Source organism: Lytechinus variegatus, chromosome 1 (genome assembly GCF_018143015.1).
Source record: "Lytechinus variegatus isolate NC3 chromosome 1, Lvar_3.0, whole genome shotgun sequence".
Classification (NCBI taxonomy): Eukaryota; Metazoa; Echinodermata; class Echinoidea; order Temnopleuroida; family Toxopneustidae; genus Lytechinus; species Lytechinus variegatus.
Window position 1 is genome coordinate 43,229,882 of NC_054740.1, and position 144,179 is coordinate 43,374,060.

Genomic DNA, 144,179 nt, shown 5'->3' on the forward strand with positions numbered 1-144,179 from the left:
AATGAAATACTCTGAAAATCTGCTTTGCCCAATTGATCGTGGGCCCGGCAGCCACTGTGCAGCGCAAGATCAACGAGGCTCTCTTTATCCCTTTAATAGTTGAACGCCAAACAGGGTAGCAGCAAATCCCATCTTTTAACGTCTTTTGCTCTAACGAGGCCGGGTTTGAACTCCCGACATTCTGGTTTGAGACGGACGCTCTACCAACTGAGCCAACACACCGGTTGTGAAGGATGTGAAGTAAAAATGTGTTTAATGGATAAACTTAGCGGTTTACACACAAAAATGATTTGATCAGGTGCCAGATCAAAATAGAATTTCTGCCTATTTTTGCCTTGTTTATTTAAAACCATTTCTCAAAAAAGGAATGGGCAGAGAATTTCTAGATGCAATCTCTATCTGTAATATTTTTGATGATTCAAAATGATCTGCTTGCAGATAAGTGTGGGAAGATCCGATAAACTAGTATGTGGTTAGTTGTTAAATATGCATGTGTCTCAGTCAGAGGTATTTACAGCAGCACTATATAGCATCATTCCTTTTTAATTGCAGTCTCACATTATAAATGCATGTCAGTCAGTATGAACACAACTCAAGGTATGAAGATATCATAATAAAGATTGGCAGAATGAATTGTAGTTATATCTTGGCCAGAGGATTGAATCAATTACATTTATGATCATTCAAAGGTCACACAGCATGGGGAGGGGAATAAAGCTCTTACCTCCCCCCCCCCCATTCCACAAATTGCATTGCTGAAAACTGGCACTCCACTATTTAAGTTACGGGGGGGGGGGGGAGCAATGCAGCTCTTTAACCACCCCCCCCCCATTCCACAAGCACAAGGGAAAAAACCTATAACAATTAAAAAAATACTATTTTCCCTCAAATAAAGAGGTAACTGAGAAGCCAATAGGAGGGAGGGGGGTATATTTTTCAGAACAGAGAGGGATGCAATCTCCCATGGCTTCCGTTCATACAATGATAATCATTTCTAAGTGCTGATGTGATTTATTACCCTGTTTCCAGTTTAGAGGCAATGAGAAATCAATCAAATAGCTGATCATAATTTTGGAAGAACAAATCCCAGACCAAGCATGAAGAGTGTTAAACCCGGTGCACACTGCATGATCCAATATGATACATTTTTTTTCTAACCAATAGCATTTGGGCTTTAAATGAGAAAATTTCAAGAATTGGAATTGTGTGTGAGGAATACTCAGATCAGAATGTTGCTTTGCTGCGAGGAAGCCTTGTGATCAACATGAAATCCAAATCAGCTCACTATGATTTGAAATTGAATTTGTTTCATTTCTAGAGGGAAGGTCAAAATAAACTAGAATTTTGATATCATTCATACCATTATTCAGAACTTTAATAGTTATGTATAGGTTGGAATGCTCACATCAAATGTTATTACAATTTCTTTTGAAAATCAGATTGCTATGGATTGGATCATATAGTGTGCCCCGGATTTGAAGAACACAATGAAAAAGAAATGACAAGGGATTGGACCTCCATTCTTCACTCTATTTCTCTGATGACATTAATCTTATTTATTAATGTTTTATTTTTTCTTCTAAATTCATTGGTAACACTGTCTTGACATCATTTTGCAAAACGTTTATATGTATACTGTGAATGAATAATTCTATCAATTTTTCCTACTGGTATCATCTCACTCAATTCATATTGCATTTTAGAATCTCTTTCTAGCTGCTGGCTACAGCGCTTCCATGTCTAAGTGAAAATTTACGTTGCATTTTATTACGCCTATATATTTGTTGGGGTGGTTCTGCACAAATCTGTAGTTCTTAAGAGCCATTTTTAGCTGAAGCATGTGTTTCTGTGATAAAATAAAATAGAATGAAATAAAATTTGGTTGCCATGGTTTCAAACAATCACTCCACTCAAATCCTGTACAAGATTGATAGAAAACAGGTGAAAATGGTAAATCCTCCATCCCTCCTGAAAAGGAAACCATCAGTCTTCAATTTATGTTACATGTAACCTATGAGTCAGGCATCATTAATTCATGGATAAGCACCTGATAATATAAGATATATATTCACTTTCGGTGGGCTAGGGCTGCTTTATAACAGTTTTGGCGTCTCTCCTTTTGAATTTCTGAAAAATAAGTTGAACTACAGAGGTAGGTTGATATTACATCTGGCAGTGCATTCTGTGACATAATTTTTTTTTCAAAGGACAATTTATTTGATTTGTTTTTTTTTCAATTTTCAAGAACAAGTACAAGGAGAGACGTCAAAACTGTTATAATGCAGCCCTAGCCCACCTAAAGTAAATTGTACTTTTCCATATATTTTCTCTTGAGTTGTGACCAACATTTTTGTTTAACCTTTTCTTAATATTGATTCCTACCAGTTTTTTTTTTTTTTATCTTAATTGCCATGTTTCCATTCACCATTTCCCCCCTCCCCACTCTCTATATTCACACCCGTAATCCCTCCTCTTTCTCTGTCTCACATCCCTTCCCCTCCCCCAATCCCTGTCTCTCCCAACACCCAATCCATCGTCTTTTTCTCTTTTTCCCCCTCCCCCAATCCCTTTCTCCCCCACACCCAATCCATCCTCTTTGTCTTTCTCCCATCCCTTTCTCTCCCCACCCCACATCCATCCTCTCCCTCTCTCTCCCATCCCTTTCTCTCCCTCCCTCCCATTCTACTCCATTCTATGACTCTCTCTCTTATATTTATGCCCTTCCCCATTTCTCTAATTCCCTTTTGCCATTCACACTCTTCTTCTAATACATTTTCTTTCTCCTCTCAATAAAACATCAATTCAGTCTTAATATTACTTTTAATAAGCCTACAACCACCCCTCCCTCTGTTTCTGTTTGTAACAAGTGCAATATTTCCTTTCCTTTTTTTCCTGTTTGTCATTCAATTAACCAATAATAAGCAATCAATAATGAATGCAAAGCAGTTCATCAAAACAACATAAAAGACTATGAATTGGATCAGTGGGCCAATAAGGATGAAGCAACACTGTGTTTTGTGAAGTATTAACAAAATGAATGGCTTTATTATATAGCCTGAAGGTTTGTCTTACTCACTGTTCATCATCACTTAAGTTCATCGGACATGAGGGAAACACTTTTTCTTCCTAAATTTCATCTTTTATTCTCTAGTTTTGTATGTGTGTGTGTGTATGCGCCAAAAAACAGACTTTCACTATCTAACATCTTAGAGGGTGTTGTGAAGCATTAATAGAAAATATTTCATTGACAAATTTGCTTTTTAATGGCCAATCAGATGCAAGGATTTGGTAGCTTGTAACAATTATCAGTTCTCCTCTCATTCTCTGGTATTTGTTGTGTGCAAACTACAGACACCTCACTATCTAACATCTTGGATGGTGTCATGAATAATGGTTTTTCATTGACAAATTTTCTTTTAGCCAATCAGATGCAACAATTTTGATAGCTCGTAACAGTTTTCTGTGAAAGTCATTGATAATAAAGTCATGAAATGCTCCCCTCATGAGTACTTGAAGATGCAAGCATTTCAGAAGCAAGGATAAGTCTGGATAAAACTGAATAATCTGCTATGCAAAGCTATTGGGGATGCACTTTGAATAGTACAAAGTTGCCCTTAAGTGACAAACAGCTTTATGAAACACCCATCGGAAGATGGAGATGAGAATGCCAGCAAGGCATTCTTCTAAACTGTTTTCCTAAACTGGTTTTTGGAAAACCAGTTCAAGAAAGTAGAAGAGAACGGGCTTTATTAAGTCCTTTCATGATTTATTCAAAAGGAAAAATCATAGTCCTTTTAAAATTTTTCTTTAAAGTATAAATCACAGTATCATACAGGAGATAAATCATAAATATCCATGAACTATTCTCATCTAGATGAGAAAAAACAACAACGCTACTTGGGGCGATGAATCAGATACAGAGATAAAACTGACAGTGAAGATAGTATTTTATTTAAAAAAACAAAGAAGTAGAAAATACTGAAGAAGTGAAAAATATCATAACGGACTCGATCATGAATATTTATGAGAACCTGAGCAGTGGTGATATCCTTTCAAATCTCTATCTTTCCGAAAGCTGTCTACTTAAGACATATCTGATTCGTCATCTAGGTTAATGATAGTGCTCGCATTTTAGGGCGCATTCATTCAATTTTCTTAGGCAAGAATAATAAAAGTGAATAGTATCAAAATGAAAACACAAAACTTTAGTTACTTCTGGAGAGTGTTCAATCACGCTTTTCATCCTCCTTTCAAGCCCACCCACTGTGGATCATAGATCAGTGAGTTTGACCCAGGAGGTACAGGTCAACTTGGAATTATGCAAGACACATTTGAAACAGATGGAAGGCCCATAGTGGAATCATGCACTGCAAAAATGCTGTTTAAAAATTTTAAGCATGATGTGTCAGCCTCTCCTGTCACTCTAACAAATGATGTTTAAAGTTTTATACAAGCTGATTAAACTCTAGAGCAAGTTGTTTAAAAAGCAATTTATTATTTTTTTTAAATGTCAAGAGCTTATACATGTACAACTTGTTGTTAGAGAGAATGCATTAAACATTGTGCTTGGAATTTTAAAACAGCGTCTTCACAGTATGATCAAGATCTTTAATGCATTTTATCACAGCAAAAGCGGTGGTGTAAACCAATGTACATAAGCACCACACCAGTCATTTTATTTGAGTGTTAAATTTACAGTGTTAGTTTAACATCCATGGGTGTTATTACAATGTACAACACCTTTGGACATTGCTTTTAACACTTGTGTTATGTTCAGATTCAAGTCCAGGGTTTAGTTCTTACACCTCATGCAGGGTTTAATTCTCTAGGAATACCAAGTGGTGTCAATTTTAACACCCCATTTTTTTACAGTGTTTAATCAGTTTAACATCCATAGTTATGCAGAATCTTGTATCATGATACCACCTGTTATAGGTTTGCAGGTTGAAAGAGGTGTAAAAATTGCTTGAATACAGCCATGGTTTGGCATATTCATCTTTAAAAACCATGTATCCTGATATAAAAATGTTGATAGAACACATCCTTATTCAGAAAATTCACTTTGGTAAAAAAAAAACATACAAGATTGAGACAGGCCATACAATCTTCCTATTCTTTCTTTTCCATTTGTATTACAGTTTTCTTTTCTGTTAAGTCCTGTATAATGAAAAGCAATGATTCACATGATGGAAAAGAGAGGCAAAATTCTGGGGATTTTCGTTAAAATTCCAATCTATATGTAAATATTTCATCCTGAAATATGTCTCAAAATGAGAGCCCTAATCCCTGTTCTTCCTTGGTCTTCATTAACCCGTATATCCATTTCACTAGAGGAGTATTTCATGAAGAGTTTTGTCAGGGTTTTCACTGACTGATGTTATAAGCTATAAAAATCCTTGAATCTGATTGGCTAAGAGAAAATATAGTCAGAGGAAATCACTGACAAAACTCTTCATGAATGCTCCACTGATGAAAGAGTGACTCACAGAAAATGCATATTAGTCAAATTACTGATATGATAATGATGATAGTAATAATAATAATAGTAATGGATGTTACTTTCAAAGAGTCTATATGAGCTTTGAAGATGTAGGCCCGTATTCTAAAACCCACTTTGAAATAGGCCATCGTCTGATTCTGTACTAAAATTATTGGAAGCCAAAAATGTATAAAAGAATTAAAATCATATTTTGCTTTATATGTTTACTGACTTCTTTCATCATGCTTTAATCTGGGAATTGTTAGTGAGACAATTCCCTGCTTTAATTGTGAAGAAATTATTCCATACAATTATGCATGACCTGAGTAAAACATGAGGCAATAAATCGAACCTGAATTGTAAAGATTTATGTAAATTTTGGCTATCTACAGTTTAATGCAAATTTTGAACCTGAGTTTAAATTAAACCCAAGTTCAGAATAGGGGCATAGAGATAATTAGAAAATAGAATAGTCCTGGTACAAGGAAATAAATATAAAGACAATTTATGTCATAATCACTAATAATTAATTCAATAGACAAAAACATTTTTTCAGTATATCTTTGGATTTTTAAAGTCAAGTCATATCGTATAAAGATAATTTCTACATGTACATGTACATTCTAATGGTAATTGATTTACAATCATCTTGAGCATATACTATCAAGTATACCCTAAGTATCGTGATGTGATAAAGCTGACCATGGGACTGCATTAACTGCGCAAAGCATCCTGGGATTGCCGTCCATCAGACTGACCATCACTGCATGTCCAGTCTGTCACCTCTTGTCTATTACAAGACCATGATGAGTAATTTGGACTAGCGGCAAATGACCGGTAGGGATTCTGCTGATTAATAGTGGTGAAGAAGATCTTACTGACCACAATAAAAGTAAAGATATTGGACAGAGCAAGGCCGGTCAGTTAGCCAGTCAGTAAGTGATATAGATTTTGTCTGAATTATAGATAGAGAGCAGGGAGAAAGAGAGGGGGAGAGAGAGAGAGAGGAAAGAGGGTGGAAGGCCGATTTAGACAAGAAAGAAGAACAAGGAGAGCTACAGAAAAAAAAGAGTCGCTGACAGTGTTAAGCATAAACACTATTAGTACAGTCTCAAATAATTTTCCAAGGATTAAAAATACTATATACCTAAAAAATATACCTTTAATAAAGGAGGGGAGGAAGATGGAGAGTAAGCACAAGACAATGAGAAAACAAGAGTAAGAAAGAGAAAGTGAGCAAGACAACAGGCAAACACACAAAGAGGAAGAGACAGGAAGACAAAAAGACAAACAGAGAGTGGGGTGGCAAAGAGACATGTAAATAGGGAGGATTTAAAACATGTTTGCAAACTGAAATAAAATGATTAAAAAGAGAGAGTGAGAGGATGAATAAGATCACTAACAAGACAGGATGTATGAGGCAAGGTGATCATCGCTTCTGATGAAAGAGCTTGATGGCCAATTTGAAATGTGAGGACTGGGAAGACAGTCATGAATTATCCAATATGACACATGATAGAAAGGGATATCGATGTTGAGACAGGGAGAAGGAGAAAGAAGAGAGGAGAGAGAAACAAAGAGTGGGAGGGAGGGAGAGAGACAAAGAGAGGGGGAAGAACTGCAAAAGATTAAAACCTACAGGAAAAAAACAGAAAACAAAAAGAGAGAAAAAAAGAAAGCAGTTAAAAGATTCTAAAAAATGAAGCCTGAATAGTTTTAACTACATTTTCATCTTGTCCAAAGTCTGAACCTATACACAGTCTGTTCTGAAATAGAAGGGCATTAGCATTACAGTTAATACCTTTCTGCTTCCAAGCTTGAGACTATCATCTCTCGACTCTTTCCATTTTCCATCGATCTGTTCCTTCAATTTCCGGTCCCTTATCATCCGAACCCATCACAGGTCATCCCCATTACACTGTTTGCTACATCAGCTGTAGTCAAGAACAAATTTAAACAAAATGGCCGAGATAAGCTGTGATAATTGAGAGATCGTAGGCTAATTGAGACGAAGGTTTTTCTTATGTTGACTTTCCATTAAAGCTAGGTACTGTACCTTACGCCTTACGGGCTGGCCCAAAATAGGAATCCGGCAATGTAGTATCGATGAAATTAAGATGGTCAGATAGATACGACCTGGTGACATGCTGTACTTTTGTACTCCAAAGCAGTTCATGATCGGGAGATTTAATCATGACTAGTATATCTCCCAGGGGCGCAAACACTTTCTTACATATACAAGTTTACCTCATTTGGATACATGTATGTACTAAAGAAAGTGATGAATTCATGCATATTAATTGTGATTTGTTAGATTACCCTTCATAGCCATTTCCTGGTTAAAATCGTTTTCTGTTTACACTGGGCTTTGTTAGACTTAACATATGTGGTGTAAAATCTAGGATAACTCTTATTGTAATTGAAGGTAATTATAGCATTAATGAGGAACTGATTATCTAGTTGCCTATTTAATGGCACATCATAATACCCTGGCTTTAGCTCCAGCAGCTCAGGGCGCTTGATGAATTCAAGGAATGATAATCATCATCATAACAATAAAACTAACAGCAACAACAACAAAAACAACAACAATAACAATAATTATAATAATAATCATAATAACAATAACATGCCATATTTATATCGCTTTTATAATAAAATGTTTCCAAGCACTGCATAATTTAGCAGGCTACCCTGAATTACACATACTTCCTAGCAGGAACCCATTTACTACACCTGAGTGGAGAGTGGGAAATGCAGATAAACACCTTGCCAAGGATGTTAGTGCTGCGATGGGATTCAAACCTTGGGGCTTTAAATCCAGAGGCTCATCCATTGAGCCGTAACATCCCTACATTCTACCCGCTGGGTACCTATAGAGTATAGAGCACACCTGGATTGAGTGCAACAAAATGTGGATCAATTTCTTGCTGAATGAAATTGTGCATGCATGGTCAGTATTTGAACAAACGAGTCCACGTCAGACGAAAGTTGGAACCAACAGACCACAGGGCTCCACAAATACAAATATTTATAATGCATTGGGAATGTGACTTTCAGTGTGACCTTTGATAGTCATTTTAAAAATTTGCTGCTGTGAAAAAGTGGGTGTGACATGAACTGACGCAGCTTGAAATATTAAAATCCTAAGTATGTTATCTGTAGAAGATATGAACTTAGTAGACAATCAGTAATTCATAAATAGATTTTCAAAATGGCAATATTTGATTGAAATCGAGACTTAGTTATTCTAATATGCCTCTAAAAATGAAACTTTTAGAAAGTATGGTTGAAAACGTACATTGTATAACAGTCGGTGGAAGCGTTGTGGCCCAGTAGATTAGTCTCCAGATTATGAAACAGAGGGTCGTGGGTTTGAATCCCAGCTATGGCATAATTTCCTTCGACAAGAAATTTATCCACATTGTGCTGCACTCGACCCAGGTGAGGTGAATGGGTACCCGGTAGGATTTATTCCTTGAACGCTTTAGCGCAATTGAGTATATGCACATAGTACCTGCGCTATGTAAATGGACATATTATAAATAAGTTTTATGGAAAAAAATGAATTTTAGTCTCTCATTGTGTGGATAATCTCATCATGTTATAGCAATTTTTCTCTTAATGAGGTATTTTACTTGTCAATGCTTACATGTAGATTGTAATGAAATAAGTATATTCATGGTAAAAAAAACAGAAGAATGTGCTCTTCTGTGTAGAACTAGCATGACTAAAATCTGATCATTGTTTGGTACACACCATCTTTGTTTCCTCATCTCAAAATGTAGAGATTAAATTGAGGAGGCCTTGATTGTTTCCTGTCTTCCTTGGTATCTTTCATCCCTCCCTGAAGCACAATTTAATCCCAACCGAGTGAGTCACTGTGCACGGCCACATATAAACAAAGGGACGCAAAGCATGCATCAAAACCATTAGATGGGACCGTTAGTGCTCCCAGCATCTTCCTTCGAAAACCGATTAGCCAGGTTTACCTCATATTTTCTCTTCTGGATTTAATCTTCGGCCTCCTCATGATAAAAGAGAGGCCTGGTTTTGATCCTGAGTTGATGTGACCATCGATGTAAACACACTTTACTAAGTGACGATGGATCAGTCTTACACATGGTAAGAGAGCTGATACTCTCATTGCCTTTTGACAAGGCTCCACGGATATGTAATTGGGTTTTTTGCCATTGCAATATATATAGCAAAAACAGAAAGGGCTGTCAAGACTACATCTATGTAGTTATATCAGCGTCACTAGGCAATTTCAGAATTTCTTTTGCTTTATACATACAATACAAAATGCAAAGTATGAAAATCATTATAGGTGTATAATTGAATGGTACATGCCTTAAAATTTTCAAAACAACAAAAAGAAAAATACCAATGACAAGCCCTTCCATGAAACCCTCAGAAAACAATTAGTTTTGTGGTCATGTGATTCATGGTTCAAGTAAATGTACAGAGCAATTGTCTATATCACTCTAAAAACAAATCAGTCAAAAATGACTGGTTAATAGGGTCAGCTGGGAGCAACTGTTATTCTAGTCATATTTGACTATTTTCTATTCATATTTTACTAGAAAAGAGTTATTTCTGACTAGAATATATGTCAGGAATGTGAATATCAGTGATTGCCATATCAGTTGCTCCCAGCTGACTACCGGTCTAGTCAATTTGACTGATTTGTTTTAAGAGTGTACACACTAAGAAAAAAGCTGAAGTTTGCACCCTATTTAATGCAATGCTATTATCACTTTATCTGGTGCAATCTTCTACCCTAATTACTTGTAATATGGTGCAAAATATGCAGCTCTATGTTCTTCCTTGGACCTTGAAATGTGGAAAGCTGTATAGAGCCTTAGGGAGCTCATATTCTTGCATTCAAATTTGCTCCTTCCCAAAAGGGCACAACTCTGCTTAATATAGCTAATTTCATCTTTAAAGGGGAAGCTCACCCTGAAGACAAAAATAGCAGAAAAATAAACTTGCAATTGATTGTAAGTTTCTTGCAAAGCCCCATTAGAGAGCTTACCAGTGGGACTGCATCTTTAGAAGGATGAGATGCTTCCATCTGGGGCCCGTTGCATAAAACTTTTTACCTGAGAAAACTCAGGTTATTTTTACCAGAGTTTTTGCCCTGTGTTAAAGTCAACGGCAGAAATCAGACTAACCTTAGTTTTCAGTTTTTACCAGAGTTTTCTCAGGTAAAAAGTTTTATGCAATGGGGCCCTGGTAATCTCATTTCACAGATCATTCTCCTCTTAAGAATGCCTTCAGATGACAGCATAAACCTCAATAGCAATGACAAAGTGAGGTGTCATCGTTATACAGTTATTTGAATCACAAATTTAATCGTTATCTGGTATATGCATGATATGCCCTATACAAGAGTTGTGCAGAAGATTGTTGCTGCTGTTGTTGTTGTTATGGGGCCAAGGATAACAAATGATAAGCAAAAGGAGGTATAATGGAAAAAAAGTTGGAATTTAATATGAAAAAAGACCATGTTCAATGAACTGCAAACCACAATTTACATGTACAGGTCAAACTGAAAAGATTTGATATATAGAAACCAATGAGATGAATCAAAGGCAATGTTCACCAGGAGAGCCCATACCAAATACTTCTAACGCAATTTAAATAAGCCCGTTTCAAATTTTGAGTGAACACTGTCTGGCAAAATAATGTTTGTCATTAGCCAGCTCTTATCAGTAAATCAGGCATTCATTGGTACATGAGCAGGCCATGTATATGTAAATGTTCTCAATTATGAGTTTTTGATGCCTCTTAAAAAATAAATTTTGGCCTTTGTAACATTTGAAAATCCTGGGTGCCATATTATTATTTAAAGCACGTTGGTAGATAATGATCTATAATGACGACGACTTGATGATAATGGTGATGATGGTGATGATGATGATGATGGTGATGATGAGGAGGAAGAGGAGGATAAAGATGGTGATGATTGATAGAAAATGATGATGACAACAATGATGATGATGATGTTAATAATAATAGATGGATTTATAATATAAAGCGCTTGCCTGAGGATACCAAGCTCTGCTATGATGATGATGATGATTATTGAAATGAAAATGATAACAACCATGATAATCACAATTTATAGTGCCAAACTCCTATCGGAATTTATAGTGCCATCACTACAAATATTTCATCCTAACCAACACAAAATTGCTAGTCTGAAATGCCTACACCATTTCAGATTCTCTGATCACTGTTCCATCTTGTTACATCAGTACATCACAAATACCATTTCATGCCTGGCTAACCTTAACCCATCAGCTTCACTCCACTGCCCATCTTAACACCATCTCCACTTAACACCACAACTATCAACTAAATGCAGAAATGTTTGAATTATATCTACTTGTCAATCTGTTGTTATTCATAGTAAGTAGTAGGGGTGGGTGAGGGTATCAGGGTGGTGGGAGGGGTAGTTTTTTTCAACTAAAATAAGAAGTTAAAAAATATTGTAAACTGTCATCACTTTAATACAGAGAGCATCTTGCTTTGCAAAATATTTTGACAAGACAAAGGGCAATATTTTCTTAATTTTGAATTTCATTTTTATTTATTTATTCATGTATTTTTATTTTAAATTATTCATACATTCATGATTTATTATCATCAATTTTATTGCGGGTGTCAAGACCCACATTTGTCTTTCCTCTCTGTCTGTCTCTGTATCTCTCTCTCTCTCTATCTACATGTGTCTCTCCTCACCATCTGTCAACTTGTAACCCCTCTCAATCACTTTTCAAAGTACTTTGAAGAAAAGGCCCATTTTTTAAAACTTACTTTTATTTTTTTTTGTATTTTATCTTTATATATTAATTTATTTGTGTATTTATTCATCTAATTATTTATTCATTTTTTTATTTTCATTATTTTTTTCTTTTCAGGGGGGGGGCTGCCAAGACCCACTTTTGTCTCTCTCCCCTCTGTCTGTCTCCTTCTCTCTCTCTCTTTATCTATTTATCACTCCTCACCTAAAGACTTGCCTGCTGACACTCCATTTCATTCTAAGTCAATTATCATTATTCACATTCACTGCATTACAAGTAGTACATTTGGAAAAGATGTACTTTTTTCAATCTCACTCAAACAAAAACATCTTTACTCTGTTCTGCATGCTTGTATTCTCTTGAACTAACTTCTATAATACCAGTACTTTCTATAAATCCATACTATTAAAGGTAAACGAATGTAGATCTGCCACTGATCAAGGTTTCAAAAGTGTGAATCAAATTGATCTATTACTCTAATATTTCAATTTTACATTAAATGTATTACGTATATTTTCATTGACAGATTTTTTGCTAAATTAGAAATATTTCTGTTGATCCAATTTCATGCCCTTTGTCAAATATGTTTTCATTTTTTCATAATGAAGGCCAATTTCAATTTTCTTGTATTACAAAAGTGAATGCATATTAAGAAGATTGCATCCTTAAAGGTCAAGTCCACCTCAGAAAAATGTTGATTTGAATCAATAGAGAAAAATCAGACAAGCACAATGCTGAAAATTTCATCAAAATCGGATGTAAAATAAGAAAGTTATGACATTTCAAAGTTTCGCTTATTTTCAACAAAATAGTTATATGAACGAGCCAGTTACATCCAAATGAGAGAATCGATGATGTCACTCACTCACTATTTCTTTTGTTTTTTATTGTTTGAATTATACAATATTTCATTTTTTACGAATTTGACGATTAGGACCTCCTTGCCTGAAGCACAAAATGTTAAAATAATGGAATTCCACGTGTTCAGGGAGGAATGAAACTTCATTTAACATGACAATGATGAGAAAATAAAAATATTTCATATTTCATATAATAAAATAAAATAGAAAAAGTGAGTGAGTGATGTCATCAACTCTCTCATTTGGATTTAACTGGGTCGTTCATATAACTATTTTGTTGAAAATAAGCAAAACTTTAAAATGCCATAACTTTCTAATTTTACATCCCATTTTGATGAAATTTTCAGTGCTATGCTTGTTGAATTATTCTCTTTTTATTCAAATCAAGTTTTTGTTGGGGTGGACTTGTCCTTTAATGTTATATTCAATTTGGTGTTTTAGACACACTTTTGATAGAGAAAATGAAATGCTATTTAAACTTTTTTTGTTGGGGAACAAGGGACTGTTTCATGAAAGTTGTCAGCACTGAAAAGTTGTCTTTCTCTGACAGTTACCATAGTAACAGTCAAGAGACTAATGCCTCTCAGCCAATCAAAAGCAAGGATTTCACTTAAATAGTTAGCACTGCCAATTTAGTCAGTGCTGACAACTTTCATGAAACACCCACCAGGTTGTAAACTTTACCAATATTTCACAAAAAATTAATAACTGTCACTGAATTTACATGATATTCATAAATCAACAAAACTATATAAAGTCTTGCCAAAATGACAAATTCATAATGGACACATCATTCATTTTCTAGTATTCAACCATAATGACTATAACATCAAAGACAGTCTTTGATTTGTCAACTGTTGATTTAAGTGGAGCCAGTCCTTCTTATTTTTCCTTGTAAAACTGTCCTTCAACCACTCATCCCCGAATCAGCCAGGATATTACACCCTCCCATCTGTATGACACACAATCCAACATAGACCCGTCGAAATTATCTGTTTTCACTGCAATCTGATCAGTATAATGTAGCAAGAACTGAATAAATGGACACAACTTGTCTCCAAGATTATTGCCAGTAAAATTGTTTTCTCTGCAATTTTATTTCCGTTTTTGCCCAAAGCAATTCAATTTCCAATTTGGAGTGTTATTCATGCAAACTTGTATGTGCTGGAAAGAGAGAATATTCATCCAAAAGAGTAATATTACTGTAGAAGATATCTATATATAGCAGGAAGTATCTGCTTTCTTGTATGTGAAAACATATTTGAGAAAACAAGATTAAGTACACAGTCAGTGTACATGTATTTGTTTCTCTCTCTTTTTAATTGAGTGATTTATATTTTTTTTAAAACATGTACATAATTGGTATCAAAAGGGAGCTATAGAATGGGTAAGCGAGAACAGCATATCAGTCAACTGATCATGCGTGTCAATGTAGTCGTCTGTCTATGTTCACTACAGATCTGAATATCTTAGATTTCACTAGACTTATACGTGTATGGATGTCCTCATGAAACAGCATGATAGCGAGGGGGTCATGACACTCTTCCCAACCAAGATCTGGCATACTACTACATAATTGCTTGTTGCCCCTATAAAAAAAGAAGCCCTTGAAATGAAAATAACCCTCAAAATTCTGCAATCACCCTAACATGGAAAAAAAAACATAGTCCCAAAAAAATAAAAATCATTTTTAACCAAATATATTTAAAAAAAATAATATTGTCAGACTAGAATGTGGAGTTCCAAATCATGATAGGTTTTGGGAAGATACAAATACATGTAGCTGCTCATTAAACTACAAAGCTATAAAAAGCAATCTATAATAAAAGCCAATTTATAATACTGTTCATATTTTTCCAGCTGCTGCAAGAAATAAGTTCTGACATTCCCATGATTGGTCAAGGCTGTGTATTGTTGCAATGTTTTCATCTGCTCATCCCAGTGATTTATAACCCTACCGCAGCACTTAAATCTGAATAAAAAGCAGTATCAGGAACAATATATTTTGAATTGTCTTCATCGATGGACCATGAATATATGTCTTTTACCATTGTTGAAATACATATCACTTGTCAATTTTTGTTTTTAGTAGTATTCTTGTATGAATTTTCAGTGTTATTTTGTGAGTATGCAGGCAACAGATTGGCTGAAGATTAAATTAAATTTGATTCAATTTGGTTTAATTCCATTCAATTTAAAATTTGTCAAATCAACAGGTATAAACATGAGAATCAAAATACAGTATTACAATATTATACAATGATAAATTGGCAGCTGTATAAAATGTACAACTCAATGCTTATGGTGCATTGTTGTTTGTTTTTTCTTACTTCTATTACGACAAAAGACACAATTTAACTTCATGTGGAAATAGCCTTCTACAATACAATGTTAAACTTTACAGGGTTGCAGGGAAAAACAGTCCCACTTCCAGATACTGACAGTCAAAAAACTAAGAGCACAGCAGTGATTTTCTTCTCATCTACACCCACACATCCTGTAAGTGATACTGAGATTGTTTTTTCATCAGACAAGCCTCGAAAGATAACATAAATCAGTTGAAGTGGCGAAGACCAAGACAGATCTGATGATATTTTCAATTTTTGACATTGTTGTGATTAGCTGATCTTATCTTGCATTCTCTCATAAAGAAAGAGAAGAAAATGGTGTTCATACAACACCCTCAGTGTACAAAACTCCTCTTGCCGCCCTTTCACACGGTACCAAAATCGTAAATTGAATGATGATTCCAGTGAAAAATTATTCTGACAACTTTTTAGCATGTGTGAAACTAAACTAGAAGCACGAACGCTAATCACAATCACGAATTCAAATTCTACTCCAGAGGTGAATTCCAGTTAAGTTTCACTCAAATTACAGTACAAATTTAATGTCTGAAAGAGTTGACATCTTTTGAAGGGTGGAGCTTACGTGACTTTTCAATCACTTTCATAGATAATACAATTGTCATGCACTGCGGTACAGTAATTTGGTTGGGTTTGAATGACAAGTCACCAAGGACACAATACCGCCTTCGCTCAGGAATTTTTTGAGTGAACTTGTGAATGGTACAATGATTCTAAAGACGAAATGCGATGATCATTAAATGATGATTCAAGATTCTTGTGTGAAAAGGCCCTTGGATAACTTGGAATGCTCCTCAAGGAGTGGAGGAAGTGCATGCATCATGTGCGGCCATGCCAGCATCCCGCTAATAATAGGTATAGCTGTAAAGCACTTTAGATGTTATTCCGATGCATTATACACTGAAATAATATTTAATTTAGTGTTTTATCATTACAGAATAACATATTTGAAAAGCTTTCAAGAGCTTCTACATGAAAAGGATGCTTATTCCAAGGTAGTGTTTCTAATGGCAGATTAAGAGGATTTCCCAGCAGACTTATTTCAGATCGGAAGATTACAGAAGTGTAAGCATCACTAGGGACAGTGATTTTCCCTTTCAAAAAATGGCCTTTTCCGTTTCAGAAAATCTCAAATTCCGTTTCAGCAGGTCAGAAAACGGAAATTCCGTTTCCCCATAGACGTTGTACACACGGAAAAGTGACAATTCCGTTTACACATTGAATAGCAAAATCAAAGCGCATACACTCGCACTGGCCAAAATTTGTATCTGCTACTGTACCAACAACACAATAGAATCCGTTCTAATCGGATCTATGCTGGTGTATTTAATGATTTTTCAAACTGATTTAGCATGCACATAATTAGCATTATTTTACGGTGAAATTAAATTTCATCGATAATTTTGGGGTTTTTTGGACATCGTTATCATCAGTCAACGACTTTCGCCAATCCGCCATCTTGGATTTTAAGACCACGATATCGTGCTGTTACATCTTCAAACGTAGAGGGCAGCAACACACGACCGTGCAGTTGAGTGATCTGAAGCGATGTGAAGCTCAACCCGGCCGGCCGCACCGCGCCGGGTACGATCGCAGGGTACTATCGAGTGTGCTGATGTCGAGAGCAATCACAATGTGTGTATTGTCATGATTTTATAGCGAAGTGAGATTGTGTTTTCTGGGGTTTTGTGGCCATATAATATTCTCATTTTGTTGTTATTTTGGAGTAATTTCCGTTGCTATTCTGTGTATTTTGAGGGAAAATACGTTTTCCGTGATTTTCCGTTTGAAATGCCACCTTCCGTTTCAAAAGGCCTTTTCCGTGAATTCCGTCCGTTTTCCGCGATCGCGGAAAATCACTGTCCCTACATCACATAATTACTTCCTGGCTGAAAATAGAGACAAAGTTTGAGAAATCATGTTTAGAGCATGACTGAAATTTTTTTTGGGGAAAGGTCCTGATTCAAACGTGTATGAAATTATACAAATATAAATACTTAAACTACATCAACGAAAGAATTTCACAATTCACAATGTACAATCAGAGGTGTTGTGGCTCAGTGGATAAGCCTCCAGACTTTGAACCATAATGTCCCGGGTTCAAATCCCACTACAGCATATGCATCCCCTTTGGGAAGGCATTTTACATTTGCCTCTCCACCCAGGTATAGTTAATGGGTACCAGGTAGCAAGGAATTCCTTGAATGCTTGAGCGTCCGATCAGGATAGCGGTGCTAAAGCCGGGAAAAAGGTAATAGTATGCAGTGCTTAGAGACATTTGTATTAAGCGCTATATAAATGTCACATATTATTATTTTATTATAGAAATTTACAGGTTCTACATTTACGTTTGTGTTCCTTGATATAGCTAGTTACCCGGTTGATATACATAGGTCTACAAACATCTACTGTGCAAGTTGTGTTTTGCTGATATATCACGCCTAATACTAATTTGTTATTATTATTAGCTCACAAGCTTCAGATGAAAATTTTACAATTTTTAGAACTTTTTAAACTAAAAAACAATTGAATAGGTTTACAGGTTTTTTATCAGTCATGATTTTAATGCATGTATTTCACATTGTAACAACTAAAGGGAAACAATGTTTTTTTATGCCAATATTTTACTCATTTCTATTAAGATTTCTCATGTGGTGAAAGATGTGTTATTTTACAAACTGCGTCATTCTTCAAATTTTAAGTAAGCGTCCTCAGGATTGAGCAGGACGGTTTCTTGGGACGGGCGACCACTTGCCCCCCCCCCCTTGGTCCTCCTTTTTTTTTTTTTTATCTGTATGCTTAATGAGTGCAAGGTGTGAGGGGTGACTGCTGGGTTGGTGGGTGCAGTTGTTTGATTTAATGTGCTTATGGTTGTTGGATGAATGAGGAGTGTGCTATGAATGTGAATTTTTTTTTTTAAGAGATTGTTTGTCGGCCCTATTAATGTATAGCTCCAGTGAGGTTAGCTGACCCTAAGTTCCGCCTGAGCGATGGATTTGAATAACCAATTCCATTGCCCAGGTTGAATGGTGTTGTTTAGGGATTGGCATTCCCTGGCTGGAGCTGTGCATTGAACTTGACTGCTCGCTCGTCCCCAGACACCCTCCTGTCTTTAGTTCTTTTGTTACTTGCTTAAATCTACGTTTTTATTGTTTGAATTTGAGTGGCGACGTTTGTCAATAAGCATTCTTCCACCACCACCACTTTTCAGTCTTCTATTTGTTCTTTTGTTAAGTTGCATTATATTTTCTTAATCATTTCAAGTTTTGATGTTTTTAAATCAGCTATTTATACATGTATATACCTGTAAATTGTACACAATTCAGCCTTTTGGCTGCAATGTGCAATGATTTTGAATAAAACCTTTTCAATTCAATTCAATTCAATTTACAGGTAATTTGGACTTATTCCATCACTCTAAAAGGAAGTCTCTGCTACATGTTGCAGGCATGATATCATTCCTTAGATTTCTTTTTATACCAACATATCTTTTTATTTTCTTTTTCTTTTTTTTAACAAATAATTTTGAGTGGAAGTGATGAAAAAGAAATATGACATTAAAAAGAAATATTGATGGCATGGAGTTTATTGATGGCACTGAGTTTCTAATGCTCTTTTTAATTAATTCATTTTGGAATTAAAATTTATTAAATCAATTCTGGTATTCATGTATGTTTTACAGTTTTCATTTGTATAAGTTCATTCTATGTATATATCTCATAATATTTGGTAACCTTTATTCTATTATTAATATATGATTGATTTTTTTAATCACTTAATTGTTCATTTTTTCAATATACAGTGCATATCAATAAAAGGTTTACACTTTGAAAAAGTCCTGGGAATCGAACAATATACAACATGGAGATATTTTTTTCTCATATATTCTTGGGTTTGAGTCTCATCTATCTAATGAAATTAAAAGTTTTGACAGAATGTTACACTTCAGTATAAAGTACTATCCATTTCTGTAAAGCTTGTGGAAATCGGTTTGTGCAGAAATGCAAAAACAAATGGTTGTGTGGTTCATTTCTCATGCATTTCTTACAAATTGAGATAAAACAGATACATTTAAATATTTTGTAACAGCTTTGCCATCCAAATTAAATTTCAACCCTTGAAAAGCACAACCTCTACCTTTTTTGATAAAAGTTTATTTCAGACATCTCCAGCATTCTTTCACTAATAAAGTTTTTATTATTTAAAGTGGGACCAAAACTTCATATTTCATTAAATACTTGTTTCTCCACACTTTTATCAAGCTTGCCAATGACAATCAATGAACCTAAAACAAAGCCTAAGCCATTTCATGTGAATCACAGCTCCATGTAAAACAGACATCGTCATGATGGCCTCGGTGTGTGGGGAGGCAGGGGGGAGCAATGCTGCTCTATGAAGTGTTTTGGAGGGGAAACAAGCTTAAAAGGTAAAAGATGCCTTCAAATCAATCTTCCTACATGTAGATACAGTCCATGTGTTCATTATGATCAACGTCTACTTTTATTCACAAAACTAGTTCCAAGTTCTGCGCAACTCAGTTTTCACAAACTTTTCAAAAATAAGTGGTGCTCACTCAAGTGGAAAGATTTTTTGACAGTTATATCGTTTGCTTTATAAACAGATCTGTACCAATGTGAAATGTGAAAAAATTTAGGATATTTACATAATTTTACAGCATCATTTCTATAAAGTGTAAACTTTTTTGATACGCACGATAGTAATTATAATTTTTTATCTATTTTCAATTATTTCATTGTTTGTTGTTGTTGTTTCTTTTGAGGTGGTGAACTGCTGACCGTTTTTTGTGTAAAACGGCACGCTGACATTTTTAAGGTAAAAATAGCTACCCTGAGCATCAAAATCTAAAATAAATGAGAAATCAGCTCAAACACCAACGAATGGTGTTCAATTCTCCCATGTGAAACAGCAGGATCCACGGATGCATCTGCAGTAAGTTGCTGTGTTAGACAGGCCTCAGGAAAGATTTGAAGTGACAGATACATGTAGTATCAATTCAAGTAGGATTACATGTACACAATTGATCTGCAGCTACGTATGCACATGGGATCAAATACCAACACTATGCAAATCAGTGGTAGATATGAAAATATTCTTGGTTCCCTTCTTCCTTAATGTGTTACGAGATGTGGCGAGGACATCTGCTGTTGCTACGGAACAAATCCATGTTTACCACTTCAAGGGAATAATTTATGAACACAGACTATTTTATCAGAAGCACATTTATTACAATAACACATCAACTTGTCGGCACTAAAACAGCAGAGAGCCCTTTAGGTCGCATGGGTTATGTTTGCAATGCACTTTGTCTTGCTGATATATTATGCCAAAGCTCCTTGGTAGATCTACCTTTGCTGTTTACATTTATGTATCCTTCTCTTCATCTGTGACACTGTTTTAGAGTGAGATGGATGAGCTGAATGGGGGAGGGGAGGATAGAGAGGGTGAAGGGGTGGGGATAGGAGGGAAATGAAGTCATTTGGGATGGGTGAGGGGGTGGGGATGGGAATAGGAAAAGGAGAGGGGAATAGAGAGAGGAGTGCAGGGGGGAATTCATGGAAAGAGGGAAATGGGGTGGGGGAAATGGGAGAGGTAATGAGAGGGAATAGGGGAGAGAAATAGGAAGGGAGAGAGAAATAGGGGAGGGGAGGAGAGGGGATGGGGAGAGGAGAGTGGGGCATCATTTCTACGATGAAAGTGAGATTCATGCATAACCTTCTCTTATATTGCAGGCAGGCGACAGCCCATACTATGTTTTATTCTTCAACATTTTCAATTAATTGCTAAAATAATGGAGTGTATGGATATAAAAGAAAGGCACATGACAGGATAGGGCAGGTTAGGGGGATGAGAGATAGACAGATCTATATATATGTTCAGACAGACAGACAGACAGACAGACAGACAGATAGATAGATAGATAGATAGATAGATATAGATAGATAGATACATGTAGATAAAAAGATCAATCGATGATGGGTGGACATACAGACAGAAAATGAAAGTACAGAGCAAGAGAGAGAGAAAAAAAGAAGGAATCCTAGGATATACAGAAAATAGAGATGAAATCTCTTCTTATTCTCAGATATGAGGTTAAAAGGCATGTGAACTTAATATGTTAGATAACCTTGAGCTATCACACTAAAAGCCCCAACTAACTACTCAATAGTTCACTGTGTGAATGTCACTCAATTTGCAACATTATGTTTCCATTCAGGCCAGAGAATGTGGAGCTACAGTGTATGTTGACATGAGAGGGATACCTCTGAAAAGGTCATAGGTAGTGATTACAAGAGCTTAATGAGGAAGATATCCACAGACCAGATGTCACTTTTGCTCACTATAATTGTCATCAAATTTCAATCCCTGGTGAATAACACTCTCATCTCTCAGGTACATATGAGAACAAGGTCACAGCTAATGAAACGGAAGGATCAATTTCTGGAACTTTCATACATGAACATGTATAATGATACTAAAATAACATCTCTCACTCTTGCTCTCTTCCCCCGCACTCTCCATCTGTCTCTCTTCCTCTTTGTCTCTTTCTCTCTCCTTCTGTCTGTTCTTCTGTCTCTCTTCTGCTGTCTCTCTCTCTTACCATTTCAAAATGTTTCCTAAATATATTTAAGACTGAGTGAAGCATCAAATTCCAAGTAAACTGGCGATGCAGAAGCTCAAGATACTGGCACACACATTCTATTAAAAAGGGCTGACTTGAACTGCCACCCTTCCTTGTTCATCTCTCCATCTCTTTTACTTGCCCTTCTGCCTCCCTCTCTCTTCTCACTCACTTACTCTTTCTTTCACTTTTTTCTCAGTTTACACAGGTCTGCAATCGTATGTCTTCCTCCATCTCTCCCTGACCTCCTTCACACCATCTACTTTAATTTAAAACATCCTAAATTGATAAGAGGCGGGTGAACTACTGCTCATCTATGAGGCCGTTCTCATTACGCTTTCTAAAACTAGTTTTACTGGAAACTGATTCAGGAAATCGCTTTGGAAGATCGCTTTGCTAGCGTTCCCACTTGATCACACGAAAGTGGTTTTCAAAATCACTTCACGTAAAGCGCTCTTGTTGCTATGGAAACGCTCTCAGCGGGGTGACACGTTTTGCGCAAAATTCGAAACCGCAGCATAGGCATTCTACACCTATTCACATGGAGTAGCGCTCTCAAAATGCGCGAAGATCGTTTCCCGAAGAACGGTTGTGTCCTCACGCTAAAACCAGTTTAACGAGGCAAAGCAATCTTGAAAACTACATCACGAGGTGGTTTTCCAAACTGGTTTAGAAGATTGCTTCCAAGACCGCTTTGACCGTTCTCACTACGCGTTAAACTAGTTTCCACTAAACTAGTTTTAGGAACGTAGTGAGTACAGCCTCTATTACAAAGGGTCTGGACCCTTTGTAAGTCTAATCTATCACACAGTATAGTCTACAGTCAGCGAGATTTATTTCATCATGTTTATATTCTTTTATTTGTGGTGGGATCTATTCTTAAGCAGTTCTTCACCTGATCCGGACTTCCCTCCAATGTCTTTACCAATCACGTAAAATAAAACATGAATGAATAATAAAATTTTATTTACTTTTTTCAAATAAATAATAAATAATAGAGTCTTGAGACAATTCTAGCACAAATAAAACTTGTGTGGGTGAGACGGACCTTCAACACTCAAGTCCTAGTCAGAGCTTTCAGGCTAATTACTCAAACCACTTTCCAAAGTGAATGAATTTACACAGCAAACTAAAACAAAGTAGGAGAACATGGACATAGGCATGTTATTGTACTATTTGGGAAAAGCCCTTCCTCACTGATCTCCAATGGGTTCTTGACACTGTTTCAAGTTACAATATGCTTAAACTGTTGCCTAGTAACTTTAATCATCAAGAAGCAATTTCAAATTCCAATAAACATATATTTTTCCGTATTGGACATATCGGTTTGATAGTTAGGCTTGGTCCAGGTATTATCAAGTAAAATGGGGAAAACCTCTCAAGTTGAGGGGTCGGGGCAAAATTTTTTGACCATTCTCCACAAAAGCGCCAAGGTCACCACAATTTCTGAAGGACTTTCCCTGTCAAAATATATGACAAATCAATAAATGTCAAAGGTCACCGCCATTCTCGGAGGATTTTCCTGACAAACATTTCTGACAAGCAACAATAAATGGGAAAAGAGAGAATAAAGGTTGTTTAAGTTCTATCTGGGAGGCACTTTGCTTGATGCTTTGATGGTGAAATAATTATTCAATACAGTTAAGTACTTAACAGTTTGAGTTCAAAACAGGATGATAATGTACTAAATTGACATATTTTATTCTCTTGCTGCATGATTTGGTTTACCCTAGAAACCAAATATCTGGACAAGCTTTTCCTTAAACCAAAGCATTTACAGACCAATTTGGAGGTCCTTGGAATGATCAAAATAAACTTGCTACATGTATACCCGTAATTGCTTTTTGATCTCATTTTTAATAACTTAGGAGATACAAAATGACATACATACATTTTATGTCATAATGGATATCCCAATGATCATTATACATGTATATACCAGATTTAAGCATGACTATTAAGAAGTTACACTTTAAATCCAAGTTGCATGCAGTTTATGTGCACGTATACGACGCATCACCACAGTGGTCAAATCATTCACAATGCTTGCTCTCAATGAAAATGTTTGTTAGATATCGTGTGCACGTTGGCATGTAAGCTTGACTTAGTCACTTAAAAGCTCTTTGTGAAACCACCACCCTGATCTTGCATTGTAAACAAGGTAAAAAGGTATTTTGGCAGTTACATATATTTCAGCCACCCTGAAACCAACAATCAGGTCACCAGGGCTAAAACAGTCATTTATTCTTCAAAAAGTACAAATAATTTGTTCTTCAAAAAGTAAAAATCAAGAAATAAGCTTAATTGAAAGATTAATTCATCTCTTCAAGAGGTCTTTGTTTCTTTGGCACTATTTTTTTTACTCATAGGAACTTTCGCTGAGATTTTCCAGTGTGCACATTTCATGCTGAAGTGAACCTTACAACTTCAAACCTTCTTCATAGCAGGAGCTCTCAGTGGATTCCTTCTACATGTACATGCAATCAAGTACTTGTGTGGGATATTGAGTACCGAACTGTGACGTCACAATGTCATGACAACGAACCAGCTGGTTCTAAACTGAGTCGCAGCTGCACGATCGTCTAAACACAATTTGCATTTACAAAAGTGGTGATGTGTTTGTCCCTGGTTGTTAAAATCATTCTGAGATCATAACAGGGCGCTGTTTCATGAAGCTGTTCGTACATGTAAATTAAGAGCAACTTTAAGAACGACTGGTGATCTTTTCCTGTGGTACATGTAAATGGTAAAATATATTGGCGATAGTGAAGTGCGTAAGAAAGGATCACCAGTCGTTCCTAGCTTATGAACAGCTTTATGAAACAGCCCCCGCGATGGTTCACGTGTTTAGAACCAGGCTGCCATGAAACCATGGCAACTGATGTCATCGCTTCGGTACTTTATTGTTGATCAAATTTGACAAGTCATGCATCATTTTAAAGTAGAAATATATTGAAAATCGTAAAACTGGAGAATCATATATCACAATAAAGGAGAAAATAAGGAGAACACGATGGTGTACATCATTTATCATGGAGACGGATGAAACTCAGTTAATTGATAGTTTAAAGTTCTCTCTTTGAATGCTTCAAACACTCAGAATTACGTCTGCGAAATTGGGGATTTTTTTATGACGTCACTGTCTGTACGAGAGGCGTGATTGGCTCTCCCACGTGAAGCTCCACTTGCATGCAAAACCTGTTGCAAGGGTACATTTTCTCCACATTGTCACTGAATACTTCGATCCCGAAATGATCGAAAGAAAACCCAGAATTTTATCTAGATTTGGATTTTCAAATTGATGATTTTGAGATGAAGAGAATGATGATGAAGTGAAACAACACAGTGACGTAGTTGGAGGTAAATTGGGGGAATTACGCCGATGATGATGATGAAAATTCAACTTGCAACACAATCACAAGTAAAGTCATGTACATACCGATTCGCTACCAATTCATGCTGCTGGAAGTGCTAGCTACACCGCGCGGGCCAAATTGAATTCATGCTGTACATGAATAACCACATCCAGACAGTCTATCATAAGAAGGAAAATGATATAACTGTACTTACAAACAAGTGAATAATCCGAACCTGAAGGCAAATCAACTCAACGAATAGTACCAGACGATATGGCATATGCACTGACGATAAATTTCATGCGGCTGGATAAATTGTCACTCGTTCTGTTAGATGTAACTTTTATCTCATTAATTTGACAAAATTACGAAACTCGGGGAATTATTATTCTATATAAAAATATAGTAACATCTCTTATCATTTTTTGAATTATGATAAAACCTGTTTTGAAGGAAAACGTTGAGGTAAATTAAAATTAGATGTAAAAGATCATCCCATCATGCGTAGCATTATGTGATCGTAAACAAACCATCACAACAACACATGCCGTATTGTTTGCTCGCCTTGGCTGAGACTGAGAGAATAGATCTATGCACGTGTTGCACAGCTCTCAATCAGCAAGGAAGGAATACGTGCATGTTTGCGATGGTTTGTTTGCAATGACATACAAGCTACGCATGTTGGGGGGGGGGGATTTAAAAGTAATTTTAGTTTATCTCAACGTTTTCCTTCAAAAGAGGTTTTATCGTAATACAATTAAAAAATAATAAGAGATGTTACTATATTTTTATATATATAAATAATTCCCCGAGTTTCGTAATTTTGTCAAATTAATGAGTTACAAATTACATCTAACAGAACGATCGAGTGACAATCTATCCCAGCCACATGAAGTTTATCGTCGGTGCATATCGTCTGCTGCTATTCGTTGAGTTGATTTGCTTTCAGGTTAATTCGGATTATTCACTTGTTTGTAAGTACAGTTATATCATTATTTTTCTTCTTATGATAGACTCTCTCTTGATGTGGTTATTCATTTTCATGGATTTAATTTGGCCCGCGCGGTGTACGTATAGCTACCACTTGTAGCAGCAGCTGCATGAGTTGGTAGCGAATCGGCATGTACATGACTTATACTTGTGATCGTCAGGCAAGTTGAATTTTCATCATAATCATCGGCATTGTTCCCCCATTATTTACCTCCAACTACCTCACTGTGTTGTTCACTTCATCATCATTCTCTTCATCTTTAAAATCATCAATTTGAAAATCCAAATCTAGATAAAATTCTGGGTTTTCTTTCATTTCGTGATAGAAGTATTCAGTGACAGTGTGGAGAAAACGTACCCACGCAACAGGTTTTGCATGCAAGTGGAGCTTCACGTGGGAGAGCCAATCACGCCTCTCGTACAGACAGTGACGTCATCAAATTCCAGTCAATTCAGAGACCGATGCGAGGCATATTTCGGAGGGGCATTTTAGCGTTTTTTAATCGGCGATTTTCACCTTTTTGTATTATTTTCGGTATTTTTGAATGACCCACTGATGATCCCCACATCATTACCTTTCCATTGATATATAATAAGACCACATTCATAATCAATATATTTCTCCATCATTTTAAAGCTTAGGATATAAAGTACCTTTTCAAGCCCAGTAAAAATATTCTCAAAAATAATTTTAGACGAGATATTGTTGGTTTTTGGGGTGGCAGGTCACATCAAACTGCTGCCTACACATAATAATGTAAGTGGGAAACAGAGAGTAAAAATGCATAAAAATTGGTATTATCACCAAGCCTACTAAAACTTACTTGCAGCATCAGCAATGAAACTACCTACAATAGCTCCGGCTGCTCGGCTTTCAAAGGAAGTCATGATTAGTTGATTACAGCAGATGAAGATACAATGTAGGAGAGAATACTTTCGATCAGTCGTCCGTACAATGCGAAGAGAATTTCTGTGTCAATAAAACATTATGAAGATGTGTTAAAAAATGCAAAATGAATTTTGATCTAAAGCTACATGTAGTAGCAATGATTCCGCATTTTATTGACTTTCTATATCTGGTGAACAAAATAAAAATTATCATCATAATCATAAAGAAAGATTGAGGCAAGAAATTCAATACATGCATGTCCCCTCCACTAAGATTGAAAACAAATAAGGAAAACATTTATAACCCATACCTGACATATACAGAACCTAAGAGATTTAGGCAGGAAAAGTTAGATACATATATACAACATATGGCTTTATTCCGTCAAATTATCAAGTGTATGTAATTCCTAAAGGCATTGGTTTATTCTGTTGGAAAATAAATCCACTAAAGTCTAGGAAACTAGATTAGTCACAACATTAGCTATAAACATTACCGGTGTATTGGCTCACAACCGGGAGGTTGGGGGTTCAAACCCCGTCCGCGTCAGACCTGTTGCATAAAGGGTCGTGAAACAATGTCGCCTTAGCTTATAACCGGCAATATGGACGATTAAAAGCCCTGCACTTAACTCTGTGCATGAGTAAACATTACGCACGGCACGCCCGCAATACCCCCAAATATATACCCCTGATGACCAAGAGTCAGCTAGTGTCAAGGTTAGTCAGTTGTGAGTATTGTGTCCAGAGAGTTAAGGTCAGTTCAAGTACATCTTCAGCAGCAACAGGCAGGACCTCTTGGCCATTACTGGACACCATTGTACTACCGAGGGATGTTAGACACCTTGGAGGGGCATTAATTCAGTAAATGCCTCTCTCACCGCATTTACTCAATAATGGCGCTGCGAGCAGCTCCAGCATTTTGGTGATCAAATGATCAACATTGCTCACCATTTTTAACCTGTTCAAAGAACACCTTTTCTGCGTGGAATAGATTTAAAAATTGTGTTAGGACCTTGAGTTAGTAGGCCTATAAAATAATTAGTTTGTATATATTGATTAGTTATTGTTGTCACTGGCTAGGTATAGGGCGTAAATTGCTTTAAACTAGCTATTTTTCTAAATGCGAAATATTCCACCCTAACATAGCTGCCGCCATTACGTGTGGCTGCTTTTGTCTTTTTTGAATAGCCCATTGAATTCGGGCGTGACACACATGATTTGAATTTTGCGCCAGCGGTAAAAAACAATTGGAGGCAAAGTTTAAATCTGTTAAATAAATTCTGCCCTTCCTCATATTGGCATCCTATTAAAGGAAATTTAATATTGGTCGGGTTATTTCAAATAAGGTTCCCTTAAAGTAAATATAAAAGGAGAACCCATAGTTTAAATTTCTTATGCTTATTTAGGTAGGCCTACTCTACTATCACAGGCAGTCTCATTTAGCATTTCATGAAATTAGGTGATCTGTCAATCGACAGATCAACTATTAATTTCGTACGAATTTTCTTTTTTATTTATTATTTATTTATTTATTTATTCATTTATTTCTTAATTTTTATTTTTCCACCCTTTTCAATTTTCTTCAAAGTATCATCAGTTATGAGGACTTACCATGTCATCTGGATGAAACAAGTTCAAAGTCAAAAGGTCATCATGACGTCATCTAGACGCCATTTTGTAAAATCACATAATCAATAATATCTTCATTATCAATTAACAAAAATTAACCATATTTACATCATATTAACTTTAGGTCAAGGGTCAACTGTCCATGTCATCAAAGGTCATGTAAATGTCACGACATGATGGTACGCGCGCATCAAAATTTCAAAATGCTCAAAATAAGCCTTTTGACCAAAGTAGAGACTGTAGAGTACGATTCAGGTCATTTTAAGCATTTCAAAAATTTGCGCGCCGCACAGTTGCACGTGCATTCTCGCGCATAATGGCACTATGCAACATAGGATCACGATTTTTTTCATATCAATGCACCGATAATATAATGCTGAACAATTTGATACCTTGATCAACCTTCTACGACAAGTAATAACAGAATTAGCCTCCATCAAAATTTACAGCGCACGCGCACTAACCATAGACAATATATGTGCAAAAACATGCCTATACAAAATTCATTATACATGTAGCTCTTCAGGAAGTCCGTTGACCCCCAATTTTTTTTTTCGTATTCAAATAGAGCATGGATGGGAGATATGATTTCATATCACATTTGACCCAATTTTTTATCATGACGTCATCAAAATGGCGTCGGAACTCAAAATTCAACTTCTGAAGGTTACCATGGCGAAGAAAAATAGTGTAGTAGGTTTCACGGTACACCATGTATCTTTCTTGGGCAAGTGTTGGTCCTGAAAAGGACCACCCAATCTCGACGTTTCGACAAGTGTGTTCTTTTCAGGACCAACACTTGCCCAAGTAAGATACATGGTGTACCGTGAAACCTACTACAATTCCCATTTTGCTACTTACGACGTCATCATAATTATGCAAATTTGACTCATAACTCCGTAAAAATTAGTCAATTAGAATTCTAGTTTTAATAGTTCTCTTTTCGCAATTAAATTTTATGACCTGATTATTGTTTCCATTTACCATTTAATGATATTTGCTCTTGTTTTTTGGAATCAAATATTGTTTCCTGATTCTAAATTGGAAACATTAGCAGTGGTAAATATCAATTTATCACACTGCACTAGAAAGGTTACTAGTTGATGAATGATACATAGTAAAAATTTGCAATTAATGATTGTTATTTTGTCATTCTCTACTTTAGGAAATAATTGCAGATAATTGTCATTTTGAGAATCCTCTCTTTTTGCCAATTAATTGATAATATAATTGGATGTAATTTTCTATTTGTATTTGCAATAGTTGAATGAACGTTTACAGCTTCAATTAGCAAATAATTGATTCACTGTTTAAATTGCAATTCATTTAAATTTCAAATGATTATTGCTGCTTGTATTTCTCCACTATTGTTTCGCAAATTTTCATCAATAGTCTTTGAATTAATTTCATTTGTGGATTTTAATTCTAATTTTCTTTGCAATGGATAAGATCCGTATTAATTCTTGTGATAGGGATGACTTGTTACGAGTACCAGGCATTGGCTTCGCCACTGCCGAGCGCATTCTTGCGTTACGCGAAGCTACCGGAAACATTACTCCCGAATTAGTAGATTCGGTCCCGCATATTCGTAACTTGAACGAATAAATATTTTTTATTTTACACCTGCTGGTACAGGTGCACTCGCAGATATTTCACCGGTGCCTCAGGCACTGTGTCATATGATCAGCAGGGACAATCCCTGCCATTTGACGTTGGTAGACCTCAAGCTACTAGGCCCATTGCGAGGCCGTGGGCCACAGTAGCTAAACTATTACAGGGTGCTCAGCAAGGAGCCTCCACACCCCAGAGGAAGAGGGTTGAACAGTCCTTAATGGGAGAGGGGGGAAGGCAAGCCCAGAGCGTGCTGAGAGATTGTCTTAAACCAATTCCTGATAGCGTGGTATAGCCGCAACCTATCAGCAGTGATCCCGACGATTGCCAAGTGCGCCATCGCGTTGGCTCCATGGACGAGCTACAGCATATGTATAGCGAGCCAAGTGGTCCCATGGACGAGCCACAGCATTTATATGGCGAGCTAAGTGGTCCAATGGACTAGCCACAGTATATATATATACATGTATATATGGCAAGCCAATTGATTGTTGTGAACAAGATTGCATTCTCAGGACACATCGTACAGGGCCCTCACAAACGCAAATGAGGCCCAATGTGTGTGGTTCTTCAAGTGACCAGCCAGTTGACAGGCAGCAAACAAGGGCCTCATATGGTCCTCAAAACAAGGAAAAAAATAACTATGAACCTCGTAGCAGAGCAACTTAGGGGCATCAGAATGATCCGTCTGCCTTCCAGACTGCAAAACAGTCTCGCCCTCCAAGGGAGCACTCCATCCAAAAAGCCTCTCATCTTTTCAGAGAGTTGCTTTCTCTGTTCCAGATGGAATTGTCCCCAAGGCAGCTGAAAGAGGATTGATTTAGTGAATCGTTTACCCGTAGATTAAGATATGATCTCTAATTATGATCATTACAATTGTAATGGTGCCCTAACCCGTGACCCCCGTCATCTCTTTGTTCATTGTCGGAAGTCCCATGATCATGATCGGTATACTCATAATTGTGATCGATATCTCCCTGACAATCATGATCATTATCATACTCGTCAGACTTCTGATCGGACCCCACCTCATGCTTTAAGGGATGATGATTTTTATCCCAATCAGGTTGGAAACCAGAGGGGATATGCAGCATCAGTAAAGGTGTCGCCACCACCTGTTTGCGGGATCTCACCACTGCCTCATCCCGAACTGAATCAGCCTAAGCCGGCTCCAAGGTCCAATCAATCTAAGCTGGGTTCTGGACCTACCCGACAGAAGAATGTCTCTTCCGTTACAGTTCCAAGGTTCAACCAGCCAGAGCCTGGGCCTTCAACCTAATTGCAGGGCCATAGTTCCAACAGGCCCAAGATAGTTCCCCCCACCATTTCCTCAGGAAATTCAAGAATGCCTCCCAAGCCCGCTCCCAGGACATATTTACCTAGAACAATTGTCTTTTATAATGGTTCAGGGAGCTGGCATGCATTCTTTGCCAAGTTTACATCATTCGCCAATGACAGTAATTGGGATGAATAACAGAGGCAAAACCAATTGTGTTGGGCATTAGATAAGAAAACCAGCGAGTACCACTGATTAGACGTGATCCGGATCTAATCTGATCTTCCATCCGCAGCAGAATCAGGCTAAATAGAATAGTATGTTTCTCAGCTCAAACAGACTCTTATCCAAGCCCATGAAACTGCGAAGACTAAGCTCCAGGCAACCCAGGGGCGCTTGAAAAGAGAATAAGTCAGAGTTTATTGTCATGAATTCCATAAAGGGGAACTGAGTTTACTTACTTGACACGGCCACTCAAAAAGGGGAAGACAAAGAAATTGTCTCCTCCATGGAAAGGCCTAGTGACCATGCTTAAAAAACTCCCTCCCTACCTCTATTGCAACTCATATAGGAATCATGACAGGCTAAAGAAATGTCACAAGCATGGGTGTCGATCGGTATTCTTGGTTGGGGGGGATGATCGACACAAAAGTTCTTGTGGATGGGGATCTTTCAACATTACCCCCATTAAAATCACAGGTTAGGACATTTGCGAGTGATTGATATGCATGGTGTTGTACTGTACTTATATAGTTTTTTTTTTAATTCAATTTGTGTTACAAGTAAGCCAATTCTAAACTCATACGAAAGAAAAAAATGACAAAAATTGTCTGGACCATGTACAAGTGATCTGTTTATTGAGCATATGATGTATACACAGGGGCGTCGATCCATTTTTCAGATTGGGGGCAAAATCATGAATCAACGTTCCAAAGGCGCTCGATCACACAAAACGAACAAACTCACCCACACACCCCTATACCCCCCATACACATAGGACTATATTATATATATATATATATATATATGACTCATGAAAAAGAGACACATATCTCACTCTCACCAACAATGCGAGCGCGAAGCGAGCTGAAATTTTTTGTATGACATGAAAACAGGAAAAATGTACGTGTTTAGTTTTGTTTGTAGTAACTCATGAGGAGGATAGATACATGTACATGTATCTCACTAGAGAGCGAGCTGAAATTTGTTTATATTCTGACGTAAAAGCTTGATATTCTAAGCATTTTTGGTACCAAGATGGGTATCTAGAAGACAATAGATGCGAGCGCAAAGCGCGAGCTGAAAATTTTGATATTTCGATCTGGAAAAAAAGACAGTTTAATGGACGCTTTTAATAAAGAACAAGATATGTATCCAACAAAAGATTATTGAAAATCTAAGCGGGAGTTCTTTTGAGGTATAGAACTGAAAACGGGACATTCTATTCACCTATTTAATAATAAAAAGTATGGGGTTTTGGTCGAGAAATGATGCGAGAGCGAAGCGCGAGCTGAAAATTTTTATATTCCAATCTGAAAAGCAGACATTTAGAGCACGATTTTAAATAAAAATCGAGTTGGTATCTCAATCTCGCTTGCTGGTTTCAGTGTAGCATTACAATCTTACTTTATTTTTTAGTTGCACATGCTTAATTATTGGGAGGGGGGCCAAACGATATGTTCCCCCCAAATATTCTCATTGGTGGGGCGATCGCCCCCCTGCCCCCCCCCCCTCTCCCCCCCCCCGGATCAACGCCTCTGTGTATACAACTTCTCTCTTAAATCTAACCCGACTGGTTATATTTTTTTCTTAATGCATGATGATAACATGCAGATTCGGACCAATTAAGACTAGCACAAATTATAAACTGTGTGGCTTCTTGTGCGCCATCGGGCTTACCGTCATTCCATAGAGCTATCACAGTAATAGCTATATGGTCATTCCTTAGACTATTTATCTTGCCACCCTTTCACTCCCGTTTATTTTTCCACCCTTTTGAATTAATTGATTTATTAAATTTAATTTATTCACCACTGGAGGGATGGAACACCCTATCAACAAAAGTTGTTTTTCATTGGGGTCCTTTTATGGCATGTTTTAAAAATATATACATAAACATTTCATTCTTTTTCATCTTGAACCTCCACCCATCTGTTTAATAGTCCTGAAAAAGAATGTTTTTATGTAATAACAATATACACAAATTGCGAGGAAAACAAACTGATTGATGGCATACTATAATCATCACTATAATCATGATCAAACTTCATTTTTTCATCATCATTATTATAATTTTTCTATCCTAAATTATTGGGGGGGGATGATAATACAGGCCATCCCCCCCACTTGAAATATTGGGGGGATATATCCCCCCATCCCCCCCGTGATCGACACCCATGGTCACAAGTAAAAAGGAAACGGACAATTGAATATTGATATTGATCTATAGGGCTGGGGGGTGTGTTGCATAAAGGGTCATTAATAGCCCTGCACTCACCTCCGTGCACGAGTAAACATTACGCACGACATGCCCGCAATACCCCCGATGACCAAGAGTCAGCTAGTGTCAAGGTTAGTCAGTTGCGATTTTTGTGTCCGGAGAGTTAAGGTCCAGTCAAGTACATCTTCAGCAGCAACAGGTAGGACTTATTGACCGTCGCTGGACACCATTGTACTACCGAGGGATATTAGACACCTTGGAGCCTGGGCATTAATTCCGTAAGTGCCTCTTTCACCTCATTTACTCAATAGACCAAAAGACGTTAAAAGATGGGAGTTGCTGCTACCCCGTTTGTCGTTCGATGGATTAAAGGGGTAGAGCCTCGTCGATCTGGCGCTGCACAGTGGCTGCCGGGGCCACGATCAATTGGGCAAAGCAAATTTTTGGAGTATTTCATTTCATGTCTATTTAGAACAATAAATTATGGATGGATTTCGTTTAAACAGCAAGACACCCTCTGGCTTTCAGCAATTTCTGCTAGGTCAGTGAGTTGTGCAACTGAATAGAACTTGAAATTACATCGAAACCAATCAAGAGGTTTATTTATTTTGTACACAATTTTTCAGATTTTCCCCTTTATTTTATATATTTTACATCATTTCCTCCTGACCTTGACATATGTGGTGTGAATTATATTTTTCCCATGACATATTTATTATGCTCAGAATGAGGCAATATGCAATTTGTAAGATAATGGGCAAAATCTGAAAAATTGTGAACAAAACAAATGGAGAGTTGTCAACCAAATCAGCCATTTTGAAGCATGTTTGCCAATTTGATAATCCCCACAGAAAGTACAAGACCTTTTAAACATCCCTAACTTGCTTATTTCACAACTGATTTTGATGAAACTTGTTTAAAATTGTTCCTCTCATTTTACTCTTTCCATTAATTGCTTCTCTTCTTGGGTTTTGGTTTCCTTTAATCAACATCAAGTATGTAAAAAAAAAATACAGAACATAAGGAAATTTTGTAGAGGATTTCTTTTAGTTAGTGGGGTGGGGGATATAAGTTTTTCCAAGAATAATTGAAAAAAAAAAAATAGAAAAACATTCTTTATTGCAATAATTATTTTGCTGAAGTATGTGTAGTATGTTCAATGTAGCGACTCATCAGCCAACACAGACAAACTCAGGATGGTATTTTGAACATTCTTTCAAACTTTCATGTACCAGTTATGGTATCTCAGCAAGATATCAGCTTGCTATCTATTATCTCAAATCAGTATTCTGAAAATTCTCTTATCTCCCTAAGGGAGTCCCATAATTCATCTATGAAACGCCCATATTTCTAAAGCCATCCATCATTGTTATATGATCACAACCAATAGAAATGCTTATATCTGTAAAACATTTTGCTCATAACATGGGGCGTAATTTCCCTCGCACCCCTGACGCTAAGTTATGCCAATGTGTTACTGTGCTAATATACATGCGGCTGTCCTCCCAGGCATACTTTCTTTGAAAAGATTCATCATCTCAAAAAAGATCTTCGAATTATTGAAAAGCCTGCCACTCTGTCTCTCTGTAATGTCTCCTCTTGAGTCTTGTATTGAACATGATATTCTTCTGGGATCCAGTAAGAAAAATCCTTTTTTTTCTTGAGGAAAATATTGAAGGTCAAGTCCACCCCAGAAAAATGTTAAATTTGAATCAATTCCAAAATATCAAACAAGCACAACACTGAAAAATTGATATAAAATGAAAATATCACATTTTAGGGTTTTGTTTATTTTTCACAAAACAGATAGGCCTATAAGCACAACTCAGTGACAAGCAAATATGTGTTGATGATGTCACTCACTCACTTTTTCTTTTATTTTTATTGTTTAATTTAAATACAATACTTCAATTTTTACAGATCTGACAATAAGGACCAACTGTACTTAAACTTGAATGTTATTAAACGCAGAGGCAATTCCATATACTTCAGGGAGGAATGAAACTTTGTGAAGACATGACAATGAGGAGAAAAGTTAAATATTTCATATTTCACATAATGAAATACAAAAGAAATGGTGAGTGAATGATAACATCAGTTTCATCATTCGCATACAGTACATCAGGATCGGATGTGCATATAACTGTTTCGGGAGATTAAGCGAAACTTAAAGATTTTTTTTTTTTATTTAGGCCTACTCTTGACCTCTACATTCTACAATCTCATTTTTATGAAATTTTCACTGTTGTGCTTGTTGGATTTTTTTTATTCAAATCAATCTTTTGTTGTGGTGGACTTGTCCTTAATTAACAATACTAAATAGCCCCTGGTGCACTCTACCTTTTGTTTATTTTTTATTGTATTAAAAAAGTACAGAATTTTCAGAGTACAATGTAGATCTATCTTGATATTTTCTTGTGCACAGAAAAACTGTGGCACGCTATCTTTACCGTTTAAACTTGCTTATCATATACCGAGTCCAGATATGTACTGGAAAAATACAGAGATCTGCAGATGAATTTCCAGGTCTAGTTTTTATCCAACTTCCTCCTATTTAGCTGGCTTAAGGTCAGTGAAACTTACAAGTAAAATTAACAAACAACATGAACAAATGGAACGCCTCTGGCACAGGCAGTCTCGCCTGCATTACACGATTCGATATAGCAGCAGTGCTGACTTTGAAAACGGATATTGAATAACATGTGATTATAAAATACTTTGCCCATTGACCATGGTCATGTAACACATTAAGACGTGTGCAAAACAATCATTCAAACTTGACCTCCCTTATGTCTATGTTTCATGAACTATATACTTTCTAAAGTTAGTGAAGAATCTAAATTCTAAGTTAGTTAATTGATCTTAAACATGTTGAATGTTCTTGGTAATTGACCTGAATCAGTCAGAATCACGGACAGGATATTCAGGGATACATTACATGGTTACACTGGAGCGTAGTGTAGCAGTAGTGAAGTGGAATGGAGCCTGCACTTGAGGGAAGTTGAGGTAGATTTATGTCTAACGTTATGTACCGGTAGTCGGTACAAGAAAATTTTAAAAGAATTGCTAGTAGGGGGCACTAGTTCACTGCAACCATCCTGCCTGTGGGAAATCTACAGGTACAACAACAACAACAACAACAACTACAGGTAGGACTATGGTATGCCAATGCTGTACACAGCAAACACTTTAAAAAATCATTAAAATGTCACTTTTGTGACCAAAATTACTAATTTCCATACATACTTGCAATTTATTTTTCATTAGTAACCAGGGAATAATTTTTGTATTCACCAGAGCGCTCAAAAACTTTAATTTGGGCATATTTTTGTGTATGCCCTCTATTGGTGGAAAGTAATATGGTAAGAAAATTTCATTTTTCAATCTCTATTTTTAATAAAGAAAAAATAATTTAAAGAATTGAATTCACTTAAAAGCGAAGTTATATTAGCGGTATTGGAAACGAACAGTGCAAGAAAATCGAGCATTTGTCCCAAAGAAAGAGAGAAAATAAGCCAAACATTGCTACCCTTATTTTGCAACACATGGAGATGTAACTGAGAGTGAGAACAAGCCAGGTTATATAATCTAACCAGTCCCAGGGAGCTCAGCGGGCGGGAGCCCAGCCCAGGGGCTTACCGTGTATTTGCATACTCACGGGACTAGCGTGATTTATGGTCTAAATATTTCTCCAAATGAATTGTGAAAAGAGAAATTATGCACTTACCATGATTGTATGGATGACGAGTCGCAGCTTCCTGGGTTAGGTTATATCCACCCATGGGTTCATATCGTCTCGCGAGTGAAGGATTATCAGTCATACGCACGCGACACACCACTACACTTCGAAAATACAGTGGGCTTTTGCCCACATAAAATATTATGTTTAAATAAACATTCCACATCCTGCTATGACACTTACCGAATTATTTAGATCCTTCCGTGACTTCTCCTTGAAGTTTCTTTCTAAAAATATGTATATTTTCTTGATCTTTAGTGAAGATTTTACGGAGATAGAAATCAGTCAGCGTTGATATCAATTTTCTCCTGAAGAGGGCGCGCGATTTATATTCATATCAAAGACACGACAAGGGAAAGAATAGGCACCTACACTATTTTACACGCATATCGACGCAAGGCATTACGCAAAGTCCGTGAAGTGTCCAATCTTTTCATTGTATAGACTTTGGTACACCGTATACGTATTATTGACGTTCGTCAAAGCTTGTACTGCTGGTTTCTTTCCAGGCACGTATATTATTTTCATTTTTTTTTTATCAGTCATCTTTTTAAATTAATGCAAATGAGTGTTATCATCACCAATGATAATCATTAATTATGTTTTTTGAAGGCATTTCATTAATTGGTGCCCATAATTAGTAAATTAATCATGAGGATTGCGCATTCAAAGAATTTAGATACAGTTATAAAATTACCGAGGAGCTGAATCAAGGTTGTGAAATTATTAGCGCCACCAACGGGCTTCCTTGTATTTCCGTGGAAGAGACAAGCGAAGTCACTTTCGAGGCCGAGGTAAGCAAAATGTGCTTTTTTTTATCGGATTATTATTTTATTATTCTTTTATATTCAACAAACTCTTGCTACTTACCGGCAAGAGCCCCGGTGCGTAGCGAGAAGGAGCTTCGGCAAATATTACTTCAGCAATGAAGCGATGTTTGGCGACTACTTCGAAATCCAGGGTCAAACACGGTCTATTGTACGAGGTTAGTACATACCGGTACTAACCTCGTACAATGTGTGAGTGGGTTATATCATATTTACCTTGTCCTTGTTCATTGGAATGCACGAATGAGTGGTAGGGGGCATACGATATTTGGGACACGAATCTTCACACGCGGGACTGAGTTAACCACCCGTCCACAGAGAGATTCAGAGAATTGAAGAAAAGACAAGAGCTTGCTAAGTCAACAGAATTCTAATTCTATGCAACAAATCAAATAAAACAAAATGTCTTAATTCAATTGAGCTTTTTAATTGTCTAAAATCCCAAGCAACCAACAACATCAGAATAATCAATAAACCTAAATTTACATACCGGTACAGTCACAGAGTTCATTGAATGAGTGTCACAGAGGATACTTGCGCATTGAAACTGAAAGCCTTTTGAAGTTATAAACCCGTAAAATACCTATACGATCGAGTGCAGTGAGAGTATGCCCCATATAATTTGAGTGGAAATTTCAAAAAATAAATGAAAATATATATCTATTATATGAGTAATAATAAATTAAAATACAAAATTAAGATTATTATAAATACAAACATTAAAAAAAAACTTTTAAAAGTAACTTTTTGTTAATCTTTATTTTCATCTTAGCGTTTAAATAAAACAAAAACATAATCGCTAGAGGGTATTCATTTGTCTCGCAATCTACCATACAGTAGTAGATTGCGAGACAAATGAATACCCTCTAGCGATTATTTCAATCCGCAATTATGAACCTATTTAGTATTAAAAAAAAAACATGTTCCCCATGTTCAGCAAGAAGAGCAGGGGCCGATTGCACGAAAGGGTCTTTTTCGTGTCGCCCATCTTTTATGATGCGCCATGTGAAACGCATTTTAAATAAATCATCTGCAAACATATTTCATTCGTCGGTTAAATTAAACAACATATTTGTTTATAAAATGATGTGATATATCATGAAATTTTTTAAAATTTGATTTAAAAGCAAACTAACGAATCTTATTCTTTATCATAAATTTCAGAAACAACCCGCCTATAGCGTATCATAAAAGATGGGCGACACGAAAGACGGTCCTTGGAAAGACCGTTTCGTGCAATCGGTCCCAGCATAGCAGATGCAGAGAGAGTGCAAAGAGACTAGACAGCTACGTACGTATACAGTGGCCAAGACTGTGTGTGTGACTGAGTCTGACTGAATCTGGGGACGAATGAACAACCGTTTTAATGTGAGTATATTTGGTCTAATTAAGGTCCATATTAGGAGCTTAGTTAAGTTATTCCATTAGACTACCGGTATATATTTCAGAATCTGGTACCGTAATACTACGTACTTAAACGAGTAAGTAAACTGATTTTTTCTCACTCGATCCGATGTTCTTCGAACTCTGCCTCGCTCTTAACCCGGGCCAGGGAACTCCCGCCCGCGCCCGCTACGCGACCGGTCGGGAGCCCAAGCCAAGGGCCCGTTTCTCAACACAGTCATGACATAAGTCTAACTTATTGACTAAATCGGAGATAGTGAGCTACTTGTCCGCTAACCGTTTCACGAAGCTCTCGGCATAATTGTACTTGATGCCCCCAGGGGACATCAACGTTTTTACCTCGTGGTACTCCTTGATTTCTCGATGATTCTTCGATTCCGAAATGTAAACATTTCTTTTTCTCGCTTAAAAAAAATAATAGAAAGTAGTTCCGGTTTGCACTAGCGCAAATGCGCAAACAGGTGCATCTAGATGAGCGCGCATCCTTGCCTCCTCATCTATCCTCTTATATTACTTGCACTTGATGCCCCCAAAATTGATGAAAGCGGTGATCCGGCAAGTAATCCTAGTCGTGATGTTGACAGAATTAACCTTGATAGCTAGAGAATAAACTCTCTATTATTACTTGTACTTGATGCCCCCAAATTTTCCAGTTATTTAGCAAGTTTATTCAGAAGTTCACATTCCACTAACCCCATTTTCCCCTCTTTTTCTATTTTCTAGCCGCACAAGCCTTCATTACATCGTCGAATCATATTAACCTTGTTGGCTAAATTAACCTTGATAGCTAGAAAATAAACTCTCTTATATTACTTGTACTTGATGCCCCCAAAAATTTCAGCAAAATTAACCTTGCAGCCAAAATTAACCTTGTTGGCAAAATTAACCTTGATAGCTAATGTAACCTTGAGAGCTATAGCTCGTCTCTCTTATATTACTTGTACTTGATGCCCCCAAATTTTCCAGTTATTCAGCACGTTTATTCAGAAGTTCACATTCCACTAACCCCATTTTCCCCTCTTTTTCTATTTTCTAGCCGCGCAAGCCATCATAACATCGTCGAAACGAATTAACCTTGTTGGCTAAATTAACCTTGATAGCTAGAGAATAAACTCTCTTATATTACTTGTACTTGATGCCCCCATAAATTTCAACAAAATTAACCTTGCAGCCAAAATAAACCTTGTTGGCAAAATTAACCTTGATAGCTAATGTAACCTTGAGAGCTATAGCTCGTCTCTCTTATATTACTTGTACTTGATGCCCCCAAAACAACAAAATTAACCTTGTAACCAAAATTAACCTTGTTGGCAAAATTAACCTTGATAGCTAATGTAACCTTGAGAGCTATAGCTCGTCTCTCTTATATTACTTGTACTTGATGCCCCCCAAAACAACAAAATTAACCTTGTAACCAAAATTAACCTTGTTGGCAAAATTAACCTTGATAGCTAATGTAACCTTGAGAGCTATAGCTCGTCTCTCTTATATTACTTGCACTTGATGCCCCCAAATTTTCCAGTTATTCAGCACGTTTATTCAGAAGTTTACATTCCACTAACCCCATTTTCCCCTCTTTTTCTATTTTCTAGCCGCGCAAGCCTTCATAACAACGTCGAAACGAATTAACCTTGTTGGCTAAATTAACCTTGATAGCTAGAAAATAAACTCTCTTATATTACTTGTACTTGATGCCCCCAAAAATTTCAGCAAAATTAACCTTGCAGCCAAAATTAACCTTGTTGGCAAAATTAACCTTGATAGCTAATGTAACCTTGAGAGCTATAGCTCGTCTCTCTTATATTACTTGCACTTGATGCCCCCAATTACTTTATTTGTTGCGCGATCAACCGAATCACGCGCGGATGGATATCAACTCGCCGATGGTAAACAAGGTCGGGTCGAGGATCCACGCGAATCAAGGTAAAACGTTGATGTCCCCTGGGGGCATCAAGTACAATTATGCCAAGCTCTCTTTACCAAGAATAAGATCGGGTACAACAACCTCACTAAATATTTATGACACCTCTGAACCTGTCATAACAATTTCTGACATTTTACTGTAATCCCCATTCACCGACGGTAAAGTGTCCGTGTGGTGTGGGCTCCCATTTGTTATAACACCAGCACTTTTGTCAATCCAGATTCCAAAGTTTTGGGCTATATAACACATCGGGGTTACACTCTAAGTAGTAAGGATATATAAACTACAAATTAAAAATATAGAACTATTTAACATACGAGTAGTTTAAACGATATAGATGAAAATGCATGAAAATTATACTTTATCGATGTTTACTTGGGAAAAGCACAGCGAAATCGATCAAATGGCAGCCAAACTATGAAATAATTACAAACGAATGGAGAGGGCGTCAACAATTTACGAATGTGATAATACTGATATCGATATTGCATACTTGCCAACTGTCCCGTTTTTAAAAATTTTTAGAGCAGAAAAATCGGAATGTTCCGATTTTTGAGCCTAGACAAAAACAAAAAAATCAATAAAGAAAACGAGAGAAAAAAGTGTTTGCGCGTGTTCAATATATACGAAATGTACAGTATTGTCTATGACTTCCAGGTTTGAGCTATCGATGTAATGTTACAGTCCCACCAACGAAACTGACCGATGGTACATGTAGTATGTACGGTCATGTGTATGGTATGTCAAGTTTTGATCGCTCTCCCAAGTCGATTTTCCGCTGTGTGACCGGGGGCCCGTGGCATAAAACTTTTTACCTGAGAAAACTCAGGTTGTTTTTACCGGAGTTTTTGCCCTGTGCTAAAGTCAATGGCAGAAATCAGACTAACCTTAGTTTTCAGTTTTTACCAGAGTTTTCTCAGGTAAAAAGTTTTATGCAACAGGCTTCTGGTGTACACATGCGACTGACTAGACTGCGAAAACGTGGTTTGTTTCCATGCGATGCGGAGTGCCCATGTACTTGTGCACAACACATGTATGCACAGCACCGATCTCTATATGTGGGACATGTATTAACGCTTGCTGAGCTGTGCACGGGGTATGTGACGATCGTGGGTTTAACAGGATTATTTCGCAAAACTAGAGAGGATTTGATCAAAAATGAGTGGAAAACGGTTGCAGAAATTTAAAGGGGAGTACAAACAACGATTTCATTTCATAAAGCCAAGCACGAAAGGCGTTGAATTTGCATGTGTTGCCGGCAGGACATAAAACTCTCAAGTGGAGGAGCTAATGTAATGATATAAGAAGGCACGCCGAGAAGAAAAAACACATCGACAATGAAAAGGCGGATCTCGATGCGACTCGCATGTCCAAAATATCTTCTTTTATGCCCAAAGAGGATACCTCTGTCATTGGAGCCGAGGTAAGATTTACTGATTTTTTGGTGGAACATAACATTGGTCATTGCAATTGATGTTTCTAACCATGCTGGTGATTTGTTCAGACAAATGTTTCCCGACTCAAAAATTGCTAAGGGTTACAGTGCTGCTCGGGCAAAAACAAGTAACGTCCTTTGTACCCTAGCGGACAGCGATGCGAAAGCTTTGGTCAGTAAAGTCAAGCATCAGCCTTACAGTATCGCTACAGATGGCAGTACCGATCAAGGAGCCGTGAAACTGTACCCAATACTCCTGAAAACTTATGACGATAATATTGGTCAGGTAGCATGTGAACTTTTGTCACTGCAACAGTGCTCTGACAGATCAACAGGGGAGAATATTTTCAAGATCATGGATACTGAACTACAGAACGGGGGCATGTGTGTAGAGTGTCTATTATATTATGTGATTCTGGTATCATTTTAAGCATCTAATGGCCCTCCATAGTGCTATTTTTCTTTCAGCTTCAAGGGGGCAACGCCCCCTTGAGACCCCAATTGGGGCGCTGCCCCTGAACCAAGTCGGGAGCCTAAGCGGCCCCCTGGACCCCTGGCCAAATTTGTCCCTCTTTAGATTTCAAAAATGTTGGCAAGTATGATATTGCATTCCACCAGCACACCTACATGTACAAGGCAATACCGGTATACGAATACAATAATACGATACAATACACTACACGAAGACAAACGATACTAGTTATAATCGCAATATATCGAGACATTAACGATAATGACCTCATTCAAGATGGCAACTTGCAAGAAAAACCGTCAGATCAGGAGAAAATGTCTTAGATGACAGATTTCTCAATCATCCAGTCGTTTTTTTTTCAATAACTCCGGTCCAAGGTATGCAATTACTTAAGTTATTTATATTTCCCTGCCAATGGAAACCATAAAACTAAATTTCGCTAAAAAAAAAGTTTTAAATCGCGATCTATAAAACGCTAGTTCACTATACGTTGTCTGTAGCCACGGGCCCCTAAGCTCTTCAGTCTATGTATGGTGAGTGGAGCCAACGTAGTTCAGCGGAACAACCAAAATACAGAGACTGAAGCTTTTGGTCTAGACTATGACATGCAAAAGTGCCGAGAAATTTTAAAATTATAGTCTTACGTAATCGAGGTAGAAATTAAATCCCAAAACAAGTGGGATAATGCATTCAATGATCATTGTAATACAAAGTAACTATGAAAACTGTTGGTACAACGCCACAAAACCATTCATTTTGAAATAGTAAAATAATTTAATCAATAAAAATTCCTCCACGTCAGGCCATCCATAACTGGACTTGTATTTGTCGTTTTCAGACCCTATTGACATTTGGATAAATTCTAATCTCTAATTTATGCATAGAATTTGTCAAATCCAGGCCTCGAAATAATCGACGACCATCGACGGCCATCTGATTCATGAAACTTGGATACAAGAGTAATCAAGTACATGTATCACTGAACATCCTGTAAGATTTTCAGGTCACATGATCAAGGTCAAAGGTCATGTAAGGTCCATGAACTTTGGCCATGTTGGGGGTATTTGTTGAATTACCATCATATCTCTGAATGTGTTTTGGCCTAGTTCATGAAATGTGGACATAAGAGTAACCAAGTATCACTGAACATCTTGTGCGAGTTATAGTAGTTTTCAAAGTCAGCACTGCTGCTATATTGAATCGCGTGATGCAGGTGAGACCGCCAGAGGCATTCCACTTGTTTACACTTGCTGTCGGTAATTTGTAAAGTTGTTTTGAACATGTATTGTAAAGCCCAGTTTTGTTTTGTTTTTAATTTGTGAGAGCTATTTTTTCCAATACCTACCTAATATCTTTTTTTGTGATAGAAATGTTGATGTCATTATATTTTCATTATCTATTTTTGAATTTTCAGTAAAATGTGACTAATGCAACTGTTTCCCAGGCATCCACATCACATGTAGCCTTAATGTAAAAAAATCAAAGAAAAGAAAAGCACCTACATGTACTTGAACTCAGTGCTTTACTTTTCTGAGGTCAGTGCCCAAACTTACTGATAAAAATGTGTACAAAGATTACGGAAATGCTACGTGTATTGTTCTTCTGCTTCATAAAAAAAGGTTTTAACAATTGTTCGGTCATATCAGAGATTAAAGGTTGTTTCTCATTTGATAATATTTTTATTGCTTATTGTAGTGTGGATTTTATATGAAGATGACATTACAATTTAAGGTTTTATGATCAGATGTGTAACCTGGTTTAATGTTGATCATCTTAGACCTGCATTTGAGAGTGTAAACTTGGTTCTCATTAGGCCTAGTTCTCATTCTGTACTTTTCTTTCTTTCAGGATGGGTCATTCAAAAGTGAAGGGGTTTTTGTCGCTATTTTTGGCATTCTACTCTGCCTTTGTGGTCTCGGTCTTCATGATGGGTCCATTTTTGCCGTTGATGATTCTTGCTCCGCAGATCTACCGCCGAATCACAGATCGCTTCATCGGGTTCTGGATGATGCTACCGGTGTCATTACTGGAGACTTTCTATGGCTGTCGGTTCAAGAGCATTGGTGACAAAATGGTGCCGAACGAACGTAGCCTCCTCATCTTGAATCACCGCACCCGGATAGATTGGCTTTTCTTTATCGCCTGCATGATGAGACAAACCAACTCTTCAGACCTCAAGATTATCTTGAAGTCCCAGCTCAAGAATGCACCATGTCTTGGTTGGTCCATGCAGGTTGCCTGCTTCATCTTCCTATCCCGCCAATGGGTCAAAGACCGTGTCTGGATGACTACCGTCCTCAAGTACTTTGCGGAGCTGCGGTACAACTTCCAGCTCCTCCTTTTCCCTGAAGGCATCAACTTTTGTCGGACAGGTCAAGAGATCAGTAATGCCTATGCCCAGAAGAACAACCTACCCATGTATAAGTATGTTCTTCATCCCCACACTACAGGTTTTTCCTTCACTTTGGACTACCTGAAACAGATAAAGAAGGTTGATACTGTCTATGACGTGACGGTGGCATACTGTGACGTTATCCCGGAGAAGGGTGAGATTGACTTTTTCAGAGGCAACGTTCCCAAGGAGATGCAGTTCCTGATCCACAAGTATCCTGTCAGTGAGCTTCCCAACAACAAGGAAGACCTGGACAACTGGTGCGTGGAGAAGTGGAAGGAGAAGGAGAACCGTCTTGAGAAGTTCTACACTGGATCCAAGACGTTTGAGGGCCAGGAAGGTGGTGAACTGCTGGACCTCTCTGCCATGTGTCTCCCGAAGGTCTACTTCGTCATCACTGTCTGGGTGACTGCATTCTTTGGTACCCTCTATGCCATGATCTTCTCCTCCTTTGTTTTTTGGAGTGTCATAGTCCTTATGGCAACCTATGTAATAATGGGTAAGTACTTTGGTGGTGCTGATAATCTTGCAATAGCTAGCTTTAACTTCACTCAGGATATCACTCATAAGGCCAGGACCACTTAGTTCTTTATAAAGCTCTAATTGCCAAATGACCAAGCACATTCTTGTGCAAATCTTCAATTGCCTATAAAGTCAGGTCCAATTTTATGTATTGAATCTTCTGTCAGATTGTTCTTTTGAATTATGTCAAATTACTTTGAATTGATATGTGTGTATAATTAAGAAATAAATGATAATTTTCATGATAAACTAGAGATATAAATATTGATTTCCATCCCTTGTTGTAAACAATGGCTGTACTGCACACATGTAGTGCTACATGTACATGCATGCAAATCCTGTGAGGATGTGACACCGTGCTCAATCAAAGGGTTCTGATTATCTGGGGCCGTCTGACAAAAAGTTGCGATTGGTTCAATCAGTCACAACTATGGAAAGCCACCAAACTCGACATATATCATGCAAATGCATGTTTGTTCCAAAAAAATTCTAGATATGATATATATTCATAAAACATAGATTTCCTGACAATCTGGTGTGTTTTTCTTTGTTTACAAAGGACATTTTGCAAATTTCATGTAGAAAAATTATGACACTGATGGATTTTCATAGAGATACGGTTGATTGGATCAGTCAACTCTTTGTAAGACGGGTCACTGATCTGGATGACCCGCTGCCTCCTGGAACGGGTTGCTCTCTGTTTATCAAAGCTTTATGAGAATTGAAAGAATTCAGTAGACACCAAGTCAACAATGTATGATCTACTTGTAGATGGGATTGATAATGAATGGGAAGTGAGAAAAAAGGATGCAGTATCAGCACATTTTTTTATGAATTCACAGGAAAGAATTTGGGATATCGAACGGTCTTAGGTCTTTAAATCATGTTTTCAACTACAAGGAAATTAACACTTGTTGGCTAGATATGTCAAGGTATTTTCTTTTCTCTCTCTCTCTTTTCAATTTCCTTGATATTACCAAAGCTTTGTATTGGCTAATGTCAACATTGACTACTCTGTCAAACTTTCATGATACACTGAAAGGGTGTTGTTTACTGATGAATTGTGATCTAGCAAAGAATCTTGCAACTCAAGGAAATCAACACAAGGCCTTGTCTTTGAAACCCTTTTTCAATTTCCTTGTATACCAAAACTGGTTATGTATGATCTAGGCCCCACAAGTCACAAAACTTAGCAATCAATTGAACAAGACCCCACACTAACTTTTTTACTTGGTGGCCCGATCGGTCCACCAAAATCATCAATTTCGTAATTTTGGTGGCCCGCATTGCAAATTTGGTGGCCTTAAAACAGTAGAAAACATTACAATTTATAAAAAATTTTGGAAGTATGACCAGAGCTCCGTAACACAAAGATTAGCGATCAATCGCTAAATGAACTGACCAATCAAGATCAAGTTTACAAGCAAATTTGGCGCAAAATACTGACCAGGAACCAATCAAAAGTGTTCTTTCATATTTACAATTCATCGCAAACCTTTGTGTTACGGAGCCCAGGCCACCAAGTGTGGGTTTTCAAAAAAATTTGGTTGCCCGACCCACAATTTAGGTTGCCTTGGGCCACTGCTAATGTCGAGCCCTGAATTGAGGGTTGAGTTCTGCTTTTGATTACATTGATCACTGTTTGCGATCACCACAATCAATTGGGAAGCCTTGTGTGAATAGGGCTCCTAGTGTCAACAATCATCCTACATGTAGATCATTCCTACAACATGCATGCTCTTTCATTTTACCATTCCAATGCATGCATGTACATGTAGTGATTTTATAGAATTAAAAATGCAGTGTTGTGCAAAATTAGGTAATTCATGGAAGTGGATTTTTTTATGTTTTCATTTTGTTTTTGAAGGGGGGGGGGTACATGTAGTTATCTACATGTATGTATTTTAATGAATATGTACATGTATGCACTAATCTCAACTTCTTTTCAAAGATAAACGTATAAAGGATATGACTGTATTTCCTGTAAAACATTTCTAAAACAACCCAATATTTTATAGAGTAGGCCTAAACACATATCATTTTTACACCAGAGACATCTACATTATATTCCATGAATACTTCTCATCTTATTGCACACTATTTTCCAACTTGGTTGCTCATTCGTCCTGCATTCATGTGTGTCACTTTATAAACAGGGTATTAAACCTAATACATGTACAAGTATGCTGTAAATGTGATTTTAATCACCCTCTATTAAATTCCATATCAACCCATGAGAAAGTAAGCGAGACTTGTTTGCTTTGATTTGATGTTATGTGTGCATGAGATCAGGGTTTGAAAATATATTTACGATAAGCAGATGTATTAAAGAACAAAAATGCCTTAAAATTAGAGTTTGTATTATACAGTGTAACAGAGTTTGATGTTGTGTTGTTCCACTGTGCAGTGAAATGAGTGAATTGTTTTTGGGGACACCCTTTGCAAGCAGCTTCTTACATAGACAAATTTAGGTTTAAACTTTAATACAAAGAATAATTTGGAGTTGTAATGATGCTTGATGTATGCTATTTGATGTTGTTTGGTTGAATGGCGATACCCTTTACACAGTGTGCATATAAACACGTCCTTTTTCAATACATGCACCAGCCAAAGAACCAATATGTGTCATGTATATAAATGTAAATGTATGATACCAAGCTAAATATGGATTATGATTGCACTTGAATTTTACATATTTGTATGTAAATGTTTTTCCTATCATAGAATGTATGTGTACATGTAGGTATTTGTGCTTCTGTTTTATACATGATGAACAAACTCGGGTCGTGTGGTCCAGTGGTTAGAGCATTGGACTCATAATCGCAAGGTTGTGAGTTCGAATCCCAACTCTGCCATTATCTCCACTTTGATAAAAAGGCCCGAGAGTGATATCTGTCGTCTATAACGTCAGCCACTATGACTGATTAACATAGACGTTAAATGTTTCATTGGTAATTGGTTATATACCAGCTTGGCGTTTACCAGCAAAATGCTGTCCTGCCGAGTTCCTACGGGAGTTACCACAAACAGAAACAGAAACAGATGAACAAATGAACACTGTCATTTAATAATTAACAAATTCTAATATTTCAAAGCTCCACAGACCAGGCACACAATTTTTGTCTTGCCTGCATAGCAGAGCGAGACTATAGGCGCCGCTTTTCCGACAGCAGCGGCGGTGGTGGCGTCAACATTGAAATCTTAACCAAGGTTAAGTGCCTGAGTTTCGGGTCACATGACCAAGGTCAAAGGTCATTTAGGGTCAATGAACTTAGACCGTGTTGGGGGAATCAATATCGAAATCTTAACCAAGGTTATGTTTTTGAAATGTTGTCATAACTTTTAAAGTACATGTATATGGACCTAGTTCATAAAACATGGACATAAGGGTAATAGTGTATCACTGAAGATTATGCTTGAGTTTCATGTCACATGATTAAGGTCAAAGGTCACTTACCGTCAACAAACTTTGGCCATGTTAGGGTTATTTGAGGAATTGTCATCATAACTTTAAAAGTTTATGGATCTAGTTCATGAAACTTGGACATAAGAGCAACCATGTATCCCTGAATATCATGTGCAAGTTTCAGGTCACAAGACCAAGATCAAAGGTCACTTAGGGTCAATGAACTTTGGCCATGTTGGGGTTATTTGAGGAATTGTCATCTTACAGTAACTTTAAAAGTCTATGGATCTAGTTCATGAAACTTGGACATAAGAGCAGCAGTGTATCCCTGAATACCCTTCATGCATTTCAGGAACATGGCTAAGATCAAAGGCCATTTAAAGGTCAATGATCTCTGGCCATGTTGGGAGTATGTGTTGAATTAGCATCATAACTAAGGAACTTTATGGATCTAGCTCATGAAATATCGACATAAGGATAATCAAGTATGAATATTTGTTTTGCACATGTCTTAGTTCACATGATCATGGTCAGCGGTCATTTTGGGTCAATTGGCATAATGTTTTATCATATATTTGTTTTCTTATTATGTGAATAATATTCATTAGCTATTTTCAAAGAAAGCACTGCTGCTATATTGCATTGCGTAATGTAGGCAAGACTGCCAGAGGTGTTCCACTTGTTTAAGGTCTTTGAATCATTCTTTGTTTTTTAATCAGTTGTCAAGACAAAAAAATGTGAAGTTCATGTGAACACTGTGTACATCTAGAAAATGTATGTAGTCAAGTTAAGAAACTACATGGTGGGAAGAATTGGCATTCATGATGTACATTTATGTAGTGTATTATTTCAAATTTTAAGTTTAAATGAAAGAGAGAATAGAGACATATGAAGGCAACAGTTTGATAGTAAACATCAGAAAATAAGTTGATTGACCAATGGCCAATACTATGACAATTTTCTGCTTGGAATTTTGTACATTATATATACTGTACTTTTGCAATAACATTTATCAGTAATTGTGTTCATTTTCAAGCCTGGTATTCAATGGAGCCAAGGTTTGGGCAAGGACACAGAATTTACAAAGTCTAACATTCCCATTTTATGCGACAAAAGTGCACAATACTTGTGCGCGTTTGGAATTGCTTGTCATTGGTGAGAAGTTATTAAACAAAATTAGAATTACTTGCTAACTAACATTGACCCCTGCGAACAATTGGCAAAGTTTCCGAACATTTACTTGTAAGTACACTTTCACATACTTTTGTTGGATAAATACAAATGTTGGACTTTGCCATTTCTTGGCATTCGTTTACTTGCAAAACCTGAGCACAAAATGTTTTTGAGCCCTATGAAAACCAGGCTTTATAATAGTGTGTTGCTGAAAGTTTACTGGTTCATGAGTCAAATATGAAATATATGCATTCATCCTTTTATAAATTCGTTAGAGAAACATCTGAAATATATATTTTTTTTTGCCTAATAAGCCTGTTAATGGATGTAAACTGTGCATGAACATCACAAAGTTTTCATTCAATAATCAATCGTATTTGACAGTAGCTCAAACTATAGTCAAATGTGCCAAAAGCAGACAAGACAAACAGATTCCCAAACTTAACCCCTCACTTGTCTTTTCAATGCGTTTTATTCTTAGAATTTAAATGCTTTGCTGGGAAAGCTTACGAACCATCTTCATTTGAAAATATTAAGTGCTTATCCTAATGAAAAAACGGCAAAGGTCATTTGAGAAAAGTTTATCATGAGCTAACCATGAACTGGCATGTTAATATAATGTACGGTAAAGCTAACAATGAGCTATATACGTAGATAATGGGAGGGGTAGTTTGTCTTGTGCAATTTTCTTTTGGTTTGAGTGGTGCAATTGTTTGTCCGTTTAATGAGGATGACTGCTAAAATGTGTGTACAAGTTTGGATTTGTTTTGTATTGTTTACATTATTTTTTGTGTGATGATTTGATGGCTGAACTGCATCATAAAATTGATTTAATTGATTTGATCTGTAGATCTACACGTGTGCTGATATTCCTTACTTTATTTGAAAATCTCTCAATTTCTTGTTTTGTTTGAAGCTTAATATGCAATATAATATTCAATATACTTTATATTTTAGAGGATTTATGGTATGAAAATTACTCAGAAAACATGTATACTGCCAAATTTGTGTTGTAGATTTTATGTAATGATTGCTTTAATTTAATTTCAGCTGAAATGTGTGTTGAGCTCTTTAAAATGTTGAGAATCCCAAGTCTAACATGTACTCTATGTTTCTAACTTTATCAAGCAATATCTTGCTCGAGACTCATTATTGTGGTTGTGCACATGTTGAGGTTCTCAATGTGGCAGGATTTAATATGCAGGAATAGCCTGTTCAAGACGACAGCCTTTGCCAACTTGGTTGCATGCATTTTCAAGAACATAATACAGTAACTATAGACCTTATGCTTTGACACCATCACGCCACCATCAACCAGCAAAAATTTTACTGTACAAATAAATATTTGAAAATATTGATGAAAGTTTGAGGAAAATCCATCAAAGATTTTAAAAGTTATTAGATTTAGCATAAGTGTTTTTATTTGTGACATCGCATGCGAGCAGCCTCATATGTATCTTGATTTTTTTTTTTAATCTTGAATGAAATGTCATTTTCTCAAAAAATTGACAATTTGTTTTATGGTATCTTTAGTTATCACGAGACAAATTATTTCACACCCACTCCTGAAAGAAGAAAATGTTCAGTCATCATGAACCATTAAAAAAGTGAAAATTTATTCATTTTTATATTATATATATATGGGGCAGCTGCTTGTATACATGTAAGACAACTCAAATCAATAACTCAACATTCTAATAACTTTCTTTATCTTTGAATGGATTTTATCCTATCCTTCATCCATATTTGTTTTATTATTTTTACAATAAACTTTTCATCACGGTAGACTTCCCCTTTTAAGAGGCTGAAGCCACTGCCTTGCATGCATTGGTGATCTGCAGCTGGCACGTCTCTGACAACTCCATTTACATGTATTCCTATATCCTCTGAGGGAGGGCGCTTTGATATTATGATGACATATGCATAAGGTCTATCAGAATATTTGTATTATGGTTAAAAAAAAATCAACTAACATGTAGTTCACTTTCTTGAATAGCTGTATATGTAGAAAAAGAAATCACAAGCGATTAATCATATTTTATGTATTATACTAGTATAAAATCAGCAGGCCCTTGGATCAATACATGTACATACTGTACATGCCCAATATGCAAAATGCACCCTTATAAATGCATGGTATCAAGCCCGCTGTTGTTAAGATATTATATATTCCTGTGGAATAGCAAGTACTTGTATGTGCCTGGATCTTTGTATTGTTAAAAGGTATGATGAACAAATTAAGATTAGACATGGTGCATAATAAATTATAATATTATTCCATAACACAATGGTGTATTAGGAAAAGACACCAAATTTAGTTTATGGATTGCCACATAAACAGATTAGTAGTGTGTGTAAGATGGTGCTGTGTTGAACATCAGCTGCTTGTTCTTTTTTTTTTAAAGATTTTTTGTTATTTCTCAACTCATTCCATACAAAATTATCACATGCACAGATACAATTTAAGTTTAAAAAAGCTTTATATTTCAAAACAAATGCAAATAAATAGTTCATTTTTTTCTACAAAATATTCCACTTTTTTCGATGGACGTTCATCAAATTATGTTTTAAAGCAATAATTCTCTCAGTTGTTTTCTATTATGTCCAAACCAAGTATAAAATGAGCAAGAGTGGGTTTGTTATTGTATTTACGTGAATAAATTTAATTAAATATTTTGCAAACAACACAAATATATTGGTAAGGCGAAAGTTATTGAGGGTTTCAACTCCAAAACAAATTCCAATGTCACTAAATTGTGTACTTCTAATATGCTTGGCTTTCAACCATTAATGGAGTTTGTTCCAAAATAAAATTACATATCTAAGAAATAGATGAGCAGTTGTTTGAATGCGATTTTCACAGAAATTTCAAAAAGGAAAATCTTTTACTCCAATTTTGATTTTAAAAATCTTGTGTTGAAATTCTTCTATAAGTAAATTTGAATTGGAAGTTTCAAAGTTTATTATCAATTGAGGACTTATATAAAAGAGGAAAGTGAGAGTTCCAGATATGAGAATCTGACAGATTATGACTCGGATCATCTTGCCATTTGCTTTCTTGTTCTTTAAAAAGTTTTTTATTTAAAGGTGTTGTAGAAATGTCAAGAATATTGTAATTAGTAGTACTTGGTAATAGAGGTACATGTATTTGAAGTATTATTATTGTATTATTTTACTTGATTACTATTATCATTTATTATTGTTGTTAGTATTTTGTTGAAATAATTTGTTCTTTAAAGTGTATCTTTGTACAAAATACCATCAGAAAACAAGATACAAGATATAACTGCTACATGCATGTATCAACATTTAAAGGGCACACTGATAAAGATTATATTATGAGTGAATTACAGAAGACTTATTCTTGCATACAATTAGTAGTCTGCATTGAAAAGGTCTATACATGTAGGCCTACTTTAAAATTAAATGTTCAATGATGGCATTATATTTGAATATCATTGAACATTCCAATCATTCAACATTGCAATGATCCAGTGACCGTCCATTTGTTCTTTGTGAATACTAGAATTTTACATTGAGAATATTTAGTGCGCTTCTCTCTCTAGTTATTTTTTTCTTTAAAGGATTTCTTTAATATGATTGTATGATTTGCATCAATTGTACATACATGCTCATCTTGGATAAAGATTCAATCTTGGAAATTCCATGCCACAGAAACAAATGTTTCATACCAAAAGATAAATTAAGCAGTTTTTATTTTTATTAATTCAATTTTTATGTGTTTATATGTTTATTACTGTTTTACTATTTGTCTTTTTTTGGGGGGAGGGGTAGGTTAATCTTGATCATATGCATTTTCTTGCAAAAGTGCAGAATACATCATATGAAACATGCTTTCATTTAATATTTCCCATCTAGTTTTGGGACATACACTTTTTGTAATGTGCATGTGGTAATAAACTAGAATGCATTTTTTTTGGGGGGGGATTTACCAAATTTCAAGAGAGGGATAAATTTCTTCATATAATGAGGTAGGTGTTATCCACCAAATTATGGGGCCAATATAGGATGTTTTGTCTCTCCCTGTACTAATACCTGCTTTATTGTTTATGTACAGTTTTTGTTTGAGCAATGTTTTGAAATGTTATGTGCTTTCCAAAAAAAATAGTTTGAAATTTCTTTTGCGAATACATGGAGTCACAATTGACGTAAATTTATTTACTGTACTTACATCTTTTCTAGCTATTTCTATATGTCACAATTTTATAAGTATGTTTGTTTACAAAGCAGTTTTGAAATACATATAGTGTGGATTACATGTACAATCACAAAGTGCTTCCGTACCAAAAATAGCCTTTATTGGAGAATTTGGAGTACGATATTGACACATTGATCATTTGCACTTGTATATATGAAGTTTAGACTCTCAAGTTCAGCTGGAAAGAACACAATGTCCCACTCTATATCCTGGTGTGTTTGCACTGTGGAACACCAAGAATACCATCACCATACTGGTGAAATTTAAGCATTTTAACAGTGCAAATCACAATTTAGTAGTTAACTTATGTGAACACACTGTGGATGTGTCCACGTTGCAAACTTACATGTATTTTCACACTGAACATTTTAACAGCGTGAAACACATTTATAATCCACTATGTCAACACTCACACTATAGTAGGTATCCACAATGTGAACACATTACTGTGGTTGTGTCATGAATTTGAGATTTTCTTAACTCTGTTCATTTTGAACATTTTAAAAGTGTGAATCAAACTGTTCTATCCAGCAATTTTATTACATCATTGTAAGCTATTTGAATCTTATTATCATTAACATTTTTTCGATGAGATTGTGGTATAATTAACAGCATATCAGTAATGCAATGTGTAGAAAATGTGCATCAGAAAATTAGGGCAGGGTAAACACTGTCCAAGCTCTTGGTTTTCGTTATCAGCACTCCCTGAATTCACTGTAGGCCTACTTATTTCCTTTTTTTTTCGTTTCTTTTTTTTTGTATCAGCATGAACTGAACTAATTTGTGGTTATGAGAATTCAGAGATGTTTCAAATAGAATGCATTGACATGTATGGAGTGAGAAATTACTCTCTTTGTGAACGAGAGTAAATCAGTCAGTATTGAAAATGAGTGTTAAGTAGTATGTTTACACATACAGTGGCGGCCGAACATGGGGAGGGAGGTTTGGGGGCTTTAGCACCCCCGGTTTTTGCAGCAACCATGTTAAGTACATATGAAATCTGCCATCAAATTGTAAATCTGCATGTTCAGCCCCCACTTTCAAACTCAATCTGCAGAATAATACAAAATTTACATACAATAGAGGGTCAAGCCCATTTTATCTAATATCAGTTCAATATCACCTTAACATGATAAGTATATTGTGTATGTGGTGTGCATTTCACTTTGACTTTGTAACATATATGTAACATAAAACACATTGTTTGATATTTCAAATCTGTGTCTTCACCCCCATTGAAATGTGCATTGAGACATGGGTTGGATTTTTTTCCTTCTTTGTTCATAATTATAGAAGGCAACTTCAACTAATTGGATAATACTTTTACTCTAGAATCAACTCTGCAATTAATGTTTGCCAATTGTCATAAACCAATGAAAGAAAAAATGTGACTGTGCTTTCATTATCATTCCATAGTTATATAATCCGTTTCCAGCTGCTTATTTCCAGTATTTTAAATGGTGTTTAAGACCAGGTTCTGATTTTATCATGTGGTCAAATGAAAAAGTAATAATGTAAATAGCTATATAATTTTGTTGCTAGTATTTTGTATCTTTTGCAGTTGAATAAATTCACTTTATTACTCCAGATTGTCTCGGATATCTTAGAATTTACATTGGACAAAATAAAGAAAATTCACCAGAATTTGATTCCTTGTATTTGTCATTTTGTTAAAGTTTGCATTCATTTGATTATTTATGATTTTATGTTGTTTTGATGTGTGTATGGCATTGGTTAAAAAGGGTTACTCCGGGCAGAAAATATTTGTATCTAAATAAATACATGTAGAGTAAAATTCACGGAGGAAAGTGCTGAAAATGTCATCAAAATCTAATAACAAATGACAAAGTCATTGAATTTCAAAGTTTCGCATTATTTTGTGAAAACAGTTATATGCATGCTGTCATGAATATTCATTAGGTTGGCTGATGATGTCACACTCCCATTTTTCCTTTTCTTATGTTATTACATGGAATCTTAATTGTTTCATTTTTATACATGTATGAATGATATGTCTCCCTTATTGAAATAGGTTGCAGTAATGAATATCCAGTGCACTAAGTCAGTTTCTCAATCCATTTTTTGTTTGTTCTTGTTAGAAAAAAATGGAATAAACCTAATTTCATTTAATAAAATACAAAAACAATCCAGCAAGAAACAAGCAAAATCATTTTCATTTCTTTTACTTTGAATTTATCCCTCTATCTTTCCCAGCTGCATGGACATAAACTGAGAAGCAAGTACACTTCTGTTCGAAATTTGAAATGTGAGGTAGACGAAAAACTCGCCCTTGTGGATGACAAATTCATAAATCAGTAAATCATGGCAATATCTGCTTTCATTTTCAGACACCCCTGTTGTTGTGAGCTGAGTGACAACCTATTTTGAGATCCCCATGCTAGATTCAATCCCATTCAACCACAGACCAAAGCGAAGATGGGGACGGTTGCATGAAAGAGTTGCGATCAACAAACGCAGCTTGATTTATAACCAAACAAAACCGTGTCTATTGGAACTGTGTTTGCTTGATATGAGGTGTTTTTAAATTTACCTTATTCTGCAACGAGTCACGGGTGCAATCGATCCACCCTTGGGGTATCAGAGAAGATGAAGGGGCATGATGACGTCCCCGATTTTCTTAATTTTAATGGGATGTTCACCCTGGGAAAATTTTATTTGAAAATAGCAGAAAAAAAATGCCGAAGGTTTGAGAAAAATCCATCAAAGAATAAAAAAAAGATAATGAGAATTTTAATTATTAATTGTGACATCATATTCGAGCAGCTTTTTACATGTCGTATGGTAGAAAATTGAAATTATCTTCAGTATATCAATAGACAAATCATTTTAAACTCGTTCCTAAAAAGAAATAAAAAGAGTTATCACAAACCGTTATAAATTGAAATTGATGCATTTTATTTTACATAACATGTGGCAGCTGCATGCTCGTTTATGACGTCATAACTCCAAAGCTTAAAATATCTAACAATTTTCTTTATCTTGAATGAATTTTGCACAAACCTTCACCAATGTTTTTTTTATCATTTTTTCCGCTATTTTTACAAAATTTTTTTTCAAGGGTGAACTTCCCCATGAACCTTCATTACAATCTACCCACCTACTCGTTGAATCTAAGGCTGTATATCAAATGATCTGATTTTAATGAATATAGCAAAATGAAAATCACCACAGTTGCGAGACTTTAATTTCACAAAATAATGGTCATAATAATGCACATTATGACGTCGTATAGAGTTGATGGCATCACATCACTCTGCTGGTTTCATACTTTAACATCTAATTTTTGTGAACAATGCAAAAAAGCTCTTGATTAAATCCCAACAAGATAGGATGATGTCAATTAGACATAATTATGGAACAACTAAATTATTTTTACATACTTTGAGGAAAAAAATACAATTTCCCATATTTCATAACTAAATAGTGAGATTGTGACATCGTCTGCTTCTATACTGCTTGTGTTCTGCGTCTTTGTTGTGAAATTGATCGATAATTTATCACAGATATTTCGAGACTGTCTGATTTAGATTTTAAAACTTCAGTACTTGGAATTATCCCAATTTGATTTTTCTCATATTTTCATACAGATTAATTAGTTTGTGGTGGACCTGGTTATGGAAAATCATTGCAAACTATGTTTTTCGTGATAAAACAATATTATTTATTTTGGCAGTTATGTTAAGGGCAGTGGGACAAAAACTGAGAAAATAAAGGGGAGGGGGTACTTTACGGTTACACTTCGTAATTCCGAATGTTCGTAATTCCGAAACACGTAAATGGTTACACTTCGTAATTCCGAAGCTTCGTAATTCCGAAGGTTCTTTATTCCGAAGGTTCGTAATTCCGAAACACGTAAATTGCCTATACCTCGATGTTCGTTAATCCGAAAACGAAAAAGGGTTCGTTAATCCGAACATTTGTGGCGTAATTCCGACGGTTCGTTATTCCGAAGGTTCGATAATCCGAAAACGTAATAAGGTTCGTTGTTCCGAAGGTTCGTTAATCCGAAAACGAAATAAGGTTCGTTGTTCCGAAGGTTCGTTAATCCGAAAACGAAATAAGGTTCGTTAATCCGAAAACAAAATAAGGTTCGTTAATCCGAAGGTTCGTTAATCCGAAAACGAAATAAGGTTCGTTAATCCGAAAACAAAATAAGGTTCGTTAATCCGAAAAATGAAAACCGGGAAAGCAGAGGCAGAGGCAAGGAGGAGGGGGCGGGGGACACTGTTGCCGTTCAATTGTTATGAGGATGGGAAGGCAAGGGCGGCCGAACGCATTTTCGTTTGGGGGGTAAAGCCAAAAAAATGAAACTCATACGTCAAAATTGACATTTTCACCTTAAGATTATCATCTGCTTGAAGTCATTGTGTGTTTGATAGTGATTAAGTAGAGAAAAACCTTTTTTTGAAGTGATTTCTTATTAAGGCAAAACTTATATTTAGGCTTTATTTTTCGGGAGAGAGTATAATGAGCGAGCGGCTTGGTAAAACAAATTCAAAGGTGAAGTCGTAAAACTTTATTTGGGTCAATTATTCTTAAAATGGCATTATTGTGAGGTGTTGCGAGCGTTAATCACAAGCTAAATCTTTAGGGTATTTCAATAAAAAATGAAAATAAGTTTTTAAAAATCCGAGCAGATTTCTGCTGTCATTAAACAGATGTGCATCTAACTAAAAAATTAACACGAGCGCAAAACGCGAGCTTAAACATACTGACCAGAAAAGGAACCTGTTAAAGAAAACATTTAGTGAAAATTTGCAATATTCCAGCCTGAAAACTTAACTTGTATACTTTAAAAAGAGTATTTTATTTCGAAAAACACGAAAAACGGCATATTTATTTTTGAAAAAGGAACTTTCCCATTTTGGAAAATATTAATTTCCCTGTTTTTTTTAATTTCATTTGGGGGGAAGTGCCCCCTGCCTCCCTCCCGGCGGATCCAACTATCGTCAAATAGGGGGGGGGGCAATTTTTTTTCCAGCCATATTTTCCTCGATCGGCAGCTTAAAGTTGATTTTTGTTTGTTTCTTTGAAAGGGTAGTCCTCACAGTCAATAATTAGCTTTATACTTATAAAATAAAGTAAATATGTAATAACATGATAAACCCTTTTTAAATAATGCGAGCGCGAGCTATATATTTTTTTTAATATGATGGGCAATATGTTTGTGATCTTCAAAACGAGATGCCTATGTAACTAAATTTAGATAATAACTGCGAGCAAGAAGCGCAAACAGACATTTTGAATATATAAGCTCTGACCTGATCTAAAGGGGACATTTTAAGAAATTTTTGCAGTTAGCCATGAAGACGATGCGTGTTTCAACCAGTGGCGGCGGAACATATTTTCCTGGGGGGGGGGGGAGAGCAAAGCCCAAAAAAGGGGCCAATAGGGGCAATTTGGGGCAAACGTATATTTTCACCATGAGATTATCATCTGTGTAAAGAGGTTGTGTGTTTTGTAGTAATTGCATTGAACAAAATATTTTAAGTGATAACTGATTGATAAATTATTTATCTATGTGTCATTTTTGTGAGCGTAGCGAGCAAGTGGTTTGGGGGAAAGAAATCAAATCTGAAGATGTATAATTCGCCTTTTTGGTCAATTATTAAAAGGGCATCCTTGTGAGATGTTGCGAGCGAATCACGTGCTCAAACTTTTGGAAATTTCATGTAGGCCTAGAATGATAATAATGATAATTATGATATAGATATTATTTACCCTGGGAAGCCACTTCAGTTCTGAAAACTGTTCTCCCAGCTATTATTATTTTTTTACAAGAATGCTTAGAATGTCCAGTTTTCAGGTTGGAAAATCGGAAAATTTTGGCTCACGTTTCTCGCTTGTATCAAATATTGTTTATTGAGGAACTCATTCTATTCCTGGTTACAAAAAAGTATAAAAATGTCCAGTTTTTAGGTGGAATATCACAAATTTTAAGCTTGCGGTTCGCGCTCTCATTATTTAGTTCGTGAGATATATACTCTATTCATGAGTCACTAAATGCAGTCCTTAAAAGATTACTTAGAAGCCTGTTGCATAAAACATTTTACCTGAGAAACTCTGGTAAAAACTGAAAACTAAGGTTAGTCTGATTTCCGCCATTATGCCTTTAGCACAGAGCAAAAACTCCGGTAAAAACAACCTGAGTTTTCTCAGGTAAAAAGTTTTATGCAACGGGCCCCAGGTCAGTATATAAACAAATTACAGCTCGCCCTCGAGTTAATTTTTTTAGAAAGATACACATTTTTCTCACGATTACAAAAAATGCTCAGAATGTTTAAGTTCACGTCTTGTTACATGAAATGTCTACTAGTTTGAGCTTGCGATTCGCGCTTTCAACATCTCACAAGGATCATTATTAGTATTATTTTTATTACCAGCAGAAGCTGTTATTAAAAATGACACCCCCTCCAATACAAATTCTATTATCTATGGTTACTCGCACGCGACCAACACACTTGATCCCTGCATCTTTAAACCATTTGCTTAGGCAGCAATTGCTCAGATAAAATCGAAATTAGCCTATGCTTGATCAGGGCGCCTATTCTTAATGAAATACATGCTTTTGGCCACAACACACGCATGTATCATCGATCGTTATTACTATCATTGCAGAATATCGTGTAATCTTGTAATGACAACACCGTTTTTGTTACCAAACTGAATAATTTTCATTTTCGGAAATACGAACCTTATTTAATTTTCGGATTAACGAACCTAATTTCGTTTTCGGATTAACGAACCTTCGGAATTACGAACCTTATTTCGTTTTCGGATTAACGAACCTTCGGAATTACGAACCTTATTTTGTTTTCGGATTAACGAACCTTATTTCGTTTTCGGATTGACGAACCTTCGGAATTACGAACCTCATTTTGTTTTCGGATTAACGAACCTTCGGAATTACGAACCTTATTTCGTTTTCGGATTGACGAACCTTCGGAATTACGAACCTTCGGAAATACGAACCTTCGGAATAACCGAACCTTCGGAATTACGAAGCTTCGGAATTACGAATGTATGCGCACGTAAATTGCCTATATTTCGATGTTCGTTTATCCGAAAACGTAAAAGGGTTCGTTAATCCGAACATTTGTGGCGTTATTAAGAAGGTTCGATAATCCGAAAACGAAATAAGGTTCGATGTTCCGAAGGTTCGTTAATCCGAAAACGAAATAAGGTTTGTTGGTCCGAAGGTTCGTTAATCCGAAAACGAAATAAGGTTCGTTGTTCCGAAGGTTCGTTCGTCCGAAAACGAAATAAGGTGCGTTAATCATTTAGTTTTCGGACTAACGAACCTTCGGAATTACGAACCTTAATTCGTTTTCGGATTAACGAACCTTCGGAATTACGAACCTTCGGAAATACGAACCTTCGGAATAACGAACCTTCGGAATAACCGAACCTTCGGAATGACGAAGCTTCGGAATTACGAATGAACAACCTTGAGGGGGACATACTTACGTGTGTGGCAAAATTTCTTGTAAATCTGAGCGAGCGAAGCGACATGGCAAAAGATATTACCCTTTTTAAGATGAATATCTATTTTTTCATGTGTTGTATTTTCACATAGCATTCAGATAATAACGACATATATTGCCATTTTCCCTTTCCTTTTCATTCTTTTTTCCCTTGGTCTTGGATCAGTACGCCAGTAGTTCATGCTCATTAATGTTTTGTGATTTACATTTGTTAACGTTAGTCAACATGTTTACTCTGTCTGTATAAACACTTACTATACTTAAATTCAATTCCCACATCTTGTCGCAAAATTTTATTCATTATGGACAGATGTTAGGTGTATTTTTGACTAGATTGTTTGGTTGCAACAAAAGCAGATCAATTAAATCTTTGCAGCTTTAATACCCATATCCCCTCGAGATAAATGGGTGAACACCCGTGCTTTGATAGATACAAGTATTGATTATTCCTTTTATCCACTATAATCATAGAGGAAGCCTATACTTGTAGCAAGGGAGGGTCCTGGATTTTTTAAAAGAAGGGGGCATAATGAAAATGAAATGTTTTGTCCATGCTCCTTCTCTATTCCAACCTTCATTCTTTCTTTCTTTTTCTTTCTTTCTTTCTTTTTTTTCTTTCTTTCTTTCTTTCTTTCTTTCTTTCTTTCTTCCTTCCTTCCTTCCTTCCTTCCTTTCTTTCTTTTCTTATTGCTATACAAGACAACGAATTTAAACGAATTTTCGTAAATAATATAAAGATAACTTTTTACCACAACAATAATGTTTAACCCTCATGATATTGCACTTAAAAATGTCTTGTCTAATATTCTAACTTGAGAGATCGGGTGGACTTTTCACGATAAACATTTGCCCTGTACCGTCAAACCTATATACTACACTATTCTTCTTCGCCATGGAAACCTTCATAAGTTACATATTCCAACTTAGCTCTCTATGCTTTTTTTAAAGTCGTTTTTAAGTTCAATAAGAGAGGGGTTGTTCTTGATAATTATGAGTACTCAAGCTTGTCTATTCTATCTCCTATGATCTATTTGTTTCATTTATTTTTCCCTTTTCTCCCTCCCCATCTATCTCTTTTCTTCCATTTCATTTGGCTAGTGAGTCAATGCCGTCTGATGCACTCAAAGGTCAACATGAAATTTTCTTTCGTAGTTATAAGTTTTGAAAATCTACATAAATATCTGCTGTTCGGAGACTCCAGACTCCTTTATTTTCAATTCAAAGAAATTTTGTTCCCATTTTTAAGGATTTAAATTTGTGCATCACTGTATCAAGTACTTTTTACGGCAAGCATATTACGCAATGTGAAGAGAACACAAAGATTATTAACAAGGTTAAACGGAAGGAAAGGGGGAAACGGATAGAAAGAACAATTAATCATTCCGAAATGTAAATGAATGTGTAAAAAAGGGAAATAAATGAGATAAGGCAAAATTGAACAAGAATTTATGACAGGAAATGAAAAGAAAAGAGGCCAAAAGAAAGGGGTATGAGGGTAGAATGGAATGAACAAAAATGATATGTGAAAAGTTGAATTGAAAAATGAAGAAAAAAGAAATAAGAACTTTGCCGGGCTGCCGAGGGTTAAGAACGGGAAGAAAGAATGGGATAGCGTATAATAGGCTTGCTAAATTTCATACAATATTATAATGGAAGCAATCAGGACCAAAGATTATTGAACTTCGAGAGGTTCAAGAGGTACCCCCAAGAATTGTCTATGTATCTATTTCATAATTATAATTTTCATTTCAAAAGGCCCCAAATTTTCTCCCTTGCTTCGCCCGTTAGCGAAGAAATTCCCTGCATTTTTTTTATATTGTGCCCCCTCAAAATGTTTCGTTTTCCACTACGTTGAAGTACTGTATTGTGTAAAACCTATAGTGATTTGATTATAGCGGCCATTTTTAAGGTTTAAAATGGCTGGACGGGTTTGGGGATATGGCCGCCAAAATTTATACGATCACGAAAAAAAAATAAGTAGAAAATAAAAAAAGGGGGAGGAAATATTTTCTAAATGTCAAAATCTGTCGTAATGAAACGGTGACTTTTTTCTTTTTCGCTTCGCTCTCTCGGATCTTTTATAAAAAAAATGTCACACGCGCCACGCTGTGCCCCCTTATTTTTTTTCTTTTGAGGGGGGTCCCGCGTAGAGCTTTGCGCCAACGCTCGCGTACTATCATGAAAAATCCTATTCATATATCATGACATGACTGGGAAATTTTTGGCTCTTGCCTCCCCCCGCCCCCCGGCCAACGACCCCTATTTCGCCCCTGTTCATCAAAAGTCTTCTTTTTGTAATAATCATGCCTACCCTCCTGCGAAAAGGGCAGCATTCAAAATTGATAAGTCATCGTAGTGTTTTAATGAAAACTGTGTAGGCCAAAAAGCAACATGATGGTGCATAAGGATGGTCCATTATATAGTCACTCGCCGGGTCGCTCGCATATTTTTTCGGGGGGTGGGGGTTCATGTAACAGGAAGCCCCTATTTTTTATTTACATATGCACTGTGCATTTCATAGCTTCCGGTTTGGAGAGGGGTGCTGGGGACCATGGAGCCCCAAAATTTCCCGACCAAGAAAAAAATATGAAAAGAAAGATAGGGAAAGGGAAAAGGGTGAATGTGGATTCTAAACATTAATAACGGCTTTTAATTCTTGATATTTCAAGTGTAAAATGTCTATGTCCATAAATTTATCAATTCTAACTTTCTTTATTTTGGTGACAAAAATTATGTTGTGTAGCTCAGGGGTGGAGATCGGGTATTTTATAAGGGGAGGGCTAAATGATTATGTTTCTCAGTCAAGACAATAAAGGTAATTTACAAGACCCAACTAGCCCTCTCTATTGATACTTTTCATTCTTCTTTTTTCCCTATTTTTTGCTTTCTTCCCCCCACGGTTCAGTAATGTAATAAGTATTTAACAAAATAGGGGCTATAGACATAGCATGCAGGGAAACATTTCTTAAAAGTTGTGAGCTTGGGAAGGGAGCGAGCTAAGTTCAGTATCATTCAGTATCATCACAATTTACTTTCATTTTATCCTTTTTCCTTGTTATATCTTCCCACAAAGCGCCCCCCCCAATCTGTACGCCAGAGCCTCCCTTTTACTTTGACCCCCCCCCCTTTTCTCTCACATGGCTCCACAACTGATGAAACTGAAAAAAAACCAGCCAAAATGCTCAGTTACACAATTAAAATGATTCCAGGGGGCTGTTTCATAAAGCTGTTCGTAAGGTAAGAACAACTTTAAGAGCGACTGGTGACCCTTTCTTACGTGCTAAACCATCGCCAATGACTGTACCATTTACCACAAGAAAGGATCACCAGTCGTTCTTATAGTCACTCTTAACTTACGAACAACTTTATGAAACACCCACCATCAATCAGATGTTTATACGTTATTTTGAATGGCAAATAATCGATCGGTTTGGAATCGGTACCACTGGTGTGACTATAGCACAAATATGGACAATCATCCCATGGCTAATCAGTTTTATTTATCATGTTTGCACATGAGTGATGTATGGACTAAAGACAAGTTAAGGACATATCAACTAATGGGTTTTCTTTTGAAAATTACTGATAAAAGAGCATGCCTTTGTCTGCATGTTTTTCATCCCATGATAAAGAAGCTTTTTGTCCAGATATAATTATAAACAGATAATTCCTTTTTTCGCAGCTTCTATACAAAATATTGGAAGAATATGTACATTATCGTTATTATGACAGTAATGTGGCCATCTCCGTTGGCGTTTTGTAAGGTGTCCTATTTTGTATGCAATCAGGAAAGCCTTTTGGCGCTTTTTAGTTTTAACTGGAATTAAGAATAAGAAAGATCTTGTAAACATATTTTCTGTAATATGGAGATACATTCATGTTAGCCAATTTTGTTGTCTAAAACTTTAAACAGGTAATGACTAAATCGTGTTTTCCGATTCGCGGAAGTAGTTTCATCCAATCACACTTGTATCGCTTGTTTTTTACCCCTTTTTCTATTATAAATAGAGAGATGTAAAGAAAGAAAGATAGATAAATAGATAGGAAAGTAGATAGGTAGGCAAGTGGTAGGTATATAGAATAACGAAGCGATAGTATAGACAAATAGATATGGATAGGCAAGTAGGTCAGGTAGGTAGGTTGGTTAGTAGCTAGCTAGATAGAGATATATATAATAGATAGATAGATCGATAAACAGATTGGACTGATACATCCATAGAATTTCAATTCATTTCTTACCATGCTTACTACTGATATAAAAGGATAACAAGGTGGGAAAGAATCGCAATCAACAAAGAAAATTTCGATGTTTATTTCTAGATCCAGTCTGCTACCGACGGTTTTACCGACAATCTTCGCCGATGCGGGCAGAGTGACATGACTCGTGTGTCTATAGAAGCTTAAAAGTGCCTCCCAGAAAATCATCTTGTCATGTCTACATCACTTATCAATTTTTTTGGGGGAAAATCTGATGACGAGATGCTATGATTTTAGATCTCGTCATGTCTACACCATGTGGATTACAAGACATGACAAGATCTTGGTTCCCTCTCGGATATAGTCATGTCTCCATCTTGCAGAAGATAATATCAAATGACAAGATGATTGTCACTTGCAGCGTCGCGTCCGCACATTTGGTGTCTTGTGTGACGAGATCTAAGCATCTGATCACCTCTTTTGAAACATATTGAAATGACTAGATCCGACTTCTGATTATCTCTTGTAGGCCTATACACGTTGTAGACATGACGATATCCAAGATCATGTCATCTGATCATCATGATCTCTCCAGAGGCAGAGATCCAATATCTTGTTATCTGATCATTTCAAAGAAGGATCAATTTCGTGTCATCGATTTCTATAACTACCTCTCCTATACAGGATGCAGACAAGGCAGATCCGAGATCATGCTTTTCACAAGATGGAAACACTACGAGATCCGAGATCTTGTCATCTGACCTTTTTTCCAAAGGATGTTAACATGATGATATGATTATCTGAACATCGGGGGGGGGGGGGGGGGGTCAGTGTCATGCTTTGATGTTTATATCTCGGGTCTTCAAGACTTTTGGAAACCTCAATTAAATTTTGCCAAGTGGATCATGCACACACTATGCTGTATTCATATGCATTATTTGATAGCTATGTCATATAGGAATATTTCATGAATTCGAGATGTTATTGTATGGAAATTCTTTACCGTGTAACTTCCTAACTAAACTAACATTAAATCTGTAATGATCAAACGTTAAAACTAGGCTTTAACTGGGCCCTACATAAAAATAACATTAAAAAGGAAGATGACAAATTAATGCACTTTATCAAGCGGGGCCAATCCTGACAAATCCGATAGTCAAGATTGCTAACTAGTTATTTTGACAACTATTGTTTCGACAAGCAGTGAGTTTGAAATCCTGAAGGTTGGATGAGATAGAAATAAAAATAGTCTGCTTGACCTTTCGACTTTGACTTGTTGATACTGGCGTAAAGTATAACTGGAATCGATTTCTCAAATATCCAGAGAGTAAGTACTTCGATCTATCCACACGATGGGACATTGTGCTTTACAATTTGTTTCCATGTAATATCCAAAATTCAGGATGTGACAGTGGATCGTGAAAGAGACCCAAGTTTTCACACTCGGAATGAATTCACCTTTGCTCTCTGCTTACTTTCACACAATCTGTAAACACAGGCCGAATCCTTCAGATCAGTGAGCATTATCAATACAATTCGCTCGGCCTTTTCGGAGCATAGTGGTAAGCATCGGAAAGGATTCGATCCAAAATGGCCGAGTTCGAGAACGTAGTCCCATTCGTGTCACAGTCTGTGAGCTTTTATGGACTTGTTGGCGTTGCACTTGTATTGTCCCTTTTTTACTGGGTTTTCGTTCAAGATACAAAGCGCTACCCACCAGGGCCGACCGGTCTGCCAATATTTGGAAATGTTTTTAGTCTGGTCTTCACCAAACGGCAGCAGCATGAAGTGGTCAACGACTGGACCCACAAGTACGGACCCATCTTCGCTTTTAAAATGCTCGGGACCAGGGTCTATGTTCTCAGCGATCCTGGTCTTATTTCTGATGCCTTTCACCATAGTCCTGATATCAATGATAGGTCACCCATGCCCATTGCTAAAGAAATAATGGGGAGAGGTAACACCGGTGAGTATTGACCCAAATTAGCATTTCTCTGTTCAAATGTCAATAATAATAATAAACGTGATTACTCTGAAGCTACGTACGTACGTCTTAAGGGCTGATTATATTCAGATCCAGTGGCCTAATTACGGGGGCACGTGTGTTAAGGCCCTAAACCGCAAATTGCACCTAAACCGCAAATCGCCGCCTAAGCTTGTAGAAAAAAAGTATTTTTGAAACGAAGGACCTTGGATGAGTGGTTTCACTCCCCTGGTAACATTTAGTATTAAAGTTTGAAATTTTTTGAAAATAAGTTACTATTACTACTACTACTACCACTACTACTACTACTACTCCTACTCCTATACTACTACTACTACTACTACTACTACTACTACTACTACTACTCCTACTCCTACTCCTACTACTACTCCTACTACTAAAACTACTACTACTACTACTCTTACTGCTACTACTACTACTCTTACTGCTGCTACTACTACTAAAACTACTACTACTCTTACTGCTACTACTACTACTCTTACTGCTACTACTACTTCTACTACTGCTACTCCTACTACTACTGCTACTACTACTCCTACTACTACTACTACTACTACTACTACTACTACTACTACTACTACTATTACTCCTACTCCTACTACTACTACTACTACTACTACTACTACTACTACTCTTACTGCTACTACTACTACTCTTACTGCTACTACTACTTCTACTACTGCTACTCCTACTGCTACTCCTACTACTACTACTACTACTACTACTACTACTACTACTACTAAAACTACTACTACTACTACTCTTACTGCTACTACTACTTCTACTACTGCTACTCCTACTACTACTACTACTACTCCTACTACTACTCCTACTACTACTACTACTACTACTACTACTACTAAAACTACTACTCTTACTGCTACTACTACTACTACTACTACTACTCCTACTATACTACTACTACTACTACTACTACTACTCCTACTATACTACTACTACTACTACTACTACTACTCCTACTACTACTACTACTACTACTACTACTACTACTACTTACTCCTACTACTACTCCTACTACTACTACTACTACTAAAACTACTACTACTACTACTCTTACTGCTACTACTACTTCTACTACTGCTACTCCTACTACTACTACTACTACTATTTCGTACTGATTATGACTATAATAATATGAGTACATTGCTTCATTACCCTCGTAACATTTTGTATTAAAGTTTTAAAAAGATTATAATAAATATTTTAAAAATTATTTATAGCGATTCTTTCTTTATTTTCCGCCTTTCATTTCTTCCCTTTTCCTTTGTTTAAACCTACAGGCGTTAGATTATACTAGGGGAGAATTAGGGATACACAAAAAAAAACGCAAAAAAAAAACACAAAAAAAAACAGCACTATGTACAGCCCAAGTTGCCCAACTCCCACCATAACCAAGAGTCCAAAACCAACAAACAAGAAGAACAATAATGATAGCCTTTTAGGGCCCCATGGGAGACCAACTTTATAATGAATGAGCACTCTGGTAAAATATTTAAATAAATAAACAAATAAATAAATACGTGTATCAACAAAGGGATCAACAACAACATTTCTCATAAAAATGAGGTCAGCGCCCGAGTTCTAATTCCTCACTCTTCAACCTCTATCCTTCTGCGATTTATGTTTGCCGCCCTCTGTGTTCATACTAAATGTTACCAGGGGGTGAAACCACTCATCCAAGGTCCTTCGTTTCAAAAATACTTTTTTTTCTACAAGCTTAGGCGGCGATTTGCGGTTTAGGTGCAATTTGCGGTTTAGGGCCTTAACACACGTGCCCCCCCCTCATCGGCTGGCCAAAAAAAAAAGATAAGAAAACGAGAAACGTGGGAAAAGGAGAAAAAGGGGAGAAAGAAAGGGAAAAGTAATGGGGAGAGGAAATTATATCATATTATTTTGTTTTTATATCATATTATTATATTATATATAATATTGTATTTTTCATAGCTATGTTGTGTGTTTTAGATGTATATGCTCACAAAATCATGACTATGATGAGATACGTATGTTCTTCATGAATTAAAAAAATAGTCCTCAACTATGTCCCTGTTTAGGGTCAATATGTAAAAAAAAATCAGCTCGCGCTTCATGCTCGCATTGTTTGTATTGTAAGACAGGTACGTATCATAATTACAAACCGAATTTGCTTATAATGACCATTTTTGCGACTGAATATAATATATTTCAGTGAGATCTTTTCAGTATACCTGACAATTGACCGCGCTTTGCGCACCCACTAAAGTGACTCAATTTTTTGCTTGTACCCCCCCCAACGCCGTGACCCACGGTACGCCACTTTTCAGATTTTAATAAATAGAGTAAATTCACCTAGCAAAACGCTGAAAATATCAAAATGTGATAACTATTAGCGAATTAGTTATTGACTTTAGAATGTTTAGCAATATTATAAATAAATTACCAAAGTTCGGTCTGGAAAACGTGGTGACTTTTGATCTTTCTTAATATGTCTAATTTTCAAAGCATTTGCCTCCCCCCATATATGCGCCACTGAATATATCTCTTCTGTGATGAAAAATAATCCCCCCCCTCGCTTCGAATTTTGATGAGTTACGATCATTATCCTGGTAATTCATACATGTATTTCGTTTTTATCAGGTTTGGTTAGCAGTATTGGTGATGTGTGGAAAGAACATCGTCGCTTTCTCATGACGGTTTTCAAGAAGATCGATTCGGGTGTAATGAGGTAATACGATATCTTTGCCGTATTTATTAAGCCTATATTTTGTGTGCTCTGTCAATCATGCATTAATTCCGTTTACAGCTCATTTCCAATATTAAAGTTATCATCATTGACAAATTTCGGTTTTGAGACAGACACCCGGGAAGTGTTTCATGAAAGGACTTTTCAGACATTTTATCCGAAAAGTCCTGATTTTTCAGATAATTACCATCATAACTCGGCTGCTCAGCCATTAAGAATCAAGGAAAGTTGTCAGATCTGATCGGATGGAGAATTATACTGAATGCTCCCAGGTTATATGTTGTTTAAAATTGTCGTCGTTATCATGCTTACGGGGAATTGAAGAACATAACACTGCAGGCTTACTTGTCAAATATCCCTCATTACAAAGAACAGCAAAGAAGTCTTAGTCGAAAATGAAATGAATCCAATCAACAGTTTAGCTCTTGATTCTTTACAAAATTCTCCGAAGCTTAGAACGAAACTTCTGTCCCGGTTCACCAATATTCGACAAAGACGTCTCAGCTGTTTATTATGATTTGGGCATTTTCAATGCATTACCCCTATGTACTAGAATTTGTCCCTGTTGCAATTGCAAAAACTCGCAATTAGAGTTTTCGTTCAGCGACGTATGGGGTATTCAAGAACCTTATCGAACACCCGTCATGAATAAGAGCAGCAAAGAAGTCTTTATCGAAAAATGGCGAAACGAAACAGCAGTTTAGTTCTTGATCCTATGGACAAACGACAACCGATATATTTTCAATTGTTCATCTCCTCTAAACCCAAACGGTGTTGGATCGAAGTATTTATTAGTGGTCAAATTAACATTCGAAAAGGTCACTCCAACATTTCAATCGCTCATTTAAAATTTTGGTTTTTAGCGGGTAACCTCTATCAGAACCTAAACATGTTTTCAGGTGAGATCATTCAACAATAAATCAGCGCACTGTTAAGGCCTAATCCTTTGCTTGCTCTCTCTTTCTCGCTCTCTCCTCTCTCCCTCTCTTTAAGACTTGAAGAAGCAATCGGATCAGAAGTGGAGACACTCCTGCAGGAAATCGAAAAGAAGAACGGTGACAGCTTCGATCCCTGCAACCCGATCAACATCGCCGTCGCTAACATCATCACCCGGTTTATAACCGGTGTCCAGTACGACCACGGCGACCGGGAGTTCCAAGACCTTATTGACCGGTCCGATCGGATCTTTAAGATCATGGGACCGGCTGGACTGTTCTCGGTACTCCCGATCCTGGCGAAAATTCCGTCACCGGTTAAAACAGAGATAACATCCCTTTCCCTGGAGATATTGGAGGTGATCCGCAAATCCGTCGAAGCTCACAAATCCGAGTTTGATCCGGAAGAACCGGCAAAGGATTTCATCTCTTGTTACTTGAAAGAGATACATCGGCGGAAGGAAGAGGTGAGTTCACGGAATTGACTGACGAGGTGATTAACTGAGAAAATTGCAGGGATGTAGTCGATGCCAGCCTCGAGCTATTGACCTATATATAGCTAGTCATTTTGCCGGCCTAGATTCGGCCTTGGCCTTAATTTATCCGGGGTCGAATCACGTGTAAAATACATGGGAGAAGATTTTCTATATCGGCCTCGTGACTCGGAAGTACCAGCTGCGACTACATCCCTGGAAAATTGTCTCTTTAATTCCCGTAATAAGTTAAAAATTTATCCATATTTTTAACGCACATCGATGAGACTCTGAATTGAGCAGTCAAGTGGAGCGTTTCATAAAATGGATTATTCCGACAAGTCCTGTTTTATCCAACAATTACCATATAGCAAGGAAAGTTGTAAGATCTGACAATTTGTCGGACATAAGTGTTGATGAAACGCTCCCTAGGACCCCCATCTTACAAAGAGATACTATTGATTCAATTCGATCAATTGCAACTTTGGACAGCCAGCAACATCAACATAATACATAGATTATGTTTGTGCAAAATATTTTCTAGATTCAGTGTGCTTACTGCTTATCTAAATGACGATGTGCAAATTTCCTTTCAAAAAATTATGAAAATGATGGATTTCCCTACAGTTCAGGTTGATCGGATCAATCATAATTCTTTGTAACACGGGATCCCGTAGCACAAACGTTAGCGATCGATCATAGCTCGATTTGAACGAATGATTATGCATAATTGGGTCAATGCAATCAATCGTAATGATATTCTTATACGATGATTGCTAGGCTTTGTTTCACGGGCTCCAAGACTTTTCGACTGAGTCAGAGGAGCCCTTCCCATATGCAATGTGAAATCTGAATTTGAAACTAGATATCAGAATATCAGGCTCTTCGATCTCTGATGGGTGTTTCATAAAGCTGTTCGTAAGTTAAGAGCGGCTGTAAGAAAGACTGGTGATCCTTTCTTGTGGTATGCGACGCACAAGAAAGGAACACCAGTCGTTCTTAAAGTCGCTCTTAAGCATCTTTCACAATTGACGTACGACCATTTGCGACTTTTTGATCGTGCGACAGGCTGCAACAGGCATCAATCGCTAGTCATCTCATAAAGGCCCTATCTCACCAACGGAGACGTCGCCGCGACAGTCTCCAACTTATCAGTCGCTGCAGTCGCGGAGACGTCTCGGAGACAAAAATGGCTTGCGCTCTCACCAAGGAGACGTCTCGATGGAACGTTTGAAAGATCATACACCTGACTTGGAGCAGGAGGAGGGATATCAGCACGCGTTCAGTCACGTGGTTTCTGAAGTGGGTCAAACAGTGTGAAGAAGTGTCGCGGAGACGTCTCCGCAATGTATTATAATTTTTTTTGGTCTCCAGCAGGTCTTCGCGATGTCTCTGAGACGTCTCTGAGACATCGCGGCGACGTCTCAGCAGTCGCGGATATCATTAGTCTCCGAGACGTCGCAGCAACTGATGGAGACTTCTCGGAGACGTCGCGGAGACTAGAAACAGTCTCCAAAAATATTAAACATGTTTAATCTTCTTGCGACTCCTCGGAGACTCTGTAATTTTCATGAGACGTCTCAGAGATGTCGCGGAGACGTCTCTGCAACTAGCAAAATTTGTAGTCGCGAACTAGTTTCAAGCCCAGTGAGATACCCCCTTTAGATCGCACAGAGGCTTTCACAGTTGCAACAGCTGTCGTACAACAAAAACAACTAGTAAACCCCGTTGCAAGAGTAAGTCGCACGTGCTCTTATTGTGCTCGTGCGATCACGTGCGAGTGTTGCACGAAGGATTGCGAGTGGAACGGTCGCATAAATGCGAATGAAACGGTAGTGCAATGTTGTAAGCCGTTGCGATCGGTCTTGCAACAGTCTTATGGCCCATATATTATCGCACCCAGTCGCAAGACAGGTCTCTGTACATGTTGGTCGCTAGCACATGTGCAAGTGTTGTGCGACCTCCAGTCGAGTAAATGCGATTACTTAGTCGTGCCACCTCTCGCATCAAGTCGTACAACGTTGAACAACACTCGCACGATGATCGCCCGACCGATGGTACGACCCCGGGTACGGCCTGATGCGAGTGAATCGATCGTATTTGATCGCGTTCGGATTTTGAACATGTTCAAAGTTCAGTTGTGACCAGTCACGACCACCTCGAGTTCGTGCGACCGTCTACAACGACTGCGAGTTCTCGCAAGACACCAAGAGATCGATCGTGCAACAACAAGAAAAAACTGTTGCAGGCGGTCGTAAACTGGTCGGACGTCAATTGTGAAAGGGGCTGAACGGTCGCATACATGCGAATGCAACGGTAGTGGAATGTTGTAAGCCGTAATTTTGATCGGTCTTGCAACAGTCTTATATAGTCGCACCCAGTCGCAAGACTGGTCTCTGAAGGTCTCTAGCACATGTTCAAGTGTTGTACGACCTCTAGTCGACTAAATGCGACTATACTTAGTTGTGCCATCTCTCGCAACAAGTCGTACAACGTTGAACAACGCTCACACGATGATCGCCCGACCGATGGTACGACTTGATTCGAGTGAATCAGTCGTATTTAATCGCGTTTGGATTTTGAACATGTTCAAAGTTCAGATGCGACCAGTCACGACCACCTCCGACCTCCTCGATTCGTGCGATCGTCTACAACGACTGCGAGTGCTCGCAAGACACCAAGAGATCGATCGTGCAACGACAAGAAAAAACTGTTGCAGGCGGTCGTAAACAGGTCGTACGTCAATTGTGAAAGGGGCTTCATGAACAGCTTTATGAAACAGCCCCCTGCATGGCCTGTATAAATAGGCCTATGCAAGAATCTCCCACAATGACAAGCAGTACATCGGCTAAATCTAAATGCAAAAGAGTGAGACGAGGGACCAGTTATTTTGGAGTGTATTTCATTTTTTTGGAGTGAACAGTGACTTCGACATTTTCATTCCAAAAAAGGTAAATCCACTCTCAAAATATGTAAATCTCACTCCAAACGACTGGTCCTTCACCCCACTCTTAGAGGAGTGTCACTGTTAATAAACCCCTGATTTTACAGAAAAAAAAATTTACGGAAAGCAATAACAGAATCATTCTGTAAATTCATAAACATGATTTTTTTTGCAACGTTAACAGAACAGGTCTGTTTAAAAAGGGGAAAAGGGTGTTTCATTCAAGGAAATTTGTAACATTTCGTACACCAAATACCAATATCCTGTAAGATTACGCAATCTGGAGAGATTACAGGTGTTCTCGAGACTCTGCTGCAGGAACTTCTTTTATTTTAAGGATAAATTTTCTAACAGTGTGGACCAGATTAGCTCTTTTGCGATTATGATAAATACGCGCAAAATAATAATTCATTAATTTGGGATTTTACTAGATTCATTAGAATTATAATGATATTTCAATAACAAGGTCAGTGGCGTAACTACGGAGTGGGGGCATGTGGGGCACGTGCCCCCCCCCCATCGGCTGACCAAAAAACGGGCAAAAGGAGAAAAGAGGGAGAAAGTAGGAGAAACGTAGTGGGAAAGAAGAAATTATTATTCATTATAATATATTATAATTATGTTATGTTATATTACATAAGAAACATTTTTTATCATTTATGAAACACAATTTGCTCAGGGTCTATGTCTTCATTGTTCCTGGTGCTCGCATCGTCTGTTGAACGAGATTTATCATCCTGTTGTACTAAAACCTCCATTTTCAAGTCAATAGACACCAAATATATTTCCTCGCACTTCGAGTTATTATTGTTTTATGAAGTGACATATGCTTCTTTTTCATGACTTCTTAAAGTGATTGCCCCATGTTAAGGCCTTAATAGAAAACATTTCCTGTTCGTGATTACATTCGCATTTGTTAATTGGTGAGATGTGTCTGCTCTCCTTAAATTCCTAACATCAGTCCTTGAAAATTAATGTCCCTTTTTCTGAATATCAAAAATTTTCAGCTTGCGCTTCGCGCTCGCATCATTTGGTAAGTGAAATACGTATGGTCTTTGTGAATTCCTACAAACAAGTCTTAGAATGCCCCCACTTCAAGTCTGAATCATCTAAATTTTCAGCTCGCGCTTCGCACTCGAAATATTTGAATAGTGAGATGCGCATGATTATAATGACTACTGGCCAAAAGTGCTTCATGTGTTCAGCTGTAATTCTAACGAAATCAGCAAGCGTTTGGCACTCGCATTACATGACTTTGGTGAGATATGTATACTCTTCATGTATTCCTTAAAAATCGTCCTTGAAATATTCCTGTATGAGGTTATTATATACAAACATTTCATCTCGCGCTTTGCGCTCACATTATTTGGTTAGTGGAATAAGTATGGTTTCGTGAATTACTACAAAAAGCCTTAAAATGCCCCTCTTCAGGTCTGAATTTCCTAAATTTTCAGCTCCCGCTTCGCGCTCGCAAATATTTCATTACTGAGATGCGTATGCCGATTACAATGTCTACAAATGTGTTTAAGTGCAATTCTAACAAAATCAGCAAGCTCTTGGTACTCGCATTGGATGAATATGGTGAGATATGTATAATCTTAATTGATTCCAAAAATATAGTCCTTAAAACCTCCGTTTGGGGTCAATATATACACAAAATTTCAGCTCGCGCTTCGCTCTCGCATTGTTTAGCGAGAGAGGGAGGTACGTATCATGATTACAAAAAATTAGGTCTGAATATAAAAAATTTTCAGCTCGCGCTTCGCGCTCGCATTATTTGATCAGTGAAATACATATCTGTTAAATGGCATTTTCCTGGTGAATACTTGGCAACTGAGCGCGCTTCGCGCGCTCACTAAGTGACTCAAAGTTTTTGCTGGTGCCCCCCATGCCGTGACCCACGGTACGCCACTGACCAAGGTAGTAAGATATATAATATATATTTTCATTTTTTTATTTCTATTTATAAAAGAATAATCCGGGATCGTTTGATGAGATCAATCTACTTGCTAGTTGCTTCGACGCGCTACTTGGCGGCTGGGAGACGTCGACGACGAGCATATCGTGGATTACCCACACACTAGCTGCTCATCCGGAAGCTCAGCGTCAACTTCGTCAAGAGATCTACGATGTTGTCGGTAGCGATAGACCCCCAAGCTTCTCAGATCGCCACTCCATGCCGTTTACGGAAGCGACGTTGGCAGAGTGCATCCGACTGCACCCCGCCGCAGCTATGCACGTTCCCCACACCGCATCACGTGATTGCAAGATCGGTGGATATGACGTCATAAAGGGGAGCGCTGTGACGAGCGACTTGTGGTACCTTGCGCTCAGTCGTAATCGTTGGAAAGATCCGCTAGATTTTAAGCCGGATAGATTCCTTGATGCAGATGGGCAGTTCAACAAGAAATTGGAACCACTACCTTTTGGTTATGGTAAGGATTATTTTTTTGTATTTTTTTAACAAGTGCATGAATGCTATCAAGAATGCGTACATTTCCATTAATACCGTGTTTACACTTAATCGGCATTTGAATCGGCTCGCGGTTCTGAACCGCGAGCCGATGCTGCATCAGCTTTTTCATAGCGTGTAAACGCGAGTAACTTGCATCGGCTCGCGGTTCAGAACCGGCAATTTGCACCACCAAAGTAGTAGGTTCTGAACCGCGAGTCGATGCAGAATCGGCTTTTTTAGCGGCTTTTGGTTCTGAACCAAAAGCCGATAAAGTGTAAACACGGTATAAGATGCTGAGCCGATGATGTTGGAAAATGATAACTGGCCTTTCGCTTGGCGTGCCAAGCAGGACTGTTCCAACTGCTCCATGTACTTTGTTCATGCCCGGTCTTTTAGTTGCATTTTCTTTTTGTCTCACCTGCGAAGCAGAGTGAGACTATAGGCGCCACTTTTTCGACGGCGGCGGCGGCGGCGGCGTCAACATCAAATCTTAACCTGAGGTTAAGTTTTTGAAATGACGTCATAACTTAGTATATGGACCTAGTTAATAAAACTTGGCCATAAGGTTAATCAAGTATTACTGAACATCCTATTAGAGTTTCATGTTACATGACCAAGGTCAAAGGTCATTTAGGGTCAATGAACTTAGACCATGTTGGAGGGATCAACATCGAAATCTTAACCTGAGGTTAAGTTTTTGAAATGTCATCATAACTTAGAAAATATATGGACCTAGTTCATGAAACTTGGACATAAGGTTAATCAAGTATCACTGAACATCCTGCACGAGTTTCACGTCACATGACCAAGGTCAAAGGTCATTTAGGGTCAATGAACTTTGGCCGAATTGCGGATATCTGTTGAATTCCCATCATAACTTTGAAAGTTTATGGATCTGATTCATGAAACTTGGACATAATAGTAATCAAGCATCACTGAACATTTTGTGCAAGTTTCAGGTCTCATGATTAAGGTCAAAGGTCATTTAGGGTCAATGAACTTTGGCCGAATTGGGGGTATCTGTTGAATTACCATCATAACTTTGAAAGTTTATTGGTCTAGTTCATTAAACTTGGACATTATAGTAATCAAGTATCTCTGAACATCTTGTGCGCGTTTCAGGTCACATGACCAAGGTCAAAGGTCAATGAACTTTGGCCGAACTGGGTGTATCTGTTGAATTACCATCATAACTTTGAAAGTTTATGGATCTGATTCATGAAACTTGTACATAAGAGTAATCAAGTATCACTGAACATCCTGTGCGAGTTTCAGGTCACATGATCAAGGTCACAGGTCATGTAAGGTCAATGAACTTTGGCCATGTTGGGGTTTTTTGTTGAATAACCATCATATCTCTGTAAGTTTATTGGTCTAGTTCATAAAAAGTGGACATAAGAGTAACCATGTATCGCTGAACATCTTGTGCGAGTTAGAGTAGTATTCAAAGTCAGCACTGCTGCTATATTGAACCGCGTGATGCAGGTGAGACGGCCAGAGGCATTCCACTTGTCTGTAAATTTCATACTGCTAACTTCAATTGTGTTTTCGCAATGTGAACGTCGGGAACTCTCTGTACCGACAATGGTATACGTATAGTTAAATAAAGGTTCCCCAGAGCTATCTGCCCTTTGGAAAAATTGATGATGCCGAAAAAATGTCTCTGCCGGGAATCGAATCCGGGCCCCCAGTTTTGAACGCAGGTGCCCTAACCACTAGACCACAGAGATTGGTTAGTGACAAGGGCGACCCCTATCTGATTGACCGTCAGATAAACAGATTTTTAACACTATACCAATTATAATTTCCTTTGTTGTCCTCTCCAATATTTTCCTTCATGTTGGACATTGCTTAAAATTTTCCTTTCGGTCCAGTATATCAAAACTTAAAGCTCGCGTGGTATTTAGATATACAGATTGTTCAATTACAGATTAATGCGGAATTTGAGTTTGTTCTATATATAACAAACGTGAAAATGTTTAGTTTTCAAGTCAAAATATAAAAATTTCTGGCTCGCGCTATGTGCTCACATCATTCGTTAATTTTATGCCCTTCCTTTTCCTGATTTCAAAAATTGCATGGAACGTCTGATTTATAGTCTAAATCTTTAAAAGATCTCGCGCTTCGTGCTCGCATTACTTGTTTGATTGGCTACCCATCGCGTTTGTGATAACAAAAAGTGTTTAGAATGCCCAGTTTTCAGGTTGTAAAATAAAATAATATCAAAATAATAATCAAAATTTTCAGCTCGCACTTTGCGCTTTCATTTTTCAATTGGTGAGATATGTATTCTATTCATGGATCACTGCGAACATTCTTAAACAGGTCATTTGCAGGTCAGTATATTGATTGTTTAGTAAGGTACGCATCTAGTTCATGACTACAAAAGCTGATGATCTGGTCTAAATTGAGGAAGTAGCCAAACATTTGCGCTCGCGTGGCGATATATATGATATATTTAGGCCACATGAAATACTTACCTTGTTTCCAGAAATGAAAATTCAGTAAGGGTAATGGTTAGCACTCTGGACTTTGAATCCAACGATCCGAGTTCAAGTCTCGGTGGGACCTCCAAATTGTCACGTGGGAAGTGACTTTTTTATTATTTAACTACTGCTGCTGGACACCAAATAAGGAATACGTAAAAACTGAGGATTACAGTTATGAAACTATTTTCTCTTTCTTTCCTGTCCGCTTATCCGCCTTCCTACCGCTTATTTATTTACGGCATCAATCACATTTTTCGCGCATTTTATTCTTTCCAGGTCATTTTATATATTTTTTCTCCTTTTATACACATCATTGAATCCAGTTTGCTTGAGTCCACGATGGCATGTGTTCTACCTACGTTTAGCAGCACCCATCCATCTTCTCAGGGCATTCTCCCCTTTCTCTTTTCTTTTTCGGGGGGGGGGGGGGGGTGGGGAAGGGTGGATATATTTTAGGACGGGTTGTTTTGTCCTATACAAACTATATTTTTTGATAACTTCGTATTTAGTTTGTGAGTATTATTTCTCTCTCATTTATTTTTTTTCTCATTTGATTACATAGGCCTATGTCTGTATTTGTACTCTGTTATTGGTTTGTTATCTATTTTTGAGGGGCCCACATTGTACAAGCATTGCTTTTTAGTGGGTCCCTCCATTTCCATCTTAATTTAATTTCTATTGAAAAATAGTATACTTATTTAAAACCTCCAATGTGTTGCCCAAATCGTGTAAGTTTTTTTCACAACATATGTATTATTATTTTTGTTTCTTTGCAATGGATACAAATACTTATGTTTATATATATGGTATACAATTTGTTTTTGTTTGATGGAAGTGAAATAAATAAAATTGAAATTGAAGAGGGCTAATCCCTAAAAAAAGTATAAAATAATGTCAACATTCATGTGCTGTTTTGAGAAAATATGGGTATTGATGATTTTTTTTTCTTTAATCAACCTTCAATATCCCCAATCTAGGTCGGAGAGTTTGCCCCGGAGAGCAGCTCGCTCGCATGGAAATATTCTTGCTTGTGACCAATCTTCTCCAGCGATTCTCACTTTCCTTGCCAGAGGGTGCTCCGACAAGCATCGGTGGAAAGCATGGCCTTACCAACAAACCGAATCCTTTCAAGATACATGCTAAGAAGATTTGAGTCAATCATTAATATTTCATTGGAACCGGGATCAGTTTGATGATTAATAGGCTTTATCATTTGGTTATGATCAACGATCTGAATAGACTGAGTAAGAAAGAGAGTAGGGGGTGTTTTATTGTTTGTTCCATTATCCATGTTATAGATTTCAGTCCGTAATAATGTTTATCCGCCACATTCAACTTCAAATGTTATTGTTTTCATATGTATTGAATTATTGTATTGTAATATTTAAAAGTTAATGTTTGGTTCTTTGGTGTTGAATCTGACAACTGCTTTTGTGACGACCCTTGCAACCATCCTATTTATTGTGTAACAGAAAATACCACTTAATGATTTTCATTTATATTTGAGGATTTATATACATAACTATTGTTCATTATCTTGATGTCAAGTTTCAGATATGTATTTTCATGTCCAGAATTTTGTTATGAAAAATGTTGCAAAAACCCATAAATGAAAATGAAAAAAATGAAATGTTATAATGTATCATATTTTGTGAGAAAAATATTCAAATTTAATTGAAAACTGAATTCATGTATTCAATTAAAAAATACATATTTAGGCCTAAAGAATATTTTGTATGTATATTTATTTTAAATATCTCTTCAAATTCGTTTAGACAGAGTTTTCTTCGAATATAGAAATTAAAAGCCTTTATATGCTTGATTGCTTCATTATAATATTCCCTGATACAAAACCCGTTTTCCATACACAAGCGTGCAAATCGCTTTCAAATTACTTATGGTATAGTTATCTTAAAGGAATAGCGCCCGCTGTAGCGAAGAACTGGTATAGTAGGTGTGTTCCTTTTTCAAGTTTAATTTATTTCTCCTCAAAATATCAAGATAAAAGATATACTCAAAACAACCAATGTAAAAACATAAAATGAATGGAAGAAATTGACAAAGGGTTATGACCAAAAAAGTAGAAATCTTTAATTAAGGAGGCCAACCCATAACAAAAACGAAGAACTTATCCATAAATATACCATAGAATCACAATTACAGGTTACCGCAACATTTTTCATCTAACATTAAAATGTTAAAGCTTGTAGCCGCTGGATTTTATTTTTGCAAGTGCAGATTCTCTGTGAAAAATGTAAATATTCAAATTAAACATAATTATCTAGCACCCTCTAACGATGAGAGTTGCGTTTTACTTTAAAAGGGCCCTTTGCGCATACCTAAAGTAAAAAAAAAAGTATTAAGACATTGAGAAGCTACAAATTCAAGCCCAGCCCATGCCTTGGAATATGTTTTATATAAGATAGAAAAAACACACAGATGTCTTCTTTTGATCGGGCACCCGGCACCCGATCAAAATACATTTTCATGTAAAAACGCAATATTTATTATGTATGACACATTTTCATTCCATAAATTCATTTCAGGATCATAATTGTTTCAAGGCAGACACGTTCACATAAACTTTTTTTTTTTGGGGGGGGGGCTAAAAAGGGCTTTAATTAATTTTGTAAGGTATTTCAAGGTCACTTAAAAAATAATGGAGATTGATGTTCTACTACAAATTAGTGATCCATTATCGGAGGGGGGGGGGGGGGCTTGGGGCTTTAAGCCCCCCCCCACTTTTTTCATTAAACGTACAAAACGTTAAAATTACCATCGGATTGTGCTTATTTGGCTTCCCCAACTTGAGAAATCGTTCCGCGGCTCCTGATAATTATTTAGCAAAAAATAAATCGTTTGTCGAAATACTTATAAATGCAAGTAAAAGGATACCAATGCTGATGTTCTGTATATATTTCATTCAGTCCCACGTACCCTCATTTATGCTGTTTGCAAAACCGATCAAACTAGAATTCTCAGAAGAGGATTGGTTTGCTTATTCTCCATTTATTTACCAACCATGTTGACTCTCTCAATCTTCATCTATTAACTTAGTGAATGTTTGACCAGGGAAGGAGGAGTAATGAGAGAGAGAGCGAGACTTGAATGAAAGTGGAATTGAATCTTTATAGAGTAGAATATTATTGTATAGTCATGTTTCCCGGGGCATGTATACGCAATGCTAATTGATAAGAATGAAAAATCCATCCAAATTAAGTTATATCGAGGTTGTTGTTTACACGTGAGAGACGAAAAGAATAGGATAAACAGCACTTCACTTCAAAGAAATTATGTCAAATGAAAACTTCTATAAACATGATATATAAGGGCCTTTTCACACGTGAATCTTGAATCATTATTGTAATGATGATTCCTATTGTAATCGTGACTGTGATTAGCGTTCGTGATTCTAATCATGTTCTAGTTTGGTTTCACACGTGCTAAATATCATTAGCCTTATTTTTCACTGGAATCATTAAAATTACTATTTTTACCATGTGAAAAGATCATCGACGCTCGAGTGAAATGAATGAGTGAATCCAAATCTTTTTCTCAGGCTTTTAGGCCCTTTCCTTGCAGGGCAAAGATGATTTCGATGAAGATTGAATAAATAATATACCGTTGATCCTAGTTACCTGTTTATGTACGACATGCAACTAGCTTTTTTTTTCCACACAAGGATGAAAATAAATGATTATGAAAATGTTAACTTGACGTTTATTAAGATGGCGTGCAAAATGCACGCATGACTTTTGAAAAAAAGAAGAAATCTAAACAAAGAATGGCCAGAAAATAAAATGATGATTATGGATGAAACCATCATAAAAATACACAATGCAATTCAATAGAAGTGTTAAAAGAAATATATGTCCGTTTAATTGTAGTGGTGTGGGTTTGTATCTGAGTGGGTGATGTGAATGATGCGATTATGTCCCTTATTATGGATGTATCTCATATGGACACATTTTTTCTCACGAATCTTCAAAAGTGGTGCAGAACCACGTCTAGAGTACTTCACCGAATCTATATACTTGTACCCTTTCTCAGGTGTGGGGGATTTTTTTGCAGATCTATCCAGACATCTAGGTCACACCGCTATCTTTATCAATATCATATTGCTATACAAAGCGACAGTCCGTTTGCTTTGTAAAACAAAAACTCAAAATGAAGAACAGATGAGAGGTTTTTCGTTGACACACCTGTATAAACATAACAGCGAAGAAGCACGTAGGTCTACCCGGTCTGTCGGTTGTTCGGGTTTGCAAGACACCGCAATGATCCGTGTCCGTTGTCTGCGGTTACCAATGCTCACTGAATATTTGTCAGGCGCGGTACCACGGGGGGGGGGGGACACTCCACATATTATTTTTCAATCAGAGGTAGAAGGGGAAGGAAGAAAGGAGGGAGAAAGAATAGAGAGAGAGAGAGAGAGGGGGGGGGGGGTTGGCCGTGTAACTCTCTGATACCCTGAGTATTAAAATTCGTTCAAATTCAAATTCGTAATCAATTGAATAAAATGAGAAAAAACACAAGTCATTTTTATGTCGTTTAATGCCCCACCCCTATCAATATATTCTTTCGCAGCCTTTGTACATGATGCGTGGGCGAAAATTCAAGAGTGGTATATATAGGGAACCACTCCCCCAGAAAATGAAATCACGAGATTTTTTTTCTTGACATCGAGGACCCACTAAGCAGCCGTCCCGCAAACGTAAAAAAGGAGAATATTGTGTGGCATTAGGATAGAAATGAAGACCCCTAAAAACGACATAATGACACTCATCCCCCTCCCCCGAATCCCATACCAATCCCAACCCCCATCATTTCGATCCCTCTTACTAAACCCTATCGTACGAATTATTTTTGTTTTTAGTAGAAATACAGAGTTTATTCACACTTTCTGACCATATTTCAAATATCTTAGAATCTGTTAACCCCTAGTCTATAAGCTGAAGCAAATAAAAAAAAATTCTTATCTGTTATGTGACCTGCACTGGCATAAGTCCCCCCCCCCCCATATCGTAGGACTTCTCACCTATCACTACGTGACTTGCCTGTGCCTGAGGTTTCGTATCCACCTGAAATGAATATGAATATAATGTCATGGGAGATCTAAGGAATGTTTAATGATACACCCAACAGTCCAAGAGCAAAAAAATAGCAGACGATAATTCAACTTGCAAAACTGAACGAGCGATATATGGCAAATTATTGGTGCGTATTACTATTAATAATAGATATGACGGGGGAAAATTTAGGATATAAAAAATGTTGCATTCCTTTGGTGCGGATAAATTACATACTGTACATTTACATGCAGACGCACAAAGCTTTCGCGGTACGAATGGAAATCGATAAATTTCTATCAGATATGCTTATGCTCCATGGAGCTATTATAGCCCCATGTTGAGACAAAGGAATATTATTTTTTATTAGTGAGAGACCGCAATTAAGAAGCACTTGGATAGCTGTAAAGGAATTTTAAAATGTTTCAATGTTGCAACCTTGGGAAAACTCCCCCTTAAATGCGGTCCTATCAGGGACGGATCCAGGATTTCCAAAAGGGGGCACATTTTCCCGATAAAAATATGACAAGCCCCCCCCAAAAAAAGGGGAAAAAGCTTTTCATCTAAAAATGAAGGTCATTTGGTCCGCGAGAAATCTGACCAGAAAAAACGTGCCCCCCCATCGGCTGGCAAAAAAAAAACGGGGAAAAAGAGAAAAAGAGGGAGAAAGTGAAAGAAATGTAGTGGGAAGGAAGAAATTATTGTTAATTATGTTATATTATAATTATGTTGTATAATATTACATAAAAATTAAAAAAATATATAACTATATGAAACATAATTTGCTCAGGGCCTATGTCTTCATTGTTCCTGATACTCGCATTGTCTGTTTAACGAGATATATAATCATGTTGTATTAAAACCTCCCATTTTCAAGTCAATATACACCAAATATATTTCCCCGCACTTCGAATTATTATTGTTTTATGTAGTGACATATTATTTTGAGGTCTTAATATAAAACATTTCCTGTCCATGCTTACGTTCGCATTAGTGGATTAGTGAGAAATGTCTGCTCTTCATGATTTCCTAAAATCAGTCCTCAAAATGTCCCATCTTCTGATCTGAATATTAAAATATTTCAGCTTGCGCTCGCATCATTTGGTTAGTGAAATACGCATGGTCTACGTGAATTCATACAAACAAGCCTTATAGAATTCCCCCTCTTCAGGTGTTAATTTTCTAATTTTTCAGCTCGCGCTTCGCGCTCGCAATATTTGACTTGTGAGATGCGTATGATAATCATAACTAGAACGGCTACAAAAAGTATGTCTTTAAGTGTAATTTTAACAAAATCAGCATGCGCTTGGCACTCGAATTAGATAACGATGGTGAGATTATGCCGGTACTCTTTATGGATTCTTTCAAAAAATAGTCCTTAAAATATCCATGTTTGGGGTCAATATATACAAAAATTTAAGCTTGCGCTTCGCGCTCGCTTTATTTGGTCAGTGAAATACGTATGGTCTTTGGGAATTCCTACAAACAAGCCTTAAAATGTCCTTCAGGTCTGAATTTCCTAAATTTTCAACTCTTAATAGATTCCTAGAATATAGTCCTTAAAATTGATGTTTGGGGTCGCATTGTTCGCGCTCGCATTGTTTGTTTAATTAGCGAGACAGGTATATATCATGATTAAAAAAAATTGCTTATAATGTCCCTTTTTAGCTCTGAATATCAAAAATTTTCAGCTCGCCCTTCGCGCTCGCATTATGTGATCACTGACATACATATCCATTTAATAACACTGTCCTTAAAATGTCTCTATTAGGTCTGCATAACTAGCAACTGAGCGCGCTTCGCGCGCTCACTAGGTGACTCAAAATTTTTGCTGGTGCCCCCAATGCCGTGACCCACGGTACGCCACTGCACACTGGGGTAAAAACGGTATATTTACATTACAAGTTTTGATTGTGGCTATCATCTCTTGTTTTTTCAGATGTATCCAGGTTTTTACTTGCACATCGCACTCTCATTTATTGTAAAATAGATATCTTCGCTATGATACCAATCTTTCACGACATATTGCAAAGTTCATTCCAGTTAATTTTTTTGGAGCTACAAGAGGAATTATCTCATCAGGGGGGGGGGGCATGGGCTGGCTCCCCCCCTGATCCGCCACTGGGTCCTATTCACATCAGCTATTCAGAACTGAAGATCGTTCGTTAACTTTCGGGATTTCAAGGTGCTGAAAGACGGTACGCTCTGCAAGACAAAACCGTAAATGACATGTTCCTCTTATTTTCCCTAAGTCAACATTAATACATCATAGAGATGATGCGCCCCCATCATTCACATCAAATCCGCTAAGCGCACGCTCAGGACTCCGTCTTACAAATAGTTGTGATTGATCTTTTCAACCACAAATATGGAAAGCCATAACTTCAACATCGAAAAAACATATCTGTTCAAAATGATTTCTAAATATGATGTATATTCACACATGCATTTCCTGTCTTGACAATTACAATTGCGGGGTGTTCCTCTTTGTTTTACAAAGGAACACTGTGCAAATTTCCAGACATGAAAAATAATGAAATTGATGGATTTCCACGGATGAGTTTGATAGGATCATTTGCAACTCTTGGTAAAACAGGACCCTGGGGACCGTTTCAGCAACAATTTTTGTCCGAGAAGTTGTTAGATCTGACATCTTTCCTTGATTCTGATTGGCTGAGAGGCACTGTTACTATAGTAACTGTCGGATAAAATGGGACTTGTCGGATAAAACGTCTGACAAGTCCTTTCATGAAACGCTCCCCTGATCTATTTAGTCTGTCGAGATTTACCAAGGTCAAAGACCATTGCTGTGTTGTCTAGACAATATCTTCAAGGTCAAGTACAGTATGAGCCATTCATGTTCTGCTGTTGTGCATGAGTTCACAAAAAATGAAGAAAAGGAAACTGCTAGAAATTGTTAGCAGACCCCAAAACGCCAGATTAATTATCAATGTTTTACAGAATATAACTTTAATGTGTATAAAATGTTAAATGTTTAATTATTGAAATGAAAATAATTTCAAATAGAATCATTTTAAGGAGAATGAAAAAGTCTTCTTAACAAATAAACAGCTTCGGATATAATATTGTGGATTTTACTGCATATACTATCTCATTTTTATAATTCATTTCACCACAGCTTTCTCTAACTTTTCTACTTCTCCTTCCCTCGATTTCCGTAAATTTTTCCCAAACTGCCTCAGCCTGTATATTTTTCCACTCTTCCCTCTCATTCAAACCGTTATTTTACCTTATTATCTTTTCATATTTTCGCTCATATTCATATATATGGATCTATTCATACCCATTGAGCAATAACATCAGTCGAAGCGACCGAGATGGACTGCGAATCGCACATTGTGGGGGCTCGTTCTGCCCGACCGCACACCAACGCTCATAATGCTGCACAAGCTGAACTGCAGCTCAACTCTTTTTTTGACGCGATTGCTCTGCCAAACTAGGAGATATGTTGAGGGGGAGAGAGAAAGGGGGGGGAGGTTTAGTTCAGAGGTCGAGTAAAAAAAAAATGACCAGTAAGGAGGGGCATTGAATGGGGCGCTTTCTGTGCAGTCCGCACACCACTAATACAATAGGTAAAATGACGCCATTCATAGAAATAAATTTATATAAAATGAATGATGCACATCTGAGAACTTTTTATCACATGGACGTGAATTAGGACTATTACTGCTTCGGATAAGTCCAGTTAAGTAGCATCATTAATCTTTTTAGTATTTTATAGGGACTTTATTAGTTGCCCCAAAATACCTGTCATCACTTTTGCAACATGATGTTATCTTGGGTTTTAAGGTGCGTATCATTCAGATATGAATATTTACGCTGCAGATAAGTTTCAGAGTATTCTGGGTTTCAGACCCCCTATACCGAGCCCCCCCCCAAAAAAAAAAAAACTGAAAATATATTCTCAGAAAATGAAGGATAATTAATGATCTCTCTCTTAATGAAAAAGGTATGAATTGTGTCATTATCAAAACTTATTTTTAGTGATTTTATCAATTCTCATTGTAACAGATGAGCCTATGGAGAAATAGTGGTGTGTTGACTGACAGGCAAAAGTGGTCAAAGGTCACCAAAAATTTCGGTGTCATGCACTCTCCCGTAAAAGTCTGACAAGCAAATAATGATGGGAGGAAAACCCCCAGACACTTTCAAGGTGGAGGGGGAGCACCACTTCTCCATTCACATACGTCAGGCCTCGAACAAGATAAAAAGGACGTTGATTAATGTAATTAAGAAAAAGTATACTTAAAACTTCATTATATTTGATGAATTATTCATCATATTTTTATGATAGGTTTACATCTTAAACTTGGGGATTGAGGAATGATGAAAGTTAGTAATAGCAATATGTCAAGTCGTAGAGAGGTATTGACATGATGTGCCTTTTCAATTCGCCAATTGGTAAATGCTAGGCGGTGTGTGTTTTGTCAGTGTGTGTGTGTGTGTGTGGGGGGGGGGTGCACTCACTGTTTCGCAGCCTAGCTTGGTCATAATAGTGACAATACTTTTCAAATGACATTGTGGCGCTCCCAAATGTATAGGGATGTTTGATTACATTAAGATACGATGTAATGGATCATGTTTCAAACGCCATTCCTCTCATTCAGAATGTTTTTTTTTTGAGAGAGAAAGTTTTCACACAAGAATCTAAGATGTAAATTGATTTTGTCATCTTATAAGACCCCGGTATATAGGGGATGTGCAAGCCTGCCAGGCCATTGTGATAGGGGATGGGAGACATTGGCGGCGGAAGCCCAAAAAAATTAGGGGGGCACCTGAAATGTTGGGATGGACACAGGTAAAACAATTTGACAAGCCCCCCCCCCCAATAAAAAAAGGTTATCAACCAAAATTTTAGGGGGGTCCACCTGAATTTAGGGGGGGCACACAGGAAACAAAATTGACAAGCAAAAAAAAAAGAAGAAGGTATCAAGAGAAACTTTCAGGGGGGGGGGGTCGTCCCCCCCGCTTCTGCCGCCTATGGGGGGGGGAGGGTGGTGGGAAACCTATTTTTTTTTCTTAATTGAATTACGAGGGTGACATAGGCCTGATCTACGCCTCCTTTAATGAGTATAATTTCTCCTTTCTTCTCTTTGAATCTCTTTTCAATTTTGTATCCCATACAACATCGCCCTAACCATGCTAACCCATGCTAACCAGTCCTGCTAACGGTATTATAAAAGGCCAGTCATGCCAGTGGCGGATGGTGGAGGAACAGGGTGCCTGGAAGCAGTGATCTGAATGCTTGCATGGAACCCCGCCTCTGTTACACCCGTCAATGTATTAACTAAACAGACCATAGAGCTATTAGACCACTGACATACAAATGTGTGTGTTAAGGTGTTTGTGTGTGGTGTGTGTGTGTGTGTGGGGGGGGCTTTGGGGTCGTGGACCGCTCAAAGTTTCACGACCAAGGGGAAAAAATTAAAAAAGGGAAAGGAAAAGGGATGAGCATTTTCTCAATATTATGCCAAAATCTATCATAATTTTTTTAAGGCCATTTTTTTCGCACTCGTTCCATTTTCGGTTTTATGTTCTCGTGTGAAAACGCTCGGTCAAGGCATCTCAACAGTCTGTCAAGTTTAAAGCACTATCCCCAACTCTCTTCTTTTATTTCGCGCAAATATTGGGTATCTGTGCAAACGACGCTTGCTCTTGAAATGCCGAGATGGACAAACATTGGTGCCGAATTTGCTCGCCTCTACCCCACACTTTTCACTCCATCCAGCTCCGTGCTTTAGAAGCGCTATTTAAGATTCAACGGCCAAATGTCAGAGAAGTCAACATTTTTTATAAATAAGAAAACCATTCATTAGAGTTGTCGCTGAAAACCCAGAAAAACTTGCCAGACATATCAATTTATATATTTATTATTTATTTATTTGTTTATTTATTTAGTTAGTTAGTTATTTGTTTAGTTATTTATTCATTCATTTATATATTTTATCTTTTATTTATTTATCTATCTATTTCATTCGCTTTACAGTCAAGATAACAGATTCACCTTGTGACGTAATAGAACACTGCTGCAGTCCAATTCTTGCTCCAGTCGTTGCCATGGTGACTTGTAGATTCATATGCTCGATCTTCGATTAGTGGTTTTGAATGTATCTGTATATCTTGACGTCGACTCTATCTGTGTTAATGGACCCATTATGGTAATTTTTTCTCTGATAAGTATGATTCACTTTGACATTTTACCAGATTTGAGCTATTCCTAGAATATAATCCGTGAACTTGTTCCCATTTCTGCATGTTGTTTTGGAGATGTAAAAAAAACACAGTATGATAATGGTATGGATATCCAAACATACTTTAAGGATTACACCAGTCATAAACATGTGTACACTTGCTCTTTATCTATTATTAATTTCGATATTTTTGGCAAACCCTATAACAAAACTGTTTAAAATGATAAACGTGACACATATTAATAAGTAACGAATTTGAATCGAAAATGAATATCTGCATGAACATTAAATTTGTTAAGGTGAATACACTAAGAACTGAATAATTTATGATATAACCTAAACAGTGAAACCAAAATGAAAAACTAAAATGAATTACAGGGAATTTATCCCGCGTGTGTTTAAAATATTATAAACACCAAAACATTCACGGTGTATATCATATCTGTCTAATAAGAGTTGGGAGTGACATTTTGTACGGTGCAGTTAAAATCAAAGACATGTATCTCATATTTATTATTTGTTTATTCAACTGTTTTTTTCTATTTATCTATTAGTTAAGCTATTTATTCTCTCTCATTTCATTCAAAGATTTATTTATTCATTTCCTCCTAAAAATAAAAATAAAACCTTACAAAGTCAAATATTTACCAAAAGTTTCCTCCAAACATAAAAACACAAAATCAGGGAATGGATTTCTGAAAGTAACAAATCTGACTAAGATAAGAATTCTGATTCCTTATTTTTCTTTACAATTATTATTGTCATGTATTTTATTACTGTTATTATTATTTTATTTATTCATTTATGTATTTATTATCATTATTTTTTTTTTTTTGGGGGGGGGGTGGTGGTCTGAACATCCTCAACGCTTCTCTCATGGCAGTTCTATCTCGAATTACGACCGGGAAGGGGGCGTGGCAGTTGCCCTCTTTTGGGTCCATCGATAGCTGACAGCATCAGTATGGAGGTGCCGTGGACGAGTGGTCTAAGGCGCCTGGTTATACATGGAAAGTCCGGGGTTCGATCCCCGGCCGCGGCACCTATGCCTGTGAGCAAGGCATTTAATCTACAATGCTCTTTTATCCTGCTTTCAAATAAATGGAAATGCTATATGCATTGTTGGTAACTAGGTGTGCACTTATTAAAAAACAAAAAACAACAATAGCTTGATATGACAGCTCTCATCATATCGGATGATCGGTTGGGATATTGAGGAGGGGTGTGATGGACGTCACAATATTTCGTTTTCAACCCCTCTTGAAGAGTCACGGAGGGTAAACAGATTACCCCTTGTCATCTTCAACAAGGCTCACTCTTGGTAAAAGGAGGTAAAAATTGAATCCAAATATTGGCAGATTCTAGATCCTCTAATCATAGGCGGGGTAAGGCCAATGGTGTGTGTGTGTGTGTAAGAACATTTTGGTAGAGTTTGATTTCTTGGGTAAAAACATTGATAACAATAGGTATATAGTGTATAAGCTTATTCCGATAGCGGTGGGTTAATTTTTTTTTATTATACAGGAGCGGGCATAACTATGTTATAGAGCTTTTCGAAACACACACAAAAAACATGAAAATATTGTCGGTTATAAAGAACCTAAATTCAAGTCATCAAAATGCAAGCAGTAAAGCAAAAAAAATTCAAAAAGGTATTTTCACTAATTAAAGAGCAGAAAGTTCGACAACCAAGTGTGAACAAACACGTTAATATCATCTCATAAAAGGGGGAAATCGGGTGAATCTATAATGCTTAAAATGTCTTTCTGTCATAACTATGGTTCGGTCTTCATATCATCATCAAAAGGATGTCTAGGTTACAATAAAAAGTGTAGGCCTAGTTGTTCATTAACTATAATAATAACAATAGGTCCATTTATATAGCGCAGCTACTATGTTCATATACTCTACTGCGCTTTGATAATTGGTATCATATTATTACCCCGGCTGTAGCTGAGCCGCCATATTAATAGGCGCTAAAGCGTTCAAGGAAAAATCCTACCGGGCACCCATTCACCTCACCTGGGTCGAGTGCAGCACAATGTGGATAAATTTCTTGCTGAAGGAAATTACGCCATGGCTGGGATTCGAACCCACGACCCTCTGTTTCAAAGTCCGAAGACTAATCCACTGGGCCACAACGCTCCACAACTGCAAGAAGTAGTTCGGCGCAGAAGCTCACGCCTAATGGCGCATATCGTATATATATAATTATCCAATTAATGCACAATTCCTCCTTGAATGAAACAGTTTCAACAAAATGTTCAATAAATATTTCTTTCTTCTGAATTCTGCTAAAAAGAAATCTTGCTCTTATTGGACGTACCTAAAATCATTTAGCTATTGTTTTAATGCTTTGATATTGCTGTAATGGGAGGGGGATGGACCATCTCTCATCAAAGCTTCACAGATCCCCCACCCCGAAAAAAAAACAAATAAATAGATAAAAATAAATATTGAGTGTCCTGCTAAAGTCTATCAAATAATACGATTTTTTATTTCTTTCTATTCGTTCACTTCCCTCACTCGGACTTTAAAGAGCATCATTCTTGGTCAAATTCTACATTTTTACTCCAAATTCCAAACTCGACATTATTCTGGAGACTCCCTTTAAAGAAATCAAGAGCCCTTCGTTTCGGTTATATGTTTTCAAAGAACATCACTGACGTAAATAGATAATCCAGTCGCTGATCGATTTGCTAAAACCTCTCGAGTAAGCCCTAATTCAAGAAAGATAAAATCGGATATTTTTCTTTACGCATAATTATGGCAATTTCCTGATAAGGCATACGATATGCGCCATTAGGCGTGAGCTTCTGCGCCGAACTACTTCTTGCAGTTGCCGATTATGCGTTGAATGCCGATTTGCAAGTCATCCTTAATTACTGATACGAAGCAAACGATTAGCAGTAATTAACCGTGCGTGTTTAGAACGGAGCTTGTGACGTAAAAACACGGACGAAAGTAGGATAAGACTCATCGCTTGTTTTTTAATCACTTGAGAAATAGGTCCAGTAATCTCCATGGCGATAGCGTTGTCTATAATCATTTATTTGAATGGACGATTTTTAAATATATTTGATAGCGGTATATAGACAGATAGAGCCGTACAATCAGCAATGATTAAATGAGACATTTGACATGATATGACCTTTTTATTTTGGTTACCCCCACAAACTCTTGTATACGCTTATACCATGTGATAATGTCCTGGTTCTACAGGCGTATGACTTGTGTAGAATAAAATAAGCAGCGTATTTTCCAATATACAGTCATGTAATTTGTTTGTTTACTTAGGCCTATATTTTATAATAAGTATTTTTTTCGATATGCTTAAAACCTTTTGTTAGCTTTTGTCTCCATTTTATGACTCGCATACTTTATCCATTTTCACGGAGTTATGCGATTTATATTTGAAAGAAAAAACCTAAATGCAAGCTATACATTTAATTTTTCGACTTATTCGATGTTTGTGCCATTTCAGTGTAGATCGTTTCTTTTTCACTTTCATGTAATTATCTGATTTGAGGATAAAGATTTCAGGATAATATGGAGGTAGGCCATGTAATCAGATTACTTGTGATTATAATAATTTTGCCATCTGCGCTGTTGATGCTGATTTATCACAGAGTATCATGAACATAACAAAACTTATTTAGGTTTCTTATGCGATAATGAATGAAGCATTTGACAGATAGGTTGACATTGGGCAATGGTCCTGTATGTTGATATTTCGGTTACACTTCGTGCAGGCGCGCCGGAACACTTTCAGTTTTTTTTTTTTTTGGGGGGGGCAAAATCCCGAAGGGGGCACAATATTTTTGACAGCGTAAGATACCGAAGCGATTGAGCGGGAGAGGCTGTGGGACCCCCCCACGGTAAGGGAGTATAAAAGTTGCGTTTCTAAGAGCATTCAAAAATAAATTCTTGAGAATTAAACAGTCTTGGAGTTCTTTTTGCTCCTTCTGTTTCCTCCCTTCTGACCCAGACTGGTGTTTCTTCATGATCAGGGTCGCAGTTCCAGCAAATTACGAGCCTTATTGCAAACGAAATTGTTTCAAACCAATGTAATATAGGCCTTTTAAAGACTTTAAGATGACAAACATGACCGTACGCAGCCGGGGGCCGTCGATCGAGAGGGCAAAATTCACCAAAAGTGTGCACGAAATCCTTCAATTTTATTCTAGAAAATGCAAAAGCTCCCCCATCATAAACCCTCTCGCTCTTAAGTTTCTTCGAAAATTTAGGTCTTGCAGCCCCACCCACTTCCGGATTGTTTTTTTTTTTTTGTTTTTTTTTTGCAAACGTCCATGAATAACAAAAACTGGGATGAACCAGAGAACATAGCTGCCATCTCGATCTGATTAGTGACAGGTAATGGGAAGAAGTTTTGGAATCTAAAATACATAGGTGCTATATCATATGAGCTGAAATAGTATCAGACAAAACGCCTTCCAATCATGCCAATGAAAAGGAATAGAGGAAAATACGGGGCTGTGAAAATATCTTAAGATTTTTTTTTTATAGTAGAGCAGTATACTGTAACGCTTATTTTTTTCTTTTATATTCTTTATTTACATTTTTATTCATATCTCGGATAATATGAGTCCGGTCAAGAAGACACTTTCTCAGATGATTATATTTTATTCATGTCTAAACATTATCTCTAAGTTGCTTTCGAGTGGGATTCACCATTTTCACAAATTATAAATTATAATCCTCTACACATGATTATTCTGTGTGTAAGTTTCTGATAACATGTCTATATTGAGTTGAAATGACCGTGGTATTTTCTTTAGGGCACTGACTTGTTATCACTGTATTAACTCAATTAATATTTAGTTGAAAATAAAATAATTGAAACAAGTTTCTCGAGATGTTATGGTTTCTGGGCTTGACAGCTATGACATAGATTCCATATGTTGCTCGAGTAACTAGTGTTCACGGGCGTTAGTGATATCGGGTCCGGTCTGAGCGTTTCTGGGCGACCGCGCGTTTGTTAGACGACACAGCCAGCATCATAGAGTTATAAACCTAATCATTGGTGGACCACTATCAATTTGCCATTCGCTTTTGTTTTAGTCTGAAATGTGTTTATTAAAAGGTTAAACGTTATCACACTGTAATAAAATGGAAAAGGGGCTTATCAAAGGTATGTTTCACAGAGGAACTGTTCGTCAAAAGACGCGAGGCTTACTATGATAATGTATTTGTCCCGTCAGGGGCAAAATTTTTTCATTTTTTTGACAATGGAAATGACAGTTTTCAGGCAGAAAAGTGCCTTCGTTTACTTTTGTCCTGAAATAATTTATCATTTTTCTACTTTCAGGGGGGCGCATGGGGGGGGGGGCAAAATCTCGTTTTGCCCCCCCCAAAAAAAAAAAAATTATTTAGGGGGGCAAGTGCCCCCCCCCCGCTTCCGGCGCCCTTGCACTTCGTAATTCCGAAACTCGTAAATTGCCTGTACCTCGATGTTCGTTTATCCGACAACGAAAAAGGGTTCGTTAATCCGAACATTTGTGGCGTAATTCCGAAGGTTCGTTAGTCCGAAAACGAAATGAGGTTCGTAATTCCGAAGGTTCGTTAATCCGAAAACGAAATGAGGCTCGTAATTCCGAAGGTTCGTTAGTCCGAAAACGAAATGAACAACGAACCTCATTTCGTTTTCGGATAAACCAACCTTCGGAACAACGAACCTTATTTTGCTTTCGGATTAACGAACCTTCGGAACAACGAACCTCATTTCGTTTTCGGATTGTCGAACCTTTGGAACAACGAACCTTATTTCGCTTTCGGATTAACGAACCTTCGGAATATCCGAACCTTTGGGATAACGAAGCTTCGGAATTACGAATGTATACGGATATTTCTTCTCTGTTCACCCTTCCCTAATCCCAATTTTTACCCCCTCAATACCATCAACTCTCATCTCTAATAATCCTCCTTCCTATTTGCACATGGTACAGTCAATATCCTTTCTGAAATTTTGCATTTTTCTATATTAAAATTAGCGGAAACAAAATAGATCTGGCGTCAGTTAGACCGAGTTCCAATCTATTATGAACAAAACTTATTTAAAAGAGAAAAAAAAATCAAATTGATTTTCAAACAGCTATACAGTAGGTATAAAATCTATGAATTTATTTCTTTATTATTACACTGCGTTTAGAATCCCCACCACCATGATCACGTTCATGTTTACATACAGCCTTTTTTTTACCTTATTTCTTTTTACTTCCATGCTTGAAACGGAAAAACAAACAAAAACAAAACCGCTTTCGGCACCTCATTGTGGTGCATGTATTGTTGAAATCGACTTGACTTTGTGCGTTTATTTACCGACTCTGAAACTCGTGTTTGACAAAGAAAGGAAGGTTATAAGGACCCCTGTTCGAGAGCAAGCGATCCGTCCCAAATACGTCCTTCAGAGGAGGATGGTTAGTTTGCTTTTGTGAGAATTACATTTCCCTTAACTTTTTATTTTGATCATCATTATGTAGTATATAGGACAATGGGTCCGACAGTCATGACAGTGTGTGGTGTAACTGGGAAATTTGCACACCCCCCCCTCCTCAAGAAAAAAAGAGATCAGGCCTGTAAACGTAAAATTTCTCAATTATTTTAAATGATATTCCCCTGTAGAACCTTTATGGTTCTTTATGATCAAAACTTTCTTTGACAAACATATTTTTTAAAGAATCTATAAGCTATTCCAAATGTTGGACAAGCACTGTTCCTGCTAACGTTTCACGATATTATGAGTGTATAATCATTCATTAGACCCCTTTCAAGATAAAATATGAAATAATTGCGTTACAATATAGGATACGGTAATTAAAGTACATCTAGCGCTCCCTAAAGCCATCACTCATCCGTTACCACAATCACATCCTGAATTGAAAAACCACACAATCCAATATTCCATTTTGGGAAGACCCAACGTTTTTGTCCCTCGTCAATGCCTTGAATTTTTTGCTCCCCTCAAAAGAGAGAGAGAGGGGGCGGGACTTCAAGAAAGGGCGCAAATTAATGCAGTTTGAAACCGACGAAATTTGAGCATAATTACCAGGTTTACAGTTTGCTGATTGTAATGTACCGGATTTCCGACCATAACTGAATAATTATTTTCTTTTCAGAGAATCTAGTTGACAAAAGTGGCAAATCTCATCATTTTATTTGTATTTTTGACATGATTGATAGTGTCACAGACCTGACAACACAAAGTCATCAAAAATACATACAATGGCGTGGCAGGGCGTGTAATATCGGGCTTGTAATTACAAGAGGCGGGATTTTCTGGGCGCATGCCAGTTAACATTACATACACCCACGTGGGGAAAGGAATGCGAGTTTCTCTGAAATATTTGATCTTTCACAACTGGAAATATTTCATTTCGATGGCTTTGATGACAGCGCAACAAACTAACAAACATACAATTTTATTATTTGACATTGTCATGGTTGTTGAAAGATGAAATTCGATAGCACGGTCGCTGTCAATTGTTTGGATAAAAGATTCTTTTATAGAAATCATTGCGAAATAATTTGCAATAGAGCATTAAAATCTTGTTCGTGTCATTATCAGGAAGTTTAGTGTACTCTCACCTCCCTGTCAGGAGTGGAGCCAGGATTTACCAAAAGGGTTGCGCATTTGAAAATTTAACCAGCAAAAAAAAAGGGGGTCACCTAAAATTGGAGTTCATTTCGTCCGCGGAAAATTTGACAAGCGCAAAAACGTCCTTACTTTCAAAGGGGGGGGGGGCACTTGAGCAAAAACGGATTACAAATTTCTATTACGGCTCTCAAGGGGGGCACGGGCCGGCTGTGCCCCCCGGATCCGCCACTGACGCGGAGATATCCATCATATCCGCGAAAAGCGGGGGCGGCACCAGGGTATTTTGATGCAAGGGGTGCATCGGGGCAAAACGACCCGAATATTACATTTTCTGTTCTCTGAAATTGATATAACCAAATTTATCTTTTCCCTCTTTGAAGTAACTTGAAAATCGTAGAGGCGTTCACCCCTGCCCTGTGGTGCCGAAAAGAAATTACTCCATTTATTGCCAACAGGGTCAACGTATGCAGAATAAATTCTATATTTATTACAAAGAAAATGGAGGCCGAGGAGGTATGAAATATCTATCATATCTAGTTAGATAATTAATGCAAATAAAAACACATAGAAAAAACACTGATGTGATAGATGGATTTCGAATATCATATCAGAACCTTGGAAATGAACTCCTTTACTAGCATTTCATAACTGGTTCAGAAAATTTACCTTGATCTTTTATTCATTTATTTATATTTATTCATTTATAAGTCATTTTAGTAGGGTGGCTCCATCAGTAGTTGATATACTGTTGTCCTTGGAGGCCCTAAAACAAAAATACACACATATAACAAACATGAGTATAAAAAGTGTACAATGTAAGTTGAAACGAACAAACTGTAAAGAAATGAACAACACAAGGGGCCAGTTTATGATTGAGCATTTCATAAAAAATTAGGTAGATTGTTCCAAATGAATGCACCGACAAAAGCAAAACTTTGTTTGCCCATTTCTGTTCAAATTCTGGGCAAAATCAATCTAGTGCTTAGTGCACTACGAGTACGAATACTATGTACAGTTTCAGATTTTTTAAAGATACTTAACAAATAGGCTGGATTTTGATTAAGAAAATAAAAAAATATCATTGTACATTTAAAAAAAAAAATTCCATCTATCTTCGATGAGAACCCATTTCAATTTGTTTAAATTAATTTGGGTAGGAGATCTTAAATTTGATTCCAAAATTATCTTGGCCATTTTTTTGTGTTGTTTAATCATGATATCTTTTGTGTTCTGAGCACAACTTGACCAGGCATTGCTACAGTATTCAAACAAAGGTTCAAACAAAAAAATCAAATTATATTTCAAAATAATTGACATGGTTTAAGTTTACACAAACACCTGTTGGTTTATCTAACCCTTTGTGCAATGCCACAGTAGTGACTTTTTCTTCGGGGAAAGACATTATTTCAATTCAGTTTCTTTTTCGATGATATTAAATCATTTGTTTCATTTGAAACGATCCCAGCATGTAGAGACATGCCACTGTATGTGATGTCTTTTTGTCGTTCCGAACTTGAACTGTGAACTTCACCCATTGTTGATAAAGCAAATAAAATATTTCCGGTCGTACGATTCTTATGATTGCGATTCCAATGGTACTGATTTGTTAAAGGATGTGACGTTACGGTGTGTGTGGGGGGGGGGGGTAGTAAACCTGACACTCTTGATTTATAAATTGAAGTGCAAGAAAGATTGGCTAAGATTGTAAATGTGATTAACTCCATTCTTTTAAGATTCATGATTATATTGTTTGATATCATCTAATTTGGTAGCCGAATTCTAAAGTGCAAAGTCGATGTCCGCTTTGGAATGCAGCTTTCGTTTCGTTTATCTGTTTATGAAGTTACTGAAATAGGTTTATTAAAAAGATGCATATTTATTTTGATTTATCAGCAGCTTGTGATGATCCAATTGTAGACACAGTACCAACGACTTATCCAATATTTTAATTTATTCCTTTTATCTATGGGTTAAGATAAACAAATATTGATTACTATTTCTACCCCAAACAAATAATAAATAATAATTTTATTTCCTTTGTCATTACCCCCTACTAACCGGATCAACTGAAAGAAGATAGAGAAAGTAGTTTTACTTCATTAGTGTGTCAATTAAAAAAAAAATCGTTAATGAAAGGGGCAGCCCAAGGTAATTTGGTGAGGGTGCGAAGTGATAGGATTGTGACGTCATTCCTTTTCACGGTTTCATACTGACATGGGTTGTACAGAGTGACGCGTCCCAGACCTCCCATTTTTATTCTCTTTTTCAACTTTCGTCCATTTTCTTCATCTTTTTTTTTCGCGACTGGAAAAAAATATCACAAGGGCCTTTGCCCCCACCGCCCCTGGTTGATGACCAGTGGCGTAAAGAGACAAAAAAAATCGAGGAGGGCAGACTTGGCGTACGGGCATTTTTTTTCTGAAAGGCTGCGAGCGAACGAAGCAAGAATGCTAAATTTGTTACTCTTTTATGCAAAAATCTAATTTTTATAGATTTTGACATAGTATTCAGAGAATTAATAGTATCATATTTCACCCTTTCCCTTTCTTTTTTTCTTTTTCTCCTTAGTCTTTTTTTCCTTTTTTTTTGGGGGGGTCTTGACCCCAAGCGCCCTCCCCCATCTGAACGCAGTGTTGATAAATGCAGTGGTGCATGGTATAATCCGCCTCTGGCATGTCCAGCTGAAATACAAACAAAAAATTGCAATAATGACAACATGTCATATACTGACTGTATAGCTGCTCTTCGAATATTCGGTGACCATCTATAATAAACTCTATATTGTATAATACAACTCAATAGAGCTTATCAAAAAGAGATAACAAATGGAAAGGAAGACAAAAATGAAATATGGTTGCCCATCAAACAAAGAATTCAACTCCCCCAATGGGTGTCGGTTTATCACCAAAGCATTTTTGGATGTCAATATAACGAATCAATCATCATTTTTTGACACCAAGTATTGTACTTTAACTCCCCTCGAAGCGTGAATTGACGACGACTCGACAACCTCATTGAACTCTGTGTGTCCTGAACCGATTTCATTCTCTTGAATTGAATTATGAATTTAACGATCTGTGTGTAATACTGTATACATTCGACTAAAGATCATAGTTGCTGAGAAAAATAACAATGATAATAATATTGAACTTTTTCAGTTTTTTTTTTTAAGTTTCAGAAGTTAAACATAAGAAATAAAGGGAAAGGGAAGAAAGAATGGAGGGAATAAAAAATAGATGTCTTGGGCATATAACTCTATAATACCCCCGAGGGGGGCACTTCCATTCATGAGTGGATACCATGCGCGACCATGGGGTCTCGAAAAGCACCCTAAACACGTAATTTCCATTTTCTGAAAATGCACCCCTTAACAAGTATTGGCGTGTGAAAACCTACCCTTAACAAGTATTGGAAATAAAACGACACTCTTGGCTAATATTCCCTGAAATGAACCCCTAAACAAGTATAGGAATGTTTAATGTTACGGGTCCTTCGGTCGTCGGCTTTACCTTATTTGGTTTAGTACGACCCCAACTTCTACACCTCGCTCTAATCGGACTCTAAACACGAAGTTTGGGGGCAAAAAGGACATCCTTTGTAAAACATTTTAATTTTGTTTTATCATCCCCACATATTCGACCCTAAACACGTAATTTTCCAAGCGAAATAGATACCTTTTTTTCATTATTTTTGTGTTTTTGACACCCTTATCACGTTACGTACGTAACGTGCCCTATCGTGAAAAAGACATCCTTTTTACGTGTTTTTTTTTGGTCGCGCATGGTATCCACTCGCCAATGTAAGTGGCCCCCCAGGATAATACCCCTGTAATTTATTTGAGAAAAAAAATGTGACGAAACTGTTTTGTCATCTGCCCCCCCCCCCCCCCCCCGTCAAATATCCCGACGCCGCCTCTAGTTACTAGTAACATTTGATAAAACCTAACAGATTCTATTTACATTAAGTGATTATTAACACATGAAAAACTATGAAATACAAGAAGGGGAAGGCCAACAAAGATTAGTTAACGCAATATGTGGTTTATTGGTGTACATTCATGGTTAGACTTTGATTGAAGTCGAATCTTCCTCCGTTGCCTTGAGTATCGAACTGTGTGTGATAATTTAAAACAAGTGCACGGGTTCGTTTCATAAATTGTTTCAACTTGCCATTACTGCATAACTAACATATCTCATGCAACAACTTATCACAATAACTACGACCATATAGATACACAAATGGCAAAGTTAGTTGTATGTCTTTATAACAATGGTTACAGTGGCTATTTTTAGCACACATGTCTTCCTGCATGTTATACAGGTATTATTTTGCATCTGTATACACTGTGGAAATACACTGAATGGGTTAAGGATGTGGTTCGAAAGTCTTGTTTACACTCTGTCTCATTCTCATTAATGTTGTCTATATTCTACGGTGTCTTCAAAAGAATCAAACGCGGTATATTAATCAAATATTGTGACGTCATTGCGGGGAGCAAGTTCAACATTGTTTTTATGCAAGGCTGTACATGTAGGCATAATGAGGGTATGTACAGGCTCTGAATATACTCCAGGCGGACTATAGAATGATTTAGAAGAAAATGGCAGAAATACAGGAATAACTCACTGAATAGTTTTGACATATTTCTGTTTCACCAGAATAATGCAAAGTTGAAGTTCCATAATTTTGCTTTTTTATCCGACTTTGAAGACATATTTTAGTCACATGTTTTTGTTAATATACCCCTTTTATTCAAAGCATATTATGTATTTTAGCTTGGAAGCTATATGGCCGGTAATAATTCGCTACGTATTTGTAAAACAAGTTTTTTTTTGGAGGGGGAGGGGGGATTTCGCTCTTTCGTTTGATTACTTTTGGAGGGGCAACCAACGTTTTATATTTCTTTGCAAGTACTGACGTTTTCATGACCATTATCGCTGAATAAATCAAATAGAAAAGAGTTATCTCCATGAAGCCAGGGGGAGGGGTGCGTTTCCACCTTTGCCACAGTCATATTATCAAAGTTTGAAATCGAGGAGGGGGGGGGGTGGGGTGCTATCAGCTACGATCCATGATATGAGTGATGTCGTGATAACAGGTTTTACGACAGCAAGAAAGTCGAAAAATTACTTCTTATATTTTGTTTCACGTTGGCATTGAACATGATCATTGCATATCGTTTTATTCTTTTTCGACCAATGAACATTTTTTTTTCGCTCTTTACGTCAATTCAGGACGGCATGGAGCAGTTCTACTTGATGTTGTTCGCCATCTCCTGGGGATACATGCCTCTCTCTATGCCGACTCCACAATCCATCTCAAAGGATCCGACATCAATTCAAATTAACTTTTCTCCTCCACCTCATACTTCCACATAAATCAGATCTTTTTTTTCATCTCTTCTTTTCTTATTTCGATGGAGGGATTATGCCCGGATTTCACTCAGATTACATTATTAATTGAGCACTTAATTTGGGGAGTATGATTTATGATTTTTTCCCTCTGAGGGTTTCCAAGTGAGAAAGTATGTTGTGTAATGTCTCTCTCAGCAATCGCGATTCTATTTTAAAACGAATGGAGTAGCGATTTAGTCGTTACATTTTTTCCCCGCATAGTTGGTTTCTGTTTAAAGGACAAGTCCACCCCAACAAGAAGTTGATTTAGATAAAAGGAGAAAAATCCAACAAGCAAAACACTGAAAACTTCACCAAAATCGGACATTGGTCGGATGTAAAATAAGAAATTTATGACATATTAAAATTTTGCTTAATTTCACAAAACAGTTATGTATGCAAATGAGGAGACTGATATGACGTCATCCACTCACTATTTATATTGTACATGAAATATGAATATTCTAAATTTTCTCTCATTGTCAAGTGAAACAACGATTGATTCCTCCATGAACATGTGGAACTAGCATTGCTTAAAACTATGTGATTGAGTCAAGTTGGTCCCTATTGTCAAATCTGTAAAAAAATCAAATATTGTATAATTCAAACGTAAAAAACCCCAAAATAAATAGTGAGTGACGCACATCATTGACCGTCTCATTTGAATGTCACTGAGTTGTGCATATCACTGTTTTGTGAAAAATAAATGAAACTTTAACATGTGATATCTTTCTTATTTTATATCCGATTTTGATGAAATTTTCAGCGTTATGGCTACTTTGATTTTTTCTGTTTATTCAAATTAATATTTTTCTGAGGTGGACTTGACCTTTAATGTTGTTAATATTTTTTTTTCCACTGGTAGTGTGTTACTTCTATAATTACCTCGTCGTGAGTTAGCAGAAATAACATGAGATCTGTAAGTCGTTTGTCGGAATGATTTGATATCTAGAAAAAGGAAAATAAAAAAATACCTAGGCAGAAATATGACTACAAATTCAATGATTTAGTTTGTATGTACTCTTTGCTTTACAAAATTAGAGGGGAAGAAAATGTACTTTAAACAGGCATTGACGAAAAAAAAGACTAAACAATTACGTTATGAAAATAGTGTTTCTTTTCTAAGTAAAAGTGATCTCCCAATGAATATGACTGAATTGAATTGAAAACGTCATTATCACTTTATGGAAAATGTGCCTTTCACTGGTGCATTATAAACATGATTGCAAGGAAAATGAAGTTTGCAAACGAAATGACACATCAACATATCAGCGGAAATAAGCAACTTAGTTTAAACAGTAATGATAAATTTTGAATAATGAATACAGAATCAGGGCATCCATTCGAAGGCTATATAATTGATAAGTCAAGTTTCATTTACGAGAAAGGTGGTGTATCATTTCCACGGTAATAAAAGTGGGGTGTTCAGACCGACACCTTGATATTACACCACACAGATTGAACATAACAACGAAGAGTGCTAAAGTAAAGACCAAACTACCAAAGGTGCTCTATAATAACTGATTTATTGTGCAGGCCTACCGTTGAACACCGGAGAAAATGACTGGTGCGCTCCTTTACACTACTGTTTTTGCTGTGTCGAAATCTTGGATTATTAAAAGTAAATTCATGATCAGTTTTCTAGTTCACCGACCCCCCCCCCCTGCATGATTTCACAATTGAAGTAAATTAGCGATTGATGCAACTTTGTTCATATACCATTCAAGAATGATCGGTGAAAGAAGACTCTTCTATTAGACCGTTAGGCTTGACTGAGGGTTATTTGTAGGTAATCTCTTTTGTTGAACCATGGATCCTACTATAGTAGGATTCATGGTTCAACCGTGGACCTACAAGCTTCTGGAAGTTCGCATGATGGTGATCATGCTTTGAGTGGTTTCATAGCATTTCAATACTGACAACACAGGCGTGCTGGGGTAATTTGCCCCCCCCCCCGAAAAAAAACTTACATGACCAAGAAAACAAACTAGATAAGAAAGAGGCAGGACTATTAAATTTCTGTATATCCTCCACTTCAATTGAAAATATGGGAAATGTTTAAAAGATAACATTTTCGCTTGCTCGAGACCTTTTAGAAATTTTGCCCCTTGCCCCACTTACAACCGTGACGTTTTAAGCTGAAAGCCCTGTCAATCTCTTTTGTAATATTTAACTGAGTTAGATTTTCTTTTTTGTTCAGTTATGACTTGACAATATTCTTTCCCGCGAGGATACCATTCATGCGAGTCATCTTTTGCATCTTGGAGGTCATCAAGCCCTGTACACCTTGAGACATTCCATGTTTGACTCTTCACATTCCAGTCATTCTGATGGCCATTGTGAACTATCGATTTTGACGAGAGGCCTATTAGAGTAGAAAGGTAGTTTCGAAATAATGATACACAATAACATTCTTCTCTAATCCCGTCAATGGAAATCGCAGAAGAATCATTATCACAATTATTGATACAAATTCGATACTTCGCAGAATATTATGGATTGTCCAAAGTTATCCATCTTTCTCTTAAGGAGTCCATTGTGTTTCTCAAATTTTGGAACATGTCCTTTCGTGTCTTGTTCATGATATTCTTATTAATGGAGGCGATGAACGCTTCAAATCTATAATCTGATAACACAACAGGCTCAAGTAGATATCTGATCACTCTTGGTACAATTTTTCGTTTGTGGTAAATGCAAGACCAAATAAAATGTTAGAACAAGAGGGATTTAAACAACTATACTGACAAGTTAAAGGCATACAATACCTCAGAAAATTACTCGGTCATGTCAGTTCTTGCCATTTGAAGAAATTCGGAGAAAATTTTATTTGGTTATCAATTTTAAATCACCTCCTCGGTTATCATTTTATAATGTTATAGAACCTTGATTAAGGATGTCTCATTTTGGTTCTGTACTGATTAAATGACTTGTCGAAAATCGATAAACATGATATTTCGTGACCATGGTATATTGAACCAATGCTTCAATGGCTGATTTTGTACAACAGCCAACGAAGGAGGTTCGTCCCCCCCCCCGTGGGGGAAAAGCCGCCCATGACAGCTCACATTTACCTTCGCTTGGAACGAACTACCGGAATAATTTCAATTGTCATTCATAATAATATTCAATGTGACGTGTATATAGTCCTTTATTTACAAAGAAAGCTAAAAACTTCAAATCCACTGCGATGTGTGTGGCTGAAAGGCGATTATCAATAGGCTTGGAAATTGACAGAATGAAAAAAATGAAGGTTTGTGTCGAAGTGAATTGAAAATGGATACAAAGGAAACTTGATGATGTCATTAGTAGTATTCGGATTACTCTGGTTCTGAATTCCATCGTCTCGCCCTGCCCGTCTTAATCCTCTTCATACCTTTTGTACTATTTGCCTTTTTTTCTTTCTGATCAAATGAAAGTTTTCGGCACCGACAAAGGGGCTTTGATGACACAGACCTATTGTGTTGGTTGTGTCAGGGGAATAAGAGGAATTGATCCGTGGTCGCTTGACCAATTCATCAATGTGCTGTGCTTGTCAAACTATTTTTTCTTATCTTGAAGAAAGAAAAAAGTAGAGACTGACCTCTCAAAGATGTTTGTGTTTCACTCCGGATATTTTTGTTATAAGTAAATAATTAAAAATATGAACACGATGAATATACAATTCACTTTTCGTATACGCGTTTGCTCAAGAACATGTTCACATTGTCATATTTATACCCTCTGTATTTAGAGTATGCCTATTGTTTTATTCATTCAATTTCAAATGTTGTGCGACCCAAACCAAGGAATCTGTTTGTTAAAATGAACAAAAGAGAAAGATTTAGGTCTACTATCTCAATCATAAGTCATACTACAGATTAAAGCTTTTGTTGGAGAGAGAAAACAATAAATACAAACATACTAAATGAAATAATCGTATAATATTGTGTGTGTCTGGATGCAGTTTGCGCGTGTGTGTGTGTGTGTCTGGGGGGGGGGGGGGCGGAAACACTCGACCAACGCCAAATGTAATATATTGTACTGTACTTATGCCAGTATTATGCCAGTACTGGGGTGTGGCTATTGTGTGAAAAAAAATATGGTTCACCTTAAATTCCAAAGCGGTCAACACTTTTCTCTTAGTAGAGCTGACAACATCAAGAAAAAAAATCAATAACAGCGGTTGACATTTTGTATTTTTTTTTACTTTTCTAGAGCGGGCACGCGGGGAGGGGGAGGGGGTGTACGACCATCTACTATTAATATAATACAATTTCAATTAAAATCCAAGGCCTATATGTGCTCAGTATGGTCAAACTGGAGCTTGTCAAATTGACCCTGAGTTATCCCAGGCATGCATGTATATATGACCATGATGGATATTATAAATAACTTTTATTATCCTATCATGATCATTAGCATCAGCCGCAGATTGCTGTCAGTCCATCTGAAGGTAATTACTGAGAAGGTCTATCTTCTCTTTCCGCGTTTTTAGTGGCGCCTCAAACGCACAAGGATCGATCGCCATTTTACAGTTGGGTTTTACAGGATGGGTTTTATGCACCTTGTCTACAAGAAGGCAGTTGGTCTACTTCTAATAGTCCAGGGCGATTATTATAATTCAAACAATAACATACAAAAGAAACAGTGAGTTAGTGACATCATTGCCATTTTCTATAAATCACTGTGTTGTACGTGTAATTGCTTTTGGGAAAAATATGCGAACATTTAAAAAATGGTATAACTATCTTATTTTGATGAATTTTCAGCTTCATGTTTTAAGGACTTCTTTTCTTTTCTATTTTCTATTCTTCTGAAACCGATATGGGGGTGGATATTGCCCCTAGACTACGTACGCGCGCGAATGGTTTTTGGGATTTTAACAGATATTAGAATCTCTTGTGAACTTCGTAACAATTGTGGAATAAGGGATGCTTGGGACCATGCATGCACGCCTCAAATTCCTAAAACCATTAAAAAAAGAAAGAGGCAAAGAAATAAAAGAAAAGGAGACGGATGAAATATGGTATTATTTTCTAAGCACTATGTCATAACCTATATCATAAAATTATATTGAGGTCAACATTTTTTTTTTTGGTCGCAGCTTTTTAGAAATTGTAGCCCAGTAAGCCATGTCTGGCCTCCAGCCTCAACGTTTTAGTTCAGTTAAAACATGAAATAACCAGCCACCCGCGTCCTTTAATGAACTGTTTGTCGAATAGATATATACATTTGAGATCTATTTGTAGAACCGCGCCATGCAGTCGTCTCACGAATGTGATCTGTGTCTGGGGATTACTGGAAGTAATATCTGATTAACTTTTTGTTGAGATTGTTTGTAAATTATCCTGATACAATCGCGATAATACAGTCACGCCTTTGATATTCATGCGAACGCCCGCTGTCTGATATGCTGCCGTCACACCGATGGAACTGACTCCAAACCGACCGATGGTATGCCATTGGTTAATAACGTAATAGCTTTGATCGGTATGGAGTCAATTATGCAGTGTGACTATTAAAGATATAATCGGCTCTTTGTCTTACAACTGCATATTACTGGAGGGGATATTGTTGGTATATTGTTACAGTATATTAGCACAATGTTTAGTTGTATCGATATATTGGAATATTGGTAAATTATTATGATTATAGTTTATTGGCATGTTGGTTCTTATTACGATTTGATCAGTAAATTATTATTATTTGTCAAATATTGACTACTCTTTTAACAGCGCAATCGTAAAAACTGCGATCCTTGAATCTATAATAAGTAGGCCTACTGTTTTCCCCTCGAATTCCCATTCGGTGGAAAATAGTATATAGACTTACTGGTCTCATGATCACTTCGGAGCAATAGTTTTCATATGATTGCATTTAGAAGCAGTCAGTAATTTGTGATATTCGAATTAAGCGCATTTTCACACGCTTTGAATTCATCTAAATCAGGACTGGTCACACTTAATATACGGGACCGAACAGTCAGGAATATAGAAGAACTGTCCACACACTTAAAATGTTGGGCAACATATTGTCCACTGTGTTGGGTAATATTATGTTGGTAAAAAATATACATTCAGGGCAATTATTATCCAATTAAAACAGTTAACTTCCCAATTATTAGTTTTTATTACCCGATTTAGACAGATTTTAACCAATATTTGTGTGGACAGTATGTTACCAAGTGATGGTTAAAAATTGGGCCTTTTTGTCCAACTTTTTTAAGAGTGCACAAGCATTGTTCATTTATTCGAAATGATATTTCTTTTTCCCATTATCGACGTCTTCGATGTACTTTTTCATATTATCTTGTTCATTTTGTAAAAATTTACCCGAACTGCCACCTGCCTATAGTATAGCAAAAAAAACAACAAAAAACCCGATTTCTTAAACATGTATTTTTTAACGTTGGCTAAAATCAGATTCTCGTGTTGTTCTTATTTCATTTGACTTTTTGCCATGTTCATTAACCTCTACAAATGATTTAACATTTGAAAAGCCTCCACATCTGTTACTCTTTAGACATCTCCTTTGTGTGGTTCTTCGAAGTCAGTTATATATTTAAGATATTGTGAGAAAAACCTCTGTGTTTGCCGATTGTATTATCAGAAGAACATTGATTCAAGACGCTTTTGTGATCTTATGTTCCCGCCTTAATCCCACTTAATTCTACTAATCGTTCGAAAAATGGTATTGTCTGGCTTTCCAATGTGTGCAAGATTACACAATAGTGAGGGGAATCCGTCGATGGCGTATCTGGAGGACTTGAAGAGTTGAGTTGAGGTACCTCTGATCATGCCGACACCATTACATGTGATTTTATACACAATGATTATAAAAAGTTACAAAAAAAGCTCCAAAAAATTGCAATGCGTTATCTGAATATGAGTTATATAAACAAACAATTAAATGAATAATAATCAAAATAATTATTCAATATTCATATATTGATTTTTTTCTCTAAGCGCTTTACGTTATACAAGCTCTATGGAATAACCTAACAATAACAATTTGTAATGTAAAAATGCTGTTAAAACAGAAGTATGCCCCTCACCCATTTTTTCAGTATTTTTTTTTTGCTTGCCAAATTTTTTCGTGGGCAAAATCCCCTTAATTTTTGCCTGCCATTTTTTTTTCGTGGACAAATCCCCTTAATTTTTGGTTAAAACCATTTTTGCTTGTCAAATTTCTCTTCTGGAAAATGGATTTTTGTATGGCTCCCCACCATCCCTCTATTTTCAAACTATTCCGCGGCCCATGCTAAATTGCATCGATATATGTATTTCATATAATAGGCGATGATAACAAATAAGAATAAGATCTGAGAATACAGGTTGAAATTTGATTTGACACGGATGCACGTAATACACGCTGCGGTGCAAACGATGTTAAAATGGATCACACAGAGTTAATTTGAGATCATTTCATTATTGTGTTACAGGGTGAAATTCGAACTAGTCCTGAGCCAAACGATATCATGATATGATTGTTTATTATGATTATCATATATGATACAGGGGCACCCGGGTGGTACCACAGTGGGGTGGAGGCGACCCCTTATGTTTTTTTTAAGTAGTGAAAAAAGAGGGCCCAGGAAACAAGGAAGAAAAGGGGAGCAATAAGAAAGATGAGTATAAAAATAGATTTTAGGCCCTTAACTTCTGTCTCTGTAATACTCATTGCCATTTAAAGGGGAAGTTCACCCTGACGAAAAAGTTTGTTGTAAAAATAGCAGAAAAACCTTTCAAAGATTAAGAAAATCATCAGAATTGTAATTTCGATTTGTGACGTCATATTAGCTGCCCCATATTATTATGTAATCTAAAATGCTTAAATTTCATTTTTGAACGGTTCGTGATGACTCTTTTATTTTGTTCTTTAAGGAGCCTCGCATGCAGCGGGTGTAAAGTAAATTGTCGATTGATATACTGAAGGTACAATAACAACCACGGGTCGTGTGGTCCAGTGGTTAGAGCATCGGACTCATAATCGCAAGGTTGTGAGTTCGAATCCCTACTCTCCACTTTGATAAAAAGGCCCGAGAGTAATATTTGTCGTCTATAAGGTCAGCCACTATGACTGACTAACCTAGGCGTAAAATGTTTCCTCGGTAATGAATTGGTTGGCGTTTATTACCAACAAAACGCTGTCCTGCCGAGTTCCTACGAGAGTTATCATAAACCGAAACAGAATATTAAATTTTCTGGAAAATGGCATTTAACTGATTTTTTTTGCCACACGATAATGTGAAAAAGCTATATGACGTCATTAATAAATAAACTAAAATTCTGATAACTTTTTATTCTTTGTTTGATTTTTTCCTCAAACCTTCAGCAATATTTTGTTTATCAATATTTTTGTTATCATTTTTTCTGCTATTCTTGTACCCCGCCAAATAAAGTTTGAAGGGGGTGTATAGGGATCGGTCGGTCCTTTGCAAATCTTGCGCTTCGAACTACTCCCTCAATTTGTAACCAATTCTCATGAAATTTGGCAGAGACATTGGTCTTGAGGTAAAGGTGTACAATACATATTTTTGCGTGTGCCACAAATTGGGTTGCCATGATAACAAACTATTATATGGCTAAAACTGGGTAAATATCCTGCAGTTCAAACTATACTTAATCAGTTCTTGACCAATCCCCATGAAATTTGACACCGATATTGGTCTTAAGGTAAAGATGTGCAGGACACATCCCCTTTAAATTATAAAAAATGCCGCCACCTTAAGGCCCTTTTGTCCCTTACCCCTTATCGAAATATTATGGTGCTGCCCCCGGGTCAGTGTGGGCTATATCTTACTCGACTCGTCGTTAATACATGCATGAAGGGGGGGGGGGCATAAATAACAAAATTAATAATTATTATTTTTTTGTTATACATTATTTGGGAATTTATTTCTTGCGATTCTTGTACTGATGTGCATTAGAGGCCCACACTCTAAATTTCAAGGATCTAAAATAAATCCAGCTCGACTCTGAATAAATCGAACATTAGATTTAGATTAAAAGTGAAATATTTGAATATAAATCCTTTGAGAGTAAATATAAATCCTTATGATTCAAAATACCCCTGGTAACTTTTTACAATGGATCTGGATTTAAAACAAAATTTTAACAAAAATATAATTTTGTGAAAGAATATTCAGAAAAAATATGTTTCATCCTCCTCTCTTTCATTTCCTCCCTTTTTCTAGGTCGTGAGTCTTTTATTTCTTTCTCTTTTTTTTTTTTGGGGGGGGAGTTCATGGCCCCAAGCCCCCATCTGTACGCCAATGCTCATTTGTTTTTCACCTTTCAAAATATTTCAATCTCTCACCAAGAGAGTGTAATATCATCACCTATAAGATATGAAATGATTGTCACGGTATAGGGGGCCTATCCACTCGTGGGAACTCAAATAACCGACACAGAATTCGTCTCGGCTATAGGTTAGTCTACATGTACAGACAAGATGATATCTAATGCATCGACTATTGCTCTCAACAACCGTAGCTGATGATATGGATAATAGTCATTTTCAATTTATGCTGATTAATAATGTGTAACAAACAATACTTCTAGTGTAAACATGGGTTCCATGGCAGGTTAGGTAATGGGTTCAAAATCTGATAGTATGGTTTGATCAGACTGAGTAAGCATAAATATTGAAATAATGTTCAAGGATTTAGCACTGCAATGGATTGGCAGTGGAGTTTTACTAGTTTGTTACAGGCATGCATAAATAACTAAATATGTGAGTAGGTGTGTTTGTGTGTGTGTGTGTGTGTGTGGGGGGGGGGTGCTTCGTCTAAAATTTAACATGACAGTGTGATGTTTCTTATAAATAGCAATAATGATGAAAAATATGAAAATATAGTATATCAAAACATTTCGCGTTAAACTTTCACTTTTCTCAAGTCCCCCTCCCCACTTTTAATTAAAAAATAGAGGCTCAACCCATGTATTGTACGCAATGGCACATCCATTCTAGATCATTATTTTGATATTATTATCATCGTCACCATCATCATCATCATCAACATCATCATCATCATCATAATCATTGTTATATCATCCAATAAATAGAAGGCATTGCTTCATTCATTAATGGAAGGGGGTGGGGTTCAGCCGTTGATCAAACTTGGTGTCAAAATATGCACCACTATTGTTTCTGAAATGAAGTCTGTGTATCGAGACTGGTGCCACCTGCCAGAGGGCGTGTTTGTCTGACCCCTCCCCGGGTCGAACCGAAGGTGTGATAATCTACTCCAAAGTTACAGACCAAAACCAGGTTCAGACCTCTCAAAACAAGTATACCCCAATTGATATCCAGCCGAGATATAAACTGGAGACAATGCGCATTGACCGTGACCAGGACCAATCAGCCAATAAAGCTCGTTTTTTCTCTCTCTTTTCGACGCCCCTGTGGTTTTGGTGGTATATATATATATTTTGTTATCTTCAAGATCAACACTTCGACACTTCCATGCCGGGGTGATAAAGTATATCACCCGCTCCTCCAACAGTTGACTTCATCGATATCTTCTCATGCTCATGTAACACTTATCAGTTTTACACAAATATGAAATGCAGAGTGTTATATTCATAATGAGCCAAGAGCATTATTATAAGGCTATCCCAGCGTGGCGTGGGGGTATTTTTTTTTTTTTTTTTTTTGGGGGGGGGGGGGGGTGGGTCGTGTAGCCAAGGTTCAAATTCATGTCTATATTCAAATTAAGCCTGGGGAGCCACTATATAAGTGGATTTCACAGTTAGGTCCAATAACAAAACCTGTTTGATTGAAATCGGATCATAAATAGCGTCGTGGCAATGAAATAAATGGGTGTCGTAAGTAAATACAACCAGATTTGTATATGGGAAGAATCCTCACATTCTAATGCAGACAGAAAACGAAAATCATGACTAATAAAGTCAACATAATATTCAATAAACTTGTCTAGCGTGTCGGTTATACTTTATGCTACGTTATTTTAGCTGACGTGGAACTTCGAGGGGGTGGGGACCGTCAGGGGCTTTCTTTTATCTTTGTTTCTGTTCGGGGATCAAACATATCTTTATGATCTGTAGGAGTCACGATTGTCTGGCAAAGAAACAAAAGGGATTCGAATTTGAGTTCGGAATGCTAACTGCCTTATAGATTATAATCTCAATTTTCGTGTCATAAACCGGCACTCATCATGCTCATAATTACAATGCTAATCTTCTGACAACTCATCAAAATAAACATTAATATCTCGTCGTTTAGGCTTATAGACAGGGGTGGTATGGGGGAAACCACCTCCTTCATAAAGGAGATTAAAAAAACAGTTTATACAAAGGATGTCTGATTCAAGTTGTTTTGCCCCCCCTGTCAAAATATTTTGACACTGCTCCTTCCTGCAGATAATAGACATCATAGATATACGCCTTCTTTGAACTTTTGTATTTTTTGTGTTTTATACGGAAAATAAGCACTATGTATATTACTCTATACTCTACTATACCATTTTAATCTTTCTTTGTTTCAGTCATTCATTTGTCTAAGGAAGTATAAATTTACGGTAAACCGAAATGAATTGAATCGAATATTGAAGATGTCTGAGGAAAATGAATGAAACTTGAATTAAAGTTGAGTCGTCATATATTTAGGCCTTTACAATCCTTGTATAAAAATCAACATTCAGAAGGCTCCATATCACTACTTTCAAACTTTTAAAGTGGTTTGTGTGTACATGTTCATGTCTCAAAACAAAGATACCCATCTGCACGAAATGTATTCGCAGACAGCGGAACTGTAAACAATAGCATGGTGAAGTTTCGTGGCCTCTTCTTAAATTTCAAATGCTTTAATATCAGCGATCAGGACGTTTGTTTGAAGTTGAAAAAAGAGAGCTTTATTTTGAACTTTTGAACTTGAATGTATTGATCGAGGCAATTATCCCAACAGATCATTTTGTTATCACCACAGTCGAACGGCTTTCAAAGAGTGTCTGATAACCCAAGCACGACTCATCTCAAACTATAATCAAATTAGCCACATTGAGGCATAATCATCGCGAGTTTGGGAGTTTTGTATTTTTTTTTCAAACCCCATTCGCTATGTGATTTTATGATAAGATCTACATTCTTATTTTTTCTATATAAAGCAGGGGGTGGGGGGTCATAAATCTCGAGACTATAATTGAGAAATTTGAAAAGCGGGGCCTACACGCTAATTCACTACCACCACCACTACTACTACTACTACTACTACTACTACTACTACTACTACTAAAGTACTACACTACTACTTTACTATACTTCTTCTTCTTCTTCTTCTTCCTTTTCTCCTTCTCTTTCTCCTCCTCTACTGTTACTACTACTACTACTACTACTACTACTACTAAATCTCTTGTACATGCCGAAATGCTCAAAGCATTAGACTTATTCAGGGATACTCACGCACCTCAGCCACCTTTAAAATAAATATAAGACAATATAATGTTCCTACCTATAGTTTTCTTTATTTTGGTTTTGAAATTCAAGACGATTTTATGGGTGACCCAACTTGAAGTACAGTATATTAGCCCTGACCTGGGTATGCTAATAGTCCCGTGTGCTTGTATTGTTGTAAAAGACACCCTGCTATGGCCTTTATAGGTGTCAAAACATACACCCGGTAACGTCTTTGATGCCCATAAAGCCCGGCCATAAAGTTTGCTCGATCTTTCGAAATATTTAAACTGTCCAAATCGGAATAAAAGAAGAAGAACGAACCACACGTTATTTGTTGACAGTATGCCTGAATGCAATTAGGCAACACGCTCTAATTGCATATGAGATGATTTTTATTTGTAAGATAAGGCGAAAATTGTAAGCCTGTAGTAGTGATATCAAAAGAAAAGAAAGGATGTTCGTTTGTATTATAGACCTTCTCTTTATCCTTCTCTTGTTTTTTATTGTTATTATTATTATTATTGTTACTAATATTATTATTATTATCATTATTATGATTATCATTGTTATTATGATTATTATTATCATATTGTTATTATTATTATTATAATCCTGTACATTACTTTACATGCGTTCAGTTGCCGTTCACATCCCGGAAGTTTTCTTTTTACATGAAACCGTCAACCAACCAGAAAGGAATATCCTCTTCGTATTTCAAAAGTCTATTCATGGCTTTATTATCTTTTATTCTGCCGTTCTCTATCTTCTTTTCCTCTTCATCTATTATTCACGGCTTGTTTGAGTTGCCATGAATGAACCGACTGCAAACGAACAAGTATTCATCATCGAAAAAAGAGCGTACCACACACAAAAAAGGAAAAAGTAAGAAAAAAGAATAGCAATGCGGTCGTTTTGTGAAGCTGGCGAGCAACACACACCTACCGAAACGTCAATCACTCTGTAATCTCATTCGTCCGTGTGCTCTCCGGCCAAATAGAAACCACACCCACCATATCCGACCCGAGGCCCTGATTGGCCAAGATAGGTTATGGCAACACGAGTCACACACACGAACGTTCACCCATAGGCCTTGCAGGGAATTCGAGCGAAAATACAAGCCGCATGCATTTTGCATTGCTGATTACCGACACACTCAGCAGACGACATCCACTGCTGCTGTCGTACCGTGAACCCATTGTATACCCACCACGCACAAAATTTATATGGATTTACAGGATATTTTATACGGAATATTATCAATTTTGATTTCATTGCATTAGCATCGGACCTCTATTACAGGAGTTCACATTCAGACTTATCATCTCCACTTGAATCGTAAGTAATACTCGATCTTTAGTTTTATTCTATAGATTCTAGTATCAATTATCACAGTTATTTTTTGAATCGTTGCATAAAAAATATGGTACGGAGTGTGTTCGCCAAGTCGAATTTGCGGTGTGGTAGTCAGCAGACCAGGGAGATCGTCTCTGTCCCGGCCGGTTGGATATACCGGGGTGGATTAACAGCATGGACTTGGCCCAGGGCTTGAAGAAAATGAAATAAACATTGATAATTTATCATGTTGATTGTTGGTTGGTCTTAGACTTACGAGCTTGGTTGGTCCATCTCGTTCTGAAATTGTATAGGCCAATTAATGTAGGCTACATGGTGTTATCTTTTCAAATTCTATTCCTCAAGCCAAGGCTCAACAATCCTCTAACGTATAAAAAAGTATTGCATTGTTTTGTTCATCATAATGATCTGGGATAACGATTTAATATGTCACTTGTCATTCTTTTTTGCTATCACAATGATCTCCAACTCAGCACTGTTTAATTCCAAATAGGCCTACGTTTTGATTTAAAAAAGGTTTTGCCAGTTTTGTTTTTTAGCAAGGCAAACAAATTCTCTGAATACAATCATCATCAAGCCCATCCATGTACATGTAAATGTGTATTATAAACCAATCTTGAAGGGGGGGGGGGGGGAGGTGCATTAGTCGTGTAAGGAGAAGGTGTAGAAACAAAAATCTCAGTTTGTGTACCAACAGTTTTACTGAACTCTGTTGGGTCCACTTACCTCTGTATGAATGGGGGGACTGGGGAGAGTAGAAAAAATGTCAGAATAAAAAAAGAAAATATCCACTGACTTCAGAATTATTTCTATCTATCTAGAGAATATGCGCATGCTGTGCCCCTGTATAAATCCCAGTACAGTGAAACCTGTCTATAGTGACCACCCAAGGGAAACACAAAATGTGGCCTTTACAGACAGGTGGCTGCTATAGACAGGTTCTTATACACAGAATCTGCCTCCATGGGAAGCGGTGTTAGTAGTCACTATAGGCAGGTGACCACTATAGACAGGTGGCCACTAACACAGGTTTGACTTATTTGCATAGGTAGCCCAAGTTAAGGAATTGAAGGATGGAGGGTGTACGTGTGTGTATATTGGCTACTGTATGAAGGGGCTGCTGATCTGTTTTCAAAGTGGGGAAGGGGACTGACCATGCAAAAAATTACAATGTGATGGTCAATTTTAGGTGGGGGGGGGGGGTGGATATGCCATAACTGGTAAGGTGGAAGACTTTGAAGGTCTGTAGGCCAATAATAATCTATGGAGGTGGATGGTATTACAGGATGGCATGACAGGAAAAGGGTGAGGGGGATAGGGGTGTAGGGAAGGGGGAATGATGGATGTGTTTTTGGAGATATGATAGAGAGGAAAATTTTCAAGGGGTGTAACAAGGACCTATTATTGTTCATATTTAGAAGCGTAGGTTTATGGTATGTGCCCGTATGAAGAGAAGAGGGGTGGGATGTAGATAAAGGGGATTGAGAGATGTTGTGATGAGGAAAATTGAAAAGACGAAAAAAAATATATTTGTAGGAGGTAAAGTGAATGAAGTTGGGTGTTTTGGTTACTTTGGTAATATCACAGTTTGTGAGAAAGCTAGGATTCAATTAGAAAATCTGCATTCACCTGTTATGATATCATTCAACCCCATCAATTTGTCTTGTACATGTAGGCCTAGGTGGATAATAATTTCCTACATTGCAGTATGTTTCTGTATTTCAATTTTATCTTCATGTAAAGGTCTACTTTTTCAAGTTTAATCCCACTGAAGACCAGCTGATTCCACACATTTCTAAAGACCACAGCTTGCATAAGCATGTATGCCTATAATGATTAGCCTATGTGGTCTCTGGGTCGAATGAGTAGGGATCTGCACAGCCGGCACTCGTGAATATGCAAAACATATCACATTTTCAGACTTCTTGGCCCCATCTTACAACTTTACGATTGATCTGATCAATCGCAACGATGGACGGCCAGCAACATCTATAATGCATGTTTGTTCAAAATGTCTTCTAGCTGTGATATATATTCATGCATTCATTGTTTTCTTAAAAATTCACTGCGCTTCTCTTTGCATACAAAGGACATTGTGCAAGTTTTTCGTAGAAAAAAATATGACCCTGATGGATTTCTATAGAGTTATGATTGATCGGACCAATCGTCACTCTTTGTAAGACAGGGCCCTGCATTACGATTTGTGTATTTAGATCAATTCTGATAAATAACCCCCCCCTCTAAGTTCAAGCTCTGGTAGGACTATAGGCAATGGAGGTGGGGGGGGGGGTAACTGATCATGTGTTCCAAACTTCCTACAAAGATTTGTTGCAGGCTTGCAGAAAGGATTGCATCAATTTATTTTCGCATCCTACTTGGGCAGGGCGGACACAAACCTCTTTCATTCCACTGACCTCGCTTCAGTTTGGCAGAAGCATATATATTAAAGTAGCCTTGACTAACTATTTAACAGGTGCAAATATATGAAATTAGATTACAGCTCTGTCTTTAGTTTAGATGATAAATATTTTTTTCTCGCATCCGATAAAGAATTTGTCATATGATTAAAGACTATTCTAATGTCAAACTGCAATCCTTGTGATGCAAAAATATCAATTTTCCCAATTGTAAGTTTTAGAATGATTCAGTCTTCTCATAAAATATTTTGTTATTCCCATAAATCAAATCACTAAAATATATATTCATATTCCTTTATTTTTAATGTTACAAGTGGTAGGCCTATTGTTGATTAAAGGGGAAGTTCACCCTGACAAAAAGTTTATTGTACAAATAGCAGAAAAAATAATAAAAAATATTGCCGAAGCTTTGAGAAAAATTCATCAAATAATTAAAAAGTTATTAGAATTTCAATTATTTGATTTGTGACGTCATATGCGAGCAGCATTCCTACATAGCGAATGGTAAAAAATCAATAAAATGTCATTTTCTCAGAAAATTGAAAATGGTTTTCACTCTAACTTTTGTATATCAATAGACAAATCATTTCACACCCGATCATGAAAAGAAAACAAAATTAAGTCATCAGGAACCATACAAAATTTGAAATTCATACATTTTATATTACATAACACATGGGGCAGCTGCTCGTTTATGACGTCACAAATCCCAAATTTTGAACTCTAATAACTTTCTTACCCTTTAACAGATTTTCCTCAAACCTTCACCAATATTTTTTACTATTTTTTCTGCTATTTTTACAACAAAGTTTTCTTCAGGGTGAACTTCCCCTTTAATGGTGTTTTGAGTGTGTTGTGTACTAGTCACTGTAAAGATCTTTCCTAACTGCTTTGCCTTCAGATTCAAGTCATTATAAAAGTAAAAAAAAATAATCGTTACTAGTTCTTGATAGTTAATTTCTTGACTTTCATTTGAAAATCCTCCTTGCGAGTCACTCCATAGAGAATGTGCTGTATCACACTGCAACCTGACATCCGCTCCGCTATGATTCATGTGACATTCCTATTCTCCTTCCCATCACATCCCATAGTGTGGCTGGGGAGAATGAAAGGCTTTTTCTCACTCAGTCATCGTTGCATTGGACTGCAATACATTGCAGCATGGTACTGTCCTCGTTGAATTATTCAGAGCAGGATGCTCTCTTCTTGAGGACGAAGACGATGGCCGTTACTCATGCCCGGCTCATTATGATCAGTGCATGGGCATGACATACAACTGACTGTTTATGTGACTATAAAAATATCCCCTGTGTTCCTGAAAGTATTCACATTTCATAACCACACATCCCCATGTTGTAATCATTAGTATGAAAAAAGAGAAATCAATAGAGGCCCTTCTTATAGCTTGGTTTAAAAAAATATTTGGATCGGAATAAGCATTTGAACTTTGAATATTGAATATTTTTTTCCAGCTTAATGACAATGTGAGACAGTACAGAGAGAATGATAATGATTTATGCAAGATTAATTGTTAATACATGAGAGTTTGGCTAGCTCTCTGAATTCTATTTTGATATTTTTTAATTATATTAGATGTACATGGTCTTCAGTTTCAAATTAAGTGATATTTTATATTCTTACTTTCACATTTTATTTTTATATTAGCTCACTGGTGTACAGATATGGGGGGGGGGGGCTTGAGGGGTTCTTGCATTACCCAAATTTTTCACAACCAAGGGGGAAAAACAAGAAAAGGAAAGAAAAGAAAAGAGAGAAGGATGAAATATATTATTTTCTGAATATTATATCAAAATCTATCACAAAATTTGAATTATTTGAATTTGAATTATTTGTATGTGATACGCCATACGTCTAACCCTCTAAACATTTTTGGCTCATTTGCCACTGTATCAACTGCTTATGAAAATTCATTACAATTAAGCATGGCAAAATAACAATATGGTAATTGATGAGAGTATAGGCTAATACAAATTGAAGCAGTGATAATTAAAAAAAAACATTGATTGATATAGGGAAAAAAATTAGTGGATTGCTTGTAGCTAATATTTTCCTCATAGTTACAATTGGTGGTGTTGCACAGTATGTAATCTGAAAATCTTGACCTCAAGAAATAGTAATCAGACTGTCATTTGAGTTACCTGTAGGTTTAGGGCAGGTGCATTTGACTCACAATTTAATCTCCCAATAATATTTTGTACTAGCTTTTTTTTTCATTCTTAGGAAAAGTACAATGAAGGGGGGGGGGGTCATGTGGTTAGGGACAGATTCAGGATCTAATAGAAAGGGTGTGCACACTGAAGTATAAAGATAGTAACAAAATGTATCCTATGATCAGGGACTCCCTGCATTAGTCACAATTGATGTGTTTTCATCAGTTGCTCTTGTTGATGGAGCGTACCTCCTTGATTAGTAAATATTGAACAGAGTGCTATATTCTAACCATAGAGTGCATATGGATTCCCAATTATAGTTGTAAACAACAAAGGGCCAGCTAGAAATCAAGTCTTAGTTTTGAAGAAAGCATCTTTCAGAGTTCCCCCATGACACCCATCAGTTCAGTGAAGCAATGAATTATGGTGGCCCTGAAGGGACATCGCATATAGACCAAATCGCGAATATTCATACTTCACAACGTCACCAATTTCGTCGCCAATTTGAATGTTCACGACGAAATTTGCAACGAAATTGGCCACGTCGTGAATTTCGTCGCCAATTTCGTCGTGAATATTCGCGATTTGGTCTATATGCGATGTTCCTTCAGGGCCACCATAATGAATGCATGGCACAAAACAAATGAAAGCCTAACAATGGAGAGCTCTATCAGACTCGAAGTATGGCTATATAGTATATGTACATGTAATATGTGTGATAATTTCTGATACTCTATGGAGGTGGCCACTGGTCAGTATCTTTCCTCATTCCCATGTACTCAATGCAGGGAATTGTTCCTACATACCAGTTCTATGGTTTCCCTGCGATGCAAAGCATGAGTCCAGCATTCCAGTCCATAGCACTAGTGCAGCAGTGGCAACAACCACAACAAAGAACATTAACTGGAATACCAACTCTTGTTTGTTAATCAGATTTATGATTTAGTAGGGAGGGGGCTTAACTGTTCAATTTTTATATAGGTGCCCCGCAAAAATAACTATACCTTGGAACCCAAGAACAAAGTCTCCCAAGAAGATCAAGGGATAATTCTCTATGACTACAGTATGTGGAGATTATATGTATTATGTAGGGAATAGAGGTTGGGAGGGGTGCTGTGTAAGTTTGTCAAGAGGTTTTAATCAAAGCCAGCAGGCTCAGCTGTCTATCTAACCATATTCAGCAAATGTAAAAAAATCTATTCTGATTGGATTTCATAACCATTTTTTTGGGGGGGATGTTGGGGCTCTCTCTAGTTCAAGAAAAATACAAAAAAGTGCTTCTCCTGAGATAAAATGGTACACACAAATTGCTTATTTGGTGCTTACCATGCTATCCATTTATTGTCATGTGAATTCTATAGCTACATGTAGTCTAGAGCTTAAAATGCAGAATAAATCATCAATTTAATGCAGGGATATCTGTAATTCTGTATTGTGGTCAGGTGTCTATGTCACTTTGAAAATTGGTAGGTATATATCAAGAACCACAGAGGCTATGTCAATAAAATCAACAAAAGGGTCAATAGAAATATAAGTGGGGCTATCCCCACTGATAATCTGCAGTCTGTGCTAAAAGATAATAGTGGTTATGAGTATCTTGATAATCACAAAATTTTATCATTGGTTAACAAGTAAAAGTTTATTTTGTTTTCTTCTTTTCATGTGCAGATACTGACTGGTTCCATGACTTTCAAGTTGTGCAAAGTGGAAATGGATATCTACTGGGATTGGAGCTCAGAGGTGAAAGTTAGATAAACTGTTCGACACAGAGGATTCTAAAATAGGAGCGTGTCAAAAGTTCGGGATCAAACAAATCATTTTTCCATGATGACGACCTGCATGCTTCAAGGGAAGCGGTTCTACTGCCGTGAATGGGCCTTCCAGAAGCTTGTCCATGGCTTGGACAACAGACAGGCTTCAAGAACATGTGGAACTCTAATTATGGGAGGGCCAGGAAGTGGAAAGACGGCGGTCTGCTCCGAAATTGTCTGGCCGACTAGTTCGGGGAAGCAACGTAGCCTTACAAAGAGGATGCTGGCATATCATTTCTGTGAGGCTCACAATCGAGAGTCCCTGTCCGTGTCAAAGTTCATTCTAGGACTGGTCAACATGATCACACGCTCCACTCTCATCCATGGCTATGACGAGAAGCTGAGGGACCCAAGTGTGCAAGCTGTCCTGGAGCCTGCTGCCTGTGAGCGTAATCCAGATGAAGCATTCAAGAATGGAGTCTTGGTGCCTCTTTGTTCTCTAAATCCACCATCTCGTAACTGCTTCATTCTTGTGGATTCTTTGGATGAGGCTTATCCTGCGATGGAAGGAGATAGTCCTGCAGGAAGCAGAACCATTGCAGAGCTTCTTGCAAATCACCATGAACTTTTTCCACCTTGGCTCTGCCTCCTGTGCAGTGCTCGCCGTCAAAGTAAGACTGTTACGCGTATGTTCACAGGTTTTCGTAAGCTCAGCCTGGACGATCTTCGCAAGTCCCATGTAGTGAGGGATGTACAGCAGTACATATTGAGGAGACTAGATCATGAGGAGGCAATACGTACGCAACTGAGTAAAGACACTGCAGAAATGCTGAATCAGTTGCACATCAAGAGCAATGGGTGCATCATGTATCTGGAGAAAGTGCTGGATGGAGTGGCAGATGGCTTCATTTCACTTCAAGACATCACTGAAATTCCAGGAACTCTAAATGGATTGTACCTATGGTTGTGCCAGCGTCTGTTCCTGAAGAAACAGTTTGCGAAAATCAGACCAGTTCTTGGAGTAATGCTTGCTGCTCAGTGCCCTCTTACTGAGCTTGAACTTTATGCATGTGCTAAGACTCGTAATTTTGCCCTGACAAGAGAGGAATTCCAGGACAGGCTGAAGATGATGTGCAAAATTCTGGTGAGAAGTAAGGACAACCGGATTCTAATCTTTCATTATAGCTTTTCTGAATGGCTGCTTGATGTCAAGTATTGCACACAGAAATACATGTGCAGTCTCACTGAAGGCCACACCATGCTTGCATTGAGGTATACATGTAGTGCTCCAGACTTGACTCCTTCGCAGGTGCAGGACTTTGCAAGAAATCTGATCCAAGCAGGGATTTCACCACCTCTAGATAGTAGCCATCTAGCACTGTGGCTAATTTGGGCTGGTACACCACTCTATGATTGCCTAGCTTCTCAGTCCCCAAAGGATAAGCAAGTCACACAATTATTGGTCAGTGCTGGTGCCCGAGTTGTAGATATGGACAGGAATTCTTTGATTCTCCAAGATGCTCTTGAGAAACAGGAATCTCTACATTCACTCATCAGTAGTGGTGCATCAATAAACCAAGTTGATAGCAATGGTCGTTCACTTCTTGCCAATGCTGCCTACAGCGGAAATCTTGAAGTCGTTCAATCGTTACTCATCTATGGTGCAGATGTTGGAGTGACTGATAGGACAGGCCAAACAGCTCTTGGGTTGGCAGCTCGACATGGACATGTGGAAGTTGTTGCTTTGCTGTTGAGCCATGATGCTGAGGTTGATCATGTGGATCATGATGGATGGACACCTTTGCGCTCTGCAGCCTGGGCTGGCCATACAGATGTTGTTACAACACTTCTCAACAAAGGAGCAGTAGTGGATTGTAGTGATCACAATGAAAAGAGAACTGCATTGAGAGCAGCAGCATGGGGCGGTCATGCAGATATTGTGAAAACTCTTGTTGATCATGGTGCCAATGTCAATCAAGCTGATCATGAAGGAAGGACTGCACTTATAGCTGCAGCATACATGGGACATAGTGCTATTGTGGAATATCTTGTAAACAATGGGGCAGAAATAAACCATGAGGACTTTGATGGTCGTACTGCATTGTCTGTTGCTGCAATGTCCATAGCTGTTAATCAGGGACATACTGATGTTGTTACACTTCTGATTGAGAAAGGTGCTGCTGTTGATCATAGGGACCATGAGGGAATGTCACCACTGTTGGTTGCTGCCTACGAAGGCCACCAAACTGTCGTTGAACTGCTGTTAGAAGGTGGAGCTGATGTTGATCATACTGACAACAACAACAGGACAGCATTGATTGTAGCTGCTTCTATGGGACACCCCACAATTGTTAGGACACTTCTCTATTGGGGTGCAGCTGTGGATACAATCGATGGAGAAGGAAGGACGGTATTATCAATTGCCGCATCTCAAGGTAATTGTGAGATTGTCCGCATGTTGCTAGAGAGGGGATTAGATGAGATGCACAAAGATAACCATGGATGGACACCATTACATATGTGTGCTTATGAGGGTCACCAAGATGTCTGCCTTGCAATCCTTGAGCAGGGTCCTCATGTCACTGTGGACATTGCTGATCGGGATGGACGTACCCCTCTTGTACTTGCTGCTCAAGAGGGGCATATGGAAGGTGTGAAGGTATTGCTGGTGCATGGTGCCAACGTTAGTCATTGCTCCCATGATGGTCGTACAGCTCTTAGGGCAGCTGCATCAGAGGGACATCAGGGACTTGTGTGCTTATTCTTGGAGCATGGCGCAGACATCAATTACAGAGATGCTGAAGGAAGATCAACTATGTATATGCTTGCCTTGGAGAACAAACTCCCTATGGCTCAGTTCTTTTTGGCAAATGGTGCCGATACCGAACTTTGCGACACAGAAGGTAGAACTGCTCTACATGTAGCATCATGGCAAGGCCACTCTGATATGGTCTCTCTCATCCTCCAAAGTAATGCGAATCCCAATGCAGTTGATAAGGAACGCAGGTCTGTGCTGCAGTCAGCAGCATGGCAAGGCCATGTCTCTGTGGCAAAGGTATTATTGGAAAGAGGAGCTGATATAAACCACACATGTAATCAAGGTGCATCTGCACTTTGTATTGCTGCACAAGAAGGCCATGTCGATGTTGTCAAAGCCCTTCTCCAGTATGGCGCTAATCCAAATCATGCTGATGAGCACGGACGTACACCAATGAAAGTTGCCTTGAAGGGTGGCCACGAGGAAGTCAGCAAGTTATTGGAAGATTATGGTGTTCAAAATCCCTTGTCACCTCCATCAAGCAGAGCATCTTCAAAGAGAAGTGGTAGTTCTTTGTCATCAAGCAACAGTGACAATAAGCCATCAGTGTTAACTAATGGTGCCTTACTCCAAGGTAGTTCTCCCTCAAACTCTCCGGACTCTACCTATGACAAGAGGAAATCTTGCACTTCAAATCCTTCAACAAAGTCGTCATCAAATCTAACAAACTCTACCAACAACTCATGCTTGCATCTAAGTGCAATGAGGGAAAATCGAACAACAACGTCTTTCACAGAGCAGCTACAACAACATATGGTGTCTCACAAGAGAGCCCCTTCCCCACGAACATGCTCTCCAGACCCCAATCTGATGAGAAATGGCACTCCAACAAAAATTACACCAACAAGTTCTTTTCAGACAATACCTGAAAACATCACTACAGCTCATAGTTCAGAGCAGCTGCAAGGAACCCCAAAACATGGTAGTAGAAGACATCAATCTGGACCATCCAGTGCTGCATCCCGTAGAACACAATCACCTGCTCATACGTCTCGTTCATCATCTCCTTCAATGCATCAACAGCGGGAACAGCTATCAGCAACCCCGAGTGAAGGATCCTCCCAACCATCTCCACGGCACTCCCCTAGACGCCAGAGCTCTTCAAGCGCCCCAAGCTCCCCAACTAATTCTGATGAGCGGAAGCCACCACCAACACCTCAGAGAGTGCGGAAGTCTTCAAATCCCCTTCCGAATGGATCCTCACAGCATGTGATGGTACACAATGTGAAGTCTGCTTCACCATCACCAACAAGACGTGCTGTACCCCGGACAAGCAGTCAGCAGATGCCTCCGAAGATGGGCAATGGGCACTATCAAAATCACCAAGATGTTCCATCTCCTTGGCATAAACAGCAGAGTCACATGCACCTGATCCAACAGCACCAAGAATGCCAGCAATCTCTGTACAGGGCCAGCTCCCTTGGAAGCATCAACAGCCAGGAATTGAACACTTCCTTCCAGAACCCTTCCAACGGTTCTCATTACCCTCCTCAGGATTACTCCCCACGCCTATCCCGTAAGCAGATGAACGAGAGCAACAGTTCCTGCCATTACTGTGGACAACTCCAACCATCTCCCACACATGGTGCTAAGCACTCATTTCAACAATCTGTAATCATGCAACAGAATGAAATGAAGATGGGATCATCCCATCAACGCTCAAACTCTCAACCTGTGAACCTGACACCTGATCAGGTCCAGGCCTATACCCGCAAGGCCTCGCTTCCTGGCTCTTTCAACCAGATCAACATCCAACGCTTGATGGGTGCCCAAAACAACCGTGTTCCAGGATCACCTGAACCACGTACCAGACGCAATGGCATCTGTACCAACCCTAAGTTTCAACGAAAGGCAAACTTACCCCAAGGAAATACTGGATTAAACACTAGCCAAGGAATGCTTAACCAATCTGGGATTATTACAAATGGAAATGGATTATCAGCTCTGGAGATTAAGCAAGCTGCTAAGATTGGATTTGAAGGGCCTTCCAGGAATGGCTACAAGAAGGAGACACCCTTATAATGGTGAGTTAGTTTGTTATTTTTTGTTATTTTCTGCATATTTCCCTCATTAACAAAATTGGTGTCCAAAATGCAGACATAGATTTATGTCCACCAAACCAACAACATCTCCCTGAACCAGTGTTATCTGTTGGTAAATACATTTTTAACCTAGTTTAATTGTTGGTATATGTATTGCCTGAATCAGAATTGTTCCTCTCAGATTGTCCTGACCCAATTTGACCTACAGAGCATTAAATGAAACTCAATAGTCAGAGATTTTCACTGACAATGAAAGCAACTGAAATCCTTGCATCTAATTGGTTTAGTACAAAGTATTCAGTGAAAATCACTGGCAAGATGCCCCAACACGAAACGAAACGCTCCCCTCCACAACTAATGGTCCCATGACCAGCTGCATGGTGGTAACAAGGACCTTGACTCCTTTGTAATCCCTCAAGAACGCCCTGTCTGCTCTTTGAGATCAGTTACATCTTATAAGGTCAAGTTATTGGTCACGTTTATGTCCTTACCACCTGTATAAGGCTGCTGCTGACCTGATAGGGTGTGGTATGCCCATCTGCCACAACCAATCATACTGCTGTAGTCCATTCAGACTAAAGGAAATGTAGTGGAAACTGTTTGAGCCAAAAGACCATCAAACTGAGTAACATTGTATACAGAAGGAAGTTACCAGAAATCTATTAGGAAACATTGTTCATACATGTATGTGATAAGTTTCTTTATTGCAAAATTGGTTTGCTTGTTGGCTAATTTAAAAGAAAAAAAATAAAATATTGAGAAGACATTGACCCCATTGCATACCACCTTTGTTATTCATTGGTTACTTCCCTGAAATCTTTCATTGTGATTGACTGTTGAACATTGATAATTACCATTGCCATTGGATGCCAAAGTTACCATGGTAGTAATTTTTATGATATGGGACCCTGACTATGGGTTTCTTCGTATTAAATGAGTATTCTCTGCCAATCAATTTTGCTTTGAAACCCAGCCCTTAGATTTCAAAGCTCCTCGACCACTGAGCCATTGTACTTTCTCAGATATTCGGTGAGGATACAAAAAAAGATAATGCTGTATGATGAGAGATGAATGTCTGAACACCTGGCTACCCTCATTCACTTCTAGAATCCCAGTACTAGTAGCCAATAAAAGTTCTATGGGATACAGGAAACTACTTGTTCAAATTACATGAGGCAACTGACAGTACTCTCGGTGATCGGCGCTTGTCTGCACTACATGCAAGGGAATAAAGAGGGGGAAATGAAAAAAATAGAAGGAAACTGACAATTGTATGATTTCCTGTCAAAATTGGAGTTATGATCTTGTTTGGTTTTGTCCTTACTCCCTTCCAGTAGTAGAATGATTTTTCCCACGCTCGGGAGACAGCTAAAAGAAGGAATGATGCCTTTGACTTCGGTGACTTGACATGATGATTTACACGGAGCAATTGAAATGGTCCCTGGGCCTATTATGCTGGAATCTACAAGGAGTCCAGTAGTCAGCGTAATGTTACAAATTTGAGTTGAATTCTATCAAGCTCTTTATTGTCCTGGGAAGAATGGTCCAGACATGGCTCGGTGAATCACTGACATTCAATATAATACCAATTCAAATCTGAAAACTCAATTGAACTCATTTGCAGATTATTCTATTTGATACATTTGTTGATAAGAGAATTTGCAATCTGTTACGGTTTGTAAGGTCTGTATCAACTTGAGATTGGTTTTAATTACTTTTGATTTGAAGTTTTGAACTACAATCTTTGATCAGATCTTCTGATAGCATTATATACTAGAATATTAAGAAACTTATCTCAATACTGTTATTGAATCTCAGTTCAAATCCTGAAAAAAGTAATAGAACTACATTAGAATAGACCAGTTATTTTCAGAAAGGAATTTGGCAGAAATTCTAACATGGGATGATTTGATCTATCTAGACTGGCAATTTTTAATCTCGTGATGTAATTATTGGTATTTTGCATTGCCCCCTAAGAATACAAAAGAAATAGCAAGTTTGTGACATAATTGGTTTGTTCATTTGCTTATCACCTTTGTTGTGCATAAATATGCAAAATAAGCAATTTTTGAATGCAATTACTTTTAATGTACATGATTTTACATAATTTGACTTGAGAAAAAATAGTATTATACATGTAATTGTGTGACTTATCTCTATTTAATTTAGTGAAATAATTTCTTGAGTGGACTTGACCTAGTTTAAATTTCTCTTCAAGAATGGAGACTGATAAATCACAACTACACTCTGTTAATTGGCCTGTGAGATTGCAAGTCTTTTGAAATCTAGTGCTTAAAATGTTGATTATGTATCTGTGTTTACTTTTCAAATGTTTTTTTTCTGTGCTAGTCGCAAGGCTATGTTTCTAACCACTATTATCCTATTCCTAACATGAAACTTTTCTCATAAAATTCATCTTCTGGATATATAGCTCTTATAATGAACATTCATTGTATAGATTCTGTTCAATAATTATTACAGGTACTTCTCCAAAATAAATAAAACAGTCAGTATTCTGAACCTGGTTGATTCAGTTTCATGCTTAAGAATCAAATCTACAAATTCCTATGATGAATTGCAGATACTTGCCTTGTTTGTTATACCATACCACTATGCTTTGATGAACAAAGACCATTAGTTCTTATTTCAGATGTTTGTTTTCCCCAAATACTCGTATTACCATACTGTTTGAGGACCAGTAAATTAGATCACTTATTTTCTGTGCATATCACCAAATTGGGAATATCTGGGAAGTTGCTGTACATATGTACTTCATTTAGCAATAAACAATGCCTGATTGCTTAATACCGAATTTTCCAAACTTCTCTGATTTCCTTTCATTTATCCCATTTGCTCTAATACTTCAGATTGAATAGTAATTGAGGCAAGTCTTTGTGGGTATTCTGGTGGAGATGTTCTCCCAGGAAACCATTTTTTGCCAACAATGCAATGGTCTCTGTTTTGATTGTAATTTTGATGTTTGGGCCCCCTGGTGTGCTTTTGCCAAATGAGAAAATTGATTGAAATTACCCCTCCCCACTCTCCCTCATTAGTGACCATTGGTAATAATGTCTACAGGGCCATAGTAAGATGTTATTAAAATGGGAGGGACACATACACTGAAGGGGTACACTGGGATGTGTAACTATCCATTACTGTTGGTATATGTTCATTTGGTCTACAAGCAGTGAGTATACTCAGATAGTTGGATTACATGTAGACCATATTAGTTCAACTGAGGAGAAGGAAAAATAGGTGAAGATCAACTATATATTGTTGATTGTTGATGGGTTTGCTGGTACTATTAGCCAGTATGATGCAGTAAATATGAAAAAGCAACTGAAAAGAGAAGCAAAAGATGAATGATGCAAAAGAATGAAGTTTATTAATTTCGATAAAATATCTTTTGAATATTTATATATCTAAAAGGTGGATATCAGTTGGAAAAAATAATTTTGAAAAATCAATATAAAACCAGAACTGAAAAGAATGAAGTTAGTTATTTTCAATAAAGTATATTTTGAATATATCTAAAAGGTAGATATCAGTAGGTAAGAATAATTTTGAAAAATCAATATAAAACCAGAGCTGAAATATCCTTTGCAGTAAGGCGAAAATTTTCAAGTCACTTATCTTGGAATCTTTCGTAGGCGATGTTTGTACGAGTAATGGGATGGGTCTCTGTGTGCTTACTGGCTGACATATTGTAGATATTGTGCCTTGCTCATTAATTCTTTCAATAGATTGAATATTGCATTACATGACAGGAGAAACTTAATCTAAAGAACTCACCAAAGTTGAATTTATTGCAAGGTTATGGAGTTTGCCGAGGCCTAATGTGCTGAATGCACTTTTCCCAAGTTCATTGTCTAAATCTAGATATATTTCATTATTGATTTATTTACAAAAGAACCAATCAATGTAATCAAGTTATAAACATTGGAAGGGAGGTATAGGTTAGATCAATTGATTGTGGGCTCTTTGTTCTCATATGATGAAAGTTTTTTTTTATCAAGAAAAAGAGACTTGGAGAAAATTATTTATTTTGACCAAAAGTATTATTTCTATTCTTATTCAACTACTGAGACCTTGAGCATTTGCATACAAAATATGTGCCTTTTCCCTCTCATCTTGTCATTTATACATTTGATTGCAGTGAAATCTTGTTTTTTATTTGAATTTGCCAAATACAAAGCCTTATTTTACACTAAAAATTTAAGCAACGCTGTTTAAAGATAAATTCCAGTTTTGGTTACGATCTCCAAGTGACTTTTTACAGAATCTAATATAATGACCACCCAAGTGTCTGTATGAATAAAAAATATGTGCCAAAGGATTCTGGGAGAAATTGTGTAATTGCTGAGAAATAGGCAAAATAAGCACGGATTCGGTCACTTCCGTCGGGTCTTTATTCCACCAATAATAATACACTGTCCCGCATGTGCCTATCTGTGTTGGTGATCTTCAGTGTGAACGTTTTTCAGCGTAGATTTCAAGATTTCACAGAGTTCAGTTTATGTAACTGTACCAGATCTAGATCCTTGATGATATTCTGACAATTAAGCCTGGTTTTACAGACTTTCTCATGAAATCATTGTTTACTGCAACTACTGGCATTTCTCTTTAAGCCTGTCACTTAAAATGATTGTTTAAATTTGGCAGCGTTTCTTAAAATTGTAAACAGCATGTAAATAGTTAACAGTGTTGTCACTTTGCAAGCCATCCTAAGCTAGTGCTGTATAGAATGCTACTTGGTTGGTATAGTCCTGTGTATTGGAGGTGCTTGGAAATGTGAAAAAGTGTATGAAGTCAGAGCAGAATATTTGTAGTAAAAGGAAAAAGAGTGAGATATTCATTGATTTATTGCTGTTTCACTAAGGAATCAAACTTCCTCCAAGATACAGTTAAGGCCAGAAGTACACCCAGGAAATTCAAAGAAAAGTTGACACTCATCAAACATAAAATTTACTGTATCTTATAGAATATTTGTGCTATCATGATAAATTTAATAGCAAACAAATGAGTATGTCATGCCCCTTCATCACAATGCATTGTCATCAGGAGCTGAAAAATATTTAGGTGTCATTCCCCCCCAAATCTTCATATTTTAGACAATTTATAAAAACTTGACAAAAACATTTCATATTTGTGCTAATTGCTTCTTAACGCAAACATTTCTGATTACATTTTTGTTCAGTTGTGATATATCATGATATAAATGTAATATAAATCATAGATTTGACATTCATATATTTCTATGAAACGATGTTTGAAAATATAACAAACAATAGAATACACTTGGCACGAATATTGATTTTTTCTTCAAAGAAAATTTCACCTGAAATATACTTTAATCCCAGCGGCATCCCAATCATCTGTAAGAGCTTAAATACGCTCTTTCATTTGATACCAAATTTGTCATGTTAGTATTTATATTTCTGAAGATCTATATGTACAGTAAATTTTGCAGTGTTTGGCAAGCGAACAAATTTCACTGAATTCCATGTTTATGTAAACTTTTGTCCTCAACTGTGTATTCACCCATCAAGATTTTTTAGAACAAATCATGACATTTATTTTCATGGTTGGATCACATGGAAACAGAATTATTATATTACTGTATTAAGGTGAAAATAAGAACTACCAATATCACAAACCATTGTTGCAATGTTACTGTAGAAAATGTGCCACTGCAAAGTAATTATGCCTTCATTATGTCACCATCCAGACAAAGAAAATATTTAATTGTCATCTTCCTGCGTTGCCTCGGATCGCTATCAATCGATATTGGGCGTGATTTAATTAAATTCCATCCCTCATTATTTTTGCCAAGGGAAACCGACACCTCTTGCGTCATCGATGCTGTTTCCTACCACTGCTAATGAGCATGTAGGTGCAGAGAATGCTAATTACATGTGCAGCCGTAGGATCTCTAGGAGGTTGTTGTTTGCTTACATGATGGCCTACATTCCATGCAGGCCATCTATGAGGCAATATTCTACTGGTCTATTGGTCTTTGGTGGACTTTGAGTATAAATCCCTCACAAAAATAAAAACACTTATTTAAAGTGACAGAACCGAGTATAAATTCCTTGAGAAAAATACAAACACCTATTTAAAACCGGTATACATCATAACTAGTAACTTTTTATGGTCACTCACAGACAAAACATTCATGCATTTTTTTCTTCCAAGAATCTATAGATGCCTTCACACCAAGCTGATTCTCTTAAATGCTTGTAATTTACAAAAAAATATTCATGCTTCAGAATACATGTAGGTCTACTTGAATCATTTAGTGCATTCACACCAGAATCAGATATACTTAAAATTATGAGCAAGCAAAAAGACTCAATGCAAGTGAATTCTCCTTGGAGTCCTTGCCATTGTGTCAATAAAAATTCTCGCAATTTGCTTTCACAATGAAAACATGCTTGCAAGCTCTGAGAATTCCCTGCAAAAACTCCATAAGTCTTCATAGTTTTTAAAAATACCTTTTAGGTAAATACATTGTAGGTCCTAATTACTATGATTTACATTGAAATAAATTAGTTATTTTTGCAATTTGGTGAGTGTAAAACACCTAGGACCTCAATGATAATATAGGTGATGTTTTTATTTTTCTGTCACAGAAGTTTACCTTCCTATAGTCTATCCTTTGGCAGTATATTTATTCCTTTGTCCCCTCCTTTAATGCATAATGTGAATGTAGAGAAATTTCTTGCTTTTGAAAATTATGCATGGCTGGAAGGTATGCCCTTTGTGCATGTAAATCTAAAATTAGTTTCCTAATCCCCTCTTAATTCTGATTAACCTTACTGAAATAGAAATTTTCTAAAACCAGTCCTAAGTGTTTCCATTGAAATCTGTTGATTGGGCTGAGTTGATTAATCCTTGAAGAAAAGAGAGATTTATTGTCTGAGAAAGAGTGTTATTCCTCTCCCTTATTTTATGCTAAATCTTTTAATCTTAAAGGGATATGTTATGCATGATCAGGTGAAGTGTGAGTGAGAGATGCTGTTGACTCATTTCTTTGCCTATTTTTTATTTGAACAAAGGGCAGACATGCTCTCTATAATGGGAGACACCATCATCTGAAAATGAACATATGGATCATGGATGAAGAGGACAGCATGCCTTTCCACCCCCAAATACTGGACTCTGCAAAATTACACAATCAGCAGATAACCTAACAGAAATTTATCCTGTTTCCAAACTATAATTTGCCCCAATATTCTATTTGATAGTTGTATGGGAGATCCTACTTGAACTTCCACCTTGAACAGACCTTCAATTTGCTACCAACAAATATACTGATTGATCATTTACTAATTGGGGTAGACTCTAGGTTAAAGAGAAATGCCAGTAGTTGCAGTAAACACTGATTTCATGAGAAAGTCTGTAAAACCAGGCTTAACTGACAGAACATCATCGATGATCAAGATCTGGTACATAAGCTGAACTTTGTAAAATCTTGAAATCTACGCTGAAAAATGTTCACACTGAAGATCACCAACACAGGCACACGTGGGACGGTGTATTAATATTGCTGGAATAAAGACCCGACGGAAGTGACCGAATCCACGCTTATTTTGCTTATTTCTCAGCAATTACACAATTTCTTCCAGAATCCTTTGGCACATATTTTTCATTCGTACAAACAGACACTTGGGTGGTCATTATCTTAGATTCTGTCAAAAGTCATTTTGAGATCGTTACCAAAACTGGAATTTATCTTTAAACATTGTGTTTTCCCTAATTTGGAAATGCAATTCTTTGTTCAACAGGTAGGCCTATTTGTTAATGGTATCTTAATTGATAGGCCTATGCAAGTCATATGTATAGGGGCCTTGTTTCATAAAACTTAACAATAACTTACAATTGATTTTTATCATGACATTCTAGTGTAGAAATTGCTTCTCTCTATTATGCTTTTCACATTGTATTTCCTTAACCCCATACTATCCTTAACCCCGGACTATCCTTAACCCCATGCTATCTTTTTTTGATTCACACTGTCTTTCTTAACCCCATACTATCTTTTTTTTATTCACACTGTCTTTCTTAACCCCATACTATCTTTTTTTTGATTCACACTGTCTTTCTTAACCCCATACTATCTGCTCAACAGTGATTAATGCCTTAACCCCGGACTATCCCTCAGCTCATGAATACTGATGATTTTACCATACAGAGCGTGATTAACGCGCAATTCGACTTCTGTGATTGGTTAATGCTTAGCCCCACTTTCCTTAGCCCTGTTTTGTTTTTCACACTGCATCTCTTAGCACCGCAATTGTGGTGCTAGCACCACAATAAGCCGGGTAACCCTGCTTTTTTGCAGGGCCAGATAGTACCGTACTATTTACCGTGCTAGCCCACTTTGCTAAAACGTAGTGTGAAAACAAAGTGGGCTAAGCTTAACCCCGGGAAATTGGTGGGGCTAAGACCCCCCCCTTAGCCCCACCAATTTAGGACAAAAAGTACAGTGTGAAAAGCATGTGGCCCTGCTCAATGTAGCAGACCTGTATGCAATGCCTGTATGTACAGGGATTGCTATGTCTGCCTCATTCAATTGTCTTTGATATTTTTTGTTTTTTCTTCAGTTAGGTGACTCCTGTGTGCACACCTTATCCCCCTTCCTCACCCCTCACCTCAGGTTTTCAACTTTCTCAAGGTAGTTTACATTTGAAATCTTGGTGTGTTGTTTGATGGAGACTTAACTGATCGACTGAAGTCAGGATTTTCAACCTTTATACAGTTAAAAAAAAACTAATTCCAAGAAGCATGTGTGAATTAGGCCAGTTTGCAATATGAATTCTAATCGTTTGGAATCAGATAAAATATTTTTTTTTACATTCCAGATGTAATAGCATGCTTCCATGCTGTGAAAAGAGTTTAATAGATACAAGTTGTTTCTACCCTGTTTGGTGTTCCAACGATTCACGGGTTAGAGCAATGTCAATCCGGTGCTACTGAGTGGCTGTCGGGCCCATGAACAATTGGGCAATATGAATTTTCAGAGGATTTCTATTTTTTATTTCTATTTGGAACAATAAAATACATTTACAAATTCAATACCTAGGCTAGGCCTACATGTAGGCGTACTACCCAATGTAGGCTTTATTGGATACTAAATTTGGCACATCCATGGACATTATTGGCCTGTATGTTGTAATGATGAAAGGTAAATAGAATCATGGAGATATCTCCATGAAAAAACCTTTTCATGAAAAAATGAACAAAATATCAATCCATTGCAGCATATTGCCTACTAGAATCCTGGTGGCCCCTTTAAATACAAAACCTGTGGGAACTACAGAATTCAGCAGTCAAAAAGATCACAGAAGTGGAAAGTTTCTTCCAGCATTTTTCATTATCTTATTTGCTTTCTGTTTGTTCGGAGGGCTTCATTAGCAATCAACTGACTGTGTCTCCTTCCACATATCCTTTGATGTAGGGTATTGTTGAGTGCTGTAAGGGAGACAAGATGGATCAATAATAAGACAAAGAAAACCTCTGAATGGCCCACCCAATTCTTTAGTGGTTTGAAAACGTTAGAGGTGAAAAGTTTAGATGTTATGAAAACAAGGGAAAGTGAAAAGAAGATTGTCTCCTTGTCAATATCTTGTTTCAGATAAATGAATTCTTTTGTGAGAAAGTCTGTGATACCATGGGCCTACCAGTGCCCCCTCCAATCATACTACAGTAAGACTAACATACATTTAAATCTACAATTTCTCTTTAAGCCCTTGTTCATGAATCACATTTTAAGATGCAGAGGAATAGTCCTATCAGTTTTTCTTGTAAAAACACTGGAGTGAATATTGCTCCAAATTTTGTTGAAATTTTGTTAAGTCGAGTTGAAGAGTTCATAACTGTTTTGGAAAGTGCGAGGGAATGTTCTAATGTGGACATCCGGAAGGCAATATTCTTAAATCACTTCATTATATGCAGTGACTCATGCACGGTTTGTGTAGATTGCATGGATGATGTGACTTTAGATTATTGAGAAATAGTTTGACTTGCATGTGAACATTGTGTGCCATCGATGAATGATTTGAGACTTCCTCTGCATGATCAATTTCTTAAATTATACATTTATTCTATTCCATATCAGTCTTGCCCATTGTTGGAAAGAAAAGGAAAATTCAACAGGAAATTGAGGAGAGAGGAAGAGAAAGAAAGACAGAGTCCGAGTTTGGTGGGGAGGGGAGAGGGTTATGGGAGAGAGGAATGGGGAGAGATGTTGATAGATGTTGGGGTGGGGCTATGCAAGCAGATTTGAAAGATTCCAAAGACTGCAGAAAATTATGCATGTCTGTTATCAATTTACATTTAAATTGAGGAACTGGCCAATGTAGATGGTGTTTTGATTATATGAGCTGTAGGCCTTCATGTAATTCTGTTAATTGTAAATGCATCATGATAGGTTAATGGTAATTAGTCCATTAACGATGGTAGTAATTAGCTCAGTAATTGATTTTTGTTAGTGAACAGGGTAGATCGAACATACAGTACAGTACTTAACTAATTACCACATGATATTCTGATCTGTGCTTAAATGTACCTGTAGTGTAGCCTACTTGGTAATATTGTGCTGAAAAGAACACAGTGTTTTCACTGTGTCTAACAGTGTGTCCACAGTGTGAAATAATCACCGCACTTACATTGAGCATTTTGAACATTTCATGAACATGATGAACATTCCAAATGTAGTTTCCATGGGGCAGACGTGTCTTTCAAGCATTATGTGCTATTCACAGAAACCACCATGTGAGCAAACTGTCACACTGTGATTACACTCTGTAACACTGTCTGTGAATACACTCTGTGACACTGAATACACTGGCACAGAGCACACTGTTAAACTGTAGACACACTCTTTGACACCAAACACACTGGCAGTGAGCACACTGACTGAACACACTCTGACACTGAACACACACTGAGCACACTGTGAACACACTCATTGACACTGAACACACTGTGATAGGGGAACACTCTGTGACACTGGGCGCTCTGTAATACAGGGGTACATACTGTGAGCACACTGAGAGACTGTTAACACATTGTGTGACCTTAAACACACTCTTTGACACTGAACATTCTGTGTCATACTGTTCTTTCCAGCAGGGTGTACCAAATTCTGTTTGTTGTAAGGCCTTTCCATGTACATGTAGGCCTGTAGTTCATTAGACATGCATAAAGAGACAAATAAAAGTTAGAAAGCATCAATTTAGTGTTATGAGTGACTACATGTACACACCCATAAATATAAGAATTGCAAATTGTAACTTCACTGTAGAGGTGATTTACTCTATATGTGTAAAACAAATTTCTTCAAATGAAATCTCTTCTAATTCTCTTTTTCATCTCTTCTTTTATAAAACTCTATTTTGTACTTCTCCTACCTCATCAACTGATTTATTTGACCATTGTGGGATTTGCATACACCAGTAATTTGCATTCATGGTGTTATTTGCTGTCGGTAGTGCTATCTCATTATATAGATTGTAGTGGATATAATTGCAGACCATTTAGATGGGCTGACAGGAGATAGTTAATTGGATGTGGGATGAAGGGAGAGGGCCTCATTGCTCCCAGGCATGGATGGAATGTCCGATGCCATCTCCAATATCTTACTACAGGGATTATGCCTCATTCAATGCCTGGGCTGGACCATTCTTTTTTTTTCTTCCATCCTGGACCTTTACGTGTAGTAAACAACTCTGCACGTAGGCCTACATTAGGCTACATGTACATGCATACATGCAGTCGGTCTCATCTTCGACAGATCTTTGGAAAATGTACTGTACGTACACATTCACCCTAGTCTAACATAAAGTAATTATCCTTCTTCCATTCGGATCTTGTTTTATAATCGATCAATACCAAAATATGTGTTTTTATTTTATTTCATGCTCCCTAAAAAAACCTATAACGGTAAACCCATAAAAACCCTGTTCTTAATTTATCATACAAGTCACCCCATTTTCTAAATGAACTTTACAGTAGAAGTTTAACAGATTACAGTTGTGTTTAGATTCTTAAACAACAATGGTTAATCTGTAATGTCTAATCTTTAGTATCGGTACATTAACGGGGAAGTTCACCCTGAAGAAACATTTGTTGTAAAATAGCGGAAAAAATAAAAAACATTGGTGAAGGTTTGAGGAAAATCCGTTTAAGAGTAAGAAAGTTATTAGAGTTCAAAGTTTTGGATTTGTGACGTCATAAACGAGCAGCTGCCCCATTTGTTATGTAATATAAGATGCATAAATTTTAAATTTTGTATGGTTCCTGATGACTTCATTTTGTTTTCTATTCATGATAGGGTGTAAAATGATTTGTCTATTGATATAAAAAAGGTACAATGAAAACCATTTTCAATTTTCTGAGAAAATGACATTTCATTGATTTTTTACCATTCACTATGTAGGAATGCTGCTCGCATATGACGTCACAAATCAAATCATTGAAATTCTAATAACTTTTTAATTATTTCATGATTTTTTCTCAAACCTTCGGCAATATTTTTCATTATTTTTTCTGCTATATTTACAATAAACTTTTTGTCAGGGTGAACTTACCCTTTAAGCATGGCTGTTCAAACTGTTAAAAAAAGATTCATTTACTTATGAAGTAAACAGTGTTGTATAATATTTCAAAAAGCGTACTGGTATTTACTGCATATATATATATAATTATGTGTCAGACTCTTGCCAAAATATTTGATTAACATTTTTAAAAACCATTAATCTCAATTTCGTATTACTCAATTTTACAACCCTATTGTAAACCCTTCAAATCCACCAAATCAGTAGATACCCATCCTGTTGGAATGCACTTAAGATTTTTTTTGTAAATACCACATTCCCACTCCCAAGTAAACAACTATATAAGCCACTTCACCAATAAGTGTTTTGACTTTTCTCTGTCCACGCCTTCTCATCGATATGCGCCTATTTCCCGGCCACATGCCTGCGAGCTGCACACTTATTACGTCACCGTAGATCGATGGTAATCGGGTAATTCAGAGAAGGGTGGAGACTTGTGAGATAAACATTAGTTAACACTTGTATCAGATAGTATGTTGACTTTGTTGTGTCTTTGATGTGAGGTATATACTTCAAGGAGGTACTAAAGGCCCATCTTGCTTCAAATTGATGTTTTCAATTGCATTGTTTTCTGTTCTGTTGTGGTGTGTTTTGATGTTGATCATATACATGTATGGCCATCAAGTTAGATATTGGTCACATTTTAAGTGCTGCATTGCTTACATTGATCTGTTGATTATTTGATTAATCAATTGATTTATTTAGAATATTTTTGACTGT

The 144,179-nt window shown here is 37.1% G+C and overlaps 3 protein-coding genes across 3 annotated transcripts; all 3 read left to right on the forward strand.

The window, feature by feature from the left end:
• Positions 1 to 40,157: 40,157 nt before the first annotated feature.
• LOC121414742 (lysocardiolipin acyltransferase 1-like) lies at positions 40,158 to 49,240 on the forward strand. Its single transcript, XM_041607810.1, has 2 exons — positions 40,158 to 40,284; positions 46,000 to 49,240. Coding segments are annotated over exons 1-2 (1,131 nt in total). The 5' UTR covers positions 40,158 to 40,282; the 3' UTR covers positions 47,129 to 49,240.
• A 19,532-nt stretch (positions 49,241 to 68,772) lies between these two features.
• Positions 68,773 to 83,198, forward strand: LOC121414753 (cytochrome P450 2J4-like). Its single transcript, XM_041607819.1, has 5 exons — positions 68,773 to 69,531; positions 72,205 to 72,292; positions 73,304 to 73,712; positions 78,635 to 79,097; positions 82,584 to 83,198. Exons 1-5 carry the CDS (start codon positions 69,156 to 69,158, stop codon positions 82,757 to 82,759), a joined length of 1,512 nt encoding a protein of 503 aa, XP_041463753.1. The 5' UTR covers positions 68,773 to 69,155; the 3' UTR covers positions 82,760 to 83,198.
• Positions 83,199 to 119,369: 36,171 nt separating this feature from the next.
• LOC121414764 (ankyrin repeat domain-containing protein 50-like) lies at positions 119,370 to 131,571 on the forward strand. Its single transcript, XM_041607827.1, has 2 exons — positions 119,370 to 119,622; positions 125,897 to 131,571. The coding sequence occupies exon 2, from the start codon at positions 126,053 to 126,055 to the stop codon at positions 130,817 to 130,819; it is 4,767 nt and encodes a 1,588-aa protein (XP_041463761.1). The 5' UTR covers positions 119,370 to 119,622; positions 125,897 to 126,052; the 3' UTR covers positions 130,820 to 131,571.
• Positions 131,572 to 144,179: the final 12,608 nt, after the last annotated feature.

Bases quoted from the DNA above. Each gene is read 5' to 3' on its own strand.
- LOC121414753 (XM_041607819.1), top strand. From the start codon at position 69,156: ATGGCCGAGTTCGAGAACGTAGTCCCATTCGTGTCACAGTCTGTGAGC. The intron at 72,293-73,303 runs GTAATACGATAT...CCTCTCTTTAAG, and splicing joins ATCGATTCGGGTGTAATGAG to ACTTGAAGAAGCAATCGGAT. The intron at 79,098-82,583 runs GTAAGGATTATT...TCCCCAATCTAG, and splicing joins ACCACTACCTTTTGGTTATG to GTCGGAGAGTTTGCCCCGGA.
- LOC121414764 (XM_041607827.1), top strand. From the start codon at position 126,053: ATGATGACGACCTGCATGCTTCAAGGGAAGCGGTTCTACTGCCGTGAA.